This window comes from Staurois parvus, unplaced genomic scaffold, assembly GCF_062004578.1.
Source record: "Staurois parvus isolate SC_StPar_1 unplaced genomic scaffold, SC_StPar_1.0 ptg003134l, whole genome shotgun sequence".
In the NCBI taxonomy this organism is placed as follows: domain Eukaryota; kingdom Metazoa; phylum Chordata; class Amphibia; order Anura; family Ranidae; genus Staurois; species Staurois parvus.
Genome location: NW_028320930.1, coordinates 1 through 144,179, shown reverse-complemented (window position 1 = coordinate 144,179; position 144,179 = coordinate 1). Strand labels below are relative to the sequence as shown.

At 52.3% G+C, this 144,179-nt stretch overlaps 3 protein-coding genes and 1 long non-coding RNA gene across 8 annotated transcripts in view; 3 read left to right on the top strand and 1 right to left on the bottom strand.

Moving 5' to 3' along the window:
* RGS9 (regulator of G protein signaling 9) overlaps positions 1-42,552 on the top strand; it is a 74,319-nt gene extending 31,767 nt beyond the window's left edge. Inside the window, exons 5-19 of one of the 2 annotated variants that reach the window (XM_089667260.1) lie at positions 295-346; positions 510-568; positions 2,365-2,441; positions 4,238-4,319; positions 4,404-4,466; positions 9,320-9,349; positions 12,635-12,696; positions 14,245-14,358; positions 15,911-16,026; positions 18,902-18,989; positions 21,488-21,626; positions 21,708-21,790; positions 32,065-32,179; positions 35,715-36,229; positions 39,724-42,552. In XM_089667260.1, coding sequence (XP_089523386.1) covers positions 295-346; positions 510-568; positions 2,365-2,441; positions 4,238-4,319; positions 4,404-4,466; positions 9,320-9,349; positions 12,635-12,696; positions 14,245-14,358; positions 15,911-16,026; positions 18,902-18,989; positions 21,488-21,626; positions 21,708-21,790; positions 32,065-32,179; positions 35,715-36,229; positions 39,724-39,874 — 1,746 coding nt within the window. In that variant the 3' untranslated portion in view covers positions 39,875-42,552. Of the gene's footprint in view, positions 1-294; positions 347-509; positions 569-2,364; positions 2,442-4,237; positions 4,320-4,403; positions 4,467-9,319; positions 9,350-12,634; positions 12,697-14,244; positions 14,359-15,910; positions 16,027-18,901; positions 18,990-21,487; positions 21,627-21,707; positions 21,791-32,061; positions 32,180-35,714; positions 36,230-39,723 lie in introns of both variants that reach the window. The other variant, XM_089667259.1, reaches the window with a different exon arrangement.
* A 7,398-nt stretch (positions 42,553-49,950) lies between these two features.
* On the top strand, positions 49,951-51,776 carry LOC149428561 (uncharacterized; the record flags this gene model as incomplete). The annotated part of the gene is made up of 2 exons (XM_089667265.1): positions 49,951-50,147; positions 50,179-51,776. Coding segments are annotated over 2 exons (606 nt in total), but the record flags the coding sequence as incomplete, so codon positions are not given.
* An 11,723-nt stretch (positions 51,777-63,499) lies between these two features.
* Positions 63,500-111,838, top strand: LOC149428560 (uncharacterized). Its single transcript, XR_016310715.1, has 4 exons — positions 63,500-63,825; positions 64,372-64,479; positions 111,036-111,354; positions 111,561-111,838. It is a non-coding gene; the product is annotated as an uncharacterized LOC149428560 (long non-coding RNA).
* Positions 111,839-117,869: 6,031 nt separating this feature from the next.
* LOC149428559 (axin-2-like) lies at positions 117,870-136,564 on the bottom strand. 4 transcript variants are annotated; one of them, XM_089667262.1, is made up of 7 exons: positions 136,162-136,562; positions 131,425-131,906; positions 131,040-131,213; positions 128,195-128,416; positions 126,879-126,953; positions 123,907-124,068; positions 117,870-120,065 (listed from the first exon to the last, which is right to left on the bottom strand). In XM_089667262.1, the coding sequence occupies exons 1-7, from the start codon at positions 136,276-136,278 to the stop codon at positions 119,939-119,941; spliced, it is 1,359 nt and encodes a 452-aa protein (XP_089523388.1). In that variant the 5' UTR covers positions 136,279-136,562; the 3' UTR covers positions 117,870-119,938. The 4 variants fall into 4 exon arrangements, with proteins under 4 accessions (XP_089523388.1, XP_089523387.1, XP_089523390.1 ...); XM_089667261.1 differs by having other exon boundaries at positions 131,040-131,216; positions 136,162-136,560; XM_089667263.1 differs by having other exon boundaries at positions 119,925-120,065; positions 123,861-124,068; positions 131,040-131,216.
* Positions 136,565-144,179: the final 7,615 nt, after the last annotated feature.

The window sequence follows — 144,179 nt, the reverse complement described above, 5'->3', positions numbered from 1 at the left end:
AGGGAGAGTGGAAGGGGATGAAGATGAGGAGGTGGGGTTGGGGTGCAGGGTGAGTGGAAGAGGATGGAGAAGGAGGTGAAGTTGGGGTGCAGGGTGAGTGGAAGGGGGTGATGAAGTGGGGTGGAAGGGGGTGATGAAGTGGGGTGGAAGGGGTGATGACGTGGGGTGAAAGGGGGTGATGACGTGGGGTGGAAGGGGGTGATGACGTGGGGTGCAGGGAATTGAGGGGTGCTGTTAGTGGGGTGCAGTCGCACGGCTCCCGTATACTCAGCACGGCTCTCTGTCTCATTCCAGACTCCATATTTTTGGCCAACGCAGCAGTGGCCAGCAGAGGACACCGACTATGGTGAGTATTGCCCCCCCACAACAAAGAGTGATCAGTGCATTGTATGTAAATGAGGGGGCGGAGACAGTATTTTCAGTCCAATCAGGTTTGGGAATGGCAGTCCATGTGAATGGAGAGCAGGTTTTCTCGCTGTTCATTTGCTGATTGTGGGTTTGTGTTGCAGCGATTTACCTGGCGAAGAAGAATATCCGAAAGAAGGGGATTCTGGAGGAGTATGAGAAGGTGAGTACACGGGGCGGGGGGCCCCTTTAATGCAGAGATCTGACCATTCAGAAGTGAGCTACCAGACCCCCTAAGAATCGTCCAATCACAGCCGAGCGTGTCCTGGATCTTGGTTCAGAGATCATACCAACGACTGATCCCAGACTTCTGACCGCATTCATCACATTCAGAGCCCCTCAAAGAGAACCTGTCAGTGAAAAGGGATCAAACTGACACATTGCCATTCTGAGTACCCCGGGACCCCCGATATCAGGTCCTTACTGTGCCCCCCCTTCTAGATATGTGACTCCCATTATAGATATCTGCTTCCTCTCTGCACCCCAGTACTCACATTCTGCTCCATGCACCCCAGTACTCACATTCTGCTCCATGCACCCCAGTACTCACATTCTGCTCCATGCACCCCAGTACTCGCATTCTGCTCCATGCACCCCAGTACTCACATTCTGCTCCATGCACCCCAATACACACATTCTATTCTCATAGCCCCTGTACCCCAGTACACACATTCTGTTCTCTCCCCCTCTGCACCCCAATACACGCATTCTATTCTCATATCCCCTGCACCCCAATACACACATTCTATTCTCATATCCCCTGCACCCCAATACTCACATTCTGTTCTCTCTCCCTCTGCACCCCAATACACACATTCTATGCTCATAGCCCCTGCACCCCAATATTCACATTCTGTTTTCTCCCCTCTGCACCCCAATACACGCATTCTATTCCCCTTGCACCCCAGTACTCACATTCTGTTCTCTCCCTCCTCTGCACCCCAATACACTCATTCTGTTCCCCTTGCACCCCAGTACTCACATTCTGTTCTCTCCCCCTCTGCACCCCAATACACACATTCTATTCCCCTTGCACCCCAGTACTCACATTCTGTTCTCTCCCCCCTCTGCACCCCAATACACACATTCTATTCCCCTTGCACCCCAGTACTCACATTCTGTTCTCTCCCCCTCTGCACCCCAATACACGCATTCTGTTCCCCTTGCACCCCAGTACTCACATTCTGTTCTCTCCCCCCTCTGCACCCCAATACACACATTCTATTCCCCTTGCACCCCAGTACTCACATTCTGTTCTCTCCCCCCTCTGCACCCCAATACACACATTCTGTTCTCTCCCCCTCTGCACCCCAATACACGCATTCTATTCCCCTTGCACCCCAGTACTCACATTCTGTTCTCTCCCCCCTCTGCGCCCCAGCACACTCATTCTATTCCCCTTGCACCCCAGTACCCACATTCTGTTCTCTCCCCCTCTGCGCCCCAATACACGCATTCTATTCCCCTTGCACCCCAGTACTCACATTCTGTTCTCTCCCCCTCTGCACCCCAATACACGTATTCTATTCCCCTTGCACCCCAGTACTCACATTCTGTTCTCTCCCCCCTCTGCACCCCAATACACGCATTCTATTCCCCTTGCACCCCAGTACTCACATTCTGTTCTCTCCCCCTCTGCACCCCAGTACTCACATTCTGTTCTCTCCCCCTCTGCACCCCAGTACTCACATTCTGTTCTCTCCCCCTCTGCACCCCAATACACGCATTCTATTCCCCTTGCACCCCAGTACTCACATTCTCTCCCCCTCTGCACCCCAGCACACTCATTCTATTCCCCTTGCACCCCAGTACTCACACCCCCCCCCCAGTAGTGACACCGTGTTCCCTGCACTCGCTCAGACAGCGGAATGTTCTGCCGCCTCCCCCCGCGTCTCGACTCCTCAGAATTGATGCTAATTTTCTTAGGCGCTCATTAGATTTCCCTTCCTTTCCGTTCAGGAAAACTACAGCAATCTGAACAAGAAGATTAACCACAAATGGGACTTTGTCGTCATGCAGGCCAAGGAGCAGTACAAGTGAGTACTCATTAACCCGTTCCTTCCCGTGCTGTCTGCTAATTCGCACCTTTCAGGTTGGGATGGATGGGATCAGTTAGCCGGCACACGGACAGGTTTAGGACCCGATTCCCCGCACTTAAAGCAGCACTTACCCATCCTAAAGGCATGCTAAAGTCACCTCTCAGCCAGTTTTATTTTGTCATTTTAGTGTGCCTTAAATTGGGTCTGAAATCAAAACTCAACATTTGCTTGTTATAGGGTACATCTAGATATGTGAATTCTGCCTAAGCCGTACCCCGCCTTCTGTCCGGGATTCCTCCTGAAAACTAAGGCACCACTTCCTGATCTGTAGTCTCATATATCTGCAGTGTGACATCACCTTAGGCACTGCTGACTCTGACTGCTAGTCTCAGGAGATTTGGGGTGAGATTTGGTGAGGTCACTGCTGCATTGCTCACTGTTCTCCTTGCTGGAGTGGTAGCTGTACCTGAAGACCTGCAATGTGAGGATCTCCCTGCTTGGTGATGTCACTGCTGTGCTGCTCACTGTTCTCCTTGCTGGAGTGGAAGCTGTACCTGAAGACCTGCAATGTGAGGATCTCCCTGCTTGGTGATGTCACTGCTGTGCTGCTCACTGTTCTCCTTGCTGGGGTGGAAGCTGTACCTGAAGACCTGCAATGTGAGGATCTCCCTGCTTGGTGATGTCACTGCTGTGCTGCTCACTATTCTCCTTGCTGGAGTGGAAGCTGTACCTGAGGACCTGCAATATGAGGATCTCCCTGCTTCCAAGCCTGGTATTCTCTGGAGATTTGGTGATGTCACTGCTGTGCTGCTCACTGTTTGCTTTGCTGGAGTGGAAGCTGTACCTGAGGATCTACATTTTAAGGATCCCACTACTTCATCCATTCTGCGGATCTGTGTCCACCCCTCTCATTACCCCAACAGTCATCGGGGCGGCAGCTCTGACTTGAGGAACTATAGTCCAGCTTCTACCAAGATGGCCACCTCCACAGAACAAGACATAGTCCGTAAAGAGCAGGGAGACCACAGGCAATATTGTGGACTAGTCCTTTACTCCAGTTCAGGTCCTCTATTCAGCATACTATAAGGGGTATATGTAACCCAGCAACGCCGGCGCCTCACAGCCATGTAAGTGGTTTCTGATGCTAGGAGGCGGGGTGGTGTTTAGGATCATGTGACCACTGTGATTGGCTGCAACCGTGGTCACATGATCGGAAAGCTGCCTATCACAAGGAACTGTCAGGAGCTTTCTGTTAGGCATCGGTAACTGTGCCGGAAGCGCGCACATGCACACTCGGCACAAGTTTGTTTACATTTTGATACGCCAATATGGGGCCTCTTAGTATCAAGGCCCACCCACTGAGGGGCCCACCCACTGAGGGGCCCACCCAATGAGAGGCCCCATATTTGCAAGCTCTCGGCACAAAGAGGTTAAAAAGAAATGTAATTGGATAAATGTCACCCAGCCCCCACAAATTCTCACCATGTGTTGCTCAATATATTGATTTTCTGTGATTGTCTCCATCTAGTGGCCATAATATTTTCTTTCCTGAAATGCCTTAATTGGGAAAATACCCCATTGTGGCCACTAGGTGGCACTGGGGATCTTAGGAAATCCACATATACATTCAAATCCTTTTGAGGGCTGAGAAAATGCTTGTGAGATTCTTCTTTATTATTCTGTTCTGTTTTTTCCTGTGATGACTGATACTTTGTTACTCTGCCATTGGTAGATACAGGTAATACTTGGTGAGTAACATCTGTAAAATGTAACATTGTTGTCATTCATTTCAGGGCGGGGAAAGAGCGGAAGAAGGCGGACCGGCTGGTGCTGGATTGCCAGGAGAAGGCGTATTGGCTGGTTAATCGGCCACCAGTGAGTGATGCGCCGTTTGGCCGCAGATTTTTCTGTATGGATTTGGATTCATTGATGACATTAACCCCGCCCCTTTTCTTCCAGCCGGGGATGCTGGACGTGTTGGATTATGGGATGGACCGGGCCAATGACCCCAACGTTGTCAAGGTAACCAGGTGAGACTCTGGGATGGCAACCTAAAGCCTGGTCCAGGCACTGTGGGGTGTACAGAGAGCTGCGATGGCGTCACCAGGCAGGTGATGTCACGGGGTGATGCCACGAGGCGGGTGATGTCAGGGGGGGTGATGTCAGGGGGGGTGATGCCACGAGGCAGGGGATGTCGCGGGGTGATGCCACGAGGCAGATGATGTCACGGGGGGGTGATGTCACAGCGGGTACTCTTTCCATACTGAGGATTTTACTACCAAAGGGAAATTTGGGGCATTGGAATAAGGTGACGCAAATCCGCAATTGGCACGTTTGCTGCCATAGAGGTGAAAGGGTTAAGGTCAGACTGCTCTGCGCCATTTGTGGTTGGATTGACACGGTCCTGCGGGGCTGAATGACACGGCGGTCCTGCGGGGCTGAATGACATGGCTGTCCTGCGGGGCTGAATGACACGGCGGTCCTGCGGGGCTGAATGACATGGCGGTCCTGCGGGGCTGAATGACACGGCGGTCCTGCGGGGCTGAATGACACGGCGGTCCTGCGGGGCTGAGTGACTCGGCGGTCCTGCGGGGCTGAGTGACACGGCGGTCCTGCGGGGCTGAGTGACTCGGCGGTCCTGCGGGGCTGAGTGACGCGGCGGTCCTGCGGGGCTGAGTGACGCGGCGGTCCTGCGGGGCTGAGTGACGCGGCGGTCCTGCGGGGCTGAGTGACGCGGCGGTCCTGCGGGGCTGAGTGACGCGGCGGTCCTGCGGGGCTGAGTGACGCGGCGGTCCTGCGGGGCTGAGTGACGCGGCGGTCCTGCGGGGCTGAGTGACGCGGCGGTCCTGCGGGGCTGAGTGACTCGGCGGTCCTGCGGGGCTGAGTGACTCGGCGGTCCTGCGGGGCTGAGTGACTCGGCGGTCCTGCGGGGCTGAGTGACTCGGCGGTCCTGCGGGGCTGAGTGACTCGGCGGTCCTGCGGGGCTGAGTGACTCGGCGGTCCTGCGGGGCTGAGTGACTCGGCGGTCCTGCGGGGCTGAGTGACGCGGCGGTCCTGCGGGGCTGAGTGACGCGGCGGTCCTGCGGGGCTGAGTGACTCGGCGGTCCTGCGGGGCTGAGTGACTCGGCGGTCCTGCGGGGCTGAGTGACTCGGCGGTCCTGCGGGGCTGAGTGACTCGGCGGTCCTGCGGGGCTGAGTGACGCGGCGGTCCTGCGGGGCTGAGTGACGCGGCGGTCCTGCGGGGCTGAGTGACGCGGCGGTCCTGCGGGGCTGAGTGACGCGGCGGTCCTGCGGGGCTGAGTGACACGGCCATGCTTGGTTAGGGTGACGGACGCGGCGCTCAGATGCAATGAAGGATCTCTGATGAACTTCTCATTGAAGCCCTCGAACGAGTCGGAGATGAGAGATTAGAGGGGTCTGGTGGGATTGGTTGCCATAGCAACGCTGTGCGTGTAATAAGGCCAAGGAGGGGGTCTCGGGAAGACAAGCGGAGATGAGTTCCACTGACTCATCTCCTGTGCAGCCATACTGACGCAGACTGCAGGGGGAGCTATAAGATCCAGCGCCATTTCCAGATTGCGTCACCAAGGAGCAGGCTCCTGTAATGATATGAGCGCCGTGGGAGGGGGGCAGCAGTCAAATCAGAGCCGAGCTTCACCGGGATGGAGCAAGAGAGACCATTCCTTTATGGTGTCACTGGACTTTCCTTGTGAGAGAGACCATTCCTTTATGGTGTCACTGGACTTTCCTTGTGAGAGAGACCATTCCTTTATGGTGTCACTGGACTTTGTTACATGTTCAAAGTTGGAAAAGTAAAAACAAAATGTAAATTGGAGACATTGGGGGGAACAAAGAAAGTGCCGCCTGAGGAAGGTTCCCTGTTACCCCGACATGTTCCCTGCAGAATATTGGTCCCTAGAACTCAGGAGATCATCCTATATAGAGAAACTATGTGATTTGTCTTCACAATCTTCTCTGGATGAAGAAATAAAAAATATATACAGTACTGTGTATATATAGGGGGAGGAGACTTGTAGTCCCCCCCCCCCCCCCCCCGGGTGAAGGAGACTTGTAGCCCCCCTCGGGTGAAGGAGACTTGTAGCCCCCCTCGGGTGAAGGAGACTTGTAGTCCCCCATCGGGTGAAGGAGACTTGTAGTCCCCCATCGGGTGAAGGAGACTTGTAGTCCCCCATCGGGTGGAGGAGATTTGTAGCCCCCCTCGGGTGGAGGAGACTTGTAGTCCCCCCTCGGGTGGAGATTTGTAGTCCCCCTCGGGTGGAGGAGATTTGTAGTCCCCCTCACGGGGAGGGTGCAGTATGAAAGACTGTTGCTGATGGTGTAGTTGGTGTTCTGTAGTGACGTTTCTTCCTCTCCTCTCTCCACAGATCCCTCTTTGGTCTCTTATGTCGGGGAATGTGGTGATGGGTGTCGGATGATCAGGACTTTTCTTCTTTGAAGGACCATTCCATGTTCTGCCCCGGCAAGCCGCTCTCTCATTCTCCTCCAATAGTCATCCCTCGGCGTACACACCACCATACACAGCAGATGTAATTGTGTGTCCCCGGAGGGGCCCAGCCTCACTGTCTATGGATCCGGGAAGAGGCGGCTGTCGGTTCTGTCCACATTAAAGCCCAACTCCGGCCCAGGCAGCAGCTGTAGATGAAGTGGGGAGCCTTCCCCGGCTGCTGTTCTGTCCTCTACCAGAGGGGGGCGCTGAGCAATCTACCACCCGCCAGTGCTGTCCGCCTCCAGAGTTCCCCCCATACATTGGCAGTGGCAATACAATTTATTGAATGGATTGAAATCCCGCTGTCACAATCTGCACCCCAGTCCCCGTCTGCGCCCCAGTCCCCGTCTGCGTCCCCGTCTGCGCCCCAGTCCCCGTCTGCGTCCCCGTCTGCGTCCCCGTCTGCGTCCCAATCCCAATCTATGTCCCAGTCCCCGTCTGCGTCCCCGTCTGCATCCCTGTCTGCATCCCAGTCCCCGTCTGCGTCCCCGTCTGCGTCCCAATCCCAATCTATGTCCCAGTCCCCGTCTGCGTCCCCGTCTGCATCCCTGTCTGCATCCCAGTCCCCGTCTGCGTCCCCGTCTGCGCCCCAGTCCCCGTCTGCGTCCCCGTCTGCGTCCCAGTCCCCGTCTGCATCCCCGTCTGCGTCCCCGTCTGCATCCCAGTCCCCGTCTGCATCCCAGTCCCCGTCTGCGTCCCCGTCTGCATCCCCGTCTGCGTCCCAGTCCCCGTCTGCGTCCCAATCTATGTCCCAGTCCTAGTCTGCGTCCCAGTCCCCGCCTACGTCCCAGTCTGCGTCAGAGACCCCCCTTTATCGAGGAATGCGCATGGACATGAATGTAGTGTCACTTTGTGCACTTCAAATAAAGTTTGCCAAAAAAGAGCTTTAAGATAAACTGAGAGACGCTTCATGCCCCTCCCCGCACCCCAAAACTGACAGCTGCCCACATGCTGAAATGGAAATTTTATCACACAGGCACTGCCTTGTTTATATTTCAGAGTAAGGAGAGGGGCGGACAGGAGAGGGGCGGACAGGAAAGGGAGGCAGGGGAGGGGCGGACAGGAGAGGGGCGGACAGGAAAGGGAGGCAGGGGAGGGGCGGACAGGAGAGGGGCGGACAGGAGAGGGAGGCAGGCGAGGGGCGGACAGGAGAGGGAGGCAGGCGAGGGGCGGACAGGAGAGGGAGGCAGGCGAGGGGCGGACAGGAGAGGGAGGCAGGGGAGGGGCGGACAGGAGAGGGGCGGACAGGAAAGGGAGGCAGGGGAGGGGCGGACAGGAGAGGGGCGGACAGGAGAGGGAGGCAGGCGAGGGGCGGACAGGAGAGGGAGGCAGGCGAGGGGCGGACAGGAGAGGGAGGCAGGCGAGGGGCGGACAGGAGAGGGAGGCAGGCGAGGGGCGGACAGGAGAGGGAGGCAGGCGAGGGGCGGACAGGAGAGGGAGGCAGGCGAGGGGCGGACAGGAAAGGGAGGCAGGGGAGGGGCGGACAGGAGAGGGAGGCAGGGGAGGGGCGGACAGGGGAGGGGCAGACAGGAGAGGGAGGCAGGGGAGGGGCGGACAGGAGAGGGAGGCAGGCGAGGGGCAGACAGGAGAGGGAGGCAGGGGAGGGGCGGACAGGGGAGGGGCAGACAGGAGAGGGAGGCAGGGGAGGGGCGGACAGGGGAGGGGCAGACAGGAGAGGGAGGCAGGCGAGGGGCAGACAGGAGAGGGAGGCAGGGGAGGGGCGGACAGGGGAGGGGCAGACAGGAGAGGGAGGCAGGGGAGGGGCGGACAGGGGAGGGGCAGACAGGAGAGGGAGGCAGGCGAGGGGCAGACAGGAGAGGGAGGCAGGGGAGGGGCGGACAGGGGAGGGGCAGACAGGAGAGGGAGGCAGGGGAGGGGCGGACAGGGGAGGGGCAGACAGGAGAGGGAGGCAGGGGAGGGGCGGACAGGGGAGGGGCAGACAGGAGAGGGAGGCAGGCGAGGGGCGGACAGGAGAGGGAGGCAGGGGAGGGGCGGACAGGAGAGGGAGGCAGGCGAGGAACAGACAGGAGAGGGAGGCAGGGGAGGGGCGGACAGGGGAGGGGCAGACAGGAGAGGGAGGCAGGCGAGGGGCGGACAGGAGAGGGAGGCAGGCGAGGGGCGGACAGGAGAGGGAGGCAGGCGAGGGGCGGACAGGAGAGGGAGGCAGGCGAGGGGCGGACAGGAGAGGGAGGCAGGCGAGGGGCGGACAGGAGAGGGAGGCAGGCGAGGGGCGGACAGGTGAAGTGTAGTTCTCGCCTGACAGATTTAAGTGATATTGGGGTCACTGTCCCCTCCCCCCCCGATGGGGTATACTGATATTGGGGTCACTGCCCCCCCTGACGCTGTCTCCTCTCTTTGTGTCTTACAGAAGAAGACGGTGGATTTCTACAGACGTGAGGTGAGTATCAGGAACAGGAGTCATCACACCTCATGGAGCCGCTCCTTCCTCTATATATATATATATCTGGGTGGGTGGATCCCATCCACCATTAACTCTTCACCCCCCACATCCCCCTCCATCCCATCCGCCATTAACTCTTCACCCCCCACATCCCCCTCCATCCCATCCGCCATTAACTCTTCACCCCCCACATCCCCCTCCATCCCATCCGCCATTAACTCTTCACCCCCCACATCCCCCTCCATCCCATCCGCCATTAACTCTTCACCCCCCACATCCCCCTCCATCCCATCCGCCATTAACTCTTCACCCCCCACATCCCCTTTAATAATATCGTGTTTGTTATGTTTGTATCTCTCACTTGTTTCAGATTTTTGTTCCATGGTGTCACTATTATATTTTATATAATGGAAGAAAATAAAATAGCAAGAAAATAATTATGTCGGATTTAGGGAGAGGGAATTATCTGTTTTACAAGGATAGAAAACCATCAGATAGACAGACAGGAATGTTCGCCCCTCACACAGAAATGATCGGTCTAACAATGGAATGTTCCCCCTCACACAGAAATGATCGGTCTAACAATGGAATGTTCCCCCCTCACACAGAAATGATTGGTCTAACAATGGAATGTTCCCCCTCACACAGAAATGATCGGTCTAACAATGGAATGTTCCCCCCTCACACAGAAATGATCGGTCTAACAATGGAATGTTCACCCCTCACACAGAAATGATCGGTCTAACAATGGAATGTTCGCCCCTCACACAGAAATGATCGGTCTAACAATGGAATGTTCGCCCCTCACACAGAAATGATTGGTCTAACAATGGAATGTTCCCCCTCACACAGAAATGATCGGTCTAACAATGGAATGTTCGCCCCTCACACAGAAATGATCGGTCTAACAATGGAATGTTCGCCCCTCACACAGAAATGATCGGTCTAACAATGGAATGTTCGCCCCTCACACAGAAATGATCGGTCTAACAATGGAATGTTCGCCCCTCACACAGAAATGATCGGTCTAACAATGGAATGTTCGCCCCTCACACAGAAATGATCGGTCTAACAATGGAATGTTCGCCCCTCACACAGAAACGATCGGTCTAACAATGGAATGTTCGGTGTAACACTGAGAGACAGAATACAACAACAAATTCAGCAGAAATGCGTCTAACAAATGATGACGGATCTGCATGTTCATGAGGGAAAGAAGGATTTGATCCCCTTCACAAAACATGACTTAGTACTTGGTGGCCAATCCCTTGTTGGCCATCACAGAGGTCAGACGTTTCCTGGAGTTGGCCCCCAGGTTCGCACACATCTCAGGAGGGATTTTGGCCCACTCCTCTTGGCAGATCCTCTCCAAGTCATTAAGGTTTGGTGGCTGACGTTTGGCAACTCGAACTTTCAGTTCCCTCCACAGATTGTCAATCGGATGAAGGTGTGGAGACTGGCTAGGCCACTCCAGGACCTTAATGTGCTTCTTCTTGAGCCGCTCCTTTGTTGCCTTGGCCTTGTGTTTTGGGTCATTGTCATGCTGGAACACCCATCCACCACCCATTTTCAATGCCCTGGCTGAGGAAAGAAGGTTCTCACCCAAGATTTGATGGTACATTGCCCTGTCCATCGTCCCTTTGATGTGGTGCAGTTGGCCTGTCCCCTTTGCAGAAAAACACCCCCAAAGCAGAATGTTTCCACCACCATGTTTCACAGTTGGGATGGTGTTCTTGGGGTCATAGGCAGCATTCCTCCTCCTCCAAACACGGCGAGTTGCGCTGATGCCAAAGAGCTGGATTTTGGTCTCCTCTGACCACAACACTTCCCACCAGTCCTCCTCTGCATCATTCAGATGTTCAGTGGCAGACTTCAGACGGCCTGGACATGGGCTTTCTTCAGCAGAGGGACTGTGCGGGGGCACTGCAGGATTTCAGTCCTTGTCGGCGTAGTGTGTTACCAATTGTTTTCTTGGTGACTGTGGTCCCAGCTGCCTGGAGATCATTGACAAGATCCTCACGTGTAGTTCTGGGATGATTCCTCACTGTTCTCATGATCATTGACACTCCACGAGGTGAGATCTTGCATGGTGCACCAGACCTAGGGAGACTGACACTTGTTTTGTGTTTCTTCCATTTGTGAATGATTGCACCAACTGTTGTCACCTTCTCACCAAGCTGCTTGGCCATAGTTTGGTAGCCCAGTCCAGCCTTGTGTAGGTCTACCATCTTGTCCCTGACATCCTTGGACAGCTCTTTGGTCTTTGCCATGGTGGAGAGTTTGGAATCTGATGGTTTGATGGCTCCTGTGGACAGGTGTCTTTTATACAGGTAACACCATGAGATTAGCAGCACTCCCTTTAAGAGACTGCTTCTAATCTCAGCTTGTTACCTGTATGAGAGACACCTGGGAGCCAGAAATCCTGCTGAATGATAGGTGATCAAATCCTTCTTCTCCTCATGAACATGCAGATCCGTCATCATTTGTTAGACGCATTTCTGCTGAATTTGTTGTTGTATTCTGTCTCTCAGTGTTACACCGAACATTCCATTGTTAGACCGATCATTTCTGTGTGAGGGGCGAACATTCCATTGTTAGACCGATCATTTCTGTGTGAGGGGCGAACATTCCATTGTTAGACCGATCATTTCTGTGTGAGGGGAGAACATTCCATTGTTAGACCGATCGTTTCTGTGTGAGGGGCGAACATTCCATTGTTAGACCGATCATTTCTGTGTGAGGGGCGAACATTCAGCATCAGGGGGGGCAAATACACATTTCCTGCACTGTAAGTGTTTGGGATACAAGCATGGAATGTCTGTTGGGGATATTCTTCGTTCTGAGGGTCCCAGGCTGGAAATCCTCCTCCTATTCCCTGTAGGATCGTGTTGTGCCGATTGCAAAAAATGTTATTTGATGATTAATCTTTCTGATCTGCTTTGATTGAAGAGAAGTGTCATTATTGATCTATAGGGAGGGGTGTGGTATATACAGGGAGGGGTGTGGTATATACAGGGAGGGGTGTGGTATGTACAGGGAGGGGTGTGGTATGTACAGGGAGGGGTGTGGTATGTACAGGGAGGGGTGTGGTATGTACAGGGAGGGGTGTGGCGTGTGTACAGGGAGGGGTGTGGCGTGTGTACAGGGAGGGGTGTGGCGTGTATACAGGGAGGGGCGTGGTGTGTATACAGGGAGGGGCGTGGCGTATATACAGGGAGGGGCGTGGCGTATATACAGGGAGGGGTGTATGCGTGTACATAATATGTCTCCCCTCCTCTGCAGATCATGTACTATCAACAGTCTCTGATGAGATCTACAGTGAAATCCTCCGTGTCTGTCAATGGGTAAGAAATGTTGTCCCAGATATAAGAGTCGTACAGATTCTGTGTGTGTCCGCTCTCCCCAGATCCGTGGTGATCTGGGGGAAGCATGTACTGATCCGTGGTGATCTGGGGGAAGCATGTGTTGATCCGTGGTGATCTGGGGGATGCATGTACTGATCCGTGGTGATCTGGGGGAAGCATGTACTGATCCGTGGTGATCTGGGGGAAGCATGTACTGATCCGTGGTGATCTGGGGGAAGCATGTGTTGATCCGTGGTGATCTGGGGGATGCATGTACTGATCCGTGGTGATCTGGGGGAAGCATGTACTGATCCGTGGTGATCTGGGGGAAGCATGTACTGATCCGTGGTGATCTGGGGGATGCATGTACTGATCCGTGGTGATCTGGGGGATGCATGTACTGATCCGTGGTGATCTGGGGGATGCATGTACTGATCCGTGGTGATCTGGGGGATGCATGTACTGATCCGTGGTGATCTGGGGGATGCATGTACTGATCCGTGGTGATCTGGGGGAAGCATGTACTGATCCGTGGTGATCTGGGGGAAGCATGTACTGATCCGTGGTGATCTGGGGGATGCATGTACTGATCCGTGGTGATCTGGGGGATGCATGTACTGATCCGTGGTGATCTGGGGGATGCATGTACTGATCCGTGGTGATCTGGGGGATGCATGTACTGATCCGTGGTGATCTGGGGGAAGCATGTACTGATCCGTGGTGATCTGGGGGATGCATGTACTGATCCGTGGTGATCTGGGGGATGCATGTACTGATCCGTGGTGATCTGGGGGATGCATGTACTGATCCGTGGTGATCTGGGGGATGCATGTACTGATCCGTGGTGATCTGGGGGAAGCATGTACTGATCCGTGGTGATCTGGGGGATGCATGTACTGATCCGTGGTGATCTGGGGGAAGCATGTACTGATCCGTGGTGATCTGGGGGATGCATGTACTGATCCGTGGTGATCTGGGGGATGCATGTACTGATCCGTGGTGATCTGGGGGATGCATGTACTGATCCGTGGTGATCTGGGGGATGCATGTACTGATCCGTGGTGATCTGGGGGATGCATGTACTGATCCGTGGTGATCTGGGGGATGCATGTACTGATCCGTGGTGATCTGGGGGATGCATGTACTGATCCGTGGTGATCTGGGGGATGCATGTACTGATCCGTGGTGATCTGGGGGATGCATGTACTGATCCGTGGTGATCTGGGGGATGCATGTACTGATCCGTGGTGATCTGGGGGAAGCATGTACTGATCCGTGGTGATCTGGGGGATGCATGTACTGATCCGTGGTGATCTGGGGGAAGCATGTACTGATCCGTGGTGATCTGGGGGATGCATGTACTGATCCGTGGTGATCTGGGGGATGCATGTACTGATCCGTGGTGATCTGGGGGATGCATGTACTGATCCGTGGTGATCTGGGGGATGCATGTACTGCACACTGGAGCACTGGCACCTCCCGGCTCACACTGCGCAGCGCCCCCTGTAGGATCTTCACCATATCTGATTCTCTGTGTTCTCCCATCAGGATCCTGAAATACTGCGAGCAATACTTCACCCATGACCCCATCATGTCCGGCTGCCTCCCCAGCAACCCCTGGATCACAGATGACACCATGTTCTGGGAGCTGAACGCCAAGCTGTGAGTGGGCTGTATGGGGTACAATAACTGCCTGGACACTAGACATTCACCTGATCTCCTCCCTGTACAGGTACTGCCCCCTACTGGAGGCACAGATTTATGAATGGTAAGATGCCCTGCTGTACCGCCCCCTGCTGGAGGCACAGATTTACTAATGGTAAGATGCCCCATGCACTGCCCCCTGCTGGAGGCACCGACAATACTGGTAGTAATATGCCCCATGCACTGCCCCCTGCTGGAGGCACTGTCTTGGAAATTCGCTTTAACGAATTTCTCCTTACCGTGAGTACTCGCAGTTGGATGCGCAGAAATCCCCCATAAAGCTGTGCGAATCTCGCTTACCACGACTGCAGCCAAACTACACGATTCCTGCCCATCCAAATACTTTGGTTCTGTTGAATTTGTGGGTGATTGGAGCTCCGTTACCCTAGAATGATCACACGACACTCTAAGGCTGGTTGCAATCCACATAAGGGCCGGCTTTAGGCTCAGCTCTCTGTTTTTATTAAAAATACACACATGCCCCCCACATGAATAAAGTCAAACCCCTCCCACCGAACAATGCAATGGGGATTGCCTATACAGAAGATGTACATTCCAATTGGAGCATAGCCTTTGCTATTATCTATCACTGGTCCTCCCCCATGAGTCTTCTGAGGTCAGCAGACTTCCTCCCCTTCCCCCCTATGAGCCATCTGAGGTCATATTTCCTGTCCTACTAGCTTCTATTGGTATGTAAAATTCTCTGCACAAGCACTCCCTAAAAATATCAGTCTGTACCTGGATGGGCCCGATACGATCTTTATTAAAACACATCCATCCGAGATACAGTTCAGATTAGTAATGGGTTGTAAGATATGCATAAGCCTACACGTGGAGTTCACACCGCTTGCGCATTGCGTTATGAAGCCCACGTGGTACCATGCTGCTGATATGTGGATACAGGCCCACGGTCTACTGACAGCAGCATTCGCATGGAATGCCGTGGTGGTATACACGCCGGTCTATAAGCGCAGATCTGCCATCTCATCCATTACCAAGCTGAGTACTGTAATACATACATTGTACATGGCATGGCCCAATTGCAGCCTTCAGAGCTTTAATTAAGCCACACGAGAGACATATGAATAACACGAATACATGACACATTTAAAGTTCGACCAACAATACAAAATTTCCATGACAGCACCGACACCGACCGATTTCTAAATGTATTTTAAATATTTTGGTAAAGACAAAAAAACATGAAAATTGTGAGGAACAAGCAGAGTGGTGCCGGGTCCTCCCAACCCTGGTGATGGGATGACTGACCTGCCCGCCATTGTTTGATGGGTGTCCTCTACATCCGGCCGGTGATTGCTGATTATTGATCGCTCTTCAGTCCATTATAGAGAGATGGGATCTCTGTTCTCAGGAATCCAGATGCCCCCACCCCATATTACTGGTGGAGCCCCCCCCTCCCCAGGACTGCCAGCTGTAGGGGGAGACGTACTGAACTTGGGTTTGCTCCAACAGAGGCCAAACCTTTGACTTCCATCATTGTCTCCTGTAGGGTGGAGGTCCCCACCAAGCTGCGGGTGGAGCGATGGACGTTTAATTTCAGTGAGCTGATCAGAGACCCCAAAGGACGGCAGAGCTTCCAGCAGTTCTTGAAGAAGGAGTTCAGCGGTGAGTGTGGGGATGGGGGGGAAGGCACACTGGATGGGGGGGAGGCACACTGGATGGGGGGGAGGCACATTGGATTGGGGGGGAAGCACATTGGATTGGGGGGGAAGCACAATGGATGGGGGGAGGCACATTGGATGGGGGAGGCACAATGGATGGGGGAGGCACATTGGATGGGGGGAGGCACATTGGATGGGGGGAGGCACATTGGATGGGGGAGGCACATTGGATGGAGGAGGCACATTGGATGGGGGAGGTACAATGGATGGGGGGAGGCACATTGGATGGGGGGAGGCACAATGGATGGGGGGAGGCACAATGGATGGGGGGAGGCACAATGGATGGGGGGAGGCACAATGGATGGGGGGAGGCACATTGGATTGGGGGGGAGGTACAATGGATGGGGGGAGGCACATTGGATGGGGGAGGCACATTGGATGGGGGAGGTACAATGGATGGGGGGAGGCACATTGGATTGGGGGAGGCACATTGGATGGGGGGAGGCACAATGGATGGGGGGAGGCACAATGGATGGGGGGAGGCACAATGGATGGGGGGAGGCACATTGGATGGGTGGGGGAGGCACATTGGATGGGGGGGGAAGCACAGTGGATGGGGGGAGGCACAATGGATGGGGGGGGGGGTAAATCCAAATGGCAGACTCCAGACTCATTACCATCCATAGTCCATGTGTATCTATAGCCTCCATTATTATTGAAGGAAGTGAAATCCAGCGAATGAGAGGCGCGGCCCAGGAACCGACTGTTAGTCACCCTCTGAAAAACGATCCACTGCATGACACTTTTCAGAGGGCGGCAAGGGCTGCCATACGTCAGAATGACCCCTACATGTTTCTAGCCCCTTCATACATGACACACGGGGTACACCGATGACCTCACTTCTCCACAATTGTCATTTCTGGCTTCCTCTTAGTATTGGCTTTCCAGCTGTCCCCCCCCCCCCCCCCGGGACTGTCTGGTGGGGGGGCCTCCCGATCCTCCTCACTTGTATGGGGACCCCAGACTAGATATTGGGGGGATATATTGAAGGGGACTGTACGGGGGCAATGGTTGTATTGAGAGCAATGCTTTGGGGGAGGGGGGGTATAGAAGATGGTTGGTGAAGATGTGGTTTGGGGGGGTGTATTGAGAGGAATACTTTAAGGGGGGGCATTGGGGGGATGGTTTGAAGAGGCGTGTATTAAGGGGGGTTATATTGGGGGAGGAAATCTTTTTTTTATTTTTTGGGGGGGGGGGGGGTGTATTGGGGAGGATGGTTTAAGGAGCGGTGTATTGAGGAGGATGGTTTGTGGGGTGTGTAATGGGGAAGATGGTTTGAGGGGGGTATATTGAGGGGGGGGGGTGGTTTGGGGGGATGTATTGAGAGGAATACTTGAATACTTTGAGGGCGTGTATTGAGGGGGGTGAGGGGGTGTACAGAGAGGAATGGTTTGGGGGTATATAGGGGGGTTAGTTTGAGGAGGTGTGTATTGAAGGGGGGTGTAATGGGGAGGCATATATTGAGGGGGTGGTTGGGGGGGTGTATTGAGGAGGATGGTTTGTGGGGTGTGTAATGGGGAAGAAGGTTTGATGGGGGTATATTGGGGGGGGGGGTGGTTGGGGGGGTGTATTGAGGAGGATGGTTTGTGGGGTGTGTAATGGGGAAGAAGGTTTGATGGGGGTATATTGAGGGAGGTGGTTGGGGGGGTGTATTGAGGAGGATGGTTTGTGGGGTGTGTAATGGGGAAGATGGTTTGAGGGGGGTATATTGAGGGGGGGGGTGGTTGGGGGGGTGTATTGAGGAGGATGGTTTGTGGGGTGTGTAATGGGGAAGAAGGTTTGATGGGGGTATATTGAGGGGGGTGGTTGGGGGGGTGTATTGAGGAGGATGGTTTGTGGGGTGTGTAATGGGGAAGATGGTTTGAGGGGGGTGGTTGGGGGGGTGTATTGAGGAGGATGGTTTGTGGGGTGTGTAATGGGGAAGAAGGTTTGATGGGGGTATATTGAGGGAGGTGGTTGGGGGGGTGTATTGAGGAGGATGGTTTGTGGGGTGTGTAATGGGGAAGATGGTTTGAGGGGGGTATATTGAGGGGGGTGGTTGGGGGGGTGTATTGAGGAGGATGGTTTGTGGGGTGTGTAATGGGGAAGAAGGTTTGATGGGGGTATATTGAGGGAGGTGGTTGGGGGGGTGTATTGAGGAGGATGGTTTGTGGGGTGTGTAATGGGGAAGATGGTTTGAGGGGGGTATATTGAGGGGGGTGGTTGGGGGGGTGTATTGAGGAGGATGGTTTGTGGGGTGTGTAATGGGGAAGAAGGTTTGATGGGGGTATATTGAGGGAGGTGGTTGGGGGGGTGTATTGAGGAGGATGGTTTGTGGGGTGTGTAATGGGGAAGATGGTTTGAGGGGGGTATATTGAGGGGGGTGGTTGGGGGGGTGTATTGAGGAGGATGGTTTGTGGGGTGTGTAATGGGGAAGAAGGTTTGATGGGGGTATATTGAGGGGGGTGGTTGGGGGGGTGTATTGAGGAGGATGGTTTGTGGGGTGTGTAATGGGGAAGAAGGTTTGATGGGGGTATATTGAGGGGGGTGGTTGGGGGGGTGTATTGAGGAGGATGGTTTGTGGGGTGTGTAATGGGGAAGATGGTTTGAGGGGGGTATATTGAGGGGGGTGGTTGGGGGGGTGTATTGAGGAGGATGGTTTGTGGGGTGTGTAATGGGGAAGAAGGTTTGATGGGGGTATATTGAGGGGGTGGTTGGGGGGGTGTATTGAGGAGGATGGTTTGTGGGGTGTGTAATGGGGAAGAAGGTTTGAGGGGGGTATATTGAGGGAGGTGGTTGGGGGTTCTGACCTCTGAAGGTGACTTGTCTCTTCCCCCCAGGTGAGAATATGAGCTTCTGGGAGGCCTGTGAGGACCTGAAATATGGTGACCAGTCCAAGGTGAAGGAGAAGGCGGAGGAGATCTACAAGTGAGTGGAGCAGAGCGGTTGGATGTTGGAGGGCCTGAGATCACTTCTAGAATTTCCCACATTCCCGTCCTCATTGCTCCCATCTGGTCTCAGTAATCAGGAAGTGCTGGGCAATCAGCGATCACACAATATTGGGCTCGGGTCCAACAAGGTCCTAAGCACCTTTCTTGGTGCCCTTCAGTGCTCAGCACTCCGATCATTGTGATGGCCCTTCCCAGCGTGAGAGCTGAATGTGAGGTAAGAGAAAGGTATAGAGTGCTCTACAGAGAGACATCAGACAGTTCTGCAGAGGTTACCTTGCTCACTGAGCCACTCTGAGAGTGCCCCAGTCTCTCTGCCCCCGCCCCAGTCTCTCTGCCCCGCCCCAGCAGAGTCTCTAGTAGCACTGCCCCAGCCGAGGCTCCCTGCCCCAGTGGAGTTTCTAATGATCTGCCCCAGCGGAGCCTCTAGGGCCCCCACCCCAGCGGAGTCTCTAGGGCCCCCACCCCAGCGGAGCCTCTAGTGCCCCCACCCCAGCGGAGTCTCTAGGGCCCCAGCCGAAGGCTCTCTGCCCCTGCCCCAGCGGAGCCTCTAGTGCCCCCACCCCAGCGGAGCCTCTAGTGCCCCCACCCCAGCGGAGTCTCTAGGGCCCCAGCCGAGGCTCTCTGCCCCCGGCCCAGTGGAGTTTCTAATGATCTGCCCCAGCGGAGTCTCTAGGGCCCCAGCCAAGCCTCTCTGCTCCGCCCCAGCCGAGTCTCTAGTACCCCCACCCCAGCTGAGGCAGGAACCCTCCTCACCCACATCTGGCCCCTCTGGGCCCTCCTCAGGACCCCTTATAGCCGCTTCCTGAGATCCATTGGCTGTCATCCCAGCATTGATTAGGTATGTATCATATGGAGGAGTGTGTATCTGAATCTCTCTGCCGTGTTCCTGCTTCACCTCCTGATCAAGTATTGATTACCTCAACTGGGGGGGTGGGGGGCAAATAATCAAATCTGTGGGGGGCTGGGCTTAGTTGGGTCAATATTGCATTCACCATGGCAGTGATTTATTTCACGTATTGCCTTTGATCCCAATTCTAAAGTCCAGACTGGGGAGGGTTGGACCCTCGGTCAGGTTTTTACTGCTGTGTCCCCACGGGGGGAAGTTACAGTTGTCACCAGAAAGGGGATAGTAGGGAAATCTTCCAATGGGGACACCTGTTGAGGTGACCACTAAGAAGAGGTTTAGTTATTACTTCCTGCTGTGTCTATAGGACAGCAAGTGCGGGGAAATCCGAGGTGACCAAAAACAAAAGCCTAGCAGTAGTTGTACCCCTTGGGTTCACGTATGTGCGGGCTGGTTTTCTGCCCCCTCCGGTGTGACATTGTTCAGTGGCTCGGGTGTGACACTGTTCAGCGGCTGGGGTGTGACACTGTTCAGCGGCTGGGGTGTGACATTGTTCAGCGGCTCGGGTGTGACACTGTTCAGCGGCTCGGGTGTGACATTGTTCAGCGGCTCGGGTGTGACACTGTTCAGTGGCTCGGGTGTGACATTGTTCAGCGGCTCGGGTGTGACACTGTTCAGTGGCTGGGGTGTGACATTGTTCAGCGGCTCGGGTGTGACATTGTTCAGTGGCTGGGGTGTGACATTGTTCAGCGGCTCGGGTGTGACATTGTTCAGCGGCTCGGGTGTGACATTGTTCAGCGGCTCGGGTGTGACATTGTTCAGTGGCTGGGGTGTGACATTGTTCAGTGGCTCGGGTGTGACACTGTTCAGTGGCTCGGGTGTGACATTGTTCAGTGGCTCGGGTGTGACATTGTTCAGCGGCTCGGGTGTGACATTGTTCAGCGGCTGGGGTGTGACATTGTTCAGCGGCTCGGGTGTGACATTGTTCAGCGGCTGGGGTGTGACACTGTTCAGTGGCTGGGGTGTGACATTGTTCAGCGGCTCGGGTGGGACATTGTTCAGCGGCTCGGGTGTGACACTGTTCAGCGGCTCGGGTGTGACACTGTTCAGCGGCTCGGGTGTGACACTGTTCAGCGGCTCGGGTGTGACACTGTTCAGCGGCTCGGGTGTGACATTGTTCAGCGGCTCGGGTGTGACACTGTTCAGCGGCTCGGGTGTGACATTGTTCAGCGGCTCGGGTGTGACACTGTTCAGCGGCTCGGGTGTGACATTGTTCAGTGGCTCGGGTGTGACACTGTTCAGTGGCTCGGGTGTGACACTGTTCAGCGGCTCGGGTGTGACACTGTTCAGCGGCTCGGGTGTGACACTGTTCAGCGGCTCGGGTGTGACACTGTTCAGCGGCTCGGGTGTGACATGTCAAAGTGTACGTCATCGCGAATCACCCCTGAACTGGGCTCAAAGTCATCAAAATGCGCTGCGGCCGACCCCCACATATGTGATCCATTGAGAAGGCTGCGGGTTGGCATGTCATGTGATGTATGTGAGCCGGGCTTTGGCTTTATGAATGATATGAGAGGATGAGGATGGCGAGACATCGGTGGCAGCTGATTGGTCGCTCTCACCCATCACAGGCTATTCCTGGCGCCGGGCGCTCGGCGGTGGATTAACATAGACGGTAAGACGATGGACATCACGGTGAAAGGCCTGAAGCACCCCCATCGCTACGTGCTGGACGCCGCCCAGACCCACATCTACATGCTGATGAAAAAGGTTTGCCGCTCTTCTGTGGTAGTGGGCGTGTCTGCTCCGCCCCCTGCGCATATTTTACCATTTTCTCCTGTCTCCTGGTAGGATTCCTACGCTCGCTACCTGAAGTCGCCCATCTACAAGGAGATGCTGAACAAGGCCATAGAGCCCCAGGAGACTAAGAAGAGGTGAGCGACGTCATCACGTGACTAGAAAATACACAGAAGCAGCGCTAGGAAAACTTCATTTATAGATCCTGTCCGAAAATCTGCGATATTACCGAGAGCGACGTGTGCGCATACAGTGCAGGAAATGCGTATTTGCCCCCCCTGATGGTGAATGTTCGCCCCTCACACAGAAACGATCGGTCTAACAATGGAATGTTCGCCCCTCACACAGAAATGATCGGTCTAACAATGGAATGTTCGCCCCTCACACAGAAACGATTGGTCTAACAATGGAATGTTCGCCCCTCACACAGAAATGATCGGTCTAACAATGGAATGTTCGCCCCTCACACAGAAACGATCGGTCTAACAATGGAATGTTCGCCCCTCACACAGAAACAATCGGTCTAACAATGGAATGTTCGCCCCTCACACAGAAACGATCGGTCTAACAATGGAATGTTCGCCCCTCACACAGAAACGATCGGTCTAACAATGGAATGTTCGCCCCTCACACAGAAACGATCGGTCTAACAATGGAATGTTCGCCCCTCACACAGAAACGATCGGTCTAACAATGGAATGTTCGCCCCTCACACAGAAACGATCGGTCTAACAATGGAATGTTCGCCCCTCACACAGAAACGATCGGTCTAACAATGGAATGTTCGCCCCTCACACAGAAACGATCGGTCTAACAATGGAATGTTCGCCCCTCACACAAACGATCGGTCTAACAATGGAATGTTCGGTGTAACACTGAGAGACAGAATACAACAACAAATTCAGCAGAAATGCGTCTAAGAAATGATGACTGATCTGCATGTTCATGAGGGAAAGAAGGATTTGATCCCCTTCACAAAACATGACTTAGTACTTGGTGGCCAATCCCTTGTTGGCCATCACAGAGGTCAGACGTTCCCTGGAGTTGGCCCCCAGGTTCGCACACATCTCAGGAGGGATTTTGGCCCACTCCTCTTGGCAGATCCTCTCCAAGTCATTAAGGTTTGGTGGCTGACGTTTGGCAACTCGAACTTTCAGCTCCTCCACAGATTTTCCATCGGATGAAGGTGTGGAGACTGGCTAGGCCACTCCAGGACCTTAATGTGCTTCTTCTGGAGCCGCTCCTTTGTTGCCTTGGCCGTGTGTTTTGGGTCATTGTCATGTTGGAACACCCATCCACCACCCATTTTCAATGCCCTGGCTGAGGAAAGAAGGTTCTCACCCAAGATTTGAGGGTACATTGCCCCGTCCATCGTCCCTTTGATGCGGTGCAGTTGGCCTGTCCCCTTAGCAGAAAAACACCCCCAAAGCAGAATGTTTCCACCACCATGTTTCACAGTTGGGATGGTGTTCTTGGGGTCATAGGCAGCATTCCTCCTCCTCCAAACACGGCGAGTTGAGTTGATGCCAAAGAGCTGGATTTTGGTCTCCTCTGACCACAACACTTCCCACCAGTCCTCCTCGGCATCATTCAGATGTTCAGTGGCAGACTTCAGACGGGCCTGGACATGGGCTTTCTTGAGCAGAGGGACCGTGCGGGCACTGCAGGATTTCAGTCCTTGTCGGCGTAGTGTGTTACCAATTGTTTTCTTGGTGACTGTGGTCCCAGCTGCCTGGAGATCATTGACAAGATCCTCACGTGTAGTTCTGGGATGATTCCTCACTGTTCTCATGATCATTGACACTCCACGAGGTGAGATCTTGCATGGTGCACCAGACCTAGGGAGACTGACACTTGTTTTGTGTTTCTTCCATTTGTGAATGATTGCACCAACTGTTGTCACCTTCTCACCAAGCTGCTTGGCCATAGTTTGGTAGCCCAGTCCAGCCTTGTGTAGGTCTACCATCTTGTCCCTGACATCCTTGGACAGCTCTTTGGTCTTTGCCATGGTGGAGAGTTTGGAATCTGATGGTTTGATTGCTCCTGTGGACAGGTGTCTTTTATACAGGTAACACAATGAGATTAGCAGCACTCCCTTTAAGAGACTGCTTCTAATCTCAGCTTGTTACCTGTATGAGAGACACCTGGGAGCCAGAAATCCTGCTGAATGATAGGTGATCAAATCCTTCTTCTCCTCATGAACATGCAGATCCGTCATCATTTGTTAGACGCATTTCTGCTGAATTTGTTGTTGTATTCTGTCTCTCAGTGTTACACCGAACATTCCATTGTTAGACCGATCATTTCTGTGTGAGGGGCGAACATTCCATTGTTAGACCGATCATTTCTGTGTGAGGGGCGAACATTCCATTGTTAGACCGATCATTTCTGTGTGAGGGGAGAACATTCCATTGTTAGACCGATCGTTTCTGTGTGAGGGGCGAACATTCCATTGTTAGACCGATCATTTCTGTGTGAGGGGCGAACATTCCATTGTTAGACCGATCATTTCTGTGTGAGGGGCGAACATTCCATTGTTAGACCGATCGTTTCTGTGTGAGGGGCGAACATTCCATTGTTAGACCGATCGTTTCTGTGTGAGGGGCCAACATTCCATTGTTAGACCGATCGTTTCTGTGTGAGGGGCGAACATTCCATTGTTAGACCGATCATTTCTGTGTGAGGGGCGAACATTCAATTTTTAGACCGATCGTTTCTGTGTGAGGGGCGAACATTCACCATCGGGGGGGATAAATACACATTTCCTGCACTGTATAAATCCAGTAGGGAGATCTGCGATATTACCTGGCCCTGCGTGTACATGTAGATCCGGTATCTGCACAGCACGTGTCCGAAGGTCCTACAGCAGGATAGAAGGTACATATTAAGGAACTGGTCCCGGCTTTACAGAATTCCTGGATCCTTTCTTGAATATAACTGGATATAACATTTATAGGGAACGTTGATCCCGGGAATATCCGATTATTGATCCCGGGAATATCCGATTATTGATCCCGGGAATATCCGATTATTGATCCCGGGAATATCCGATTATTGATCCCGGGAATATCCGATTGCCTCTCGGGGGGTCAGGAAGGAATGTTTCCCCTGCAGGAGGAGATTGGATCGTGCTTTGCTGGGTTTTTGCCTTCCTCTGGATCAGCTGTGGGTGGAGGATTAGAACTTTAATGGTGGAACTGGATGGACTTTTGTCTTTTTTCAGCCAGACTAACTATGTAACTGTAAGGTCCCACTAGGCTGGAAGATGGTCCTCCCAGCACCCTGTGAGGAAAGGTCCCAAGGACAATGCACTTAGCAGAAAACCATGCCCCCCCCCCATACAAAGAGAGGTCATGATATGCAGGTGTCACCACTCCTCTGGCTCGATCTCTCCCAGGCCTCCAAGGGTTAATGGATCAACACTGCAATCATATGGTACAGGCCCAAAGAGCAGAGGAGTCATTCCGCAGGTTAAGGATTTTTAAAAGGAAGCGCTCATGTAGACTTGCATAAGACCAGAAAGCATACGTCTGTACAGCTTGTAGAAATTCCACACAGCATTGCCAGTATGCGTGATGACGTCACAGCGTCCGGGCCCCTTCCCTACGCGTTTTGTCAAAATTTGACATGTTCCTAGAGTTCTGGAAATATCCTGTTACTGCGTCCTTATCGAATGTGATACAAACTGACTGTAACTGCGCAATAACGCGGGACTGTGCCAGTCTGGTGGGGGGTTGGGGGGGGGGGTGAACCTTTGTAGGGTCAGAAGGAAACGTCTTTGGTCTTTGCTCATGGCATGCATTTCCCATGGGAAAAAGGACGGGGTGGGCATGTTTCTTTACAGAACAAAAAGATCAGCAGTGAGGCATGACGTTCATCTAATTGGTCAGATAAGTTGTCATCTGCTGGACTACAGAACACCTCCCCCTCATGATCTACATAACCTATAGTGGAGGTGTTCTGTAGTGCAGCATGGGATAACTGGGCGGGGCTGACAACACTACTTGTGGTTTTAGTGCAGCAGAGGCAGCGTTGTCAGCCCCGCCCAGTTCTCCCATCCTGGACTACAGAACACCTCCACTATATGTTCTGTAGATGATGAGGGGGAGGTGTTCTGTAGTCCATCATGGGAGCACTGGGCGGGGGTGACAACACTACTTGTGGTTTTAGTGCAGCAGAGGCAGCGTTGTCAGCCCCGCCCAGTTCTCCCATCCTGGACTACAGAACACCTCCACTATATGTTCTGTAGATGATGAGGGGGAGGTGTTCTGTAGTCCATCAGGGGAGCACTGGGCGGGGGTGACAACACTACTTGTGGTTTTAGTGCAGCAGAGGCAGCGTTGTCAGCCCCGCCCAGTTCTCCCATCCTGGACTACAGAACACCTCCACTATATGTTCTGTAGATGAGGGGGAGGTGTTCTGTAGTCCATCATGGGAGCACTGGGCGGGGGTGACAACACTGCTTGTGGTTTTAGTGCAGCAGAGGCAGCATTGTCAGCCCCGCCCAGTTCTCCCATCCTGGACTACAGAACACCTCCACTATATGTTCTGTAGATGAGGAGGGGGAGGTGTTCTGTAGTCCATCATGGGAGCACTGGTGACAACACTGCTTGTGGTTTCAGTGCGGCAGAGGCAGTGTTGTCAGCTCACTACAGGACGTCGGGTGCTCACAGGAACACAGGAATGACGTCTGTACCGCAGAGATTTTATTTTTCTGACAAAAACTTTGAATTGTGGAATTACTGTAACCGAGATATAGGGGCGTGTTTATACAGCAGTGAGCCTGGAAGACACCTGCGCAGTGAACGTTTGTCCCGTAGTGTCTGGCGGAGACTTGCTGGGACTTGTAGTCCATTATATGAGTATGTATGGGTGGAGGAAACGGCTGGGAAATATCCATGTGGCTTTGCTGCCATCTGCTGGCCTTTTTGTGGCATTACAGGCAGGCTTTCATACTGGCTGATGTGAGGCTCTGTGTGATCCAGAGCAGGCTTCCCCAACCTTCCTAATATGGAGGATCCCCTCACATGATCTCCGGGAACCCCGAATGATGACTGCTACTACTGCACACTGTGTTCATGTGATGGCCAAGGGGAGGAGTGCGCCCCCCATTGGAGATCAGTGGAAGGATCCCCTCCTAGGCTGCATTCATATTCAGTGTAGCAAACTTCAGGGTTGGGTTTTTAAACACTTCTTTTTGCCCAATTTTTGCTTCTTTCTGTGCGATTTCATACATTTCCAGGCGTTTTGGAGGGTTTGTAATCGCCAAACAGAGAAAAATATCATCTGTTGCTTCAGGTGTTGCTGAGTTGTTCAGATTGTCCAGCTTTTCCATTGGCGGCAATTACTCCTTGTTCATGGAAGCCCTAACAACCTCCGGAGGAACTCGAGGTCTCCATGGAACCCATAACAACCTCCAGAGTAACTCGAGGTCTCCATGGAACCCCTAACAACCTCCGGAGGAACTCGAGGTCTCCATGGAACCCCTAACAACCTCCGGAGGAACTCGAGGTCTCCATGGAACCCATAACAACCTCCAGAGTAACTCGAGGTCTCCATGGAACCCCTAACAACCTCCGGAGGAACTCGAGGTCTCCATGGAACCCCTAACAACCTCCGGAGGAACTCGAGGTCTCCATGGAACCCCTAACAACCTCTGGAGGAACTCGAGGTCTCCATGGAACCCCTAACAACCTCTGGAGGAACTCGAGGTCTCCATGGAACCCCGAACAACCTCCGGAGGAACTCGAGGTCTCCATGGAACCCCTAACAACCTCCGGAGGAACTCGAGGTCTCCATGGAACCCCTAACAACCTCTGGAGGAACTCGAGGTCTCCATGGAACCCATAACAACCTCCAGAGGAACTCGAGGTCTCCATGGAACCCCTAACAACCTCCGGAGGAACTCGAGGTCTCCATGGAACCCCTAACAACTTCCAGAGGAACTCGAGGTCTCCATGGAACCCCTAACAACCTCCGGAGGAACTCGAGGTCTCAATGAAACCCATAACAACCTCCGGAGGAACTCGAGGTCTCCATGGATCCCCTAACAACCTCCGGAGGAACTCGAGGTCTCCATGGAACCCCTAACAACCTCCGGAGGAACTCGAGGTCTCCATGGAACCCCTAACAACCTCCGGAGGAACTCGAGGTCTCCATGGAACCCCTAACAACTTCCAGAGGAACTCGAGGTCTCCATGGAACCCCTAACAACCTCCGGAGGAACTCGAGGTCTCCATGGAACCCCTAACAACCTCCGGAGGAACTCAAGGTCTCCATGGAACCCCTAACAACCTCCGGAGGAACTCGAGGTCTTCATGGAACCCCTAACAACTTCCGGAGGAACTCGAGGTTTCCATGGAACCCCTAACAACCTCCGGAGGAACTCGAGGTTTCCATGGAACCCCTAACAACCTCCGGAGGAACTCGAGGTCTCAATGAAACCCCTAACAACTTCCGGAGGAACTCGAGGTATAGATGGAACCCCTAACAACCTCCGGAGGAACTCGAGGTATAGATGGAACCCCTAACAACCTCCGGAGGAACTCGAGGTATAGATGGAACCCCTAACAACCTCCGGAGGAACTCGAGGTCTCCATGGAACCCCTAACAACCTCCGGAGAAACTCGAGGTCTCCATGGAACCCCTAACAACCTCCGGAGAAACTCGAGGTCTCCATGGAACCCCTAACAACCTCCGGAGAAACTCGAGGTCTCCATGGAACCCCTAACAACCTCCGGAGGAACTCGAGGTCTCCATGGAACCCCTAACAACCCCCGGAGGAACTCGAGGTCTCCATGGAACCTCTAACAACCTCCGGAGGAACTCGAGGTCTCCATGGAACCCTTAACTTTCAGGGGAACTCGAGGTCTCCATGGAACCCCTAACAACCTCCGGAGGAACTCGAGGTCTCCATGGAACCCTTAACAACTTCCGGAGGAACTCGAGGTCTCCATGGAACCCCGAACAACCTCCGGAGGAACTCGAGGTATAGATGGAACCCCTAACAACCTCCGGAGGAACTCGAGGTATAGATGGAACCCCTAACAACCTCCGGAGGAACTCGAGGTCTCCATGGAACCCCTAACAACCTCCGGAGGAACTCGAGGTCTCCATGGAACCCCTAACAACTTCCAGAGGAACTCGAGGTCTCCATGGAACCCCTAACAACCTCCGGAGGAACTCGAGGTCTCCATGGAACCCCTAACAACCTCCGGAGGAACTCGAGGTCTCCATGGAACCCCTAACAACTTCCGGAGGAACTCGAGGTCTCCATGGAACCCCTAACAACCTCCGGAGGAACTCGAGGTCTTCATGGAACCCCTAACAACTTCCGGAGGAACTCGAGGTTTCCATGGAACCCCTAACAACCTCCGGAGGAACTCGAGGTTTCCATGGAACCCCTAACAACCTCCGGAGGAACTCGAGGTCTCAATGAAACCCCTAACAACTTCCGGAGGAACTCGAGGTCTCCATGGAATCCCTAACAACCTCCGGAGGAACTCGAGGTCTCAATGAAACCCCTAACAACTTCCGGAGGAACTCGAGGTCTCCATGGAACCCCTAACAACCTCCGGAGGAACTCGAGGTCTCAATGAAACCCCTAACAACTTCCGGAGGAACTCGAGGTCTCCATGGAACCCCTAACAACCTCCGGAGGAACTCGAGGTCTCCATGGAACCCCTAACAACCTCCGGAGGAACTCGAGGTCTCCATGGAACCCCTAACAACCTCCGGAGGAACTCGAGGTCTCCATGGAACCCCTAACAACCTCCGGAGGAACTCGAGGTCTCCATGGAACCCCTAACAACCTCCGGAGGAACTCGAGGTCTCCATGGAACCCCGAACAACCTCCGGAGGAACTCGAGGTCTCCATGGAACCCCGAACAACCTCCGGAGGAACTCGAGGTCTCCATGGAACCCCGAACAACCTCCGGAGGAACTCGAGGTCTCCATGGAACCCCGAACAACCTCCGGAGGAACTCGAGGTATAGATGGAACCCCTAACAACCTCCGGAGGAACTCGAGGTCTCCATGGAACCCCTAACAACCTCCGGAGGAACTCGAGGTCTCCATGGAACCCCTAACAACCTCCGGAGGAACTCGAGGTCTCCATGGAACCCCTAACAACCTCCGGAGGAACTCGAGGTCTCCATGGAACCCCTAACAACCTCCGGAGGAACTCGAGGTCTCCATGGAACCCCTAACAACCTCCGGAGGAACTCGAGGTCTCCATGGAACCCCTAACAACCTCCGGAGGAACTCGAGGTCTCCATGGAACCTCTAACAACCTCCGGAGGAACTCGAGGTCTCCATGGAACCCTTAACTTTCAGGGGAACTCGAGGTCTCCATGGAACCCCTAACAACCTCCGGAGGAACTCGAGGTCTCTATGGAACCCCGAACAACCTCCGGAGGAACTCGAGGTCTCCATGGAACCCCGAACAACCTCCGGAGGAACTCGAGGTATAGATGGAACCCCTAACAACCTCCGGAGGAACTCGAGGTATAGATGGAACCCCTAACAACCTCCGGAGGAACTCGAGGTATAGATGGAACCCCTAACAACCTCCGGAGGAACTCGAGGTCTCCATGGAACCCCTAACAACCTCCGGAGGAACTCGAGGTCTCCATGGAACCCCTAACAACCTCCGGAGAAACTCGAGGTCTCCATGGAACCCCTAACAACCCCCGGAGGAACTCGAGGTCTCCATGGAACCTCTAACAACCTCCAGAGGAACTCGAGGTCTCCATGGAACCCTTAACTTCCAGGGGAACTTGAGGTCTCCATGGAACCCCTAACAACCTCCGGAGGAACTCGAGGTCTCCATGGAACCCTTAACAACTTCCGGAGGAACTCGAGGTCTCCATGGAACCCTTAACTTCCAGAGGAACTCGAGGTCTCCATGGAACCCTTAACTTCAGGAGGAACTCGAGGTCTCCATGGAACCCCTAACAACCTCCGGAGGAACTCGAGGTCTCCATGGAACCCCTAACAACCTCCGGAGGAACTCGAGGTCTCCATGGAACCCCTAACAACCTCCGGAGGAACTCGAGGTCTCCATGAATCCCTGGTGGAGATGCTGATCTAAAAGGTGTAGGGACTCCCAGGACTATAACTCCACCGACAATCTGAGAGCTCTGCATTTCTCTGCACGAGGTTCCCACCATCCCTGACCATCCTTCTACAGAGTTACAATGTACAGTCTGATCACTGGGGGAGGGGGGACTGAGGAAATGCCTCCTCCTCCTTCTACAAAGTTACAATGTACAGTCTGATCACTGGGGGAGTGGGGACTGAGGAAATGACTCCTCCTTCTACAAAGTTACAATGTACAGTCTGATCACTGGGGGAGGGGACTGAGGGAATGCCTCCTCCTCCTTCTACAAAGTTACAATGTACAGTCTGATCACTGGGAGAGGGGAGACTGAGGAAATGCTTCCTCCTGCGTGCAGCAGATTTGTGACATCATCTGGGCCCAGGCAAAGTCGCTAAATGGAGACCAAAGACTTGTTTTCCTGACGCATGCTTCTTGTCTTGTGATTGGTTGGGATGTTCTTGTGGCGCATGCTTCTTGTCTTGTGATTGGTTGGGATGTTCTTGTGACGCATGCTTCTTGTCTTGTGATTGGTTGGTACGTTCTTGTGACGCATGTTTCCTGTGATTGGTCGGGACAATCTTGTGACGCATGCTTCTTGTCTTGTGATTGGTTGGTACGTTCTTGTGACGCATGCTTCCTGTCCTGTGATTGGTTGGTACGTTCTTGTGACGCATGCTTCTTGTCTTGTGATTGGTCGGGACGTTCTTGTGACGCATGCTTCTTGTCTTGTGATTGGTTGGTACGTTCTTGTGACGCATGCTTCCTGTCCTGTGATTGGTTGGTACGTTCTTGTGACGCATGTTTCCTGTCCTGTGATTAGTTGGTACGTTCTTGTGACGCATGTTTCCTGTCCTGTGATTAGTTGGGATGTTCTTGTGACGCATGTTTCCTGTCCTGTGATTAGTTGGTACGTTCTTGTGACGCATGTTTCCTGTCCTGTGATTAGTTGGGATGTTCTTGTGATGCATGTTTCCTGTCTTGTGATTGGTTGGGATGTTCTTGTGACGCATGTTTCCTGTGATTGGTTGGTACGTTCTTGTGGTGCATGCTTCTTGTCTTGTGATTGGTTGGGATGTTCTTGTGGCGCATGTTTCCTGTCCTGTGATTAGTTGGGATGTTCTTGTGATGCATGCTTCCTGTTCTGTGATTGGTCGGGGTGTTCTTGTGACGCATGTTTCCTGTCTTGTGATTGGTTGGGATGTTCTTGTGACGCATGTTTCCTGTGATTGGTCGGGGTGTTCTTGTGACGCATGTTTCCTGTCCTGTGATTGGTTGGGACGCTCTGTAATGGTGACATTTTGTTTCCAGCAGTAATTTCCCGTTCATGCGGAGACATCGGCGGTCCAGCCCCAGCCCGGTGATCCTGCGGCAGCTGGAGGAGGAGGCCAAAGCCAAAGAGGCCGCCAATACAGTGGACATCACACAGGTCATGAGCAAACTAGACCGCAGGAACCAACCAAAGCCAGACGCTCCAAAGGCCACCTAAACTGGGGCCCTGCTGGGATGGGGCCCCACAAATGTCACCATGAAATCCCATGTAGAGTGAGAAACGTAGAGAGAAAACCAAGAACAAGCACAGCCTGTAGAAAACCAAAGACCCCGCACTTCCTGAACTCACCGCTAGAGGGCGCCATTGCGTCATAATTCTAGAGCAGGCTGTTAGAGTATAGAGAGAGTAGAGGAAACTTCCAACCAATCACATTGTAAGTACACAAAACTCCGCCCACAACTCTGCTCATCACAGCGCCAAATCCCTGTCATGTCTCACTGGTTGTCACATCAGAGTCCTCCAGCAGCGCAGAGTATTTCAGGAGAGGAGAGTTATAGAGGAAGGAGCGGAGTCCTCCAGCAGAGCAGAGTATTTCAGGAGAGGAGTTATAGAGGAAGGAGCGGAGTCCTCCGGCAGCGCAGAGTATTTCAGGAGAGGAGAGTTATAGAGGAAGGAGCGGAGTCCTCCAGCAGAGGAGAGTTATAGAGGAAGGAGCGGAGTCCTCCGGCAGCGCAGAGTATTTCAGGAGAGGAGTTATAGAGGAAGGAGAGGAGTCCTCCAGCAGTGCAGAGTATTTCAGGAGATGAGAGTTATAGAGGAAGGAGCGGAGTCCTCCAGCAGTGCAGAGTATTTCAGGAGATGAGAGTTATAGAGGAAGGAGCGGAGTCCTCCAGCAGAGCAGAGTATTTCAGGAGAGGAGTTATAGAGGAAGGAGCGGAGTCCTCCAGCAGTGCAGAGTATTTCAGGAGAGGAGAGTTATAGAGGAAGGAGCGGAGTCCTCCAGGAGAGGAGTTATAGAGGAAGGAGCGGAGTCCTCCAGGAGAGGAGAGTTATAGAGGAAGGAGCGGAGTCCTCCAGGAGAGGAGAGTTATAGAGGAAGGAGCGGAGTCCTCCAGGAGAGGAGAGTTATAGAGGAAGGAGAGGAGTCTTCCAGCAGTGCAGAGTATTTCAGGAGAGGAGTTATAGAGGAAGGAGAGGAGTCCTCCAGCAGTGCAGAGTATTTCAGGAGAGGAGAGTTATAGAGGAAGGAGCGGAGTCCTCCAGGAGAGGAGAATTATAGAGGAAGGAGCGGAGTCCTCCAGCAGAGCAGAGTATTTCAGGAGAGGAGAGTTATAGAGGAAGGAGCGGAGTCCTCCAGCAGTGCAGAGTATTTCAGGAGAGGAGAGTTATAGAGGAAGGAGCGGAGTCCTCCAGCAGTGCAGAGTATTTCAGGAGAGGAGAGTTATAGAGGAAGCAGCGGAGTCCTCCAGCAGTGCAGAGTTTTTCAGGAGAGGAGTTATAGAGGAAGGAGCGGAGTCCTCCAGCAGTGCAGAGTATTTCAGGAGAGGAGTTATAGAGGAAGGAGCGGAGTCCTCCGGCAGTGCAGAGTATTTCAGGAGAGAAGAGTTATAGAGGAAGGAGCAGAGTCCTCCAGGAGAGGAGAATTATAGAGGAAGGAGAGGAGTCCTCCAGCAGAGCAGAGTATTTCAGGAGAGGAGTTATAGAGGACGGAGCGGAGTCCTCCAGCAGCGCAGAGTATTTCAGGAGAGGAGAGTTATAGAGGAAGGAGCGGAGTCCTCCGGCAGTGCAGAGTATTTCAGGAGAGGAGAGTTATAGAGGAAGGAGCAGAGTCCTCCAGCAGTGCAGAGTATTTCAGGAGAGGAGTTATAGAGGAAGGAGCGGAGTCCTCCGGCAGTGCAGAGTATTTCAGGAGAGGAGAGTTATAGAGGAAGGAGCGGAGTCCTCCAGGAGAGGAGAGTTATAGAGGAAGGAGAGGAGTCCTCCAGCAGTGCAGAGTATTTCAGGAGAGGAGAGTTATAGAGGAAGGAGAGGAGTCCTCCAGCAGAGCAGAGTATTTCAGGAGAGGAGAGTTATAGAGGAAGGAGAGGAGTCCTCCGGCAGCGCAGAGTATTTCAGGAGAGGAGAGTTATAGAGGAAGGAGAGGAGTCCTCCAGCAGAGCAGAGTATTTCAGGAGAGGAGAGTTATAGAGGAAGGAGCAGAGTCCTCCAGCAGAGCAGAGTATTTCAGGAGAGGAGTTATAGAGGAAGGAGCGGAGTCCTCCAGCAGTGCAGAGTATTTCAGGAGAGGAGAGTTATAGAGGAAGGACAGGAGTCCCCCAGCAGTGCAGAGTATTTCAGGAGAGGAGTTATAGAGGAAGGAGAGGAGTCCTCCAGCAGTGCAGAGTATTTCAGGAGAGGAGAGTTATAGAGGAAGGAGCGGAGTCCTCCAGCAGCGCAGAGTATTTCAGGAGAGGAGTTATAGAGGAAGGAGAGGAGTCCTCCAGCAGAGCAGAGTATTTCAGGAGAGGAGAGTTATAGAGGAAGGAGCGGAGTCCTCCGGGAGAGGAGAGTTATAGAGGAAGGAGAGGAGTTATAGAGGAAGGAGAGGAGTCCTCCTTTAGCGTGTTGCTGCCCCCCAGCGCAGTGTCTGTGATGTAATGTGTTGCGGTAGGTCGGCGGCTCTGTCTGGTGTGTATTGTCTCTTCTGTCATCATTTTCTGTTGCACTCATATTCTTCTCCATTGTATGTATTTTATTGGTGACTCCGCCTCCTCATGACATCACTGTCTTTTATGTTACATTTTTATTCTCCATTTTCTGTATTTTATTGGTGACTCCGCCTCCTCATGACATCACTGTCTTTTATGTTACATTTTTATTCTCCATTTTCTGTATTGGTGACTCCGCCCTCTCTATGACATCACTGTTGTCTTTATTTTCTGTTACATTTACTTTTCCATTTTCTGTCTTTTATTGGTGACTCCGCCTCCTCATGACATCACTGTCTGCTTTATTTTCTGTTACATTTACTTTTCCATTTTCTGTATTTTATTGGTGACTCCGCCCTCTCTATGACATCACTGTTGTCTTTATTTTCTGTTACATTTATATTTCTCTAATTTTCTGTATTTTATTTGCGGTGACTCCGCCCTCTCTATGACATCACTGTTGTCTTTATTTTCTGTTACATTTATATTTCTCTAATTTTCTGTATTTTATTTGCGGTGACTCCGCCCTCTTTATGACATCACTGTTGTCTTTATTTTCTGTTACATTTATATTTCTCTAATTTTCTGTATTTTATTTGCGGTGACTCCGCCCTCTCTATGACATCACTGTTGTCTTTATTTTCTGTTACATTTATATTTCTCTAATTTTCTGTATTTTATTTGCGGTGACTCCGCCCTCTCTATGACATCACTGTCTGCTTTTTTTTCTGTTACATTTACTTTTCCATTTTCTGTATTTTATTGGTGACTCCGCCCTCTCTATGACATCACTGTTGTCTTTATTTTCTGTTACATTTATATTTCTCTAATTTTCTGTATTTTTCTTCGCGGTGACTCCGCCCTCTCTGACATCACTGTCCTTCCGTTCAATAAACACATTCGGTTTTGCGTTCTTGTCCTCCATGATTTCTGCTGGCGTGCTGCAACGTGTACTGTCTGTGTGGGTGAATGCTCCAGTGATCTCCTCTGCTCTCTCCTTACAGCTGTGCCATTACACGGCTCCCATCCCTCACCTGACCGTCTACACGGGTACCTGCGCTCCTCCATCCCCCACCAGCCCCTTCTTGTCCTGCCGCCCTAGGATGGAGCTCTCCAGCCCCTCCCCCGCGCACATCGCCCTGCCCAACTCCGCCGTCTGCCCCTCCCCCATCAGCGTAGCTATAGAGAGCACGCCGGGCGTGGAGAGGAGATGGGAGGCCAATGGGGCCGGCGACTCGGACTACCAGTTTCCGTCTTCCACTGACAACACGGAGGCGTCCTTCGGGTCGGAGTCTGGGCCAGGCGCTCACCACCACCATCTCTCCGTCCCGCTGGACATCAGGGCCGCGCCCAAATCCAAAGTCACCCTGTCCTTCAGCAAGCTCCTGAAAAGGGGGTGCTCCAGCTCGCCCGTCTTCGCCACCCTTTCTCCCAAGTGCCCGGCGGTGAATCATGGCAAAGTGCAGCCGCTCAACGAACTGGAACAGCAGCTGCAGCACACGTCCAGGAAGGTGACCAAGTGAGTAGATTGGGGGGGGGGGTGCATGGGGGTCCAGCAGGGACAATGTTTTATATTCAGCCCGGAAAGCTGAGCTTCCACTTGTTCTGTGCAGAGGGGGGCGAGATCGAACGTTAGCAGGCTCTACTTTCCAGGTTGAATGTCAGCCATTCCTCAATTCAGAACATATCACAGGCCACTAGGTGGAGCTGGAGTTTAGTATTGATTTCCTAGGATCCTCTGCTCCATCTAGTGGCCAGAATGCAGAATTCCCCTTTCCTTTCTGTATGCATGAATAACCTTCGACCTGCAGATAACAGAAAACATTCGACTTGGCCTCATGTGCACAGATGTCCTCGCAGTGTCTCTAGAGGAATAGTTATGTGTTTGTATATGAATTCACCCCAATGTATTACCTGGCAGCCCCACCCCCGCCCATTAGGCTGCAGCCTCAGCGGTTCTCCACTCCTCAGGGTCGGTCTGTATTGTAGTTTATCGATGTGCATGCCGTCACGGGGAAGGTGAACTCTGCCCAGATAGGCAAATGGCACCACTTAGCCCACTAATGTGTATATTGGAGAGACCCCGTCACCTATTCATGGTGGAGAGGCCGTGTCTTCTGATACTCCACCCCCCCAGACATGATCAGTCATGCATAGTCCCTCCTTACTGCAGGAGTCGTCCCCCGGTGTCAGACCTTACCCCGGATCTCCCCCTGCCCCCCATGTGACAGTGTTGAGGCCCAGTCATTGGCTGCTTAGGCCTAAACACTGTTCCTTGGGGGAGGTCCCATGCTTCCTATAGCCATGTGCCCCGTTCCATCGGAGGAGGTGGGTGGGGAAGTATACTTTGTTAGGGGTGTGGTCTATCAGGAAGCATTGAGTCCATCTCATCATTGAATGTATATACAACCACCAGAAGTACCTAAATCTGTCTTCCTATCCACTTACTATCCTGGTGACTCCTTGTATGTCGGTGTGTTGTAGGGTGTCACCCGGGCAGGAAGTAATTGGAATGTCTGCTTTTGACCTGTCATGGTGTCATCATGAATGTTGGCATTGCCACGGGCCCCATGTTCAGGTGGAGAATATTCGAGGGCGGGCTTTGATCCACTTTTAATGAATTGGCCCCGCCCAGGAGGAGCTTGGGTGTAATGATGATGGGATATATTTTCCGTCATTTCTGATTGGCTCAGATTATTTCCTGTGAATTCTTTATCACCTGAACTATCCCACGGCGTTGGTTGCCGGGCGCGCTCCGTCTAATTCCAGCAGAGCTCCATCACTATAAGTGGGGTATATAAAAAGGACCTATTAGGTTGCATGTAGTTGGCCTGGTGGGTGTGGCTTTGTTGTGTCACCGTATCATTGGTTGGAATTCAGCTATTTTCACTTCCTATTGCCACCTTGTGTCCAGTTTGTGAACTGCATTTCCCCATCTATTGGCTGATCACATCATGGCGTTGTCCTCCCAGCATGCCTGGTTGTCACATGTCCTTGTGAAAGTAGTCGTCTTCTCCATGCATGTGGGCGGGCCTTCTCCTTCCTGCGCTGCTTCCAGTTTGTGTCCGCATATTAAACCGCCATCGGCTAATCCTCCCTGCATGATCCGCTCACAGCCACTGACGGTATGACGTCATCTCTGTGGCTCACCAAGGGTTAAAGTGGACCTGTTATATCACCGCCAGAGACCCGGTAATAATGCTGCTTGCCTGGCTGCCATGCTTATCCTCGCCTTGGTACTTGGAGTCACCGACCCGGGACAGGCATGCAGATCAGGAACAGCAGAGATAAGACGTCCTCGGGGGACCTGTCAATGACTCCACTTGCTGAAACTGCAGGATCCACAGGACAGCCATTCATCCTATCCTTTGTGTCCTGTCCCTTCACATGATTGGTCGGCCACATCCACAGCCATAGCGGGGCCATGAGAGCTGAGGGAGGAGGACCCCAGCCAGGCTTGGCCATTCGTTGCTTGGCTGTCCTGTTCCTATAGAACAAGCTTCTGACCTTCAGAAACCAATCAGCATCAGACAATATGAGTCCTCTGGGCCTGGTCTATATACCCAACCTGGGCCCGGTCTATATACATATATTCCTCCATTCACCCAACCTGGGCCCGGTCTATATACTATATTGCCCAAAGTATTGGTCTCCTGCCTTCCCACACACATGACCTTTAATGGCCCCCCAGTCTTAGTTTGTAGGGTTCAATATTGAGTTGGCCCCGCCCTTTCCACGCACATGACCTTTAATGCCCCCCCCAGTCTTAGTCCATAGGGATCAATATTGAGTTGGCCCCGCCCTTCCCACACACATGACCTTTAATGGCCCCCCAGTCTTAGTCCGTAGGGTTCAATATTGAGTTGGCCCCGGCCTTCCCACACACATGACCTTTAATGCCCCCCCCAGTCTTAGTCCGTAGGGTTCAATTTTGAGTTGGCCCCGCCCTTTCCACACACATGACCTTTAATGCCCCCCCAGTCTTAGTCCGTAGGGTTCAATATTGAGTTGGCCCCGCCCTTTCCACACACATGACCTTTAATGCCCCCCCAGTCTTAGTCCGTAGGGTTCAATATTGAGTTGGCCCCGCCCTTTCCACACACATGACCTTTAATGGCCCCCCCGTCTCAGTCCGTAGGGTTCATTATTGAGTTGGCCCTGCCCTTTCCACACACATGACCTTTAATGGCCCCCCAGTCTTCGTCCATAGGGTTCAATATTGAGTTGGCCCCGCCCTTTGCAGCTATAACAGCTTCAACTCTTCTGGGAAGGCCGTCCACAAGGTTTAGGAGGGTGTCTATGGGAAGGTTGGACCATTCTTCCAGAAGCACATTTGTCAGGTCAGGCACTGATGTCGGGGGAGGGGGCACTGATGTCGGGGGAGGAGGCCTGGCTCACAGTCTCCGCTCTAATTCATCACAAAGGTGTTCTATGGGGTTGAGGTCAGGACTCTGTGCAGGACAGTCAAGTTCCTCCACCCCAAACTGGCTCCTCCATGTCTTTATGGCCCAGTCTGTAGACGTGTATCCCTCCTTGGTCCCGGTCCATAGACGTGTACATCCCTCCCCGGGCCCGGTCCATAGACGTGTACATCCCTCCCTGGGCCCGGTCCGTACATGGACATCCCTCCCCGGGCCCGGTCCGTACATGGACATCCCTCCCCGGGCCCGGTCCGTACATGGACATCCCTCCCCGGGCCCGGTCCGTACATGGATATCCCTCCCCGGGCCCGGTCCGTACATGGACATCCCTCCCCGGGCCCGGTCCGTACATGGACATCCCTCCCCGGGCCCGGTCCGTACATGGACATCCCTCCCCGGGCCCGGTCCGTACATGGACATCCCTCCCCGGGCCCGGTCCGTACATGGACATCCCTCCCCGGGCCCGGTCCGTACATGGACATCCCTCCCCGGGCCCGGTCCGTACATGGACATCCCTCCCTAGGCCCGGTAGGTGTATGGAGCGGTTGGCTTGCTCGGTGATTGGGAATAACGGGACTCTTCTGGGTTGCAGCTTCTTCCAGATAAAGGTGGACATCCCGGCGGAGAGTCGGATCTGCCCCATAGACTCGGAGGAGGAGGACAGTCAGCTGACCTGTAAGGACTCGGTCCAGGAGGTGATCTGCCCCTGGGAGCACATCATAGAGGAAGGTAAAGCTGGCTAGCAGCACGCTGCCTAAGGACGCCCAGGAACGGGGCCCTTCTCATACACTGTGGCCGGGAGCCCCTCTAAGTGCATTAGGATTGGCTGCCAACCCAACGATCGCCTTCACCATTAACCAGATCACTGCCAGTGGGGTGATGACCGGACCCCATCCCCCGCCTTCTCACTCAAGCACAGCAGTATTAGCCAAAAGCACCCACAATCCTTTGCGGCCCAGGGGCCCCTAGAACCTCAGGTTCAGCATACCTGTAGCCAGTACAATGTGTCTGTTCACAATATCGCATGGGTGGCCTCAAGTCCCCCTCATGACTGCAGACCGATTGGACGATGTCGATGGACGGTGCGCCCCCCACCCTATGGCCTTGCAGGAAGGGGCATCAGACTGAAGGGGGCGCCGCACAGAAGAACCATGGACTCGCTTGGGGGGGGCGGGGCGTTCCGGGGTATTTCACTGCCAATGTTGTTGTCTTCACCTCTGTACCCCGGGGGGGGAGGGGGGGTCTGCAGCCGTGGAGGTCTCACTGCCACTGTAGAAATGATTGCAGCAGGAAGAGTGAGACTGCAGAGAGCTACTGAGGGGGAGAGTCAAGTGCCAAACATACAAATGATGCCAGCGGGGCTTTCACCCGGCCAGCGCCTGTGACCACACTGTGCCGACTCTGTTCAGCCAACCCTGCGATTCACACACCCTACTGCACAGCACAGCCAGGGGGCAGCACCACTATTCACAGCCTGCAGCTCCGTGACTCCTCCCCTCCTGCCCCTACTACCTAAACTCCTCCCCTCCTGCCCCTACTACCTAAACTCCTCCCCTCCTGCCCCTACTACCTAAACTCCTCCCCTCCTGCCCCTACTACCTAAACTCCTCCCCTCCTGCCTCTACTACCTAAACTCCTCCCCTCCTGCCTCTACTACCTAAACTCCTCCCCTCCTGCCTCTACTACCTAAACTCCTCCCCTCCTGCCTCTACTACCTAAACTCCTCCCCTCCTGCCTCTACTACCTAAACCCCTCCCCTCCTGCCTCTACTACCTAAACTCCTCCCCTCCTGCCTCTACTTCCTAAACTCCTCCCCTCCTGCCTCTACTACCTAAACTCCTCCCCTCCTGCCCCTACTACCTAAACTCCTCCCCTCCTGCCCCTACTACCTAAACTCCTCCCCTCCTGCCCCTACTACCTAAACTCCTCCCCTCCTGCCCCTACTACCTAAACTCCTCCCCTCCTGCCCCTACTACCTAAACTCCTCCCCTCCTGCCCCTACTACCTAAACTCCTCCCCTCCTGCCCCTACTACCTAAACTCTTCCCCTCCTGCCCCTACTACCTAAACTCCTCCCCTCCTGCCCCTCCGACCTAAACTCTTCCCCTCCTGCCCCTCCGACCTAAACTCTTCCCCTCCTGCCCCTCCGACCTAAACTCCTCCCCTCCTGCCCCTCCGACCTAAACTCCTCCCCTCCTGCCCCTCCGACCTAAACTCCTCCCCTCCTGCCCCTCCGACCTAAACTCCTCCCCTCCTGCCCCTCCGACCTAAACTCCTCCCCTCCTGCCCCTACTACCTATACTCCTCCCCTCCAACCTAAACTCCTCCCCTCCAGCCCCTACTACCTATACTCCTCCCCTCCTGCCCCTACTACCTATACTCCTCCCCTCCAGCCCCTACTACCTATACTCCTCCCCTCCAGCCCCTACTACCTATACTCCTCCCCTCCTGCCCCTACTACCTATACTCCTCCCCTCCTGCCCCTACTACCTATACTCCTCCCCTCCTGCCCCTACTACCTATACTCCTCCCCTCCTGCCCCTACTACCTATACTCCTCCCCTCCTGCCCCTACTACCTATACTCCTCCCCTCCTGCCCCTACTACCTATACTCCTCCCCTCCTGCCCCTACTACCTATACTCCTCCCCTCCTGCCCCTACTACCTATACTCCTCCCCTCCTGCCCCTACTACCTAAACTCCTCCCCTCCTGCCCCTCCGACCTAAACTCCTCCCCTCCTGCCCCTCCGACCTAAACTCTTCCCCTCCTGCCCCTCCGACCTAAACTCTTCCCCTCCTGCCCCTCCGACCTAAACTCTTCCCCTCCTGCCCCTCCGACCTAAACTCTTCCCCTCCTGCCCCTCCGACCTAAACTCTTCCCCTCCAGCCCCTCCTACCCCTGCTCCCTAAACTCCTCCCCTCCGGCCCCTATTACCTAAACTCCTCCCCTCCGGCCCCTATTACCTAAACTCCTCCCCTCCAGTCCCTCCTCCCTGAACTCCTCCCCTCCAGCCTCTAGTGGCAGTCTTCGCTCGCACTCTTCGTGGTTTTTGGGTGGAATGGTCTCTGGTGTCCCCAATTTGTGGCATAATAAAATGTGAAATCCTCCTAACCCCTCCCCCCTCACAGGGCGGCCATTGTCCCACAGGTGGGGGGTCGTGTACCCCAATAGATAAGACCAGTGTGAGTCTACCCCGAGAGTCAGCAGGGATAATCCACCTTAGACTCCTCCCCCTGGTGAGCTCCGCCCCCAGTGTGACTGGCACTTTGCTCCTGTCGAGGGTAAGGGTGGTTGGACACAGTGCCCCTCCCCCCTGTAGCGCCTGATGTGTGTGGTGTCCTGCGTTGTCACTCGGCCTCGTGTCGTGTCTGATGCCTTACTCTTCATAAATGTCTCTGATTAAACAGGAATTTTGTGACTGACGGCTCTCCGTGTCCCTTTATTTCCCCCCTTTGTCCTCCGAGGGCGTCCCGTCTGCCTGTGAGTTCTCCCTTCCTCCATATGTTCATGAATGGTTCCACATCTGCAGATAGTGTACTCAGCACCCTGGCTGAACAGCCACTAAGAGCAAATCAGCCAGAGACTTAGAGAGTCTATAGTTTCCTGTCAGTGAAAGTAGACTGGCTAAGGAATGGTGAACAGCCACTGACCAGGAGGTGGAGCCTGTATATGGGGCCACACTCCATACAGGTCTGGGGGCCCCACTCACATGGTATCAGGGATGAGATCTGTGCCATTACCATTAGTGGGACCGTTATCTCTGCGTTCTCTTCCTACAGCATATCCATCTGTTATGAGTCAGATCACTTCTTATGTGTGACCGGGCCCTAAAGGTGTAAGGGCCCAACCAGAGGTGTCTGCATTCCATTGCTGAACTGTCCATGAGGCAAAAAATAAATCCAAAACACATAAAGATGGCGGGAAGATCCGGTATAAATATTCCAAAAACACAACAAAAACTTGACCAAAAAATACATTTGACCCCCGACGCAGCATCCAAGGATTAGGGAACCCAGGGAAGGGAGAGGGGACCTGGGAGATGTCTGCATGGAGGGGACACAGGGACCTGAGGAGGGGACACAAGGAAGGAGTGGGGACCTGGGAGATGGTCGAGTGGAGGGGACACAGGGACCTGAGGAGGGGACACAAGGAAGGAAGGAGTGAGAACCCGGGAGATGGTCGAGTGGAGGGGACACAGGGACCTGAGGAGGGGACACAAGGAAGGAAGGAGTGAGAACCTGGGAGATGGTCGAGTGGAGGGGACACAGGGACCTGAGGAGGGGACACAAGGAAGGAAGGAGTGGGGACCTGGGAGATGGTCGAGTGGAGGAGACACAGGGACCTGAGGAGGGGACACAAGGAAGGAGTGGGGACCTGGGAGATGGTGGAGTGGAGGGGACACAGGGACCTGAGGAGGGGACACAAGGAAGGAGTGGGGACCTGGGAGATGGTCGAGTGGAGGGGCACAGGAACCTGAGGAGGGGACACAAGGAAGGAAGGAGTGGGGACCTGGGAGATGGTCGAGTGGAGGAGCACAGGAACCTGAGGAGAGGACACAAGGAAAGAAGGAGTAGGAACCTGGGAGATGGTCGAGTGGAGGGGACACAGGGACCTGAGGAGGGGACACAAGGAAGGAGTGGGGATCTGGATGATGGTCAAGTGGAGGGGACACATGGACAAGAGTAGGGGGCCTGCAGAGTAGGGGACCCAGGGAAAGGAGATTTGAAGAGGGGATACAAGGAAGCAAGAAGAGGGGATCTGGGAGATGGTGGACTGGAATAGAAGACCTGTTGAGTAGAGGACCCAGGGAAGGGAGAGGGGACAGTGATTGCTTGAGTGGAGGAGACACGTGGAAAGGACAGGGGGAGAGGGCCTAAGGATTAGCGACCCAGGTTAGGAAAAGGGTCCCTGGGAGATGATGTAATGGAGGGGACACATGGACAGGAGGAGGGGACCCAGGGAAGAAGGGACAGGGGATACGGTTGAGTGGAGTTGACAACATGAATAGGAGGAAGAGGGGACCTGAAGAGTAGTGACTGAGGGAAGAAAGAGGGGCCCAGGGAGATGGTCTAGTAGAAGGGGGCACATGGACAGGAAGATGGGACCCAGGAAAGAAGAGGGGACCTGGGAGATGGTCAACTGGAGGAGAAGACCTGTTGAGTACAGGACCCAAGGAAGGAAGAGGGGACAGGGATTGGTTGAGTGGAGGTGACACATGGAAAGGAGGAATGGGCCTGAGGAATATGGGACCCATGGAAGGAAGGAGATGGGCCCTGGGAGAAGGTCTAGTGGATGGGCACATGGACAGGAGGGGGAGACCAAAGAATAGGGACCCAAGGAAAGGAGAGGGACCTGGCAGATGGTCTATTGATGTGGACACATGGACAAGAGAAGGTGACCTAGGGAATAGAGACGAGAAGCAGGGACCGAGTGGAAGGAAGAGGACCTCAGTAGTCAGGGAAGGGAGAGAAGGGTCTAGTGGAGGGAAGAGAGGACTAATGAACAGGAGGAAGGAATCAAGCAAAGGGATAGGGGATCCCAGGATGGCAGGGGCCTTATGGAAGGAACCCAAGAAGTAGGGAACCCTGGGAAGGATAGAGGCGATCTGCAGAGGTGTAGACCTGGGGAGGCAGGGCCCAGTGCATGGGATCTGAGGTGCAGAAGACTTGGGGGAAGGGAAGATGGGAAGTAGGTAGGCTAGGTCCTAGTAGAGGGGAGAAAGGGATCCTAGAATGGCAGAAGGTGCAGTTGGAGGGGAGGAGGTAGGAACCCCTAGTGGAGGGGAGAAGGGGACGCAGAGAGGCCTAGGCCAGGAGGAGGGGAGGTGAAGACCATGTTCAGGAGGAGGAAGGGACAGGTGAAGGAGAAGAGGGGAGCCCACTGGACAAGTTGCTCCTCTCCCTCATACAAGGACATCTCCTCTTTATCGGGGTCTGCAATGATTGCACTTCTCATCTCTAACCAGAAATATCGCAGACGGCTTTTCACATTTAATCATTTCATTTTCATTTCTTTCTTTTACCTTCTTTATTTTCACCTGGCGGTCTTACCAGTAACACACTTCCTGTCCTAGGGTGACAACGCTCACTGTACTGTATCTGTGGGGGTGTGGGGTTGTCACCCTAGGTGGCTCTCCTAATTTGGATTCCAAGGATCACCTCATCTGCCTTCCTCTCCTTATGGGGGTGTTCTGTAGTTCACACAATAGCTGTCATAACGTTGTCTGTGATTACAGGAAGTGAGAAGGCCTCTGGAGTTCTGGCAGGATCGGTGAGTCCCATATCAGGTGTTATATGGTGGTGGGAACATTGGACTTTATAGGTTACCTCTGGTCTGCTCTGGTCATTCGTGGCAGTTGATGATAGTATCTGGGCCAGGAGTCACCACTCTTCTCTGTTCTTCCAGCTGCTGCTCAGTGGCAGTTGATAGCGGTGAGCACCCAGAGGGTGGAGCAGTGCAGAGTACATTCACTCCGAGGTCAGAGTAACCAACTGCCACCAGCCTGGGGCAGCCACATCCGTGTGAGGCGAGTGCTGATTGGTTGATATAGGTGATGTCACATGATGTGCGGAGCGGTGATCAGAAGACAGAGGACCAAACTCTGCACTGAAAAATGTCCCCCAAATCAGGAGAGACCAAGAAAACATTACTGACTGTATCATTAGTAAAGGTCACACATTATAAACAGAGCTCTGTGATGTCATAGTGTGTACAGGCATTGTGTATTCACTGCAGTCTACAAAGACTCTGACCGTCTCCTGTACTGTGTCCGCAGTCTCTGGTCATCCCCTGTACCGTGTCCGCAGTCTCTGGTCATCTCCTGTACTATGTCCGCAGTCTCTGGTCGTCTCCTGTACTATGTCTGCAGTCTCTGGTCGTCTCCTGTACTATGTCTGCAGTCTCTGGTCATCTCCTGTACTGTGTCCGCAGTCTCCGGTCATCTCCTGTACTGTGTCCGCAGTCTCTGGTCATCTCCTGTACTGTGTCCGCAGTCTCTGGTCATCTCCTGTACTGTGTCCGCAGTCTCTGGTCATCCCCTGTACTGTGTCTGCAGTCTCTGGTCATCTCCTGTACTGTCCGCAGTCTCTGGTCATCCCTGTACTGTCCGCAGTCTCTGGTCATCCCTGTACTGTCCGCAGTCTCTGGTCATCTCCTGTACTGTGTCTGCAGTCTCTGGTCAGCTCCTGTACTGTGTCTGCAGTCTCTGGTCATCTCCTGTACCGTGTCCGCAGTCTCTGGTCAGCTCCTGTACTATGTCCGCAGTCTCTGGTCATCTCCTGTACTGTGTCCGCAGTCTCTGGTCATCCCTGTACTGTCCGCAGTCTCTGATCATCTCCTGTACTGTGTCTGCAGTCTCTGGTCATCCCCTGTACTGTGTCTGCAGTCTCTGGTCATCTCCTGTACTATGTCTGCAGTCTCTGGTCATCTCCTGTACTATGTCTGCAGTCTCTGATCATCTCCTGTACTGTGTCTGCAGTCTCTGGTCATCCCCTGTACTGTGTCTGCAGTCTCTGGTCATCTCCTGTACTATGTCTGCAGTCTCTGGTCATCTCCTGTACTATGTCCGCAGTCTCTGGTCATCTCCTGTACTATGTCTGCAGTCTCTGGTCATCTCCTGTACTATGTCTGCAGTCTCTGGTCATCTCCTGTACTGTGTCTGCAGTCTCTGGTCATCTCCTGTACTATGTCCGCAGTCTCTGGTCATCTCCTGTACTGTGTCCGCAGTCTCTGGTCATCTCCTGTACTATGTCCGCAGTCTCTGGTCATCTCCTGTACTGTGTCCGCAGTCTCTGGTCATCTTTTATAGCAGGTATATTGCAGATTATTCCATCCCTGACCTCTATACAGATCTGCAGACCATTGCTCCATCCCCTTGCGGACAGACCCATGTGGATACACTCTGCAGACTATCACACCCTGACCTCTGCGGAGCTCTTCTTTCTCTCTGCTCTTTCTGTTCATTTAGCGGGTTTGGAAAGTTTTTACCCAGAACCCCCCAGTCCAGCGTCTCTCTGGCTTCCATGCGGCGCTCCTCTTTGAAGGGGAATGAACAAAGGCAGAGCGGCAGACAGATCTGTCTTCAATCCCTCTTTGTCTGCGATCAATGGGGTGCATTTGTTATTTTGTTTACCGGATCCACCCTCCGGCAGCATCAAGGCTCGGCTATCTACCTAGCGAGCGGCGGGGGAGCGTCAGACAGTCCGCCCTCCTCGCACCGCGCTCCAGCCTTGACATTTGACGATCTCCTCTATTCAGGAGACGAGATAAAAAGGTTTTGAGTTGTTCTGGCTTCAGTGGATCGTGCTGCGTCGGGGCCCATTTAATCCGCCTGCATCCACCTGTACGCACCAGCCCGCCGCGGCAGCGTCAGGAACACAATGCCTTGATATAATGCACGGGGACGGGCGAGGTTAACGATGGAGAAAGTGAACTCTCCTGCCGGGCAGTTAAGGAACCGGAGGAAATGTTCCCCGCTGTTCTGGAAGACGAACAAAGAGTTCTGTGTAATCGTAGCGGCGAGGACCTCTAACCTCAAACGCGCGGGACGCCGCCGCACCTGCCTTTGAGAGCCGGGTGGCGGCAGAGAAAGCGTTTTCATCTACTAAGAGAACGCCGAACGTTCCTTCAAGATCCGCTCACCTCTGATAAGTGGCGGCGTGCGCACTTTCATACAGTAAAACGCGCCACACCTGCGGCGATGGAGAGACCTCGCCCGCCAGTAGAGCCAGGCGCCATCCTTCTTACTCTAAGTGCCCATTGACTGGTGGGCAACCTTGGAGGGCTCCTGACCGGCCCAGTTGGCCAATGGTAAGCGGACTGTGATTGGGCCACTGTCATGGTGTATGGCATAGCTGGGGTTAACATTGGATGGACTGGCCAATAGGAAGATTCCTGCAGGAGGTCGAGATTACACCTCCTATAGACGGACCAATATTGGGTCAGATCTGATGGAGATTGGGCGATCTGGTGCAACCAGCAATGTTCATAGGTGGAAAAAATCATCGTCCAACGACCAACAACCTGGGGGGATGGGGGGTCATCCTCTGCAATGAGGGGCGTTACCAATAAATATTGGAACGGGGATGTTGAGGCTATGCCGGGTGCAGCAAGGGGTTCTGGGTAAGGTGAGGGGTTCTGGGTAAGGTGAGGCTATGCCGGGTGCAGCAAGGGGTTCTGGGTAAGGTGAGGGGTTCTGGGTAAGGTGAGGGGTTCTGGGTAAGGTGAGGCTGTGCCGGGTGCAGCGAGGGGTTCTGGGTAAGGTGAGGCTATGCCGGGTGCAGCAAGGGGTTCTGGGTAAGGTGAGGCTATGCCGGGTGCAGCAAGGGGTTCTGGGTAAGGTGAGGGGTTCTGGGTAAGGTGAGGCTGTGCCGGGTGCAGCGAGGGGTCTGGGTAAGGTGAGGGGTTCTGGGTAAGGTGAGGGGTTCTGGGTAAGGTGAGGCTGTGCCGGGCGCAGTGAGGGGTTCTGGGTAAGGTGAGGCTGTGCCTGGCGCAGCGAGGGGTTCTGGGTAAGGTGAGGCTGTGCCTGGCGCAGCGAGGGGTTCTGGGTAAGGTGAGGCTGTGCCGAGTGCAGCGAGGGGTTCTGGGTAAGGTGAGGCTGTGCCTGGCGCAGCGAGGGGTTCTGGGTAAGGTGAGGCTGTGCCTGGCGCAGCGAGGGGTTCTGGGTAAGGTGAGGCTATGCCGGGCGCAGCGAGGGGTTCTGGGTAAGGTGAGGCTATGCCGGGTGCAGCGAGGGGTTCTGGGTAAGGTGAGGGGTTCTGGGTTAGGTGAGGCTGTGCCGGGTGCAGCGAGGGGTTCTGGGTAAGGTGAGGGGTTCTGGGTTAGGTGAGGCTATGCCGGGTGCAGCGAGGGGTTCTGGGTAAGGTGAGGGGTTCTGGGTTAGGTGAGGCTATGCCGGGTGCAGCGAGGGGTTCTGGGTAAGGTGAGGGGTTCTGGGTTAGGTGAGGCTATGCCGGGTGCAGCGAGGGGTTCTGGGTAAGGTGAGGCTGACATAGTTCAGGCAGGTGTCAGGATGTGGGAACATTTGCAGCCTCATAGAATGGAGTCTGGCGGCTGTGTGCGATGACTGACGTGGTTCTGGTTTCCTCCCGGAGTTCCCCTTTAAGAGGTGCTTGGTGTTGGGCGCTCACCCCCTGGAGGCCGCTGTCACTTGTCACCGCCGCAATCCCTGCTTGTTATAGCTGTGAAACATCTGAGTGCGGCGGAGACACGTTCTGCCTTTTATCATCGCTGCAGCGTTTTATCGCATTAGTGTTACGTGTAATGGAATAAATGAGTCCTGGCTGCGAGGGAGAATCTCATTTCAATGTGTTTAACAATCTCACACACACTGCCATCTCCCCCCGGTGTCACACGCAGGCCGCCATCTCCCCCCGGTGTCACACGCAGGCCGCCATCTCCCCCCGGTGTCGCACGCAGGCTGCCATCTCCCCCCGGTGTCGCACGCAGGCCGCCATCTCCCCCCGGTGTCGCACGCAGGCCGCCATCTCCCCCCGGTGTCGCACGCAGGCCGCCATCTCCCCCCGGTGTCGCACGCAGGCCGCCATCTCCCCCCGGTGTCGCACGCAGGCCGCCATCTCCCTCCCGGTGTCGCACGCAGGCCGCCATCTCCCCCCGGTGTCGCACGCAGGCCGCCATCTCCCCCCGGTGTCGCACGCAGGCCGCCATCTCCCCCCGGTGTCGCACGCAGGCCGCCATCTCCCCCCGGTGTCGCACGCAGGCCGCCATCTCCCCCCGGTGTCGCACGCAGGCCGCCATCTCCCCCCGGTGTCGCACGCAGGCCGCCATCTCCCCCCGGTGTCGCACGCAGGCCGCCATCTCCCCCCGGTGTCGCACGCAGGCCGCCATCTCCCCCCGGTGTCGCACGCAGGCCGCCATCTTCCCTCGGTGTCTTACGCAGGCCGCCATCTTCCCTCGGTGTCTTACGCAGGCCGCCATCTTCCCTCGGTGTCACACGCAGGCCGCCATCTTCCCTCGGTGTCACACGCAGGCCGCCATCTTCCCTCGGTGTCACACGCAGGCCGCCATCTCCCCCCCGGTGTCACACGCAGGCCGCCATCTTCCCTCGGTGTCACACGCAGGCCGCCATCTTCCCTCGGTGTCACACGCAGGCCGCCATCTTCCCTCGGTGTCACACGCAGGCCGCCATCTTCCCTCGGTGTCACACGCACCGCCATCTTCCCTCGGTGTCACACGCACCCCATCTTCCCTCGGTGTCACAGACACGCCATCTCCCCCCGCTGTCACACGCAGGCCACCATCTCCCCCCGGTGTCACACACACACCACCACCTTCCCCCGGTGTCACACACTGCCATCTTCCCTCGGTGTCACAGACACGTCATCTCCCCCCGCTGTCACACGCAGGCCGCCATCTCCCCCCGCTGTCACACACTGCCATCTTCCCTTGGTGTCACACACACTGCCATCTTCCCTCGGTGTCACACACATGCCGCTCTGATAGGAGGACTGTGCTGCATAGTTATAATGTACAGTCTGATCGGGGGGATGGGAGACTGAGGAAATGCTTCTTCTTGCCTGCAGCAGACTGATGACATCATCTTACCTGCTCCTGCCCTGTAGGTAATGAGCCCTTCCAATGTACACAATGTAATGTGATAAGTACTCAGCAGGGGGCTCCACCTTTACCATCATCATGGGACCAGCCCCAGTCTTGTAATAGGAAACATGGCTTCCCATCAGACATTGCAGCATCTGTGCAGACATCAGACCAGGGGGACCCCCTCGGTGTAGTAGATCTGAGAACATTGCCGGGGATCCCTCACTCACGGCTCAGAGTGGCTCATGGGAAAGGCAGTGAGCCAATGGCAGGAGCAGGGGGACGAGGCTTCCTGGAGGATGGATGAGAAATTGTGGCTGAAAACCGGAATACAAAGTTCTTCCTCGGTGACAGAGCTTCTTATGTAAAGGTAGAGCGTTCCTTTAAAGACACGCCCATTTCCTGGTGTCGTTTGGCCTCTTCCCATCCAGCATTCTATTATATTGTATAATATGGGTGTTTTAATGGGCGGAGCCAATGAGAATGGGAGGAGCAGCTTATGTATTGCGTTGTTCACGCTCCACCCAGAAATAAACATGTAGTGTTAAGAGGTAAGTGGCTGTGGCCCCAGACCTGATCCTCTCACCTTCAGTAGACCACGTGGGGTGTGAGATGGATCTTCTAGTGAGAAGTGTTCTTTAGCTGTGAATCTGTGTCCAATCTGCATCCTCCATGTTAGCGGAATTTGAGTCCAGGCTGCATGCTCCATGTTCAGCAGGATCCAGGAACAGGTGTGTCCTCCATGTTCAGCAGGGTCCAGGTGTATCCTCCATGTTCAGCAGGGTCCAGGTCCAGGTGTGTCCTCCATGTTCAGCGGGATCCAGGTCCACTTGTGTCCTCCATGTTCAGCAGGATCCAGGTCCACTTGTGTCCTCCATGTTCAGCAGGATCCAGGTCCACTTGTGTCCTCCATGTTCAGCAGGATCCAGGTCCAGGTGTGTCCTCCATGTTCAGCAGGGTCCAGGTCCAGGTGTGTCCTCCATGTTCAGCAGGATTCAGGTCCAGGTGTGTCCTCCATGTTCAGCAGGATCCAGGTCCAGGTGTGTCCTCCATGTTCAGCAGGATCCAGGTCCAGGTGTGTCCTCCATGTTCAGCAGGATCCAGGAACAGGTGTGTCCTCCATGTTCAGCAGGGTCCAGGTGTATCCTCCATGTTCAGCAGGGTCCAGGTGTATCCTCCATGTTCAGCAGGATCCAGGTCCAGGTGTGTCCTCCATGTTCAGCAGGGTCCAGGTCCAGGTGTGTCCTCCATGTTCAGCGGGATTCAGGTCCACTTGTGTCCTCCATGTTCAGCGGGATCCAGGTCCAGGTGTGTCCTCCATGTTCAGCGGGATCCAGGTGCAGGAGTGTCCTCCATGTTCAGCGGGATCCAGGTCCAGGTGTGTCCTCCATGTTCAGCAGGATCCAGGTCCAGGTGTGTCCTCCATGTTCAGTGTGATCCAGGTGCAGGTGTGTCCTCCATGTTCAGCGGGATCCAGGTGCAGGTGTGTCCTCCATGTTCAGCGGGATCCAGGTGCAGGTGTGTCCTCCATGTTCAGCGGGATCCAGGTCCAGGTGTGTCCTTCATGTTCAGCGGGATCCAGGTCCAGGTGTGTCCTTCATGTTCAGCGGGATCCAGGTCCAGGTGTGTCCTCCATGTTCAGCAGGATCCAGGTCCAGGTGTGTCCTCCATGTTTGGCAAGCAGAAAAAAGGAAGAGCCATCTAAGTGCAGCAAACCAACCATTTTTATTATTAATATATTATTTTTAAATATTATTATATAATATTTATAAAAGTTGTAGGTTTGCTGCACTTAGATGGAGCTTTCTTTCTGTTTCTAGAGTTCACTTCTAACTCTTGGAGAGCAGCCACATGTTTGAAGCAGACCATAGGATTGTTTTCCATTGGACTTTATTTGGACGTTCAAGCTGTGTTGTCCAAAGGCCTTGCCCTATTGGTTTTAACACTTTATACGCCATAAAAACCCCTTTACTTGTGGCCCCCCCCCCACAAGTTTTAGGTTGTGACTTCCATCTTTAGCAGGATCCAGGTCCAGACCATGTCTTTCATGGTAAGTGGGATGTAGGACCAGGCTGATTCCTTCATGTTTGGCAGGATCTAGGTCCAGGCACTGTCCTCCATCTTTAGTAGGATACAGATCCTGGTCACCTCCTTCATGTATGCCAGTATCTTGGTCCAGGCTGTGTCCTCTATGTTTGGTGGGATCTGAGTCCAGGCTATCTCTTCTATGGTTGGCAGGATCAGGGTCCAGGCCACTTCTTTCAAGCTTGGTGGGATCTTGGTCCAGATTGCATCCTCCATGGTTGGCAAAATGAGAGTTCAGGCCACCTTTTTCATGTTTGATGGGATCTTGGGCCAGGCTCTGTCTTTCATATTTGGTGGGATCAAGGTCTTGGTCATCTCCTTCATGTTTGGTGGGATCTTTATCCAGGCTGTGTCCTCCATGGTTGGCAGGATCAGGGTTCAGGCCATTTCCTTCATGTTTGGTGGGCTACTGGTCCAGGCTGTGTCTTCCATGGTTGGCAGGATCAGGGCTCAGGCCACCTCCTTCACGTCTGGTGGGATCTTGGTCCAGGCTGTGTCCCCCATGTTTGTAAGGATCAGGATTCAGGCCACCTCCTTCATGTTTGGTGGGATCTTGGGCCAGGCTCTGTCCTCCATGGTTGGCAGGATCAGAATTCAGGCTACTTTCTTCAGGTTTGGTGGGATCTTGGTCCAGGCTGTGTCCCCCATGGTTGGCAGGATCAGGATTCAGGCCATCTCCAAGTTTGGTGGGATCTTGGTCCGGGCTGTGTCCCCCATGGTTGGTAGGATCAGGATTCAGGCCATCTCCTTCAAGTTTGGTGGGATCTTGGTCCAGGCCCTGTTCTCCATCTTTAGCAGTATCTGGGCCCAGGCCGTGTCCTCTCCCCCCCCAATAATCCAGGAAAGGTCACTTGTGAATGGAGACGATTAGCAGGCTTTGCGGTGGCGGATGAGGCAAGCAGCGGAGAAGACTCTAATTTCTGAGAGATCCGCCCTGAATAATTGATGGAGCCGCCGCTGCGCCGGGAGGTAATTTCAGCCGTTCCGGCTCGGCACAAAGACATTTAGCATTGATTGAGATCAAAGTGCCGGGAAACCCCCCGCCGTGCCGCTGAATGAGGCCTCCGAATCCGCCGGCCCGGCTCTAATAATGCCGTCTCTTTATGTCGATAATAAACTGTGCTCCGCACTCATCGCAGATCATTAGGAGTAGGGCGAGGGGGGGTGCCGCTCACTGGCGCAAGAGCCACACCACCGACTCCACCGTGTGACCCTTTTGTCTAATGTGCCTCTTGGTTTTTCTTGACCTGACCACAAATAGTATCTTAGATCTCACCCACAGGTGGGGTAACTAACCTCAATATCAGTTCTGGGGGGAACATTCTTGAACTTGGGTGAAGTTTCGGTATTCTCCCCATCATGGTTGAGTGTGTGGTGACTGGTAGTGTAATGGGAAGACCATCTCAGCATCAACCTGTCCCTGGTCATGGTCTCCAGGCACCCCCGGTATTTCTTTGGAAGTGGTTCAAGATCTACCTCTCAGGGCAGTAAACCTCAGGACGGCGTGGGGGGATGCCAGATTTCATGGCATGGGCTGCCGATAACCTGACTTGTTCAGTTCTGGGTGGCGGTTTGGTGTGGCTGAGCTGTGGTCAGAGGTCCACCACCATTCTCGGTATGGTGCAACTGACCTCACTATTGTATGGAACCAGCCGTACCGCACATGACTTGTCCAGGGGCCTCAGGCTGTGTAGTGGACTGTGGTTGATGCCATCCAGCCACATTGGCCCCTAGGGACCACTAATGCCCCCACTCTACCCAATGTCTCTACTTGCCTCCATGGTGTCTATACCAGATGTAGATATTTTACATCAAATTTGGTAAAGTTTCTGCTGTCCGTTTGCTCCACCCTAAACCAGCATTTTCTATCACTTTGTTGCTGCAGCTTCCCATTAACATTGTAAACGCAGGAAAATAGTTTTCAGCAGCCGTAAAGCGGATGTTTGGCCAACTTGGTCCAAGCGTCGGAGCTGCCAGTCGCCTTCCTAGAGCTGATGGACCATCGTATTGATATACAGGTTGTCATCGGATTTCCCCTTGAGGTTTATTAAAGGGCCCTTCAGAAGCCCCTCATTCCCCGGCCCCTGGTTGTCAAACAGAAGCCAGTGTGAGATCGTTAGTGAATAAACGAGGGGGGAGACGCACTTCTGTTAGCCGCATATTTCATGTAAATGAGCTGCAGACGAGGCGCGGGCCTTTCATGCCCCATTAAAGGAGATTCTTTGTGCCCCGGAACCCTTCCATGTCCCCAATTTGTCCTCTGTGACGCTCGGCGTCTCTTCTCCGCAGCATATGAAAGCGCCGCTCGCTAATGGCCTGTTCAAAGCGCTAATATGCAGACTCTGAATTAAAGGGCTCCTTTATTCCGGCGAATGGCGGCGCAGCGCGCCATTCATGTCATCGCCTTCTTCCATCAGATAGATGGAGCCACCGGGGTGAGAACGGGGCGAGCCGACAACCCACACCTCAACTTTGTCTGCACAGGCAGATCCCTACAAGGGGGTCACTGAAGGGACTACAAGTGCCAGCAGCACCCCTGATCCTCATGTGTTGAAGAGATGCAGTGTTGAAGCTTGCAGACCCCCAACTGTTGGGGGACTACAACACCTGACATGCTGCGGTGCTGCTGGGGCTTGTGGTTCCCCAACACCTGACACGCTGCGTTGTTGCTGGGGCTTGTGGTTCCCCAACACCTGACATGCTGCGGTGCTGCTGGGGCTTGTGGTTCCCCAACACCTGACATGCTGCGGTGCTGCTGGGGCTTGTGGTTCCCCAACACCTGACACGCTGCGGTGTTGCTGGGGCTTGTGGTTCCCCAACACCTGACATGCTGCGGTGCTGCTGGGGCTTGTGGTTTCCTAACACCTGACATTCTGCGGTGCTGCTGGGGCTTGTGGTTCCCCAACACCTGACATGCTGCGTTGTTGCTGGGGCTTGTGGTTCCCCAACACCTGACATGCTGCGGTGCTGCTGGGACTTGTGGTTCCCCAACACCTGACATGCTGCGGTGCTGCTGGGGCTTGTGGTTTCCTAACACCTGACATGCTGCGTTGTTGCTGGGGCTTGTGGTTCCCCAACATCTGGCACTCTGCGGTGCTGCTGGGGCTTGTGGTTCCCCAACACCTGACACGCTGCGGTGTTGCTGGGGCTTGTGGTTCCCCAACACCTGACACGCTGCGGTGTTGCTGGGGCTTGTGGTTCCCCAGCAGTGGATTATTTGCAGTGTTGCTGGGACTTTTAGTTCCTCATCACTTGATGAGCTGCAGCATTGCCGGGACTTGATGTTCCCCGACAGTTGACAATCTGTAGTGTTGCTGGGACTTTTAGTTCCTGAACTGCAGCATGGTGTTGGAAATCCCAGCAACACCGCAGATCATCAACTGTTGGGGAAACACAAGCCCCAGCAACACCGCAGCGTGTCAGATGTTGGAGGAACCACAAGCCCCAGCAACACCGCAGCGTGTCAGATGTTGGAGGAACCACAAGCCCCAGGAACACCGCAGCGTGTCAGATGTTGGGGGAACCACAAGCCCCAGCAACACCGCAGCGTGTCAGATGTTGGAGGAACCACAAGCCCCAGCAGCACCGCAGCGTGTCAGATGTTGGAGGAACCACAAGCCCCAGGAACACCGCAGCGTGTCAGATGTTGGAGGAACCACAAGCCCCAGCAACACCGCAGCGTGTCAGATGTTGGAGGAACCACAAGCCCCAGCAACACCGCAGCGTGTCAGATGTTGGAGGAACCACAAGCCCCAGCAACACCGCAGCGTGTCAGATGTTGGGGGAACCACAAGCCCCAGCAACACCGCAGCGTGTCAGAAGTTGGAGGAACCACAAGCCCCAGCAGCACCGCAACTTGTCAGGTGTTGGTGAACCACAAGCCCCAGCAGCGCCGCAGCGTGTCAGGTGTTGGGGAACCACAAGCCCCAGCAGCACCGCAACGTGTCAGGTGTTGGGGGAAACACAAGCCCCAGCAGCACCGCAGCGTGTCAGGTGTTGGGGGAACCACAAGTCCCAGCAGCACCGCAGCGTGTCAGGTGTTGGGGGAACCACAAGTCCCAGCAGCACCGCAACGTGTCAGGTGTTGGGGAACCACAAGTCCCAGCAGCACCGCAGCGTGTCAGGTGTTGCTGAACCACAAGCCCCAGCAGCACCGCAGCGTGTCAGGTGTTGCTGAACCACAAGCCCCAGCAGCACCGCAGCGTGTCAGGTGTTGGGGGAACCACAAGTCCCAGCAGCACCGCAGCGTGTCAGGTGTTGGGGGAACCACAAGTCCCAGCTGCTGTACAGGTTTGGGCTGCCATCTCTCTCCATATGCTGAGGTTTGTATCTGAAGTGGGAGAATTGATGGTAGAGTGAGGAACGTGACTGCTGATTGGTTGATGAGGGGGTGGAGGAGTGCGGAGTGCATCTGTTACCTGATAGGCACAATGGGGGGGAGTTAAATGTCCCCCCACAGCCAGAGCAGTGGAAATGCATCCTCAGTCCTTTGTACCAAATCAGGAAGATCCCATGGTGCATTGGGCCTGTCCCTGCTCGGCTCCTGCATGAGGGAAGCATGCGCGCAGTGTGAGGGTCTCATATTTGGCGATTTCCTGCGTCATAGAAGAATGGTCCGTAATGAGCGAAGGTCCATTGTGTGCCGCCGCCTGACATTGATGAACCGCGGAGGAAGAAGCGCGATGGCGAGACGCTTTTCATTTCCTGACGGTTTTCTCCTCCAATTTTCCTGACAGATTTTCTGCCCCTGAAAGTCGAGGGAAAAAAAAAGCTAAAAGGGAAGAATTGCTCCTTTCATGCGGCAGATCTGGGCCTCTCGGCTCGTCAGAAATGGAAAGCGCTGGAAGAAAGCGTTTTGTCTGAGTCGCCGCGAACGCCGCAATTTGAATGGAGAAATTGTACAGCAAAGCAGCCGGGCCGCCGTTCAAAGCCGCGTTGTGCCTGACCTGTTCATTGTCGGAGAACGAAGCGCTCAACATCCCACCTCTGATCATCGATCGCGGGGAAAAGTGCGCCGCCCAGGAAACCGCCTCACAGCGCCAAACAATGCGTCTCTATGACCGCAGACTGGCGGGAGGAGCGTTCATCATCAGGACGGGTCTATATGTGGGGGCTTGGACCTCCCGCAGGGGTGGGGAGTCACCAGGGGCAACCAAGTGGGGGCGCTCTTCTACACGTCACATGTAGGGCAGCCCATTCATTGTGCTCAAGAAACGAAAAAAGTCCCTGAGGACTGGGTCGCATTACGGCGTCCTGCAAACGCATGCATGAACTGCACATGCCCCACATGCAGAGAAATGTGCGCAGAGGCACCCCCGTACACCAGCAACCGCGCATGCCCCACCCCCGTACGTCAGCAACTGCACATGCCCCACCCCCGTACGTCAGCAACCGCGCATGCCCCACCCCCGTACGTCAGCAACCGCGCATGCTCCACAACCGTACATCAGCAACCGCGCATGCCCCACCCCCGTACGGCAGCAACCGCGCATGCCCCACCCCCGTACGTCAGCAACCGCGCATGCCCCACCCCCGTACGGCAGCAACCGCGCATGCCCCACCCCCGTACGTCAGCAACCGCGCATGCTCCACAACCGTACATCAGCAACCGCGCATGCCCCACCCCCGTACGTCAGCAACCGCGCATGCCCCACCCCCGTACGGCAGCAACCGCGCATGCCCCACCCCCGTACGTCAGCAACCGCGCATGCCCCACCCCCGTACGTCAGCAACCGCGCATGCTCCACAACCGTACATCAGCAACCGTGCATGCCCGACCGCCGTACGCCAGCAACCGTGCATGCCCCACCCCCGTACGTCAGCAACCACGCATGCCCCACCCCCGTACGACAGCAACCGCGCATGCCCCACCCCCGTACGTCAGCAACCGCGCATTCCCCACCCCTGTACGTCAGCAACCGCGCATGCCCCACCCCGTACGTCAGCAACCGCGCATGCCCCACCCCGTACGTCAGCAACCGCGCATGCCCCACCCCGTACGTCAGCAACCGCGCATGCCCCACCCCGTACGTCAGCAACCGTGCATGCCCCACATGCAGAGAAACGTGCGCAGAGGCACCCCCATACATCAGCAACCGCATATTCCCCACCCCCGTACGCCAGCAACCGCGCATGCCCCACCCCCGTATGCCAGCAACCGCGCATGCCCCACCCCCGTACGCCAGCAACTGCGCATGCCCCACCGCCGTACCCCAGCAACTGCGCATGCCCCACCGATGTACCCCAGCAACTGCGCATGCCCCACCGCCGTACGTCAGCAACCGCGCACGCCCCACCGCCGTACGTCAGCAACCACGCAGCATTTTCTGCACCAAGCCACATGGTGACGCATGATTTTTTAAAAAGGGGCGGGGTCTTCATTCCCTGCTTTCCTTCTGGGTAAGGCGTCCCATTGAAATGAATAGGCTGCCCCACCCCTCACATGCATGCGCAAACACACCCCCACACAGATCTGAACCAAGACCAACTCTTCATAAAACGCACCAAAAAGTTCAGGGGGGGTCAGGAGGGCACAGTACGGGGGGGGAGTTAGGAGGGCACGGTACGGGGGGGGAGTTAGGAGGGCACGGTACGGGGGGGGGGGAGTCAGGAGGGCACGGTACGGGGGGGGGGGGAAAGGCAAGGGGGCACGGTACGGGGGGGGGGGGGGGGGAGTCAAGAGGGCACGGTACGGGGGGGGGGAGTCAAGAGGGCACGGTACGGGGGGGGGGGGGGAGTTAGAAGGGCACGGTACAGGGGAGTCAGGAGGGCACAGTACAGGGGGGAGTCGGGAGGGCACGGTGCGGGGGGGGGGGGGAGGCAAGAGGGCACGGTACGGGGGGGGGGGGAGTTAGAAGGGCACGGTACAGGGGAGTCAGGAGGGCACAGTACAGGGGGGAGTCGGGAGGGCACGGTACAGGGGGGGGGGAGGAGGGGACAGTATGGGGGGGGGGTCAGGAGGGGACAGTACGGGGGGGAGGGCACAGTACGGGGGGGAGTCAGGAGGGGACAGTACGGGGGGGGGGGTCAGGAGGGGACAGTACGGGGGGGTCAGGAGGGGACAGTATAGGGGGGTCAGGATGGCACAGTACGGGGGGGGTCAGAAGGGGACAGTATAGGGGGGGTCAGGATGGCACAGTACGGGGGGGGGAGGGCACAGTACGGGGGGGAGTCGGGAGGGGACAGTACGGGGGGGTCAGGAGGGGACAGTACAGGGGGGGAGGAGGGCACAGTACGGGGGGGGGTCAGGAGGGCACAGTATGGGGGGGGGGGTCAGGAGGGGACAGTACGGGGGGGGAGGGCACAGTACGGGGGGGAGTCAGCAGGGGACAGTACGGGGGGGGGTCAGGAGGGCACAGTATGGGGGGGGTCAGCAGGGGACAGTACGGGGGGGGGTCAGGAGGGCACAGTATGGGGGGGGTCAGAAGGGGACAGTACGGGGGGGGAGGGCACAGTCCGGGGGGAGTCAGGAGGGGACAGTACGGGGGGGAGTCAGGAGGGGACAGTACGGGGGGGAGTCAGGAGGGGACAGTACGGGGGGGGGTCAGGAGGGGACAGTACGAGGGGGGGGAGGGCACAGTACGGGGGGGAGCCGGGAGGAGGGGACAGTACGGGGGGGGGGTCAGGAGGGGACAGTACAGGGGGGGAGGAGGGCACAGTACGGGGGGGGGGGTCAGGAGGGCACAGTATGGGGGGGGGGTCAGGAGGGGACTGTACGGGGGGGAGGGCACAGTACGGGGGGGAGTCAGGCGGGGACAGTACGGGGGGGGGTCAGGAGGGGTCAGTACAGGGGGGAGTCGGGAGGAGGGCACAGTACGGGGGGGGGGTCAGGAGGGGACAGTACGGGGGGGGAGGGCACAGTACGGGGGGAGTCAGGAGGGGACAGTACGGGGGGGGAGGGCACAGTACGGGGGGTCAGGGGGGTCAGGAGGGCACAGTACGGGGGGTCAGGGGGGCACAGTACGGGGGGGGTCAGGAGGGGACAGTACGGGGGGAGGGCACAGTATGGGGGGGGGGGGAGGAGGGCACAGTATGGGGGGGGGGGAGGAGGGCACAGTATGGGAAGGGAGTCGGGAGGAGGTCACAGTCCGGGGGGGGTCAGGAGGGCACAGTACGGGGGGGTCAGGAGGGGACAGTACGGGGGGGAGGGCACAGTACGGGGGGGGAGAAGGGCACAGTATGGGGGGGAGTCGGGAGGAGGGCACAGTACGGGGGGTCAGGAGGGCACAGTACGGGGGGGAGGGCACAGTACGGGGGGGGGGTCAGGAGGGCACAGTACGGGGGGGGGCACAGTACGGGGGGAGTCAGGAGGGGACAGTACGGGGGGAGTCAGGAGGGGACAGTACGGGGGGGAGGAGGGCACAGTACGGGGGGGGGGTCAGGAGGGGACAGTACGGGGGGGGGGGAGGGCACAGTACGGGGGGGTCAGGAGGGGACAGTACGGGGGGGGGGGGGGGAGGGCACAGTACGGGGGGGTCAGGAGGGGACAGTACGGGGTGGGGGGAGGGCACAGTATGTGGGGGGAGTCGGGAGGAGGGCACAGTACGGGGGGTCAGGAGGGCACAGTACGGGGGGGAGGGCACAGTACGGGGGGGGTCAGGAGGGGACAGTACGGGGGGGAGGGCACAGTACGGGGGGGGGTCAGGAGGGGACAGTACGGGGGGGAGGGCACAGTACGGGGGGAGTCAGGAGGGGACAGTACGGGGGGGAGGAGGGCACAGTACGGGGGGGAGGAGGGCACAGTACGGGGGGGGGGTCAGGAGGGCACAGTACGGGGGGGAGGGCACAGTACGGGGGGAAGGACACAGTACAGGGGGAGTCAGGAGGGGTCAGGAGGGGACAGTACGGGGGGGGCACAGTACGGGGGGGAGGAGGGCACAGTATGGGGGGGAGTCGGGAGGAGGGCACAGTACGGGGGGGAGGAGGGCACAGTATGGGGGGGAGTCGGGGGGGGGCACAGTACGGGGGGGGAGGGCACAGTATGGGGGGGAGTCGGGAGGAGGGCACAGTACGGGGGGGGAGGAGGGCACAGTATGGGGGGGAGTCGGGAGGAGGGCACAGTACAGGGGGGGGCACAGTACGGGGGGGGGCACAGTACGGGGGGAGTCAGGAGGGGTCAGGAGGGGACAGTACGGGGGGGGCACAGTACGGGGGGGAGGAGGGCACAGTACGGGGGGGGGGTCAGGAGGGGACAGTACAGGGGGGGAGGAGGGCACAGTACGGGGGGGGGGTCAGGAGGGCACAGTATGGGGGGGGGGTCAGGAGGGGACTGTACGGGGGGGAGGGCACAGTACGGGGGGGAGTCAGGCGGGGACAGTACGGGGGGGGGTCAGGAGGGGTCAGTACAGGGGGGAGTCGGGAGGAGGGCACAGTACGGGGGGGGGGTCAGGAGGGGACAGTACGGGGGGGGAGGGCACAGTACGGGGGGAGTCAGGAGGGGACAGTACGGGGGGGAGGGCACAGTACGGGGGGTCAGGGGGGTCAGGAGGGCACAGTACGGGGGGTCAGGGGGGCACAGTACGGGGGGGGTCAGGAGGGGACAGTACGGGGGGAGGGCACAGTATGGGGGGGGGGGGAGGAGGGCACAGTATGGGGGGGGGGGAGGAGGGCACAGTATGGGAAGGGAGTCGGGAGGAGGTCACAGTCCGGGGGGGGTCAGGAGGGCACAGTACGGGGGGGTCAGGAGGGCACAGTACGGGGGGGGGGTCAGGGAGGGCACAGTACGGGGGGGGGCACAGTACGGGGGGAGTCAGGAGGGGACAGTACGGGGGGAGTCAGGAGGGGACAGTACGGGGGGGAGGAGGGCACAGTACGGGGGGGGGGGTCAGGAGGGGACAGTACGGGGGGGGGGGGAGGGCACAGTACGGGGGGGTCAGGAGGGGACAGTACGGGGGGGGGGGGGGAGGGCACAGTACGGGGGGGTCAGGAGGGGACAGTACGGGGTGGGGGGAGGGCACAGTATGTGGGGGGAGTCGGGAGGAGGGCACAGTACGGGGGGTCAGGAGGGCACAGTACGGGGGGGAGGGCACAGTACGGGGGGGGTCAGGAGGGGACAGTACGGGGGGGAGGGCACAGTACGGGGGGGGGTCAGGAGGGGACAGTACGGGGGGGAGGGCACAGTACGGGGGGAGTCAGGAGGGGACAGTACGGGGGGGAGGGCACAGTACGGGGGGAGTCAGGAGGGGACAGTACGGGGGGGAGGAGGGCACAGTACGGGGGGGAGGAGGGCACAGTACGGGGGGGGGGTCAGGAGGGCACAGTACGGGGGGGAGGGCACAGTACGGGGGGAAGGACACAGTACAGGGGGAGTCAGGAGGGGTCAGGAGGGGACAGTACGGGGGGGGCACAGTACGGGGGGGAGGAGGGCACAGTATGGGGGGGAGTCGGGAGGAGGGCACAGTACGGGGGGGAGGAGGGCACAGTATGGGGGGGAGTCGGGGGGGGGCACAGTACGGGGGGGGAGGGCACAGTATGGGGGGGAGTCGGGAGGAGGGCACAGTACGGGGGGGGAGGAGGGCACAGTATGGGGGGGAGTCGGGAGGAGGGCACAGTACAGGGGGGGGCACAGTACGGGGGGGGCACAGTACGGGGGGAGTCAGGAGGGGTCAGGAGGGGACAGTACGGGGGGGGGCACAGTACGGGGGGGAGGAGGGCACAGTATGGGGGGGAGTCGGGGGGGGGGGGCACAGTACAGGGGGGGGGGGCACAGTACGGGGGGGGCACAGCACACCAGATGGTATTCCTGGTCCCTTCGCACACAATATTGTACTTTGCAGTGTTTGTTGTATAAAGTGATACAAAGTTTTTGTTTCTATTTCCTGTGATAATCGTTGGTCGTGTTTCTCATTGGCCGGCAGGCCGCGCTCCTCATTCAGCGCCCGCAGCGGACTGTCATTAGAGTGGTGGAGCGTCGGAGGTCATGTGTGCGTCCGATAAGAAGGGTGATATTGGAGGCCTCTCCTTGATGAAGACGTGATGAAAAGCGATCCGAGCCTCCATTAGATTCGTCTTATCACAAGCTTTGAACTCCAGGAAGGTTCAGCGGCACAGAGCAGGTAGGGAGCGCGGCACACCTGCACGCCATTCGTGTTCTGCAGCCTCCATCTGCGCTCTTTGTGTATTGTCCACGGGTGAATGACCCCCCCACCTCCTCCTCCTCCCCCACCCTGGATGGGGATCATGTTGCCGGATGGCCCCCAAGGCACAGAATGCAGTCAAATTGCGCTGATCAGCCAGAAAAGATGGCGGAATGCAGGAAGAGCGATTTCTGCTGTAGGGTGGAGTAAGTCCTTGATGACCTTGTTATATCGATGAAGGGGGGGGGGAGGCTTTATGGGGGAATCTGGTTACGAGATGGATTTGGGGTACTGGTCACCATTGTGGGATCATCCCTCCATACACCCCAAAATTCCCTATGAAATTAGACCCGATGAAGAGGACCTGTCATAGGTTTTCAGACATTTGGTATTTCCATTACTAAAGGTTGGGGATTGGACAAACGTCCTTCCAGCCCCTTCCCAGCATGGCCTCCAAGATCTTCTTGGCAGAGAATGCTGAGAGTTGTAGTTGCTGAGAATGACATCTCATCTCTCTCTCCATAGGAATGGCTGAGTAGACATGACCCACCCCTGCATTACCGACAACCAATCCAGAACCTGGATTTTGCCAGAGATGGAATCTGCCAAAGAAGGGTGCCCCCAGTGGCCAAGGTAGGAGCTGATTATGAATGATCATTCATATCGTTGCTGGATATCTGTGTTATACCCTAGCAGATCCATGATGGCTATTGGCGGGGACCAGTCTGTACTCAGTAGCTGGGTCACATGGGACCAGTCTGTACTCAGTAGCCGGGTCACATGGGACCAGTCTGTACTCAGTAGCCGGGTCACATGGGACCAGTCTGTACTCAGTAGCCGGGTCACATGGGACCAGTCTGTACTCAGTAGCCGGGTCACATGGGACCAGTCTGTACTCAGTAGCCGGGTCACATGGGACCAGTCTGTACTCAGTAGCCGGGTCACATGGGACCAGTCTGTACTCAGTAGCCGGGTCAAATGGGATTATTATGTACTCAGTAGCCGGGTCACTTGGGACCAGTCTGTACTCAGTAGCCGGGTCACATGGGACCAGTCTGTACTCAATTGTCGGGTGACTTGGGACTATTCAGTAATCAATACCCATGTCACGTGGGACTACTCTGTAATCCATAGCCGGGTCACTTCGGACTACTCTGTAGTCAATAGCCGGGTCACATGGGACTACTCTGTAATCAATAGCTGGGTCTCATGGGACTACTCTGTAATCAATAGCTTGGTCACTTGGGACTACTCTGTAGTCAATAGCCAGGTCACGTGGGACTACTCTGTACTCAATAGCCGGGTCACGTGGGACTACTCTGTACTCAATAGCCGGGTCACGTGGGACTACTCTGTACTCAATAGCCGGGTCACGTGGGACTACTCTGTACTCAATAGCCGGGTCACGTGGGACTACTCTGTACTCACGTGGGACTACTCTGTACTCAATAGCCGGGTCACGTGGGACTACTCTGTACTCAATAGCCAAGTCACGTGGGACTACTCTGTACTCAATAGCCGGGTCACGTGGGACTACTCTGTACTCAATAGCCGGGTCACGTGGGACTACTCTGTACTCATTAGTTGCTCATGCCCCCATACAATATACAGTATGAACAGATCTGTGCTGTGTACTCTGCCTGCTGCTCCTTGTCATATGCCATGTCATCTCTCCGTGGTCCCCTCTGGGTCTTCTTAGCCTTCAGTCACCTCTGAGCTTCTCAGACCCGTCTATACATCATCAGACCATCGAGTGATGGCTGACAAGGCGTGGGGATGGGGGGTGGCAAAAGCCCTCTCTGTTCTATCTATATCTATATATATATGATGCATCCTTCAATGTCCGTCTATGTGAGATGTGAACTTTCAGGAGTCCTGGCGGTGATGAGGCTCTGTGAAGATGGAACTGGTGTAGATGGCTCTGTGTAGATGGCTCTGTGTAGATGGCTCTGTGTAGATGCCGTTGGTGTAGATGCCGTTGGTGTAGATGGCGTTGGTGTAGATGGCGTTGGTGTAGATGGAACTGGTGTAGATGGCTCTGTGTAGATGGCTCTGTGTAGAAGGCGTTGGTGTAGATGGCTCTGTGAAGATGGAACTGGTGTAGATGGCTCTGTGTAGATGGCTCTGTGTAGAAGGCGTTGGTGTAGATGGCGTTGGTGTAGATGGCGTTGGTGTAGATGGCGTTGGTGTAGATGGCGTTGGTGTAGATGGCTCTGTGTAGATGGCGTTGGTGTAGATGGCGTTGGTGTAGATGGCGTTGGTGTAGATGGCTCTGTGTAGATGGCGTTGGTGTAGATGGCGTTGGTGTAGATGGCGTTGGTGTAGATGGCGTTGGTGTAGACGGCTCTGTGTAGATGGTGTTGGTGTAGATGGCGTTGGTGTAGATGGCGTTGGTGTAGATGGCTCTTTGTAGATGGCGTTGATGTAGATGGCTCTGTGTAGATGGCGTTGATGTAGATGGCTCTGTGTAGATGGCGTTGATGTAGATGGCGCTGTTGTAGATGGCGCTGTTGTAGATGGCGCTGGTGTAGATGGCTCTGTGTAGATGGCACTGGTGTAGATGGCACTGGTGTAGATGGCACTGGTGTAGATGGCTCTGTGTAGATGGCGTTGGTGTAGATGGCGTTGGTGTAGATGGCGTTGGTGTAGATGGCGCTGGTGTAGATGGCGTTGGTGTAGATGGCGTTGGTGTAGATGGCGTTGGTGTAGATGGCGTTGGTGTAGATGGCGTTGGTGTAGATGGCGTTGGTGTAGATGGCTCTGTGTAGATGGCTCTGTGTAGATGGCGTTGGTGTAGATGGCGTTGGTGTAGATGGCGTTGGTGTAGATGGCGTTGGTGTAGATGGCTCTGTGTAGATGGCGTTGGTGTAGATGGCTCTGTGTAGATGGCGTTGGTGTAGATGGCTCTGTGTAGATGGCGTTGGTGTAGATGGCTCTGTGTAGATAGCTCTGTGTAGATGGCGTTGGTGTAGATGGCTCTGTGTAGATGGCTCTGTGTAGATGGCGTTGGTGTAGATGGCTGTGTAGATGGCTCTGTGTAGATGGCTCTGTGTAGATGGCGTTGATGTAGATGGCTCTGGTGTAGATGGCGTTGGTGTAGATGGCGTTGGTGTAGATGGCGTTGGTGTAGATGGCGTTGGTGTAGATGGCGTTGGTGTAGATGGCTCTGGTGTAGATGGCTCTGGTGTAGATGGCTCTGGTGTAGATGGCTCTGGTGTAGATGGCTCTGGTGTAGATGGCTCTGGTGTAGATGGCTCTGGTGTAGATGGCGTTGGTGTAGATGGCGTTGGTGTAGATGGCGTTGGTGTAGATGGCGTTGGTGTAGATGGCGTTGGTGTAGATGGCGTTGGTGTAGATGGCGTTGGCGTAGATGGCGTTGGCCTAGATGGCGTTGGCGTAGATGGCTCTGGTGTAGATGGCTCTGTGTAGATGGCTCTGTGTAGATGGCTCTGGTGTAGATGGCTCTGTGTAGATGGCTCTGTGTGGATGGCGTTGGCCTAGATGGCTCTGTGTAGATGGCGATGGCGTTGGTGTAGATGGCGTTGGTGTAGATGGCGTTGGTGTAGATGGCGTTGGTGTAGATGGCTCTGTGTAGATGGCATTGGTGTAGATGGCTCTGAGTAGATGGCGTTGGTGTAGATGGCTCTGTGTAGATGGCTCTGTGTAGATGGCTCTGTGTAGATGGCGTTGATGTAGATGGCGTTGGTATAGATGGCGTTGGTGTAGATGGCGTTGGTGTAGATGGCGTTGGTGTAGATGGCTCTGTGTAGATGGCTCTGTGTAGATGGCGTTGGTGTAGATGGCGTTGGTGTAGATGGCGTTGGTGTAGATGGCGTTGGTGTAGATGGCTCTGTGTAGATGGCTCTGTGTAGATGGCTCTGTGTAGATGGCGTTGATGTAGATGGCGTTGGTGTAGATGGCTCTGGTGTAGATGGCGTTGGTGTAGATGGCGTTGGTGTAGATGGCTCTGTGTAGATGGCGTTGGCCTAGATGGCTCTGTGTAGATGGCGTTGGCCTAGATGGCGTTGGCGTAGATGGCGTTGGCCTAGATGGCTCTGTGTAGATGGCTCTGTGTAGATGGCGTTGGCGTAGATGGCGTTGGTGTAGATGGCTCTGTGTAGATGGCTCTGTGTAGATGGCGTTGGTGTAGATGGCGTTGGTGTAGATGGCGTTGGTGTAGATGGCTCTTTGTAGATGGCGTTGATGTAGATGGCTCTGTGTAGATGGCGTTGATGTAGATGGCGTTGGTGTAGATGGCGCTGGTGTAGATGGCGCTGGTGTAGATGGCGCTGGTGTAGATGGCTCTGGTGTAGATGGCTCTGTTGTAGATGGCTCTGTGTAGATGGCGTTGGTGTAGATGGCGTTGGTGTAGATGGCGCTGGTGTAGATGGCGCTGGTGTAGATGGCGCTGGTGTAGATGGCGCTGGTGTAGATGGCGTTGGTGTAGATGGCGTTGGTGTAGATGGCGTTGGTGTAGATGGCGTTGGTGTAGATGGCGTTGGTGTAGATGGCGTTGGTGTAGATGGCTCTGTGTAGATGGCGTTGGTGTAGATGGCTCTGTGTAGATGGCGTTGGTGTAGATGGCGTTGGTGTAGATGGCTCTGTGTAGATGGCGTTGGTGTAGATGGCGTTGGTGTAGATGGCGTTGGTGTAGATGGCGTTGGTGTAGATGGCGTTGGTGTAGATGGCGTTGGTGTAGATGGCGTTGGTGTAGATGGCGTTGGTGTAGATGGCTCTGTGTAGATGGCGTTGGTGTAGATGGCGCTGGTGTAGATGGCGTTGGTGTAGATGGCGTTGGTGTAGATGGCGTTGGTGTAGATGGCGTTGGTGTAGATGGCTCTGTGTAGATGGCTCTGTGTAGATGGCTCTGTGTAGATGGCGTTGGTGTAGATGGCGTTGGTGTAGATGGCGTTGGTGTAGATGGCGTTGGTGTAGATGGCGTTGGTGTAGATGGCTCTGTGTAGATGGCGTTGGTGTAGATGGCTCTGTGTAGATGGCGTTGGTGTAGATGGCTCTGTGTAGATGGCGTTGGTGTAGATGGCTCTGTGTAGATAGCTCTGTGTAGATAGCTCTGTGTAGATGGCGTTGGTGTAGATGGCTCTGTGTAGATGGCTCTGTGTAGATGGCGTTGGTGTAGATGGCGTTGGTGTAGATGGCTGTGTAGATGGCTCTGTGTAGATGGCTCTGTGTAGATGGCGTTGATGTAGATGGCTCTGGTGTAGATGGCGTTGGTGTAGATGGCGTTGGTGTAGATGGCTCTGTGTAGATGGTGTTGGTGTAGATGGCTCTGGTGTAGATGGCTCTGGTGTAGATGGCTCTGGTGTAGATGGCTCTGGTGTAGATGGCTCTGGTGTAGATGGCTCTGTGTAGATGGCTCTGGTGTAGATGGCTCTGGTGTAGATGGCTCTGTGTAGATGGCGTTGGTGTAGATGGCGTTGGTGTAGATGGCGTTGGTGTAGATGGCGTTGGTGTAGATGGCGTTGGCGTAGATGGCGTTGGCCTAGATGGCGTTGGCGTAGATGGCTCTGGTGTAGATGGCTCTGTGTAGATGGCTCTGTGTAGATGGCTCTGGTGTAGATGGCTCTGTGTAGATGGCTCTGTGTAGATGGCTCTGTGTGGATGGCGTTGGCCTAGATGGCTCTGTGTAGATGGCAATGGCGTTGGTGTAGATGGCGTTGGTGTAGATGGCGTTGGTGTAGATGGCGTTGGTGTAGATGGCTCTGTGTAGATGGCATTGGTGTAGATGGCTCTGTGTAGATGGCGTTGGTGTAGATGGCGTTGGTGTAGATGGCGTTGGTGTAGATGGCGTTGGTGTAGATGGCTCTGTGTAGATGGCATTGGTGTAGATGGCTCTGAGTAGATGGCGTTGGTGTAGATGGCTCTGTGTAGATGGCTCTGTGTAGATGGCTCTGTGTAGATGGCGTTGATGTAGATGGCGTTGGTATAGATGGCGTTGGTGTAGATGGCGTTGGTGTAGATGGCTCTGTGTAGATGGCTCTGTGTAGATGGCGTTGGTGTAGATGGCGTTGGTGTAGATGGCGTTGGTGTAGATGGCGTTGGTGTAGATGGCTCTGTGTAGATGGCTCTGTGTAGATGGCTCTGATGTAGATGGCGTTGGTGTAGATGGCTCTGGTGTAGATGGCGTTGGTGTAGATGGCGTTGGTGTAGATGGCGTTGGTGTAGATGGCGTTGGTGTAGATGGCTCTGTGTAGATGGCGTTGGCCTAGATGGCTCTGTGTAGATGGCGTTGGCCTAGATGGCGTTGGCGTAGATGGCGTTGGCCTAGATGGCTCTGTGTAGATGGCTCTGTGTAGATGGCGTTGGCGTAGATGGCGTTGGTGTAGATGGCTCTGTGTAGATGGCTCTGTGTAGATGGCGTTGGTGTAGATGGCGTTGGTGTAGATGGCGTTGGTGTAGATGGCTCTTTGTAGATGGCGTTGATGTAGATGGCTCTGTGTAGATGGCGTTGATGTAGATGGCGTTGGTGTAGATGGCGCTGGTGTAGATGGCGCTGGTGTAGATGGCGTTGGTGTAGATGGCGTTGGTGTAGATGGCGTTGGTGTAGATGGCGTTGGTGTAGATGGCTCTGTGTAGATGGCGTTGGTGTAGATGGCTCTGTGTAGATGGCGTTGGTGTAGATGGCTCTGTGTAGATGGCGTTGGTGTAGATGGCGTTGGTGTAGATGGCGTTGGTGTAGATGGCGTTGGTGTAGATGGCTCTGTGTAGATGGCGTTGGTGTAGATGGCGTTGGTGTAGATGGCGTTGGTGTAGATGGCGTTGGTGTAGATGGCGTTGGTGTAGATGGCGTTGGTGTAGATGGCGTTGGTGTAGATGGCTCTGTGTAGATGGCGTTGGTGTAGATGGCTCTGTGTAGATGGCGTTGGTGTAGATGGCGTTGGTGTAGATGGCTCTGTGTAGATAGCTCTGTGTAGATGGCGTTGGTGTAGATGGCTCTGTGTAGATGGCGTTGGTGTAGCTGGCTCTGTGTAGATGGCGTTGGTGTAGATGGCTGTGTAGATGGCTCTGTGTAGATGGCTCTGTGTAGATGGCGTTGATGTAGATGGCTCTGGTGTAGATGGCGTTGGTGTAGATGGCTCTGGTGTAGATGGCTCTGTGTAGATGGCGTTGGTGTAGATGGCGTTGGTGTAGATGGCGTTGGTGTAGATGGCTCTGGTGTAGATGGCTCTGGTGTAGATGGCTCTGGTGTAGATGGCTCTGTGTAGATGGCTCTGTGTAGATGGCGTTGGTGTAGATGGCTCTGTGTAGATGGCGTTGGTGTAGATGGCTCTGTGTAGATGGCGTTGGCGTAGATGGCGTTGGCCTAGATGGCTCTGTGTAGATGGCGTTGGCGTAGATGGCGTTGGCGTAGATGGCTCTGGTGTAGATGGCTCTGTGAAGATGGCTCTGTGTAGATGGCTCTGGTGTAGATGGCTCTGGTGTAGATGGCTCTGTGTAGATGGCTCTGTGTGGATGGCGTTGGCCTAGATGGCTCTGTGTAGATGGCGTTGGCGTAGATGGCTCTGTGTAGATGGCGTTGGTGTAGATGGCGTTGGTGTAGATGGCGTTGGTGTAGATGGCTCTGTGTAGATGGCGTTGGTGTAGATGGCTCTGTGTAGATGGAGTTGGTGTAGATGTCGTTGGTGTAGATGGCTCTGTGTAGATGGCGTTGGTGTAGATGGCTCTGAGTAGATGGCGTTGGTGTAGATGGCTCTGTGTAGATGGCTCTGTGTAGATGGCTCTGTGTAGATGGCGTTGATGTAGATGGCGTTGGTGTAGATGGCGTTGGTGTAGATGGCTCTGTGTAGATGGCTCTGTGTAGATGGCGTTGGTGTAGATGGCTCTGTGTAGATGGCTCTGTGTAGATGGCGTTGGTGTAGATGGCTCTGTGTAGATGGCGTTGGTGTAGATGGCTCTGTGTAGATGGCTCTGTGTAGATGGCGTTGGTGTAGATGGCTCTGGTGTAGATGGCTCTGGTGTAGATGGCTCTGTGTAGATGGCGTTGATGTAGATGGCTCTGGTGTAGATGGCTCTGTGTAGATGGCGTTGATGTAGATGGCGTTGGTGTAGATGGCTCTGGTGTAGATGGCTCTGTGTAGATGGCTCTGGTGTAGATGGCGTTGGTGTAGATGGCGTTGGTGTAGATGGCGTTGGTGTAGATGGCGTTGGTGTAGATGGCTCTGTGTAGATGGCGTTGGCCTAGATGGCTCTGTGTAGATGGCGTTGGCCTAGATGGCTCTGTGTAGATGGCGTTGGCCTAGATGGCGTTGGCGTAGATGGCTCTGTGTAGATGGCTCTGTGTAGATGGCATTGGCGTAGATGGCGTTGGTGTAGATGGCTCTGTGTAGATGGCGTTGGTGTAGATGGCGTTGGTGTAGATGGCGTTGGTGTAGATGGCGTTGGTGTAGATGGCGTTGGTGTAGATGGCTCTGTGTAGATGGCGTTGGTGTAGATGGCGTTGGTGTAGATGGCTCTGTGTAGATGGCGTTGGTGTAGATGGCGTTGGTGTAGATGGCGTTGGTGTAGATGGCGTTGGCCTAGATGGCTCTGTGTAGATGGCTCTGTGTAGATGGCGTTGGTGTAGATGGCTCTGTGTAGATGGCGTTGGTGTAGATGGCTCTGTGTAGATGGCGTTGGTGTAGATGGCTCTGTGTAGATGGCGTTGGTGTAGATGGCGTTGGTGTAGATGGCGTTGGTGTAGATGGCTCTGTGTAGATGGCTCTGTGTAGATGGCGTTGGTGTAGATGGCTCTGGTGTAGATGGCGTTGGTGTAGATGGCGTTGGTGTAGATGGCGTTGGTGTAGATGGCTCTGTGTAGATGGCGTTGGTGTAGATGGCGTTGGTGTAGATGGCGTTGGTGTAGATGGCGTTGGTGTAGATGGCTCTGTGTAGATGGCTCTGTGTAGATGGCGTTGGTGTAGATGGCGTTGGTGTAGATGGCTCTGTGTAGATGGCTCTGTGTAGATGGCTCTGTGTAGATGGCGTTGATGTAGATGGCGTTGATTTAGCAGCGCCGTCCTGCGCACTCCCCAGAGCGTCCTGGTGCCTCTGCCACGTCCTCATCTTTTCCGTCTTCCCCGGCAGAGTATCTGACAGCAATTACACGGGCAGATCCAGTGTGTGTCGTGTCTAATTTGTGACTGATGCGAGGGAAGGACACGCACACCCCCCCTCCCTCGCTGATTCCCGAATCCTTTCATATGCAGCCAAAAAATCTGAAGAGAGAAACAAGCGTTTATTGAATTTTTCTTACAATTAACATTCCTGGCGTGGTGAGCATTCCATCTTCAACATCACTACGGCCCAAGTCAGAGCTCCTCCGTGTCCCCAGCCGTACTGTCCATCCGACCCTCCTCACCTTCCCCATCTTCTCACAGTACACACGGTGAGCATGGAAACAGGTGAAGCGTGTCCTGGGCGCTGCTCCCTGAAAGGCAGATACCCTGAACCAAAGAGCTTACAATCCACGCACAGCGTCCGGTCAGGGACAGGTTATAGTGTGCCATCTAGATTACTCACCATGCAGTGTCCAAGGGTCACCCAAACACTCCGAATATAAAGGTCCATCCCAGGATCTAAGTGGTATTGGTCTGGGGTTCTGTTTATTAGTTGTTCCTCACTTATTACTGGTTGGTAGTTTCACCTAAAATAGATCCGTCTTATTCTGATACGTTTACTCCTGATGTGGACCCCGGATCTAGCACCACCTATGAGAAACGTGGGTTGGATATAGGTTGTCTATCTGGTAGTAGGACTGGGTGGTGTATGGGTTGTCTGTCTGGTGGTAGGACTGGGTGGTGTATGGGTTGTCTATCTGTGGAAGGACTGGGTGGTGTATGGGTTGTGTATCTGGTGGTAGGACTGGGTGGTGTATGGGTTGTCTATCTGTGGTAGGACTGGGTGGTGTATGGGTTGTCTATCTGGTGGTAGAACTGAGTGGTGTATGGGTTGAGTATTTGGTGGTAGGACTGGGTGGTGTATGGGTTGTGTATCTGGTGGTAGGGCTGGGTGGTGTATGGGTTGTCTATCTGTGGTAGGACTGGGTGGTGTATGGGTTGTCTATCTGGTGGTAGGACTGGGTGGTGTATGGGTTGTCTATCTGGTGATAGGTCTGGGTGGTATACGGGTTGTCTATCTGGTGGTAGGACTGCGTGGTGTATGGGTTGTTGATCTGGTGGTAGGACTGGGTGGTGTATGGGTTGTCTATCTGGTGGTAGGACTGGGTGGTGTATGGGTTGTCTATCTGGTGGTAGGACTGGGTGGTGTATGGGTTGTCTATCTGGTGGTAGGACTGGGTGGTGTATGGGTTGTCTATCTGGTGGTAGCACTGGGTGGTGTATGGGTTGTCTATCTGGTGGTAGCACTGGGTTGTACATAGCTTGTATATCTGGAAGTATGATTGGGCTTTATGTGGTTTGTCTCTCTGGTGGTAGGAGAGGGAAGGGGCAGTTTTTGTGGGTTGGGGCATTCAGTTGAGTGTCACACTAAATAATGGAGGACTCCAAGTTTGCCCCAAGGTGAGAATGGCATCTAAAGGGTTAACGAGGGAGTATGCACTTATCGGAGGGCCCCATTAGGTGATTCCTATGTTGGACACCTCCGTCTCTCAGAGGGTCTGAAGGTGCCCAGTAGAAGCTCTCCAAGCCGAGTTCAGCCAATCAAGTCCCGGTGAGTTCTCTGATATTCGCGGCCAGATGTCATCACCATACCTTTCCCTGAGAACCAAACCTGGAAGTGGCCTCCTGGCCGGTTGGCTGTCCCAGGTCTGCCCTGTCCCTGAGAACCAAACCTGGAAGTGGCCTCCTGGCCGGTTGGCTGTCCCAGGTCTGCCCGCGGACGGGGCCTCTTTGCCGCGGTCGTATATAAAACACGAGTGGCATTTGATGTTAATTCCGATAAGAGGTTTTTGCTCCATTTGCGGCGGGCAGATGAAAGGCAACGTTCCAGGCGGGGGTGTCATGAAGCCCTCCACAATTATACGCCTCGATTACGGCTGGCGGAGTAACCTTCAGCGCTGAAATCCCCTCGCCGAATACATTAGGTACAACAATGGATTCCAACATGAAAATGGATTTGAACTGTCAAAGAGGAGGAGGAGGACGAGCCAGAAAAGACTGTTTGGGGAAAGAAAAGAATTTTGCCGGCGCGCTAAATTAGAAGTGAATTTGACACATTTCAAAGGCTGCGCAAATAACAAATTTACATCAGAAACGCGCCGGCTTATGAAAAGGAAAAGATTTTACGACGTGTGGAAAACGTTTAATGGTGAGACGGTTCAGAGGTAGCGCAGCCCCTACTGCGAGAGCGCCGCATTTCCCCCCGCGGGAAGATTACATGGCGCTGACTCTGCAGATGTTAACCCTCCTCGTACCGCGGGGGGGGGGGGAGGGGTCTCAAAGACAATCCGAAGAGCAATGCTTCAAGGAGAACTCCGGGGAAAGGACAGCTTTCCAGTGTCAGCACCACGCTTGGCTTTCAGATGCCATAGATCCACAGGAGTGTCCGGGTTACAAAGACGCAAACCAGCGCAGAATGTGTGATCTGAGTCAAAAGCAGGCCCACCCAAGCTGGCCAACCACCTGGGTGAGTTTTAGGTGGGCCGCACTGTCAGAGGTCTCAGATTTTATTTTTGAGGACGGCGCCATCATTGTTCCAACATCATCCAGGGTCACCATCTACTTCCTGGACTGACAGATGACACAACTGTGTAAATCCTGGTGTCTCTGTGGTCCTTGTTCACAAATGTTTGACACAGATCAGCCCCTGCTGCAGCCTCTCACCTTGTGACTTTCTATGAAGTTACAATGTACAGTCTGAGCACTGGGGGAGGGGAGACTGAGGAAATGCCTCCTCCTCCTCCTACAAAGTTACAATGTACAGTCTGATCACTGGGGGGGGGTGAGGAAATGCTGCCTCCTCCTTCTACAAAGTTACAATGTACAGTCTGATCACTTGGGGGAGGGGAGACTGAGGAAATGCTGCCTCCTCCTTCTACAAAGTACAGTCTGATCACCGGGGGAGGGGAGACTGATGAAATGCGTCCTCCTCCTTCTACAAAGTTACAATGTACAGTCTGATCACTGGGGGGAGGAGAGACTGAGGAAATGCCTCCTCCTACCTGCAGCAGACTGATGACATCATCTCAGCATAGACACAGTCACTGATTGGAGCTCGAGGTCAGCTTTATGTTGGACAGTCATTGTGTTTATGTATACAATGGCAAGTCAGGGATTTATTCCTAGAGACTTCTGGGTACCGATAGGTCCGCCCCCTTGAGGTGACAACATCACAGCCATGATGACGTCCTCTCTGTCTGGTAAGAGGCTTCGATTTGCACCATGATTGTGGTCCTCGTAGCCTCCACCCGGATCTGTCATAAACCTGCATTAAAGTGGGGAGGATGGCGACCCAACAGACAAGTCACTTTGGTATTGGTTGTACCGGAGATGAGGGACCTGTTAGTGGGCAGTGATCCATAGACCACATGACTTGGGATGGGAGCAAGTCTTCAATGAAAGCCCACCAGGGTCCTAATCTGGGCCAATGGTGGTCCAGTGTGACTTCTGTTGCTTGGATCAGATAGTGGTTTAGTGTGACCTTTATTGGTGGGATCAGATGGTGGTCATGTGTGACCTCTATTGGTTGGATCAGACGGTGCTCCAGTGTGACCTCTATTGGTTGGATCAGATAGTGCTCCAGTGTGACCTCTATTGGTTGGATCAGATGGTGGTCCAGTGTGACCTCTATTGGTTGGATCAGATGGTGGTCCAGTGTGACCTCTATTGGTTGGATCAAATGGTGCTCCGATGTGATCTTTATTGGTTGGATCAGATGGTGCTCCGATGTGATCTTTATTGGTTGGATCAGATGGTGCTCCAGTGTGACCTCTATTGGTTGTATCAGATGGTGCTCCAGTGTGACCTCTATTGGTTGGATCAGATGGTGGTCCAAGGTGACCTCTATTGGTTGTATCAGATGGTGCTCCAGTGTGACCTCTATTGGTTGGATCAGATGGTGCTCCAGTGTGACCTCTATTGGTTGTATCAGATGGTGCTCCAGTGTGACCTCTATTGGTTGGATCAGATGGTGCTCCAGTGTGACCTCTATTGGTTGTATCAGATGGTGCTCCAGTGTGACCTCTATTGGTTGGATCAGATGGTGGTCCAGTGTGACCTCTTGGTTGGATCAGATGGTGCTCCAGTGTGACCTTAGGGTGTTCCAGTGTGACCTCTATTGGTTGGATCAGATGGTGCTCCAGTGTGACCTCTATTGGTTGGATCAGATGGTGTTCCAGTGTGACCTCTGTTGGTTGGATCAGATGGTGATCCAGTGTGACCTCTATTGGTTGGATCAGATGGTGGTCCAGTGTGACCTCTGTTGGTTGGATCAGATGGTGTTCCAGTGTGACCTCTGTTGGTTGGATCACATGGTGCAATGTGTATGGAGCAGTGGCAATCGAGTGTCCCCTGGGAATTAAACAATCAAGAAGGGTATAGCTTCATCACAATTGTTTTCTTTGTGCCAAAACCGTCCATGTGAGGCTCCACACTTCTCCTCCATCGATCATGTGACTCGAAGGCTGGGGTATGGGGGGGTCATTAGCTCAGGAGACATTGTCAGACTCTTTGGACCGTCTGAGGTCTTTCACAGACTACTGGAGTGTGAAGGGGATTCCCCATGACGTACGGCTAAACTAGAGGTTTCCCTCGCTGGTCCAGTGCTCTCCTCCAATCAGCCCTCTGGCCCATTGGGTAAACGCCCGAATCGCCCAGGAGCCGGAAAATGATTTCCTATTCGGATTACTGCAGCCAGAACAAACAAGGAGTTCAGGCAGTTAATTATGTTTTGTATACTCGTCTGATTCTGCTCTCTTCATCTGTACACCTTTAGAAAAAAATCCCCTCCCCCCCACCGTCCACATTGAACGCGACAGTCTCCTGACTGCAGAAACATCTGTGAGAACGCGGCTCGACAGCAAACTAACAACCGCTGGGCCGCTATCACAGCCGGGCCTTTCATGTGGCTGCGCCACGTAATGATGTTAGGATCTAATCAGCCTTCAATGTCGGCCTCTCCCTGTGAGCGCAGCGGCGGCCCATCGGCGGGGAACCCTTTGACGTTTATTATAAACAAACTCTGCCAAGGTCTGCCGCAGCAAAATAATACCATTCCCGCGCTAAAACCATCAAATTACCGCGACGCGGGCCTGTCCGCTGCCACGCACAAGAATAATACGATTCCCCGCGCTAAAACCATCAAATTACCGCGACGCGGGCCCGTCCGCCGCCACGCACAAGAATAATACGATTCCCCGCGCTAAAACCATCAAATTACCACAACGCGGGCCTGTCCGCTGCCACGCACAAGAATAATACCATTCCCCGCGCTAAAACCATCAAATTACCGCGACGCGGGCCCGTCCGCCGCCACGCACAAGAATAATACGATTCCCCGCGCTAAAACCATCAAATTACCACAACGCGGGCCTGTCCGCTGCCACGCACAAGAATAATACCATTCCCCGCGATAAAACCATCAAATTACCGCGACGCGGGCCCGTCCGCTGCCACGCACAAGAATAATACCATTCCCCGCGCTAAAACCATCAAATTACCGCGACGCGGGCCTGTCCGCTGCCACGCACAAGAATAATACCATTCCCCGCGCTAAAACCATCAAATTACCGCGACGCGGGCCTGTCCGCCGCCACGCACAAGAATAATACCATTCCCCGCGCTAAAACCATCAAATTACCACGACGCGGGCCTGTCCGCCGCCACATACAAGAATAATACGATTCCCCGCGCTAAAACCATCAAATTACCACGACGCGGGCCCGTCCGCCGCCACGTACAAGAATAATACGATTCCCCGCGCTAAAACCATCAAATTACCGCAACGCGGGCCCGTCCGCCGCCACGCACAAGAATAATACGATTCCCCGCGCTAAAACCATCAAATTACCGCAACGCGGGCCCGTCCGCCACCTCGCACAAAAATATAACTCGGATTATCGTATTCAAAGAACCGTCACCGCGCCTTCCGAAGACGAAGATCCAACTGACTATTATATATTGACTGATACAATTCTATACAAATATCATACATTGTTACTGCCGCTCCTTCATCGATCGACTTTATTGTCCTTACACTTCGCGTATCCTCCTCATACCTCGCGTATCCTCCTCATACCTCGCGTATCCTCCTCATACCTCCTGTATCCTCCTCATACCTCCTGTATCCTCCTCATACCTCGCGTATCCTCCTCATACCTCCTGTATCCTCCTCATACCTCCTCATACCTCCTGTATCCTCCTCATACCTCCTGTATCCTCCTCATACCTCCTGTATCCTCCTCATACCTCGCGTATCCTCCTCATACCTCGCGTATCCTCCTCATACCTCGCGTATCCTCCTCATACCTCGCGTATCCTCCTCATACCTCGCGTATCCTCCTCATACCTCGCGTATCCTCCTCATACCTCCTGTATCCTCCTCATACCTCCTGTATCCTCCTCATACCTCGCGTATCCTCCTCATACCTCCTGTATCCTCCTCATACCTCCTGTATCCTCCTCATACCTCCTGTATCCTCCTCATACCTCCTGTATCCTCCTCATACCTCGCGTATCCTCCTCATACCTCGCGTATCCTCCTCATACCTCCTGTATCCTCCTCATACCTCCTGTATCCTCCTCATACCTCCTGTATCCTCCTCATACCTCGCGTATCCTCCTCATACCTCCTGTATCCTCCTCATACCTCCTGTATCCTCCTCATACCTCCTGTATCCTCCTCATACCTCCTGTATCCTCCTCATACCTCGCGTATCCTCCTCATACCTCGCGTATCCTCCTCATACCTCGCGTATCCTCCTCATACCTCGCGTATCCTCCTCATACCTCGCGTATCCTCCTCATACCTCCTGTATCCTCCTCATACCTCCTGTATCCTCCTCATACCTCGCGTATCCTCCTCATACCTCGCGTATCCTCCTCATACCTCGCGTATCCTCCTCATACCTCCTGTATCCTCCTCATACCTCGCGTATCCTCCTCATACCTCGCGTATCCTCCTCATACCTCGCGTATCCTCCTCATACCTCGCGTATCCTCCTCATACCTCGCGTATCCTCCTCATACCTCCTGTATCCTCCTCATACCTCCTGTATCCTCCTCATACCTCCTGTATCCTCCTCATACCTCGCGTATCCTCCTCATACCTCGCGTATCCTCCTCATACCTCCTGTATCCTCCTCATACCTCGCGTATCCTCCTCATACCTCGCGTATCCTCCTCATACCTCCTGTATCCTCCTCATACCTCCTGTATCCTCCTCATACCTCGCGTATCCTCCTCATACCTCGCGTATCCTCCTCATACCTCACGTATCCTCCTCATACCTCCTGTATCCTCCTCATACCTCCTGTATCCTCCTCATATCTCCTGTATCCTCCTCATACCTCCTGTATCCTCCTCATACCTCCTGTATCCTCCTCATACCTCCTGTATCCTCCTCATACCTCGCGTATCCTCCTCATACCTCCTGTATCCTCCTCATACCTCGCGTATCCTCCTCATACCTCGCGTATCCTCCTCATACCTCGCGTATCCTCCTCATACCTCGCGTATCCTCCTCATACCTCCTGTATCCTCCTCATACCTCGCGTATCCTCCTCATACCTCGCGTATCCTCCTCATACCTCCTATATCCTCCTCATACCTCCTGTATCCTCCTCATACCTCGCGTATCCTCCTCATACCTCGCGTATCCTCCTCATACCTCGCGTATCCTCCTCATACCTCGCGTATCCTCCTCATACCTCCTGTATCCTCCTCATACCTCCTGTATCCTCCTCATACCTCCTGTATCCTCCTCATACCTCGTGTATCCTCCTCATACCTCGCGTATCCTCCTCATACCTCGCGTATCCTCCTCATACCTCGCGTATCCTCCTCATACCTCGCGTATCCTCCTCATACCTCGCGTATCCTCCTCATACCTCCTGTATCCTCCTCATACCTCCTGTATCCTCCTCATACCTCCTGTATCCTCCTCATACCTCCTGTATCCTCCTCATACCTCCTGTATCCTCCTCATACCTCGCGTATCCTCCTCATACCTCGCGTATCCTCCTCATACCTCGCGTATCCTCCTCATACCTCCTGTATCCTCCTCATACCTCCTGTATCCTCCTCATACCTCCTGTATCCTCCTCATACCTCCTGTATCCTCCTCATACCTCCTGTATCCTCCTCATACCTCCTGTATCCTCCTCATACCTCGCGTATCCTCCTCATACCTCGCGTATCCTCCTCATACCTCCTGTATCCTCCTCATACCTCCTGTATCCTCCTCATACCTCCTGTATCCTCCTCATACCTCGCGTATCCTCCTCATACCTCGCGTATCCTCCTCATACCTCGCGTATCCTCCTCATACCTCGCGTATCCTCCTCATACCTCGCGTATCCTCCTCATACCTCCTGTATCCTCCTCATACCTCCTGTATCCTCCTCATACCTCGCGTATCCTCCTCATACCTCCTGTATCCTCCTCATACCTCCTGTATCCTCCTCATACCTCGCGTATCCTCCTCATACCTCCTGTATCCTCCTCATACCTCCTGTATCCTCCTCATACCTCGCGTATCCTCCTCATACCTCCTGTATCCTCCTCATACCTCGCGTATCCTCCTCATACCTCCTGTATCCTCCTCATACCTCCTGTATCCTCCTCATACCTCCTGTATCCTCCTCATACCTCGCGTATCCTCCTCATACCTCGCGTATCCTCCTCATACCTCCTGTATCCTCCTCATACCTCCTGTATCCTCCTCATACCTCGCGTATCCTCCTCATACCTCCTGTATCCTCCTCATACCTCCTGTATCCTCCTCATACCTCGCGTATCCTCCTCATACCTCGCGTATCCTCCTCATACCTCGCGTATCCTCCTCATACCTCCTGTATCCTCCTCATACCTCGCGTATCCTCCTCATACCTCGCGTATCCTCCTCATACCTCCTGTATCCTCCTCATACCTCCTGTATCCTCCTCATACCTCGCGTATCCTCCTCATACCTCGCGTATCCTCCTCATACCTCGCGTATCCTCCTCATACCTCGCGTATCCTCCTCATACCTCCTGTATCCTCCTCATACCTCCTGTATCCTCCTCATATCTCCTGTATCCTCCTCATACCTCCTGTATCCTCCTCATACCTCCTGTATCCTCCTCATACCTCGCGTATCCTCCTCATACCTCCTGTATCCTCCTCATACCTCGCGTATCCTCCTCATACCTCGCGTATCCTCCTCATACCTCGCGTATCCTCCTCATACCTCGCGTATCCTCCTCATACCTCCTGTATCCTCCTCATACCTCCTGTATCCTCCTCATACCTCCTGTATCCTCCTCATACCTCGCGTATCCTCCTCATACCTCGCGTATCCTCCTCATACCTCCTGTATCCTCCTCATACCTCCTGTATCCTCCTCATACCTCCTGTATCCTCCTCATACCTCGCGTATCCTCCTCATACCTCGCGTATCCTCCTCATACCTCGCGTATCCTCCTCATACCTCGCGTATCCTCCTCATACCTCGCGTATCCTCCTCATACCTCGCGTATCCTCCTCATACCTCGCGTATCCTCCTCATACCTCCTGTATCCTCCTCATACCTCCTGTATCCTCCTCATACCTCCTGTATCCTCCTCATACCTCCTGTATCCTCCTCATAGCTCGCGTATCCTCCTCATACCTCGCGTATCCTCCTCATACCTCCTGTATCCTCCTCATACCTCCTGTATCCTCCTCATACCTCCTGTATCCTCCTCATACCTCCTGTATCCTCCTCATACCTCCTGTATCCTCCTCATACCTCCTGTATCCTCCTCATACCTCGCGTATCCTCCTCATACCTCGCGTATCCTCCTCATACCTCCTGTATCCTCCTCATACCTCCTGTATCCTCCTCATACCTCGCGTATCCTCCTCATACCTCGCGTATCAACTTATTCTTCGTGTATCCTCCTCATATTTTATGTATTGTCTATGTTCTTTTAATCTCCTATTTGTACGTTGTGTATCAATTTTTCTATTTGATGTATCCTCTATATACTTATGTACCAACTTATACGCCACGTATCTTCTTTATACTTTTTGTATTGTCTGTATACTTTATATATCATCCTTATACTTTATGTATCCATTTTTATACTTGATGTGTCGTCTTTATACTTTGTTTCACCTTTACACCTTTTATGCCATCTTTATACTTTGTTTATTCATTTGAATACTTTATCATCTTTATATATGTTGTCTTCATACTTTATGTATCGATGTTTAGATTCTATGATACTTTATGTATCGATGTTTAGATTCTATGATACTTTATGTATCGATGTTTAGATTCTATGATACTTTTATGTATCGATGTTTAGATTGTATACTTTATGTATCGATGTTTAGATTGTATACTTTATGTATCGATGTTTAGATTGTATACTTTATGTATCGATGTTTAGATTGTATACTTTATGTATCGATGTTTAGATTGTATACTTTATGTATCGATGTTTAGATTCTATGATACTTTATGTATCGATGTTTAGATTCTATGATACTTTATGTATCGATGTTTAGATTGTATACTTTATGTATCGATGTTTAGATTCTATGATACTTTATGTATCGATGTTTAGATTCTATGATACTTTTATGTATCGATGTTTAGATTCTATGATACTTTATGTATCGATGTTTAGATTCTATACTTTATGTATCGATGTTTAGATTGTATGATACTTTATGTATCGATGTTTAGGTTCTATGATACTTTATGTATCGATGTTTAGATTCTATGATACTTTATGTATCGATGTTTAGATTCTATGATACTTTATGTATCGATGTTTAGATTCTATGATACTTTATGTATCGATGTTTAGATTCTATGATACTTTATGTATCGATGTTTAGATTGTATGATACTTTATGTATCGATGTTTAGATTCTATGATACTTTATGTATCGATGTTTAGATTGTATGATACTTTATGTATCGATGTTTAGATTGTATGATACTTTATGTATCGATGTTTAGATTCTATGATACTTTATGTATCGATGTTTAGATTCTATGATACTTTATGTATCGATGTTTAGATTCTATGATACTTTATGTATCGATGTTTAGATTCTATGATACTTTATGTATCGATGTTTAGATTGTATGATACTTTATGTATCGATGTTTAGATTCTATGATACTTTATGTATCGATGTTTAGATTCTATGATACTTTATGTATCGATGTTTAGATTCTGTACTTTATGTATCGATGTTTAGATTCTATGATACTTTATGTATCGATGTTTAGATTGTATGATACTTTATGTATCGATGTTTAGGTTCTATGATACTTTATGTATCGATGTTTAGGTTCTATGATACTTTATGTATCGATGTTTAGGTTCTATGATACTTTATGTATCGATGTTTAGGTTCTATGATACTTTATGTATCGATGTTTAGATTGTATACTTTATGTATCGATGTTTAGATTCTATGATACTTTATGTATCGATGTTTAGATTCTATGATACTTTATGTATCGATGTTTAGATTGTATACTTTATGTATCGATGTTTAGATTCTATGATACTTTATGTATCGATGTTTAGATTCTATGATACTTTTATGTATCGATGTTTAGATTCTATGATACTTTTATGTATCGATGTTTAGATTTTATGATACTTTATGTATCGATGTTTAGATTCTATACTTTATGTATCGATGTTTAGATTCTATGATACTTTATGTATCGATGTTTAGATTCTATACTTTATGTATCGATGTTTAGATTGTATGATACTTTATGTATCGATGTTTAGGTTCTATGATACTTTATGTATCGATGTTTAGATTCTATGATACTTTATGTATCGATGTTTAGATTCTATGATACTTTATGTATCGATGTTTAGATTCTATGATACTTTATGTATCGATGTTTAGATTCTATGATACTTTATGTATCGATGTTTAGATTCTATGATACTTTATGTATCGATGTTTAGATTCTATGATACTTTATGTATCGATGTTTAGATTCTATGATACTTTATGTATCGATGTTTAGATTCTATGATACTTTATGTATCGATGTTTAGATTCTATGATACTTTATGTATCGATGTTTAGATTCTATGATACTTTATGTATCGATGTTTAGATTCTATGATACTTTATGTATCGATGTTTAGATTCTATACTTTATGTATCGATGTTTAGATTGTATGATACTTTATGTATCGATGTTTAGGTTCTATGATACTTTATGTATCGATGTTTAGATTCTATACTTTATGTATCGATGTTTAGATTGTATGATACTTTATGTATCGATGTTTAGATTGTATGATACTTTATGTATCGATGTTTAGATTCTATGATACTTTATGTATCGATGTTTAGATTCTATGATACTTTATGTATCGATGTTTAGATTCTATACTTTATGTATCGATGTTTAGATTGTATGATACTTTATGTATCGATGTTTAGATTGTATGATACTTTATGTATCGATGTTTAGATTCTATGATACTTTATGTATCGATGTTTAGATTCTATGATACTTTATGTATCGATGTTTAGATTCTATGATACTTTATGTATCGATGTTTAGATTCTATGATACTTTATGTATCGATGTTTAGATTCTATGATACTTTATGTATCGATGTTTAGATTCTATGATACTTTATGTATCGATGTTTAGATTCTATACTTTATGTATCGATGTTTAGATTGTATGATACTTTATGTATCGATGTTTAGATTCTATGATACTTTATGTATCGATGTTTAGATTCTATGATACTTTTATGTATCGATGTTTAGATTCTATGATACTTTTATGTATCGATGTTTAGATTCTATGATACTTTATGTATCGATGTTTAGATTCTCTGATACTTTATGTATCGATGTTTAGATTCTATGATACTTTTATGTATCGATGTTTAGATTCTATGATACTTTATGTATCGATGTTTAGATTCTATGATACTTTATGTATCGATGTTTAGATTCTATGATACTTTATGTATCGATGTTTAGATTGTATGATACTTTATGTATCGATGTTTAGATTCTATGATACTTTATGTATCGATGTTTAGATTCTATGATACTTTATGTATCGATGTTTAGATTTTATGATACTTTATGTATCGATGTTTAGATTCTATGATACTTTATGTATCGATGTTTAGATTCTATGATACTTTATGTATCGATGTTTAGATTCTATGATACTTTATGTATCGATGTTTAGATTCTATGATACTTTATGTATCGATGTTTAGATTCTATGATACTTTATGTATCGATGTTTAGATTCTATACTTTATGTATCGATGTTTAGATTGTATGTATTGTCTTCATACTTTATGTATCATCTTTTATTTCTTCAATTGTAACAGTTTATGTGGCACCTTAGTTCAGTCAGGAAGGCCAATCGGTATTGCGATTTATGGCGATTTATCTTCAGCCATCAGATTCTTTTAGTATCTGTGTTTTGCGCATCTTACGCTCTCTCTGTGAAAACCCCCAAATCGTAGGGTAGTAGTATATCCGTAAAATATATGTATTGATTTGTTCGCCGGTCACACGTTTGCCATTGTCTGCTGTGCGCCCATTTTTTGTTGCGGTAAATCTGTTTATTTTGCGACAGACGCGGGATATCTGTCCTTCCGGAGGTGTTGGGTCAACCGATAGCATCCAGCGCAAAGCCAAGACACGGCTAATCTCCCCAAGCTTTCTAGACGCACGCCAAGCCGGCGCCGCGTCCTTTAATCGGATTTTCCAGGACCCAGGGTCTTGTTTAATTGGATCTAGAAGTTTAAACTTCACTACAAAGATAACCTGAGCCGCAGATTTCGCTTCGACATTTTTTTTTTCTCTTTCTTTTCCCCGGTAAAGAGATAGCGGAATTGCCTGGTTCCCCTCGCTGCGCCGTGTGGGGCTGGCGGCGGCGGCAATGGCGGCGGAGGGGTTAAAAGATGAGCCATCACTGCTGTGAAATTCTTTAAAGAAGAAAATTGTCCCCAAGCAAAAAATCCAGCACAGAAGGGGGACTCGCCCCCAGGAAAACACAGGCGTTTGAAGTGGGACCCCCAGTTGTGTGAATTCTTTGAAGGGATCTTCTTGTCTTCTTAATGCCGAGGCTTTGATGTGCCGCAGAAGAACACTTTGTAATTATGAGCAGTTTTTTTTTTTTTAATAGATATAAAGAAAATATATAAAGCCGGGTATCCAGAAATGAGCCGCGCCATTGTTCCGTGGATGCGCGGCAAAGCGTCAGGACGGCTACCTCGACGGTCAGTGGCTGGATTCTATATGGGACATTACGGTCTCCCTAGGATGGGGGGGTCCCGTGCACAACTGACGTCTGGGGACCCCATAGAATACAGGCAAGTCTCACTTTTCAGCCTCCATTAGCCTAACATGGCTGCTAAGATCTGGCCACTCAATGTGGCTCCATAATGCCCAACAGACGGGGGATGGTGGCCCAGGTTGGTTGTGTTGGCTGTAGGTCACGTTGATGGGTGCCCACCCTGGTAGGCCTTATCCAGATGGACGTATATATTCTATAGGCCCTCTAGGCAGCTGCCTTGGGTAGGGTCATTTAAAGGGGCAGCGTGGCCATGGTGGTCCGACTCATATACAGAGTGTCTCCGCTGCCTTCTGTGTGAGGCCAGGACCAGAAATTGTATTGTCCATGGAGGGTGGAGAACAGATTCTACCATTCATGACACCAGCAAGTGGAGGTGTCAGGATGAAGTGAGCTCACATCCTGCATTGGTGTCTTCTCTCTGGAGACCACGGCCTTCCCATCCAGATTCCTAATCCAATCTCACAACAAATTCCAGATCAAGAAGGCAAAAATCATGGAACTAGGCATGGTGGCCTGGTACTGTTCCTGAGCACGCTTCCTGCACTCACACTGTGCGTGTCCCGAGCACGCTTCCTGCACTCCCACTGTGCGTGTCCCGAGCACGCTTCCTGCGCTCACACTGTGCGTGTCCCGAGCACGCTGCCTGCGCTCCCACTGTGCGTGTCCCGAGCACGCTTCCTGCACTCCCACTGTGCGTGTCCCGAGCACGCTTCCTGCACTCACACTGTGCGTGTCCCGAGCACGCTGCCTGCGCTCCCACTGTGCGTGTCCCGAGCACGCTACCTGCGCTCACACTGTGCGTGTCCCGAGCACGCTTCCTGCACTCACACTGTGCGTGTCCCGAGCACGCTTCCTGCACTCACACTGTGCGTGTCCCGAGCACACTTCTTCATCTGTGCACCCCTCTGTCCAAGTATACCGCATCCACAGCCACCCCTCTGTCCAAGTATACCGCATCCACAGCCACCCCTCTGTCCAAGTATACCACGTCCACTGCCACCCCTCTGTCCAAGTATACCATGTCCACAGCCACCCCTCTGTCCAAGTATACCATGTCCACAGCCACCCCTCTGTCCAAGTATACCACATCCACTGCCACCCCTCTGTCCAAGTATACCGCATCCACAGCCACCCCTCTGTCCAAGAATACCACGTCCACCGCCACCCCTCTGTCCAAGTATACCACGTCCACCGCCACCCCTCTGTCCAAGTATAACGCATCCACCGCCACCCCTCTGTCCAAGTATACAACGTCCACTGCCACCCCTCTGTCCAAGTATACCGCATCCACAGCCACCCCTCTGTCCAAGTATACCACGTCCACCGCCACCCCTCTGTCCAAGTATACCACGTCCACCGCCACCCCTCTGTCCAAGTATACCGCATCCACCGCCACCCCTGTGTCCAAGTATACCACGTCCACCGCCACCCCTCTGTCCAAGTATACCACAGCCACCCCTCTGTCCAAGTATACCACAGCCACCCCTCTGTCCAAGTATACCGCATCCACAGCCACCCCTCTGTCCAAGTATACCGCATCCACAGCCACCCCTCTGTCCAAGTATACCACGTCCACTGCCACCCCTCTGTCCAAGAATACCACGTCCACCGCCACTCCTCTGTCCAAGTATACCGCATCCACCGCCACCCCTCTGTCCAAGTATACCACGTCCACCGCCACCCCTCTGTCCAAGTATACCGCATCTACAGCCACCCCTCTGTCCAAGTATACCACATCCACCGCCACCCCTCTGTCCAAGTATACCACGTCCACCGCCACCCCTCTGTCCAAGTATACCGCATCCACCGCCACCCCTGTGTCCAAGTATACCACGTCCACCGCCACCCCTCTGTCCAAGTATACCACAGCCACCCCTCTGTCCAAGTATACCACAGCCACCCCTCTGTCCAAGTATACCACAGCCACCCCTCTGTCCAAGTATACCGCATCCACAGCCACCCCTCTGTCCAAGTATACCGCATCCAAAGCCACCCCTCTGTCCAATTATACCACGTCCACCGCCACCCCTCTGTCCAAGTATACCACGTCCACCGCCACCCCTCTGTCCAAGTATACCACGTCCATCGCCACCCCTCTGTCCAAGTATACCATGTCCACATCCACCCCTCTGTCCAAGTATACCACGTCCACCACCACCCCTGTGTCCAAGTATACCACGTCCACCGCCACCCCTCTGTCCAAGTATACCACGTCCACCGCCACCCCTCTGTCCAAGTATACCGCATCCACCGCCACCCCTGTGTCCAAGTATACCATGTCCACCGCCACCCCTCTGTCCAAGTATACCACAGCCACCCCTCTGTCCAAGTATACCACAGCCACCCCTCTGTCCAAGTATACCACAGCCACCCCTCTGTCTAAGTATACCGCATCCACAGCCACCCCTCTGTCCAATTATACCACGTCCACTGCCACCCCTCTGTCCAAGTATACCACGTCCACCGCCACCCCTCTGTCCAAGTATACCACGTCCATCGCCACCCCTCTGTCCAAGTATACCATGTCCACATCCACCCCTCTGTCCAAGTATACCACGTCCACCCCTCTGTCTAAGTATACCGCATCCACAGCCACCCCTCTGTCCAAGTATACCGCATCCACAGCCACCCCTCTGTCCAAGTATACCACGTCCACCGCCACCCCTCTGTCCAAGTGTACCACGTCCACCGCCACCCCTCTGTCCAAGTATACCACGTCCCCCGCCACCCCCCTTCCAAGGTTTTACTCACCTCCTCATCTAAAGAAATCAGATTTGTGTGACTTCTGTCTTTCATGAATCCACACTGTCCGTGGCTTACAATATTTGTTTCCAGCAAGAACTCCTCTCTGTGGTCTTTTATTAAACTCTCCAGTATCTTCCCAACTATAGAAGTGACACTAACAGCTCTATAATTACTTGGGAAAGATTTTGTCCCCTTTATAAATATTGGCCCCACATTGGCCTTACACCAATCCCGTGGTACTATGCCAGTCATTAAAGAGTCCCTAAAAATGAGAAACAATGGCTGTGAGATGACAGAGCTGGACTCTGTAAGGCCCCGTGGGTGTCTGCCATCCGGTCCACGGGCTTTATTCACCTCTATTCTATTCTATAATATTTCTGGATCATATCAATTGTGAGCCAATGTGGATCATCTGGGGGGGTGTCAGTACCACGCCCATTATGGACAAGAGCCCCCCCGTGCTCCTTTGTATACACAGAGCTGAAGAAGGGATGTCATACATTGTCCTTCTCTTTGTCCCCCCCCCCTCTAGATGGTTCTGTAAAGGGCCTACATGCTGGGACCGGACCTTTCTACTATTCATAGATTGGAGGAATGTTTTGGGGGGGGTCCTGATATCTTTCTGTGGTTTGTTTTCAGTTTTTGTGCCTTTATTTCCTTTCTGCATCTTCTGTTCTATTCTCTGTAATGTGTAATCGATGATGGCGTTCCTTCATTGTGATCTGTAATAAAAGCTCTTTTCTTCTTATCTATGGCTTTTGTCACTTTGGCCGGAAGACACAGAGGTTGGATTTGTAGCCTTTTATACTTGGTGCCCACGGGGGTATATTCTGCAGTGTGGTCACATACAGTCTTTGTGAAGAACTCCCATTTCTGTGTTGTGTTCATCCATGCCAATATTCCTCCCAGTCTAAGTCTTGGAGAGCAGATCTCAGCCTTGGAGAATTAGCTCTCTTAAAGTTCAGCGCTTTTATTCTCCCCGTATGTGCTCGCTGTTTACAGCTAATAAATGAAATCATGTTATGGTCACGGCTACCCAGATGTTCTATATATGACACTCGTAATAATCTCTGCATGGTTGGAGATGACCAGGTCCAGCAGAGCATCATTCCTAGTTGGGGCCTCTATGACCAGGTCCAGCAGAGCATCATTCTTAGTTGGGGCCTCTATGACCAGGTCCAGCAGAGCATCATTCCTAGTTGGGGCCTCTATGACACAGGTCCAGCAGAGCATCATTCCTAGTTAGGGCCTCTATGACACAGGTCCAGCAGAGCATCATTCCTAGTTGGGGCCTCTATGACCAGGTGCAGCAGAGCATCATTCCTAGTTGGGGCCTCTATGACCAGGTCCAGCAGAGCGTCATTCCTAGTTGGGGCCTCTATGACACAGGTCCAGCAGAGCATCATTCCTAGTTGGGGCCTCTATGACCAGGTCCAGCAGAGCATCATTCCTAGTTGGGGCCTCTATGACACAGGTCCAGCAGAGCATCATTCCTAGTTGGGGCTTCTATGACACAGGTCCAGCAGAGCATCACTCCTAGTTGGGGCCTCTATGACACAGGTCCAGCAGAGCATCATTCCTAGTTGGGGCCTCTATGACACAGGTCCAGCAGAGCATCATTCCTAGTTGGGGCTTCTATGACACAGGTCCAGCAGAGCATCACTCCTAGTTGGGGCCTCTATGACACAGGTCCAGCAGAGCATCATTCCTAGTTGGGGCCTCTATGACCAGGTCCAGCAGAGCATCATTCTTAGTTGGGGCCTCTATGACCAGGTCCAGCAGAGCATCATTCCTAGTTGGGGCCTCTATGACACAGGTCCAGCAGAGCATCATTCCTAGTTAGGGCCTCTATGACACAGGTCCAGCAGAGCATCATTCCTAGTTGGGGCCTCTATGACCAGGTGCAGCAGAGCATCATTCCTAGTTGGGGCCTCTATGACCAGGTCCAGCAGAGCGTCATTCCTAGTTGGGGCCTCTATGACACAGGTCCAGCAGAGCATCATTCCTAGTTGGGGCCTCTATGACCAGGTCCAGCAGAGCATCATTCCTAGTTGGGGCCTCTATGACACAGGTCCAGCAGAGCATCATTCCTAGTTGGGGCTTCTATGACACAGGTCCAGCAGAGCATCACTCCTAGTTGGGGCCTCTATGACACAGGTCCAGCAGAGCATCATTCCTAGTTGGGGCCTCTATGACACAGGTCCAGCAGAGCATCATTCCTAGTTGGGGCTTCTATGACACAGGTCCAGCAGAGCATCACTCCTAGTTGGGGCCTCTATGAACTGTGCCATACAATTGTCCTGTAGTAGGTTTAACAATGTTTGTCCTGTAACTGTTCCTGCAGTCCCATTACTCCAGTCATTTTCTGGGTAGTTACCAAGAAGAATCACTGACCTCTCTAGAGATCTGCAGAACATCGCTCCCTCCCATCCTCCCCTTGACAGATCCATATTGATATATTCTGCAGATTATCCCACCACTGACCCCTCTAGAGATCTGCAGAACATTGCTCTATCTTGACAGATTGATCTAAATATATTATATTTTATTGCCCTTTATAAATAATGTATACCTAGTATCCCCCGTACATATATATACCCCGTGCAGAGCGTTGCACCCTATAAATAATGTATACCTAGTATCCCCCGTACATATATATACCCCGTGCAGAGCGTTGCACCCTATAAATAATGTATACCTAGTATCCCCCGTACATATATATACCCCGTGCAGAGCGTTGCACCCTATAAATAATGTATACCTAGTATCCCCCGTACATATATATATACCCCGTGCAGAGCGTTGCACCCTATAAATAATGTATACCTAGTATCCCCCGTACATATATATACCCCGTGCAGAGCGTTGCAACCTATAAATAATGTATACATATTATCCCCCGTACATATATACCCCGTGCAGAGCGTTGCACCCTATAAATAATGTATACCTAGTATCCCCCATACATATATAAACACCGTGCAGAGCGTTGCGCCCTATAAATAATGTATACATAGTATCCCCCGTACATATATACCCCGTGCAGAGCGTTGCGCCCTATAAATAATGTATACATAGTATCCCCCGTACATATATATACCCCGTGCAGAGCGTTGCGCCCTATAAATAATGTATACATAGTATCCCCCGTACATATATATACACCGTGCAGAGCGTTGCGCCCTATAAATAATGTATACCTAGTATCCCCCGTACATATATATACCCCGTGCAGAGCGTTGCGCCCTATAAATAATGTATACCTAGTATCCCCCGTACATATATATACCCCGTGCAGAGCGTTGCACCCTATAAATAATGTATACCTAGTATCCCCCGTACATATATATACCCCGTGCAGAGCGTTGCACCCTATAAATAATGTATACCTAGTATCCCCCGTACATATATATACCCCGTGCAGAGCGTTGCGCCCTATAAATAATTTATACCTAGTATCCCCCATACATATATAAACACCGTGCAGAGCGTTGCGCCCTATAAATAATGTATACATAGTATCCCCCGTATGTATATACCCCGTGCAGAGCGTTGCGCCCTATAAATAATGTATACCTAGTATCCCCCGTACATATATACCCCATGCAGAGCGTTGCGCCCTATAAATAATGTATACCTAGTATCCCCCGTACATATACCCCGTGCAGAGCGTTGCGCCCTATAAATAATGTATACCTAGTATCCCCCGTACATATATACCCCATGCAGAGCATTGCACCCTATAAATAATGTATACCTAGTATCCCCCGTACATATATACCCCGTGCAGAGCGTTGCACCCTATAAATAATGTATACCTAGTATCCCCCGTACATATATACCCCATGCAGAGCATTGCACCCTATAAATAATGTATACCTAGTATCCCCCGTACATATTTATACCCCGTGCAGAGCGTTGCACCCTATAAATAATGTATACCTAGTATCCCCCGTACATATTTATACCCCGTGCAGAGCGTTGCACCCTATAAATAATGTATACCTAGTATCCCCCGTACATATATATACCCCGTGCAGAGCATTGCACCCTATAAATAATGTATACATAGTATCCCCCGTACATATATATACCCCGTGCAGAGCGTTGCACCCTATAAATAATGTATACCTAGTATCCCCCGTACATATATATACCCCGTGCAGAGCGTTGCGCCCTATAAATAATTTATACCTAGTATCCCCCATACATATATAAACACCGTGCAGAGCGTTGCGCCCTATAAATAATGTATACCTAGTATCCCCCGTACATATATACCCCGTGCAGAGCGTTGCACCCTATAAATAATGTATAGCTAGTATCCCCCGTACATATATACCCCGTGCAGAGCGTTGCGCCCTATAAATAATGTATACCTAGTATCCCCCGTACATATATACCCCATGCAGAGCATTGCACCCTATAAATAATGTATACCTAGTATCCCCCGTACATATATACCCCATGCAGAGCGTTGCACCCTATAAATAATGTATACCTAGTATCCCCCGTACATATATATACCCCGTGCAGAGCGTTGCGCCCTATAAATAATGTATACCTAGTATCCCCCGTACATATACCCCGTGCAGAGCGTTGCGCCCTATAAATAATGTATACCTAGTATCCCCCGTACATATATACCCCGTGCAGAGCGTCGCACCCTATAAATAATGTATACCTAGTATCCCCCGTACATATACCCCGTGCAGAGCGTTGCGCCCTATAAATAATGTATACCTAGTATCCCCCGTACATATATATACCCCGTGCAGAGCGTTGCGCCCTATAAATAATGTATACCTAGTATCCCCCGTACATATATATACCCCGTGCAGAGCGTTGCGCCCTATAAATAATGTATACCTAGTATCCCCCGTACATATACCCCGTGCAGAGCGTTGCGCCCTATAAATAATGTATACCTAGTATCCCCCGTACATATATATACCCCGTGCAGAGCGTTGCACCCTATAAATAATGTATACCTAGTATCCCCCGTACATATATATACCCCATGCAGAGCGTTGCGCCCTATAAATAATGTATACCTAGTATCCCCCGTACATATATATACCCCGTGCAGAGCGTTGCGCCCTATAAATAATGTATACCTAGTATCCCCTGTACATATATACCCCGTGCAGAGCATTGCGCCCTATAAATAATGTATACCTAGTATCCCCCGTACATATACCCCGTGCAGAGCGTTGCGCCCTATAAATAATGTATACCTAGTATCCCCTGTACATATATACCCCGTGCAGAGCGTTGCGCCCTATAAATAATGTATACCTAGTATCCCCCGTACATATATACCCCGTGCAGAGCGTTGCGCCCTATAAATAATGTATACCTAGTATCCCCCGTACATATATACCCCGTGCAGAGCGTTGCGCCCTATAAATAATGTATACCTAGTATCCCCCGTACATATATACCCCGTGCAGAGCGTTGCGCCCTATAAATAATGTATACCTAGTATCCCCCGTACATATATACCCCGTGCAGAGCGTTGCGCCCTATAAATAATGTATACCTAGTATCCCGCGTATATATATACCCCGTGCAGAGCGTTGCGCCCTATAAATAATGTATACCTAGTATCCCCCGTACATATATACCCCGTGCAGAGCGTTGCGCCCTATAAATAATGTATACCTAGTATCCCCCGTACATGTATATACCCCGTGCAGAGCGTTGCACCCTATAAATAATGTATACCTAGTATCCCCCGTACATATATATACCCCGTGCAGAGCGTTGCGCCCTATAAATAATGTATACCTAGTATCCCCCGTACATATATATACCCCGTGCAGAGCGTTGCGCCCTATAAATAATGTATACCTAGTATCCCCCGTACATATATACCCCGTGCAGAGCGTTGCGCCCTATAAATAATGTATACCTAGTATCCCCCGTACATATATACCCCGTGCAGAGCGTTGCGCCCTATAAATAATGTATACATAGTATCCCCCGTACATATATACCCCGTGCAGAGCGTTGCGCCCTATAAATAATGTATACCTAGTATCCCCTGTACATATATATACCCCGTGCAGAGCATTGCGCCCTATAAATAATGTATACCTAGTATCCCGCGTATATATATACCCCGTGCAGAGCGTTGCGCCCTATAAATAATGTATACCTAGTATCCCCCGTACATATATATACCCCGTGCAGAGCGTTGCACCCTATAAATAATGTATACCTAGTATCCCGCGTATATATATACCCCGTGCAGAGCGTTGCACCCTATAAATAATGTATACCTAGTATCCCCCGTACACATATATACCCCGTGCAGAGCGTTGCGCCCTATAAATAATGTATACCTAGTATCCCGCGTACATATATACCCCGTGCAGAGCGTTGCGCCCTATAAATAATGTATAGCTAGTATCCCCCGTACATATATACCCCGTGCAGAGCGTTGCACCCTATAAATAATGTATACCTAGTATCCCCCGTACATATATACCCCGTGCAGAGCATTGCGCCCTATAAATAATGTATACCTAGTATCCCCCGTACATATACCCCGTGCAGAGCGTTGCGCCCTATAAATAATGTATACCTAGTATCCCCCGTACATATATATACCCCGTGCAGAGCGTTGCGCCCTATAAATAATGTATACCTAGTATCCCCCGTACATATATATACCCCGTGCAGAGCGTTGCGCCCTATAAATAATGTATACCTAGTATCCCCCGTACATATATATACCCCGTGCAGAGCGTTGCGCCCTATAAATAATGTATACCTAGTATCCCCCGTACATATATATGGAGATGCGGTGGCGGTGGCAGCGCTTCTTCTGGGGACGGGATGAATGCGGAGTGATTAGAATGGAAATGGGGCGTCCCGGGGAGCTGTGACCCTCTCCATGGACTATAGGAAGACGTTCCACATTAGAATATTTCGCCGGCGAGATCACAGACACATCTGAGGCGCTGTTCGCCTTTCTTCCCGCGGCTCGCGTCGCGTACATCCGTCGCCCATATGTTCTTTATTTCTGTGTGTCATTTCAAAGCGCCGTCTCCTCCATTCATCAACAGATCACGCTGGGGAATGATCTGCGGCGGAGAGGTCGCCCGTCTTATCTTAATCTCCGAGAAATTGCCGAATATTTACATCTCTTCCGGCCTCCCTCCTCTCCTCTTGTAAATTTGTAAACTTTCCTTCTCTTTGGGCGCTGGATTTTTTCTATCGCTCGCCGACGTCAGTCTTCAGTCGGCCATTGTTGGTGGTCTTTGATTTCCGCCGCGCACTTTCGGGGTCAGCGTCTAATAGTGTAGCGGAAGGTTGGTGTGGCGCTCTTTGAAGGTGATGTGTGGTGTGTTTTTTCCAGAAGCGCCGTTCCGTGTTGTCGCCGTGGCGTGTCCAGTACGGGAGTTTACGTTCTGCTCTTTGTATTGTCAGCTAGTGCAGTCTGCATTGCTTCTGAACAGCGGCTGTTGTAAAGGCAGTGACAGGGTAAAGCACACTGAGACGGTGTTTGGTGATTAGGCTCCGTTCACACCTGTGCGTTTTGTAAATGCGTGATAAATCCTTCATTTTTGCTCATACTTAAAAAACACGCCAGGTTTCCGGTTTCATGCATTGGGAATGGGCCCCAAAGGCAGCCGGCAAACACGTCTGGCAAAAACAACCACGCAAGCTCAACGTGGCACAAAATGGTGCATGGCGGTTCCTTCGTAATGAATGCACCTCCGTTCACACATGGCATAACATGGTAACACAACGGAACGCTTCAGTGTGAATGGGCCCCAGGACACGGAGCATCAGATGCAGGCTGGGGGGAGTCAGGTGTATAGTGTGTCCTCCAAGGGGACTTTCCTGCTGGCCATCACAGGAGGAGGGGAGGATGGCTACATTCACCACAACAGACATTGACTGGGTTCAGGACAGGCTGAGGTCTCAGAGGAACCTGTGGTGGTATCAGGACAGATGGAGGTATCTGAGAAATCTGTGGTGGTATCAGGACAGGCTGAGGTCTCAGAGGAACCTGTGGTGGTATCTGGACAGGCTGAGGTCTCAGAGAACCCTGTGGTGGTATCAGGACAGGTAGAGGTCTCTGAGAAATCTGTGGTGGTATCAGGACAGGCTGAGGTCTCAGAGGAACCTGCGGTGGTATCTGGACAGGCTGAGGTCTCAGAGAACCCTGTGGTGGTATCAGGACAGGTAGAGGTCTCTGAGGAACCTGTGGTGGTATCAGGACAGGTGGAGGTCTCAGAGGAACCTGCAGTGGGTTCAGGACAGGCAGAGGTATTTGAGAAACTTGTAGTAGGCTTAATGACAGGAGGAGGACTCAGAGGAACCTGTGGTGGTATCAGGACAGGTGGAGGTTTCAGAGAAACCCTTCGGTGGTATCAGGGCAGGCTGAGGTCTCAGAAGAACCTGTGGTGGTATCAGGACAGACAGAGGTCTCAGAGGAATCTGCTGTGGTATCAGGACAGGCTGAGGTCTCAGAAGAACCTGTGGTGGTATCAGGACAGGCTGAGGTCTCAGAGGAATCTGCTGTGGTATCAGGACAGACAGAGGTCTCAGAGGAACCTGTGGTGGTATCAGGACAGACAGAGGTCTCAGAGGAACCTGCGGTGGGTTCAGGACAGGCTGTGGTCTCAGAGGAACCTGCAGTGGGTTCAGGACAGGCAGAGGTATTTGAGAAACTTGTAGTAGGCTTAATGACAGGAGGAGGACTCAGAGGAACCTGTGGTGGTATCAGGACAGGTGGAGGTTTCAGAGAAACCCTTCGGTGGTATCAGGGCAGGCTGAGGTCTCAGAAGAACCTGTGGTGGTATCAGGACAGACAGAGGTCTCAGAGGAATCTGCTGTGGTATCAGGACAGACAGAGGTCTCAGAGGAACCTGTGGTGGTATCAGGACAGACAGAGGTCTCAGAGGAACCTGCGGTGGGTTCAGGACAGGCTGTGGTCTCAGAGGAACCTGCAGTGGGTTCAGGACAGGCTGTGGTCTCAGAGGAACCTGCAGTGGGTTCAGGACAGGCTGAGGTCTCAGAGGAACCTGCTGTGGGTTCAGGACAGGCTGAGGTCTCAGAGGAACCTGCGGTGGGTTCAGGACAGACAGAGGTCTCAGAGGAACCTGTGGTGGGTTCAGGACAGACAGAGGTCTCAGAGGAACCTGTGGTGAGTTCAGGACAGACAGAGGTCTCAGAGGAACCTGTGGTGGGTTCAGGACAGACAGAGGTCTCAGAAGAACATGTGGTGGGTTCAGGATAGATAGAGGTCTCAGAGGAACCTGTGGTGGGTTCAGGACAGACAGAGGTCTCAGAAGAACCTGTGGTGGGTTCAGGACAGACAGAGGTCTCAGAGGAACCTGTGGTGGTATCAGGACAGACAGAGGTCTCAGCTAACATGTAATAGTTCCTCGTGGAAGAACATTCCAATGAATGATGCATTCTGGCTGAAGGGGCGGGGTTAGTCCCTGTTACGGAGAATCATCCTCACTATTTGTCCTCCTATCAATATCAACAAAAGGAAATGCCACATTTTGGGCTTTCACAATACATGAATAGAGGGGACAGTAGTTGTGGTGACAACCTAGGCATCCCTCATTTCCAAGAGGTTTCTTCTTACTTCCTGTGTTGGGTGTGGGACAGGAATTCCAGGGAAATCTCCACAATGGGACACAAAGGGCAAAAGCAGCTGATGGGAGTCATAGCCGTCCTACAAACTGCCTTTAGTTCTACTTTAATTGTAGACTACCACCTGGTGGCCGGACTTGTAATCACAGTGCAATGTATGGGAATGGTTGTTGCACCTATGTGTGTATAGACAGCATGCCAACACCCCCGACAACCTGGGAGTCCAGCTCTTCTACAGGGAGCAGAGGGAAGAAGTGCCAATCTACCTCACCAGCCGTCACCTAACTAAACCAACTATCAGCTTTTTTTTAAAAAGCTCCACATTTTATCATTAAAAATCCATCCTTGAGCTCAATATGGTGACTTTGACTAGGCTAGGATGTCATCAGTCTGCTGCAGGCAGGAGGAAGTATTTCCTCAGTCTCCCCTCCCCCAATGATCAGACTGTACATTGTAACTTTGTAGAAGGAGGAGGAGGCATTTCCTCAGTCTCCCCTCCCCCAGTGATCAGACTGTACATTGTAACTTTGTAGGAGGAGGAGGCATTTCCTCAGTCTCCCCTCCCCCAGTGATCAGACTGTACATTGTAACTTTGTAGAAGGAGGAGGAGGCATTTCCTCAGCCTCCCCTCCCCCAGTGATCAGACTGTACATTGTAACTTTATAGAAGGAGGAGTCATTTCCTCAGTCTCCCCTCCCCCAATGATCAGACTGTACATTGTAACTTTGTAGAAGGAGGAGGAGGCATTTACTCAGTCTCCCCTCCCCCAGTGATCAGACCGTACATTGTAACTTTGTAGCAGGAGGAGGAGGCATTTCCTCAGTCTTCCCTCCCCCAGTGATCAGACCGTACATTGTAACTTTGTAGCAAGTAACAAGGTGAGAAGCAACAGCAGGGGCTGATCTGTGTCAGACATTTGTGAACACAGGCATCAGGATTTCCATGTCATCTCTGAGCCGCCATCTCAGTCCAGGAAGTAGATGGTGACCCTGGATGATGCCGGAACAAAGATGGCGTTGTCCTGGAGGGGAGATCAGATGACAGCATTGCCGGGGGGGGTCTTGTGCTCTCTGGGAGGGGTAATCAACACCTGGAAGATCAGACTGACCCACTCCAGGCAATGTAATGACAGGTCCACTTTGGGTGGTTTTCTCTGACCTGGGAGTCAGTGGAGGGTGGAGTTGGGGGTCGGCGCCCCCCGCGGCGTATTGCGGGTTCTGTCGGTAAATCCATTCCTCCACAAGGATGACTCTCCTCCCTATGGAAGGGATATGCGGGGAATGTAGCCGCAGGACGTCGGCGTGTGAAGTGCTCCATCCGGGCGCGTCTTTAGCGAGGAGCGCGGAATGAAAGGGGCGGGCATCAAAGGGGGCGCCGAGGGAGGGGACGGTCATTTCCCTTCACTCTTCATAGAGGTTCTCGCCATCGTTAGGGCCAATCAGGAGCCCCAGAAGAGGTGCGTTTGGGGGGGGGTCACCAATTCTTGGCGAGGAGTTTGATGAAGAGCGCGCTGCGGATCAAAGCAGCGGTAATAAAGCCTCGGCGAGCGAACGACCTGCCCCTGCTCCCTCGCTCTTCAAAGTCGCCCTCTTTATTGCTTGTAAACTGGCTTTTTGATGTTTCGGGAATATTTGAGGCTGGATGAGGGAAAAAAGGGATTTCTGCTCCATAAATGGAGGACGGGAGAAAATTGGGATCAGAGCGTCGGGGGAGGGGAGCAGATGTGTCTTCACATGGCACGCACGCCGCCTTAACCCCTTCACACGGGCGCCGCTTCCTTCTACCAGGCAGAGAGGATTCTGGGAAGTGGGACCCGGCAGATATCTGCTTGCCAATGTTCAAGTGATTCCGAGAATGAATCTGATTGGATGTTCTGCTCCTCATTCCAGACCACCAGCAATCCCGCTTCCTGAACCCCCATTGGTGCTGGAATTCTCTTCTTGTAAGCCTAGTCCAGGGATCTCCAAACTACGGCCCTCCAGCTGTTGAAGTACTACAAGTCCCATCATGCCTCTGCCTCTGGGAGCTGTGCCTGTGGCTGTCAGAGTCTTGCAAGGCCTCATGGGACTTGCGGTTCCTCAACACCTGGAGGGCCGTAGTCTGGAGACCCCTGGCCTAGGAGAATGTGCCTGGCGTGTTCCTGGGTCCAAACTCCGCCCTCTATCTCTGAGTCCTCTATAACCCCACCCATAATTGTCAGTGCAATGTAAGGGACATTCCCCCCACTGACCCCCCATGTAAAGGACATTCCCCCCACTGATCCCCCATGTAAGGGACATTCTTCCCACTGACCTCCAATGTAAGGGACATTCTTCCCACTGACCTCCAATGTAAGGGACATTCTTCCCACTGACCCCCAATGTAAGGGACATTCTTCCCACTGACCTCCAATGTAAGGGACATTCTTCCCACTGACCCCCAATGTAAGGGACATTCTTCCCACTGACCACCAATGTAAGGGACATTCTTCCCACTGACCACCAATGTAAGGGACATTCTTCCCACTGACCACCAATTTAAGGGACATTCTTCCCACTGATCACCAATGTAAGGGACATTCTCCCCACTGACCACCAATGTAAGGGACATTCTTCCCACTGACCCCCAATGTAAGGGACATTCTTCCCACTGACCACCAATGTAAGGGACATTCTTCCCACTGACCACCAATTTAAGGGACATTCTTCCCACTGATCACCAATGTAAGGGACATTCTTCCCACTGACCCCCAATGTAAGGGACATTCTTCCCACTGACCCCCAATGTAAGGGCCATTCTTCCCACTGACCTCCAATGTAAGGGACATTCTTCCCACTGATCACCAATGTAAGGGACATTCTTCCCACTGACCCCCAATGTAAGGGACATTCTTCCCACTGACCACCAATGTAAGGGACATTCTTCCCACTGACCCCCAATGTAAGGGACATTCTTCCCACTGACCACCAATGTAAGGGACATTCTTCCCACTGACCCCCAATGTAAGGGACATTCTTCCCACTGACCCCCAATGTAAGGGACGTTCTTCCCACTGACCACCAATGTAAGGGACATTCTTCCCACTGACCCCCAATGTAAGGGACATTCTTCCCACTGACCACCAATGTAAGGGACGTTCTTCCCACTGACCAATGTAAGGGACATTCTTCTCACCGACCCCCAATGTAAGGGACATTCTTCCCACCGACCCCCCAATGTAAGGGACATTCTTCCCACTGACCCCCAATGTAAGGGACATTCTTCCCACTGACCACCAATGTAAGGGACATTCTTCCCACTGACCACCAATGTAAGGGACATTCTTCCCACTGACCCCCAATGTAAGGGACATTCTTCCCACTGATCCCCAATGTAAGGGACATTCTTCCCACTGACCCCCAATGTAAGGGACATTCTTCCCACTGACCCCCAATGTAAGGGACATTCTTCCCACTGACCCCCAATGTAAGGGACGTTCTTCCCACTGACCACCAATGTAAGGGACGTTCTTCCCACTGACCACCAATGTAAGGGACGTTCTTCCCACTGACCCCCAATGTAAGGGACATTCTTCCCACTGACCCCCAATGTAAGGGACGTTCTTCCCACTGACCCCCAATGTAAGGGACATTCTTCCCACTGACCCCCAATGTAAGGGACATTCTTCTCACTGACCCCCAATGTAAGGGACATTCTTCCCACTGACCCCCCAATGTAAGGGACATTCTTCCCACTGACCCCCCAATGTAAGGGACATTCTTCCCACTGACCACTAATGTAAGGGACATTCTTCCCACTGACCCCCCAATGTAAGGGACATTCTTCCCACTGACCCCCAATGTAAGGGACATTCTTCCCACTGACCCCCAATGTAAGGGACATTCTTCCCACTGACCCCCAATGTAAGGGACATTCTTCCCACTGACCACCAATGTAAGGGACATTCTTCCCACTGACCCCCAATATAAGGGACATTCTTCCCACTGACCACCAATGTAAGGGACATTCTTCCCACTGACCCCCAATGTAAGGGACATTCTTCCCACTGACCCCCAATGTAAGGGACATTCTTCCCACTGATCCCCAATGAATTGGTTTAAGCAAGGACTCCCCGAGACGTGAATCATTTTGAGGGTTCCTGTTGTGTAAAACGTTTGACAAAGGCTGAAGCTATTGTGGATGGTGTACGTTCTGCTGGTCTCCTCTCAGTGATGCCTGCCTATACCGTGGCGCTGTGTGTTCCGTACAGCGTGGTGCAGGGGGCCCCCTATGCTGTGATGCAGACCGCTCTACAAGGAGGAGGAGCATTGATGACTTGTTTGGTGTCCTCAGCAGGCCTATGCAGGTACAAGGTGCAGTATATCAGAGATGGGGACTGTCCACGTGATGTCCGTTTTTTACAATTCCAGAATTTTCCTGGACAGTTCCCAACTTTCCTCATCTGGAACGTTTGATGTGTAGCCCCTCCCCCCGTGCTGTAGACGGGACACCATAGGATACTTCGGAAGACGAAGGTGAAGGTTTTCCTTCTCACCTTTTATAATGAAAGAGAACCTATGCAGAGCTCCATTAATGTACGAATACTCCACCAGCCAATCAGAGTGGGCGCTTCTCCTCAGGGTGACGTGCCGGCGTGCCAGGGGGTGAGCTGCGGCTGGTATGCGGGAACTTTCCTGTTTGGTCTCTTTGTTAGACAGAAGGCGGGTGTCATCAAGGAGGATGCCTGGGATTCCGGAGGATTAGGCCGCTCTGGAACTAATGACATTATGAGGGCGAAACATGAAAAGAAGCGCCAAGCTCGCGCTCGCCCGTCTCTCCTACTAATTACGACAACGCTTCGCCTTTCACACAACGTTACCGTTTAGAAATTAGCTGCGGACAGGGATATCATTCCCAGCGGGGGCCGAATGGTAATGAGGACTGTCTGAGGGATCAACACATCTGAGGGTGGAATTCCATTTTCTCATAGAGAAGAGGAACGGATTTAGAGCGCTTGTTGAGGGATGACGCTTCTAATAACCGTCTTCCTGACATTGCTACATGCCGGTTAACTCGTGGAAGTGTCACTCCTGATGAACGGTTAGCAGCGAACTAGCGAGTCCAAGGATCATCCGAATTCTGGAACGTCTGTGAATAGATCTTCCATCATGCTGGCAATCTCCTTTACAGTTCCTTCAGAGGGGAGATGTTGGTTTGCTCTAAATCTATATCACACCTTGGGGGTTAGCAAGCAAAGCTCTCCTCTCTGTCCGTCCGTGGTAGGCTGAAAATATATACAATTAGTACAAAGTACAGAGGTTGTTCTAAACGTAAAATATCTACTAACCGCTTTATTTTCCCCTAAAGTTCACGTAAATGCACATGGTACAACCTTACTATATACCACAGTTCTACCCTCTGGACTCGCGTTTGGGCTGCTGTTGAGGCAGTAGAGATTTACTGGATGTTTGTAGTTCAACAGACATGCATGTGTGGCCCATTAGGCCAGGTAGCATCAAGGGAGCTCCAACTCCACCCTTGGAGCTTTACCGTCAACCCCATCCAAGGAGCTCCAACCCATCCATGAAGCTTTATCTTCAACCCCATCCAGGGAGCGCCAACCCATTCATGGAGCTTTATCTTCAACCCCATCCACAGAGCTAAAACTCATTCATGGAGCTTTACCTCTGACCCCATCCATGGAGCTTTACCTCTGACCCCATCCAGGGAGCTCCAATCCATCCATGGAGCTTTACCTCTGACCCCATCCAGGGAGCTCCAACCCATCCATGAAGCTTTATCTTCAACCCCATCCAGGGAGCTAAAACCCATTCATGGAGCTTTATCTTCAGCCCCATCCAGGGAACTCCAACCCATTCATGGAGCTTTATCTTCAACCCCATCCAGGGAGTTCCAACCCATTCATGAAGCTTTATCTTCAACCCCATCCAGGGAGCTAAAACTCATTCATGGAGCTTTACCTTCAACCCTATCCAGGGACCTCCAACCCCATCTCTGGAGCTTTACCTTCAACCCCATCCAGGGATCTTAATTCCCATTTTGAAGCTTTAGCTTCAACCCCATGCAGGGAGCTCCAATCCATCCATGGAGCTTTACCTTCAACCGCATCCAGGGAGCTCTAATCCCATTCATGGAGCTATACCAAGGACTCAATCTGGGATCTCCAACCCATCCATGAAACTTTACCGTCAACCCCATCCAAGGAGCTCCAACCCATCCATGAAGCTTTATCTTCAACCCCATCCAGGGAGCTCCAACCCATCCATGAAGCTTTATCTTCAACCCCATCCAGGGAGCTAAAACCCATTCATGGAGCTTTACCTTCAACCCCATCCGGGGAGCTTCAACCCATCCATAGAGACTTACTTCTGACCCATTCCAGGGAGCTCTACCTTCAAATCCCACCCAGGGAGCTCCAACCTCATTCATGGAGCTTTACCTCTGACACCATCCAGGGAGCTCCAACCCCATCCATAGGGCTTTACCTCTGAATCTATCCAGAGGGCTCCAACCAGATTCAGGGAGCTTTACTTCTGACACCCTCTTACCCCATCCAGACAGCTCCAACCCCATTCTGAGAGCTTTGCCTCCAACCCCCTCTGACCTCATCCAGGGATCTCTGATCCCATCTAAAGAGCTCCAACCCTATCCAGGAAGCTCTAAATCCATCCATTAAACTTTACCCTTGACCCACCAATAGATCCAGCACCATCCTGGGAGCTTTACCTTTGACCCCCTTCTACCCTATCAAGAGAGCTTCAGTCCTATTCAGGGAGCTTCTGACCGCTTCCAGTAAGCTCTGACTGAACAAGAAGCCTCCAATCCCTTCCAGGGAGCTTGGAGCCAACCAAGAAACCTCACACTCTATCCAGGGATCTCCATCCCTATCCAGGGATCTCCATCCCTATCCAGTGAACTCCTGACCCCTTCCAGGGAGCTCTGATTACCTCCACTGCTTCCAGGAAGCTCCAATTCTTTCCAGGGAGCTTTACCTCCTCTGGATCCCATGGATTTATCCTCCACCTGTAACTCCTCTGCACATCATACAAGAGACTGATGAACATGAGGAACCATAGGTCTGACCTCCTGACTGTGAAATCATTGAGGAACTACAAGTCCTAGTGTGCCAGGTTTACCTCAACCACCAGTAGTGTTAAGCCAATAACAAGTAGTGGTACAAGTGGTCTCAGGAAGTCGGAGGGCGGTTGTTTTGAATGTTCCCAAACTCAACAACGGGGGTCAGTTGACAGCACATGACTCATTGCCACCTGTGTCAGGACTATCTGCTGTATGGGAAAAGTCACAGGACCCACCATTTTATACATGGCGGCCCGCAAAGCGTTTAATTGCCACCATGTGTGATTATCAAGGGGCGACGTCGTCAATTTTTTCACAGCCCTAACATTATTTGTGAGTGTGTGCCTACATCCTGCGTCTTGAAGATCCCCATCTCCTTCATCCGTCTCAATCTGGCCCGTTCCGCTCTCGTCTTAATGATTCGCGCTGTCAAGCTCGTTAGAATTGAAGTGGCAATATTTGCTTCTCGTTCACTTTTAAGAGAAGATCCAAAACATCCTTTCATCTCAAGTTAAACAACAGGCTGTCAGAACACTCCAAGACACTTTCTTGTCTGCAACAGACCGGCGTGCACAGGTGGGTGGGTTCCCGCGCCGGATAACGATGCAAGGAAGCGTGGAACAGGGAACGGACTCAAGCTGCCTCTGAAACATTTATCTTGCCAGGAAGAGCGACTAAGCACAGTGTGATCCATTTTAATAGCTGCAAAATAATATGCAATATCACGTTAGCTTTCAAGCCTTTGATGGGCGAACTTCAAAACGGCCTTTTATTCCGCCGAACGGTTGATGTCCACTTACCGACCCGTTACAAAGTGACCTAATCAAACTCAATTAAAACAGAGATATGAAATCGCAGCATCAGACGGGTCCGATTCTGGAGGAGGAGGGGAAGGAAGAAAAATCTAAATGAATCTATCGATTTTAAAACTTCTTTTGAGCAGCGCAGACGCCTGCGGCTTCCTTGACTCGAGGATTCGGCGCGGGCGTTTGTGAACTCGGCTTGACGCGGCTCCCTTTGGTGGAAAGTGAAAGTTTGACTGATCTACTTAGAAAATCCGGCACAGAAAGTCTCGACTTTGCTCGCAATCAATGGACGTGAGGCGCAGGAAGACGAAACAGAAGGCAGAGATGGAAGGAGCGGCTGCTGACGCCATGGCGGTTTGCGGGGATTGAAGAGACGGACGAATGTTGTTTTATATGTCACCGGCGTGCAATTAAACTTCACACAATGCCACTTGCAGGGAAGGAGGGGGAACGGTGGAGGGAACTGCATCTAAAAAAAGAAGCCCACACAGTTTCAAGTGTTTGCACACCAAGTCGAAGCTATTTTTTATTTTTTCCAGTTGAGAAAAGTCTATACATATATATGAAGATAGTTCACCAAAATGGCAACATATCAGACCATTTCTTCCTTGTAGTCTCAGTATATCTCCAGTCTTCTAAATGGACTCTGTGCTGTTGTAGAATGTCCACCATGCCGACACCGCCCGCTGCTGACCCTGCAGAGTTCGGTCCAAGACTGTACATGACATGGGGCAATTGCAGGAGTAAGACCAACATAACCATGAAATGTATCATTGCCAGTGTCATATATATTCTTCAGTACCGTGCATCCATGTCACTGCCAATTGTCTTCACCAGTGCCATGGAACCCCACCAGTACCCTATCGCAATCAATGCCAAGAATTTCCACCAGTGTCCTATCACCATCAGTGCCAAGCAGTGCACCCAGTGTCCTATCACCATCAATGCCAAGAAGTACCACCAGCTTCCTATCACCATAAAGGCCAAGCAGTGCCACCAGTGTCCTATCACCATCAAGGCCAAGCAGTGCACCCAGTGTCCTATCACCATCAATGCCAAGCAGTGCACCCAGTGTCCTATCACCATCAATGCCAAGCATTGCCAGCAGTGTCCTGTCACCATCAATGCCAAGCATTGCCAGCAGTGTCCTATCACCATCAATGCCAAGCAGTGCCACCAGTGTCCTATCACCATCAAGGCCAAGCAGTGCCACCAGTGTCCTATCACCATCAAGGCCAAGCAGTGCACCCAGTGTCCCATCACCATCAATGCCAAGCAGTGCACCCAGTGTCCTATCACCATCAATGCCAAGCAGTGCACCCAGTGTCCTATCACCATCAATGCCAAGAAGTACCACCAGCTTCCTATCACCATAAAGGCCAAGCAGTGCCACCAGTGTCCTATCACCATCAATGCCAAGCAGTGCACCCAGTGTCATATCACCATCAATGCCAAGAAGTACCACCAGCTTCCTATCACCATAAAGGCCAAGCAGTGCCACCAGTGTCCTATCACCATCAATGCCAAGCAGTGCACCCAGTGTCCTATCACCATCAATGCCAAACAGTGCACCCAGTGTCCTATCACCATCAATGCCAAGCATTGCCAGCAGTGTCCTGTCGCCATCAATGCCAAGCATTGCCAGCAGTGTCCTATCACCATCAAGGCCAAGCAGTGCACCCAGTGTCCTATCACCATCAATGCCAAGCAGTGCACCCAGTGTCCTATCACCATCAATGCCAAGCATTGCCAGCAGTGTCCTATCACCATCAATGCCAAGCATTGCCACCAGTGTCCTATCACCATCAATGCCAAGCATTGCACCCAAAGTCCTATCACCATCAAGGCCAAGAAGTACCGCCAGTGTCCTAGCACCCTTAAATGCCAAGCAGTGCCCCCCAGCATCCTGCCATGGTACCTTTTGTAGCCTCTTCAGACTTGGTGGTGCCATTAGAACATTAGATGTCACATTACAGAGACAGAATGGGAAGTCATACATGGGATAAAGCATTCATCGGCGGGGCAGATAAGTGACAGTCCCTTGTAAGAACCATCTTGCCATCCTATGATACCATATTTCTCACCTCCAACCCACATCCTACGATGACAATCAGAATCTTGCAGCATGCGGCACATTCAGTCTTGCATGGAAGACGCAGATCCTTTATCTGCTCTCCAGAATGGAAATTCACCCCTTTCAGGACTCGACCAACATGTCTGCACAGCCCAGATAAACCTGGTGGTATGGTGGTAGAAGGTTAGTGTGGTCACATCAAATTGGCATTGGCTTGAAGGAGAGGAGTCCAGGAGTTGTTGGGTTCAGCTACTGTAAAGGTGGTATTTGTAGCAGTATATAGTCAGCCAGTATTCTCGATAAGTCTCTGCCACTGGTTGGTGTCCCACTTTTCAGGTATCCACCACAGCCTGAACTTCTGAGGTGACCAGAAAGGGACAGTGGTGAGCACTGGCACCGTCTGGCATGTTGGTCTGTTGAAGAAAAAAAGGAACAAGATTGTATCACTCAACCACAATATGAAGGGTTCTTTAAATGGAATCCATAGTTCATGTTTGTGCAAATTTAGCTAACCCTACACTATGTTGTCCAATGTCCCGTCACACTTATTTGAGCTTGTTGGACATCTCAGCCCATGGCCACTAATATGGGGTTGACCTTCTTCCCCCAAATGTTCCTTATTAGGGAGCTGCCCAAACCCCCCCTCCCTTTATTATGACAGACTTGCCTGCAAACTGAGCCCTCAAGCGCTGCGCTGCCACAGCTCCCCCAGTGCTTCCATGGCCATTATTATGGAGTTGACCCCCTTCTCCCTCCCATGGCCATTACTATGGAGTTGATCCCCTTCTCCCTCCCATGGCCATTACTATGGAGTTGACCCCCTTCTCCCTCCCATGGCCATTACTATGGAGTTGATCCCCTTCTCCCTCCCATGGCCATTACTATGGAGTTGACCCCCTTCTCCCTCCCATGGCCATTACTATGGAGTTGACCCCCTTCTCCCCCCATGGCCATTACTATGGAGTTGACCCCCCCCCCCATGGCTTTGAATATGGAGCTGACCCCCTTTCCCCCCATGACCATTACTATGGAGTTGATCCCCTTCTCCCTCCCATGGCCATTACTATGGAGTTGACCCCCTTCTCCCTCCCATGGCCATTACTATGGAGTTGATCCCCTTCTCCCTCCCATGGCCATTACTATGGAGTTGACCCCCTTCTCCCTCCCATGGCCATTACTATGGCGTTGACCCCCTTCTCCCCCCATGGCCATTACTATGGAGTTGACCCCCCCCCCCCCCCCCATGGCTTTGAATATGGAGCTGACCCCCTTTCCCCCCATGACCATTACTATGGAGTTGACCTGTTTTCTTGTAAAGCCAGCAGATGCCTTCTTCTGGGTATTGGTGATGGTACATATTACTTGTAATCTTTAGTCATCAATGCTCTTTGTTTCTAATAGGAGTTTCTGTCATATTTCAGGTCCATTTCTGTAAGAAGTCTGCTCTGTCAGTAAGTTCTATGTTATGTCAGTGAGGGGTTGGTAACCCTGGAGAAGGGGCTTTGGGAGACCGGTCACATTGAACAGAGAGAGCCTGCAGGATCCAGGAATGAGGTGGAGAGAGCCTGCAGGATCCAGGAATGAGGTGGAGAGAGCCTGCAGGATCCAGGAATGAGGTGGAGAGAGCCTGCAGGATCCAGGAATGAGGTGGAGAGAGCCTGCAGGATCCAGGAATGAGGTGGAGAGAGCCTGCAGGATCCAGGAATGAGGTGGAGAGAGCCTGCAGGATCCAGGAATGAGGTAAGCAGGTCTCCTTCTTCATTACCTGAGCAAAGCCCGCACTTCACCCTCACAGTCAGCATATGTAACCATGGCAAGCGTAAACCTGTTTTTTTGGGGGAGGGGGAGGGGGGTTTTGACATGGGAATTGAGCTTTATAGCAGTAGGTGTTCTCAGCCAGGTGGAAAAGTTTCTCAGCTTTAAACGTGCCCATGTTTTTATTTCAGGAGCTGAGAGGTGAATAATGGAATATCCGTGTCCCAGAAAGAGCCCAACTTCCGGACGTCATTCCTCCAGCAGGTACCCAATCAGACAGACCGGGCCAGCCCATCACCCCACTAATCCAGCACCTTTCATTCAGGATGTCCTCCTCGGTTGTCTTGGCACTGACTCAGATTTTGTTGCACTTTCAATGTCAATTTTCAGCTTTTTATTTGATTATAGTTATTAATGATGTCTTTTATTGGTTTCCATTGTTGACATTAATAAAGGAGGAAGATTAGTGGATCGGAGTGACAGTTCCGTTTTTATCCATACTCTGTGTACTTGTCTGTCTTAGCATCTAGTAGAATGTTTTCTAGATCTAGTCTGGAGACCCGCAGCTGGACAGAATAGGCTTTGTGTTGTGCAATCAGAAATGTCTCTGCCGCTGTGGTCTGGCACACAGTGTAGAGGGTTCAATGGTCACCGTGGACTAGATATTCCAAATCCTTCCATCCAGAATAGAGGAGAATATTCTCTCTATTCTGGACAGCTGGACTTAGAACATTCTCTTCTATTCTGGATGGAGGGACTTAGAATATTCTCCTCTATTCTGGATGGAGGGACTTAGAATATTCTCCTCTATTCTGAATGGAGGGACTTAGAATATTCTCCTGTATTCTGGATGGAGGGACTTAGAATATTCTCCTCTATTCTGGACAGCTGGACTTAGAACATTCTCTTCTATTCCGGACGATGTGACTTAGAATATTCTCTCTATTCTGGATGGAGGGACTTAGAATATTCTCCTCTATTCTGGATGGAGGGACTTAGAATATTCTCCTCTATTCCGGACGATGTGACTTAGAATATTCTCTCTATTCTGGATGGAGGGACTTAGAATATTCTGCTCTATTCTGGATGGAGGGACTTAGAATATTCTCCTGTATTCTGGATGGAGGGACTTAGAATATTCTCCTCTATTCTGGATGGAGGGACTTAGAATATTCTCCTGTATTCTGGATGGAGGGACTTAGAATATTCTCCTCTATTCTGGACAGCTGGACTTAGAACATTCTCTTCTATTCTGGATGGAGGGACTTAGAATATTCTCCTCTATTCCGGACGATGTGACTTAGAACATTCTCCTCTATTCTGGATGGAGGGATTTAGAATATTCTCCTCTATTCTGGATGGAGGGATTTAGAATATTCTCCTCTATTCTGGATGGAAGGACTTAGAACATTCTCCTCTATTCTGGATGGAGGGACTTAGAATGTAAGTAGAAAATGTGCCTGGGCAGGAAGGGGGTAAAAGTGGCCGGTATTGAAGGGGTTAAGGTACTCAGACTCTGCCCTTTGACCAAAGCTTGGAGGCATTCTTAAACATTGGTGAGGCCAACATTAATCAGGAAATCTGTAATTTGTAGTTTCCATATCACCATGTAACAGGGCAGGGATTGATATTGTAGAAAAAAGAGAAAGTGCTACTTACTGTAATTTTTCGTTTTCCTGGCGCCAGTCCATAGCGGCACACATATGGTAGTATCCCCGCCTACTCCAGTATATTGCCATGTTGGCCCCAGGAACATGGAAAATTGTATGAGATGCCATAATCTTCCTTTCTTGGCAGCAATCCATGGCATCATACATGTGGTAGCATCCCCATCTACTACAAGTATGCTGCCATGTTGGTGCCTGAAAAATGGTCCCGTGATTTCCTTTTCCTGGTAGCAATCCATGGCAGCATATATGTAGTAAGTGGACCACGTGCATGCTGCCATGTTGGCATGCGTAAAATACATTTTCTGATAATATTGGAGTGGACCCAAAGATGACTGTGTAGAGTTAGTGATGAGATAGAGAAACGTGGCTCCTGGTGTCCCGGCTCTCATCTGGATTTGGGGTGTTAGCAGCCAGCATGAGGCTCACCAGAGAAGACAGAAGTGGTATTCAGTTTTTGTTTTCATGCTTCATCTTATTTTTCTTTTTCTTCTGTGTCGTCTACAAGAGGAAGGAATGGAAGGCTGGAAAGCTCATCAGAGGAGATGTCTAGTAAGACTTTCATTACATCCCATGTGATATCAATGTTACAACATGACTGAACAGTCCCGTTCTGCTGGAGGCGGCTCCAACCCAAAGAGGGACTTAGAATACTTTTTTATCTATTTCTTGTGGTGGGACTTAGTATGGAGGATTGTTTGTCTAGTTTTGGATTTTTGTTTTCTACTTTATGTGGTGGATTTCAGAGGTATTGAGTCCTGAAGTAGGAAGATGAGTTTCTAGAAATCTTTTTCCTTTTTTTTAATGCTTCATCATCTGCACAGTCCTGAAGTATGACATTCAGTACCTAGGTTGGTGTGAAGCGGAGATGGCTTGGTGGGCAAGAACTGTGGCTAGTCTGCTGGAGACCTGAGTTCGAATCCCTGAGTAAGCCTCATGTGTGATCCCGGGTGCTGTGTGGTTCCTGAACCCCTTGAGGGTGGAACAAGGTGGTGGGAAATGTTTCTGACTCACTACCCTGTCCCACCTCTAGGGGGTTCATGCACTGCGCAGTGCTTGAGAGTGAGTATATATATATATATGTATGTATGGGGTGAGGCCAATAAAAACCCTAAGTCCCTGCTTTTGGAAAGGGCTGCCCCGGTAAGACAGCCCATTGTATTTATATATGTTGCAGTGATGTCACAGACTGTGGACCGAAGAGGGGGGTGTCCACAACCTAATGTGATGCCCACACATGTTACAGGCCTGTGGGGACCTGGGACTGGAGCAGACTGGTGGGTTGTCCATGGCCTCCAAGCTTTCACACAGTGATTTGAGCATGGGGTCTGCAGGATTTGCACTCGGGTCTACGGTCCTTCCATCACTGAGTGATTCATAGCCACCCAATTCACTCAGATTTGTACTCAAGTCAATGCTGCCTCTGTCAGCGAGTGATTTATTCCGCCCATCTCACTCACAGACTTGACCTGGGGACTACGGGATTTGAACTTGAGTCAATGGCGCCCTTGGTTGCTGCTCTTATCCACTGAGCTACTCGCCTCTGCTCAATCACTTAGGTGTTTGTTCTGCTATTTCAGGAGCAAAAAAAGTCATGAAGGAAAAAAAAAATTCCAAAAGGGGAAAGAGAGATTCGAACCGGCAACTCCGAGGTCATGGCTGGGCTGCCAGCTGGCTGCTAAACCCCCAGGCCAGAGCTAAGCTGTGGTCTGGGGGTTAGCAGCCAGCCCCTTAACATCAAGGCTGCAAAAAGACTTAGTAAAAAAATTGTGATCCCTGACTTCTACAAATTACAGTGATCTGCAGTTTACTACAAATTTTACAAGCTGTTGAACCCGGGTGAATGAAAAGTGGGGTGCTGTGCTGACTCAGGGCGAGGCCTTAGTGGATACCAGGAATGGATGAGACTCATCGTTCTAAGACTCAATTGATGATGGATTCCTAATCAGAAATGTTAATGGTGTCCCATGGTGGGCTAACTCACTGATTGGCCTTGAGTAGCGGCCTTGGATCCATGGTAAGCCATCATAGTGGATACCAGGACTCAGGGGAGTGGAATGAGACTCATCGTTCTCAGACTCAATTGATCAGATTCCTAATAGTCAATGTTGATTCATGGTGGGCTAACTCACTGATTGGCCTTGAGTAGCGGCCTTGGATCCATGGTAGCCCATCATAGTGGATACCAGGACTCAGGTGAATGGAATGAGACTCATCGTTCTCAGACTCATTAAATTTATATGTCAGGGCAGCGCCTTGCTAGGGCTTTGGAAATCCAGGTTCGAATCCCTGATGCTGGAAATAATTGATTACTCGTATGCTCAGTAGATTGTATGAAGACTTTCAATGCCGCGGTCTTGCTTCTCCTATTGGGCGATGGTAGTAGACGGTCTGCAAAGCTCCAATTTTAGATGACGACGGGAAGCCTTGATGATGACATTAACACCTAATCAGTGTGAGATCTGGTTCAGGTGGTTCCTAACAAAGGATGAGTTGTAGGCGTTGTGGTGGAGTTTCTGGTTGTAACCTCATTTCCTGCAAACAGGATTCTATAAATCAGCTGCTATGAGAGGATCACCGAATTCCCCCAGGAGAAATCCCATTGGTTGAGTGTTGACATCAGTCAGAGGCTCAGAAGTAACTTAGGAGACTTTTTGTCATTTTATTTAGAGGAAATACCACCCATGATTTGCACCAATCTGGAAGGAAATGTTTCTCATCATCTTATTACATTTCATTCCGCGGTCGTTCGACCTTTCAGCTCTATTGTCCTACAATAAAAAATAAACCCCGCCTCTTTCCAAAATCTAATCACATAAATAGGCACATAAATGATTCTGTTGGTGTTCCCCCGGCCACAAGGGTGCGCCTTCCTGTAGGGCTTCCTCCTCACTAACAGAGAAGAAGAGACGTTCGGATACAATAAATCGTCATTCACCGAATGAGTTCAACTTTTCTGTTACGTGATCTTTAGCGCCTGAATTTTGTGTTCATACGTTTCCTTGCAGCCAGGCTGACCCTACACCGGGGATGGTTGTTCTGTGAATGGGGGGCACACAGAAATATTGGGGACCCAGGAAAACATTCGTAGGGCTCATTCTAACCTGTGGCAACACTTCATATCTCTCTGAAAAGCAATCTGTGGTGGATCACGTTTCAGAGGGTGGTGGATAGGCAGGGTGGAGGGGATATGTCTCCTGCTTGCTGCCTGTTTTATCCCTAAAAAAGCTGAAGTGTTGCACCTCAGGGTGGTTGTATCACAGCCCACACTCGTAAATGGGTGGCTTTAGGTGGTGGTACTGCTCTGCACGTGTGGCATGTGGTTTAATGTTTGCCACAACTGTAAAGAGTTGCCGCCACGACATGTGTACAGCCCTGAGTGGCTGTATGCCCTTCTTTAGGGGTATGGGGGGGGTTGGTAATACCACAGCTCAATCACCTGCTGTTTCTGTCCCCTGTCCACTTGCTTCCACTGCTGGTGCCCTCTGAAGAGTGATCTGCGGTGGATTGGTTCTTTGAGGTTGTTTGACAGGCGGCGAGGAGGTGATATGTTGCCTCATCTCTGCCTGTTTGAACCCCTAAAAACCTGCACCACCACATCTCAATTCAGTGGAATGGGTCATGGGGGGGAGGGTGACTTTTTTTGGATAGATCCAGAGAAAACTACATGGTGTGAATGTGAGAATACCCCGGTGTGCATTTGGTGTGGGTGTACCCCCATGTGTGTAGGGAGTAGGGGTATCCCAATGTGTGTGGATTGTGGGGGTACTCCGGTGTGTGTTGGGTACCCTGGTGTGTTGGGTATGGAGGTATCCCTGTGTTGGGTGTCAGGTACCCTGGTGTGTTGGGGTCCCCCCATATGTGTTGAGTGTGGGGGTACTCCGGTGTGTTGGGTACCCTGGTGTGTTGGGTGTCGGGTACCCTGGTGTGTTGGGGTCCCCCCATATGTGTTGAGTGTGGGGGTACTCCGGTGTGTTGGGTACCCTGGTGTGTTGGGTGTCGGGTACCCTGGTGTGTTGGGTATGGAGGTATCCCCGTGTGATGGGGTCCCCCCATATGTGTTGAGTGTGGGGGTACTCTGGTGTGTTGGGTGTCGGGTACCCTGGTGTGTTGGGGTCCCCCCATATGTGTTGAGTGTGGGGGTACTCTGGTGTGTTGGGTACCCTGGTGTGTTGGGTATGGAGGTATCCCCGTGTGATGGGGTCCCCCCATATGTGTTGAGTGTGGGGGTACTCTGGTGTGTTGGGTGTCGGGTACCCTGGTGTGTTGGGGTCCCCCCATATGTGTTGAGTGTGGGGGTACTCTGGTGTGTTGGGTACCCTGGTGTGTTGGGTATGGAGGTATCCCCGTGTGATGGGGTCCCCCCATATGTGTTGAGTGTGGGGGTACTCTGGTGTGTTGGGTGTCGGGTACCCTGGTGTGTTGGGGTCCCCCATATGTGTTGAGTGTGGGGGTACTCCGGTGTGTTGGGTACCCTGGTGTGTTGGGTGTCGGGTACCCTGGTGTGTTGGGTATGGAGGTATCCCCGTGTGATGGGGTCCCCCCATATTTGTTGAGTGTGGGGGTACTGCTGAAGGTGGTTCTTGTGGAACATGAAGACAGGAAGTGACCAAAGGAGGCTGCAGGAGATCAGCAGTTCTGGGATGAAAAAAGTAATAGAAGGAAATGAAACATGGAGCAAACCAAATGTCATCCAAGTGGGGGGTTTCCCTCTACCTGCATAGAAAAGATGAAGAGCTAAGCTCCGCCCACTGCGCCCAGTATCACAGGGGACCCACCTCTCCCCTGACCCCACTTAACACGCCGGCGATTGCAATACACAAGAGACGAGGATCGATTTGAAAAATAGAAAACTTTTAATAAATGCTACATCTCTTGGTCAGAATAGTTCTGGTACCATTTCCACCATACGCTGCACAGGATGCCGAGAGCTGCAATTACATATGAAAGAGGCGTATATTCTATTTCTATATATATATGATATACAATAAGCCCTCACAGAAGAAGGGGAGATTCTGACCCTGCCGATGAGGGGTAATATATATATATAAACGGTGATTGCTCACCACCAGGCATGGATACCGGACTGTACACAGGGCAATATCTACACACATATCATACAGACTGCTTCCACCAGTGGGGGTCCAACGATGACCACCATGACACCCAGAAGGGGAAACCATGTTCTGGGAGACATGAAGGGCCTCACGCCTCGGCCCAGCGACTAGCTGAGGAACGTATCCCTCACTACTGCATGACAAATCCACATTTACAAGAAACCTTTTCTGAGAGGAACACGAAGGTGACCAATGCTGACCTCCTAAAAATGGCGGCCTGGAGGTCAGAACTTCATTTGTTGGACATTAAAGCCATTGGATAGGCATGACCGGTTAGCAATTTGTCCTCCAAGTAAAGGTTTCTGCTGCTGATGTCATAGGGATCTGTGTGTAAATGTCAGAGGTCGTGTCACCATTGCTGGGGACATCTCTTGTCTACAGAGCCTCTCATGGCCCCAAAATGAACCAGAAAACCATTAACAAAGACTTTCCACCATGTTCAGCCTGGTTTCACCCACTGGGAATGGTGGAGGTCTTAAGGTGGCTATGACTGGTAAAATGATTGGGCATTGGAGCTTCCAGGGGTGGTGAGACCAGATAGGGGTGTGAGGTGTCCCCCATATTATCCTGAACCCAACAAATCCACAATCGCAGTCATTTAGTAGGTTCAGAGGTCTCTAGGATAGTCGGCCACTGGCACTACACCACCTCTGGAACACAACTCAACGGTTTTGAGTGTCTGCAAAGGGAAAGTCTCGGAAAATGCCGGTGTGCCGTGACCCGACCGGAAAATAAATTAACACATTGGGAGTATTTGGTCAGGTGACACGACGGTGGGGGTGGGAAAGGGGAATAAATTAAAGGGTTAACAAAGGAAAACAAAAAAGGCACAGCGACACGGTGGCAAAGTGCCGCAAAAGAATTTGCCAACGTTTCACAAAGCAGCATGAAATTCCCAGCAGAACGGTGGCATGTGATTGGTCCGTTCCGCACTGTTCAGTCCTACAAAAGTCTCATCCATTGAGTTCAATGGTTTAGCTTAGAGAGCGCCGGGGGGCAACCTGCAGCACAGCAGGCGGGAAGGCAACGCTGCTCCTGGTCACATTCAGGATACCATCCACTACCAATGGAGCCACACCCAGCTAAGCCACTCCTTTCTCATATACGGCCAACGGTACAGATGGGAGGTTGTGGAAGGGTTCTGTGGTTCTGTGTTCCTTGAAATAAAGTTCTAAGATCCTGAAGGTCAACCCTCCAACAACCCCACCATGGCACACCAAGGCTCCTATCACACTAGCGGCAGAGAGCGTCGCCTGCTCCTACACCGCTACTTCCTCCAAGATGGAGCGTCAAGGCAGGAGGAGGCAACGCAGGAGCAGGCAAGCGCTCCAATGATCACTAGAGTGATGCCCCAAAATACCCCACAACCTTCATCAATGGAAGAACCAGGAGCAGCGTTTGCCTCCCACAGCTCTCCACCCAGCGTTTGAGCAGATCATGGCGGAGCGTCACAGTCTCTCCTGATCGATAAGCAGCAAAAGGTCACAACAAGCTCCGCCAGGTCAATAAATATCAAACTCATGGCTGTACGCCGCTCCATCCACCGTGAACATTTTCCAGGAGCTCCTCCATAGTTTCCAGGCAGTGCTCATAGTGGTTCTCTCTTCCCATACAATAAATAACCGAAAGTACATTTTATCTTCACAGATCTGTCTCCCCTACTCCGCCATCTTCCTTGTCCACCATGCTAAAGTCACTTCTCGGAGGCGCGGGATCGCACCTTCACCAGACGCCATTCTATGTTCCTCTTCCCAAGCCACGGATCAGGCCATGTGGCCGCAGAGGTCAGTCGATGCGCTCCACCTTACCCAACACCCTGCCTTCATAGGTGGGGAGGAGGGTGTCATCATCGCGGATCTCCTCGAAGACTGCGCCACACTCAAATTCCTGGCTGGCCTTCTTAAAGTAATACCTGCAGGTGAGAAGAACAGAGACATTGAAGGACAGGGAACATTTCACAGCCCATAATATCCAAACATTAATCCAGGATCAATACTTAGAAATATTAGACAGGTGGAACCTTCCAGAAAAGTCTATGGTGGGAAGAGATCCTCCCACAATGGGGTTCCACCTTTGCTTGTGTAATGGTTGCCCCGGCTCTGCAAGCACCCCCTTGTCACAAATAGACAGTTATAGATTGGCTCGTTGCCACAGCGGAGTACACAGAATGTAACGGCCATATGAGCCACGTTCCGGGCATTCTGAGGGCACGGCTGGGTTGTTCAAGAGCCTGTCCAAGCACAAGGGGAACAAGGCTGTGCGTATTACGTATTGATCGTCATCTCAGGTGAGGGTTTGCTGGGAACAGACACACCGGCTGAGATGTCCCGGGGGAGCCAAGACGGCATCTTCCGAAACACTCTGAAATAAGGCGGAGCCTGAAGCCAAACCTCAGTAATGGCCGCCATGGCCTGGTATGGTCACTATTTTCTCTCCTGTGAATACTGACCAGTGCCCATGTGCTGAAAGCTTCCAAGTCCAGCAAATCCCCAAAACATCCACAGAAGCTGCAAATGGAATTCCCAGAGGAGGCGGGAACCCACAGCAACCAATCAGAAGGCTCAATCTATTCAAAGTTCAATTTTGTTTTATGGGTAAAATCTACTGAAAGGAGACTCCGGGGTGAGATCTCCCATCGTGGTTCTATTGTGTCTCCTCCCACCTTGGGGCAATCTGGCTCCTCCTGTTATATTCTCCATAACAAAAACATCAAATCCCTCAGGGATGGTGGGACAACCTCATAATGAGCACATCAGGTGTATAGACCTGGGTACTCGGCACAGGGATGGTGGTAACCCCTCATAATGGGCACAGGGATGATGGGAACCCCTCATAATGGGCACAGCGGGTGTACAGACCCAGGAACTCAGCACAGGGATGGTGGGAACCCCTCATAATGGGCACAGCGGATGTACAGATCCCGTAACTCAGCACAGGGATGGTGGGAACCTCTCATAATGGGCACAGCGGGTGTACAGACCCGGGAACTCAGCACAGAGATGGTGGGAACCCCTCATAATGGGCGCAGCGGGTGTACAGACCCCGGAACTCAGCACAGGGATGCGGACTGAATGAAAAAAAACCCAAATGCCTCCATCCACACAAACAAGGTGGATGGAGGAATCCCTCCCGCTTGGACATTGTGTTCCATCACCCACTGCTCTCAGGATACACTGATCAATGGCTGCAGCTGCTGACTGACTGAATATTTTCCAGCACGTCATTTCAACACCCGACTGCTGTGAAGAGGGGGAACCCACACAAGGTTTGTCCGGTCCCTGCTGGACCTTCTGGGTTTTGATCAGTGTATGGACAGATGAAGGAGACATTTGAAACAAGACACAACATTTGACCAAGCATGTTCCTTGCTGGACCTTCACAAAATACAGGCTTTCAGTGAAGAGGAAACCCAATGGACCTTAACAAGAAGATTACATAAGAAGAGACACAGGATAACGTATTACCATTTCTGGGCTGTTTTACATGTCAAGGACTCCCACCAATCACTGGAGCACAAAAAAGAAGACATTTATCTCAGGGGGGCTTGGAAAGTTTGTGATACCCAGACCAGGAGGCTTTCAATAAAACAGCCACAACGTCAATAAAAACATCACCATAAACAGAGGATAGAAGCAGAATACACAGCTAATATATTCATCCTGTACATAGATGGAGTGTTGGGAAAACTCAGAAGGGACTTTAGGAAACATCCCCTCTCTGTGTCCGAAAAGTCCAGCAAAACACCGAGAGAGAAGCTTGTACATCCGAAAGACCCAACGCTAAAACACAAGGAAAGTACCTTTGTATATGCAGTGCAGTGAAGGAAGGAGCGCAAAGATCTATACACTGGGGAGATGATGCAACCTCTCAACAAACAAATATAGGGAAACATATTCTACAAGTCAAGACCCAACATAGGAGGACAGATTCTACAAGTCAAGACCCAACATAGGAGGACAGATTCTACAAGTCAAGTCCCAACACAGGAGGACAGATTCTACAAGTCAAGACCCAACATATAAGGACAGATTCTACAAGTCAAGACCCAACATAGGAGGACAGATTCTACAAGTCAAGTCCCAACACAGGAGGACAGATTCTACAAGTCAAGTCCCAACACAGGAGGACAGATTCTACAAGTCAAGACCCAACATATAAGGACAGATTCTACAAGTCAAGACCCAACATAGGAGGACAGATTCTACAAGTCAAGTCCCAACACAGGAGGACAGATTCTACAAGTCAAGTCCCAACACAGGAGGACAGATTCTACAAGTCAAGACCCAACATAGGAGGACAGATTCTACAAGTCAAGACCCAACACAGGAGGACAGATTCTACAAGTCAAGATCCAACATAGGAGGACAGATTCTACAAGTCAAGACCCAACATAGGAGGACAGATTCTACAAGTCAAGACCCAACATATGAGGACAGATTCTACAAGTCAAGACCCAACATAGAAGGACAGATTCTACAAGTCAAGACCCAACACAGGAGGACAGATTCTACAAGTCAAGATCCAACATAGGAGGACAGATTCTACAAGTCAAGACCCAACATAGGAGGACAGATTCTACAAGTCAAGACCCAACATAGGAGGACAGATTCTACAAGTCAAGACCCAACATAGGAGGACAGATTCTTCAAGTCAAGATCCAACATAGGAGGACAGATTCCACAAGTCAAGACCCAACATAGGAGGACAGATTCTACAAGTCAAGTCCCAACACAGGAGGACAGATTCTACAAGTCAAGACCCAACACAGGAGGACAGATTCTACAAGTCAAGACCCAACATAGGAGGACAGATTCTTCAAGTCAAGATCCAACATAGGAGGACAGATTCCACAAGTCAAGACCCAACATAGGAGGACAGATTCTACAATTCAAACTCAACATAGGAGGACAGATTCTACATCTCAAGACTCAACATAGAAGGACATATCATACAGGTAAACACCCAACATAAGAGGACAGATTCTACAAGTCAAGACCCAACATATAAGGACAGATTGTAGAGGTCAAAATCCAACATAGGAAGACATATTGTACAGGTAAAGACCCAACATAGGAGGACAGATTGTAGAGGTCAAACCCAACATAGGAGGAGAAGTTCTGCAAGTCAAAACCCAACATAGGAGGACAGATTCTACGGGTCAAGACTTAACATAGGAGGACAGATTCTACGGGTCAAGACTTAACATAGGAGGACAGATTCTAGGTCACAATTCAACATAGGACTGCAAATTCTACAGGTCAAGACTCAACACAGGACAAATTCAACATCAAGCTTGGCACATTCCATGGTGATTGCTTTAAGGTGTCTGTGCTACCTGTGTGGATATAAATACTGGGGAATCTTCCTGACACTCATTAGAACTGAAGAAGCGGTTTGGAGACATTTTCAATATTAGAGAAGAAGCCCAGATGAATGTGACCAGTTACTACTAGATATCTCCTTGTTTAGTATGCACAGTAAAAACACAAACTGGTCAGTGCTGTATAAATGAGAACAAGAAAGAGATATGAAATGTTTGTGCTGCCCCACATCAACCATTCAAATGAAAGCTTCACTAAAACAAGAAGAATGCCTGCTGTAGGGCAACACAGACAGTTTTTATTTGGGCTGATCAGTGATGGGTATGGAGGTGGAGTCTGGTGATGGTGGGTGGGGGGTGAGGTACGATTGGGTAAGTTGCACTCACACTGTCGGAGGGAAATCCTTACACGGGAATAGTGCTGGCTTCGTACCTATAATTTCCTTTTTTGCTGAGCTGCTCTTTGAAGTGACCCAACGTCAGGCTGTGCGTTTTCAGCATCCGCCGGTATGGGATCTCCTCCCCACAGAAGAAATATGTCACCGTCAGCTCTCCAGGGGGAGGGGCGGCCGGCTGTCTCTTTGGTTCTTTTTGGCTGAAAGTGAAAAAAAAAAATGATTATAGGGATGGATATATTGTGTGTATACAGGTGATGGAAACTAAGCCATGTCCTGACAATCTTCACAGCTCACTCTGTGTTCACTGCCATGGTAGACCAAAGGAGGCTGAAAGTTCTAAGATCAGTTCTACATCGCCTTCACAAACTCTATGGAGGATTTACCACAAGGGAAGGCTACACAACAACATACCTGTTCAATGCTACTACCCCATTACTTTCTACTCCTGCAGACATCTTCTACTAATTCCTCATCTAAATCTACGTTCTTCTGGGTGGTCGCATGATGGCAAAACTCAGGTTGGTTCATGTGGCTCTGCTGGCCAACAACGCTCTTGAATCCCTTAGTGCAGTGACATCAACAGATGGTGTCCACAGCTACAGGGCGTTGTTGGCGGGCAGAGCGTTTAGGCCCACCAACCAAAACGTCAGAGAAAGGGGACAGCATCTGTGCTTTGTGGTACCGTGACCACATAGAAAAACCAAAGAAAACCATATTTACTTGGCAATGGAGTAGAAAATGTCTACAATAGTATGAAAGCAACAGGGGAGGAACATTTACCAGGTATGTTGTTGTGTAGCTGTTCCTTTCGCTTTAACTAAACGGCTAAAAGTCTGTGGAACCCCAACCATCACACCTCTCCATGATCATTCATTTTGGATTGCACACCCTCATGACCATTATTATGGGATTGTCCCATGACCACTAATATGGGATTGCTCCCCAATGACTATCAATATGGCATTGTTCCCCAATATGGGATTGCTCCCCAATGACCACCAATATGGATTGCCCCCCATAATTACTAATATTGGATTACCCCCCATAACTACTAATATTGGATTGCCCCCCATGGCTACTAATATTGGGTTGCCCCCCATGACCACTAATATTGGATTGCCCCCCCCCCCCATTAACATGGAGTCCCCCCCCCCCATTAACATGGAGTTGCCCCCTTTGTGACTAGAACATCCTCCACTCTTCTACGAAGACTTTCCACAAGATCTTGAAGAGTGTCTTTTGGGAATTTGAGCCCATTTGTGAGGTGAGGTACTGATGTTGGATGAGAAGACCTGGCTCACCATCGACGTTCCAATTAATCTCAAAGGTGGTCAGTAGGGTTGAAGTTGGAGCTCTGTGCAGGTCATTTGAGTTTCTCCACACCAAACTGTTCAAACCATGTCTTTATGAAGCTGGCTGCACACTATTGAGAAGGCATCCTACAATTTGTGCCCATTTGTGAGATCAAATACTGAAGTTGGATGAGAAGACCTGAATCACAATCCAATTCATCACAATGATGTTCAGTAGGGTTGAGGTCGGGGCTCTGTGTAAGATACTGGAGTTCCTCCACACCAAGCTGGTCATCCATGTCTTTATGGAGCTGGCTTTGAGCACAGGGGACAGTCATGGAGGAACAGAAAAGGGTCTTCACCAAACTGTTACCACAAGGCTGGAAGAGCACAATTGTCTCCAATGTCTTTGTATGATGGAGTATCACCAGGAGCCTTCACTGGAGACACCTGAACTACATCATTGGTTGAGGGGGTCATATATCTTGGGCCATATAATGTACAGATCAAGAAATGAAAAATTATTTTACAAAAATCTGTGCAAACCGGTCCAATTGAAACAGTGGAGGAAGCATTTTCCCTGTCCCCAGGGAAGAATCTGACATACGGACAGATGTACTTCCATCTCGAAGAAGATAAAAAATACATAGTCTTCTCTGTGGAGGCAGCTGGGGGTCCCTGGGTCAGCCAATTAAAAATGAAAGGTGTCTGATGGCCGGACTTCAAAGCTGGCGGCGTTGAGAAGATGAAGAGGGCAACGCGGAGCGGCGTTAATTATTCAGGCCACGATTAGCCCCGCTGTAGCTTCAATCCTAGTTATAACGATATCAAGGCCCTGTAATTACACTCATTGAGGTGCTTAACTCTGTCTGCACCACAGATCGTCCTGATTGGTTCCTCTCTGCACACACAGTTCAGCAGCACCTCCCAGACCAGGAAATACCATGTTTTCCAGGAAGAAGCACCGCAGAGGTGTAAATATACAAATGATGGAATTGTGGTGTCTCCACTAAACGGTCCTACATCAAACAAACTCTTCCAACCTTGTGACCCCTAGCCTACCAAACACCTTTGGGATAAATTAAAATGCAGATGGTGAGCCAGGTCGGGTTTTTTGGTGCCCAATGTGAAGTCCAACGTGTGACCAAGGTCTTCTCATCCAACATCACTACCTGACCTCACAAAAGGAGCACAAAGTCCCACAGATACTCTGCAAAATCTTGTGGAAAGTCTTCCCAGAAGAATGGAAGATGTTATAGTCACAAAGGGTGGTCATGGTGGGCAATCCAATATTAATGTTCATGGTGGGCAATCCAATATTAATGTTCATGGTGGGCAATCCAATATTAATGTTCATGGTGGGCAATCCAATATTAATGTTCATGGTGGGCAATCCAATATTAATGTTCATGGTGGGCAATCCAATATTAATGTTCATGTGGGGCAATCCCACATTAATGGTCATGGAGAGGTGTGATGGACAGGGTTCCACAGACCTTTAGCCCTTTAAAGTAGAAGGAAAGGCTACACAACACCTCTGTACTAATGGCCATAGGGGGAGGAGTAGCTGCTGAATAAAGGTCAGGAGAGTAAGGGGCAACTCCTTATTAGGGGTCAAGGAGGTAGGAGCCCAACGCCTTATTTAATGGCCATAAGAGAAGGGGCAGCTCCATATTAATGGTCATGGAGGTAGGGTTATACAGTGATATACTCACTCTTCATGCTGGGGGGTGGAAGTTCCCGGCTGGCAGGGCACTGAGTGACTCCGCTGGTGACTGCTGGATGGGCACCTGGAAGACACATACAGAATGGACTTTGGAGTTTGGTTGAAAAAGATGCAAAAAAAAAAAAAAAAACAGGGTGCAAAAACACCAATAAAGTGTCTAATCTGAAAGGAAGAACCCGTCCCCTCCTGATGGCCAATCATATCCCTACTCTGACAGGAAGAACCCCTTCCCTCCCGACATCCAATCATATCCCTACTCTGACAGGAAGAACCCCTTCCCTCCCGACATCCAATCATATCCCTACTCTGACAGGAGGAACCCCTTCCCTCCCGACATCCAATCAGATACCTACTCTGACAGGAAGAACCCGTTCCCTCCCGAGGTCCAATCATATCTCTACTCTGACAGGAAGAACCCGTTCCCTCCCGACGTCCAATCAGATCCCTACTCTGACAGGAAGAACCCGTTCCCTTCCGACAGCCAATCAGATCCCTACTCTGACAAGAAGAACCCGTTCCCTCCCAACGTCCAATCAGATTCCGGATCCTCACTCTACAATTTGATTTCTGATTGGTGTTCATAATGTGTATGTTGTGTATTTACAAACACCTCCAGCTACAGCCGGGTCCTGAGGAAGACGCTCCCACAGTCTCACAGCTCTTACAGTAAAGAATCCTTTCTATATTCAGAAGTCGAACTTCATTTCCTCAGTCACCAAGGTCTAGGAAGATAACCTGAGCCCCACACCTTTCCCATAACCGAGGTGTGATCTGCATGACTGGGGGGGGGGTGGAGTTGGCCTCCTCGCGGCTCAGGACGTACGTTGTGCACATATATATTATCATTGTGTTTATTACGCTCTTGCTGCTTTTATGTTGGCCGCCTCGCTGTAAAAAATGCAAATGAAGAACGCAAACAGAAAGTTTCTGGGCAGATGGGAAGAAAAATCACACGCAGCACAGAAGCGAAAGCTCACGCTGTGCGTTTCATGTCAGGAAATTCTGCAGCAGCAGCAGGTAGTGCTGACAGTTGGATGCCGCGCACGCGGAGGCCTGATAAAGGCGGGAGCAGAGGAGAGAGACGTGGGGGGGCAGAGCATGACAGCGGGGAAAAAGATGAGGCGACGGCTTTGAAGTGGGCGTCCTGCTCACCTGTAAATCGCGGCGTTCTCCAAGTACAAGTCAGCGCGGGGGAGGGGATGTACCAGATTCATGAGAAGTGACGTTCCCCTCCAGGGAAGCCATATTTGAGTGAGACATTGGACAGCTTCGGAGGCCGGGCCTCAGACTAACCGTGGCTCTTACCTTTGCTTTGAGGGTCTGGAAACCTCCGCCAACCTTCGACAGGCCTCTTCTAGCTGAGCCAGAGTGCTGGGCGATGACACGGCCAAGTCCTGGACCAGAGGATGACTGGATGGACGAGGGTGGCTGACTCCACTGAACCACTGATGATGGCGGGCCGGCCTCTCCGCCGAGGACGCTCGAGGGGTCTCACAGGCCACTGCACTCCTCTTGGTGCTCTGCACACTGAAAAGAAGCCATCAAGGGTCAGTGTATGAACATGACACAACGGGAACCTCCACATCGATTGTCCGTACATGACACAACGGGAACCTCCACATCGATTGTCCGTACATGACACAACGGGAACCTCCACATCGATTGTCAGTACATGACACAACGGGAACCTCCACATCGATTGTCCGTACATGACACAACGGGAACCTCCACATCGATTGTCCGTACATGACACAACGGGAACCTCCACATCGATTGTCAGTACATGACGTCATGGGAACCTCCACATCGATTGTCAGTACATGACACAACGGGAACCTCCACATCGATTGTCAGTACATGACACAACGGGAACCTCCACATCGATTGTCCGTACATGACACAACGGGAACCTCCACATCGATTGTCAGTACATGACGTCATGGGAACCTCCACATCGATTGTCAGTACATGACACAACGGGAACCTCCACATCGATTGTCCGTACATGACGTCATGGGAACCTCCACATCGATTGTCAGTACATGACACAACGGGAACCTCCACATCGATTGTCCGTACATGACACAACGGGAACCTCCACATCGATTGTCCGTACATGACACAACGGGAACCTCCACATCGATTGTCCGTACATGACACAACGGGAACCTCCACATCGATTGTCCGTACATGACGTCATGGGAACCTCCACATCGATTGTCAGTACGTGACACAACGGGAACCTCCACATCGATTGTCCGTACATGACACAACGGGAACCTCCACATCGATTGTCAGTACATGACGTCATGGGAACCTCCACATCGATTGTCAGTACATGACACAACAGGAACCTCCACATCGATTGTCAGTACATGACGTCATGGGAACCTCCACATCGATTGTCAGTACATGACACAACGGGAACCTCCACATCGATTGTCAGTACATGACACAACGGGAACCTCCACATCGATTGTCCGTACATGACGAGCCATCAAGGGTCAGTGTATGAACATGACACAACGGGAACCTCCACATCGATTGTCAGTACATGACACAACGGGAACCTCCACATCGATTGTCAGTACGTGACACAACGGGAACCTCCACATCGATTGTCAGTACATGACACAACGGGAACCTCCACATCGATTGTCAGTACGTGACACAACGGGAACCTCCACATCGATTGTCAGTACGTGACACAACGGGAACCTCCACATCGATTGTCAGTACGTGACACAACGGGAACCTCCACATCGATTGTCAGTACGTGACACAACGGGAACCTCCACATCGATTGTCAGTACGTGACACAACGGGAACCTCCACATCGATTGTCAGTACGTGACACAACGGGAACCTCCACATCGATTGTCAGTACATGACGTCACGGGAACCTCCACATCGATTGTCAGTACGTGACACAACGGGAACCTCCACATCGATTGTCAGTACGTGACACAACGGGAACCTCCACATCGATTGTCAGTACGTGACACAACGGGAACCTCCACATCGATTGTCAGTACATGACGTCACGGGAACCTCCACATCGATTGTCAGTACGTGACACAACGGGAACCTCCACATGGATTGTCAGTACATGACACAACGGGAACCTCCACATCGATTGTCCGTACATGACGTCATGGGAACCTCCACATCGATTGTCAGTACATGACACAACGGGAACCTCCACATCGATTGTCAGTACATGACACAACGGGAACCTCCACATCGATTGTCAGTACATGACACAACGGGAACCTCCACATCGATTGTCAGTACATGACACAACGGGAACCTCCACATCGATTGTCAGTACATGACGTCACGGGAACCTCCACATCGATTGTCAGTACATGACGTCACGGGAACCTCCACATCGATTGTCAGTACGTGACACAACGGGAACCTCCACATGGATTGTCAGTACATGACACAACGGGAACCTCCACATCGATTGTCAGTACATGACACAACGGGAACCTCCACATCGATTGTCAGTACATGACACAACGGGAACCTCCACATGGATTGTCAGTACATGACACAACGGGAACCTCCACATCGATTGTCAGTACATGACACAACGGGAACCTCCACATCGATTGTCAGTACGTGACACAACGGGAACCTCCACATCGATTGTCAGTACGTGACACAACGGGAACCTCCACATCGATTGTCAGTACGTGACACAACGGGAACCTCCACATCGATTGTCAGTACATGACACAACGGGAACCTCCACATCGATTGTCAGTACGTGACACAACGGGAACCTCCACATCGATTGTCAGTACGTGACACAACGGGAACCTCCACATCGATTGTCAGTACGTGACACAACGGGAACCTCCACATGGATTGTCAGTACATGACACAACGGGAACCTCCACATCGATTGTCCGTACATGACACAACGGGAACCTCCACATCGATTGTCCGTACATGACACAACGGGAACCTCCACATGGATTGTCAGTACATGACGTCACGGGAACATTCTACGGCACCAGCCATCCTAATTAGAGGCTCACATGGCCTGTCACAGAGGTCCCCAGGAATAATGGGGATCAGCATAGACCAGGCTTGTAGGCCTTCACATCAAGCTGGAGAGTGGAATACCTCCACGTCGTACCTGTGAGATCTGTGTTTGCACGGTCTCTCTGTCTCGGACTCCACCACCCGCTGCCACGTTGGTGGTACGTGTCCTTCCATCGGTAGTTGGTATATAATGGTCGCACCATCTATGCCCTCCAAGGAAAATTCTGACATGGTCTTGCAGTTCCTTCTGGATAAGGTTCCGGCCCGACTGCTGAGAAAAAAGAAAGAAGGAAAAGCTGTAACAAGTGGCAACACTGAGATGTGGCATAGCATGGAGTGGACAGAGCCGAGACCATAGAGTGGCCATTGTGAACTCCTCTACTGATGAACATTTTGTCTATTTGAGGGTCACCAGCTGGATACGGCAGGGAGAGGATTCTACACCTCCTTACGGTACAGACAGAAGATTAGTGTCTTACCCTGTGCTGTCCACGTGTAGCAGGGACAGGTCCACACTCTTGGTGTTCGCCCGGTTCCTCATATAGCAGCAGTAGTCGGTGGATCCGGCACATAGACAGTGCACCCTGTGGGCAGCCTCTGCCTCGATCTCCTCCTTCGTCTTTAGCATGGTGTGGTGGTGGATATAGTGGTGATGGATGTGTTTGGTGGTCTGCTTGGTGACAAAGCTCTTGGCCAGCAGAGGACAGGGAGTTGAAAGTGCTGTAGTTGGTAGTGAAGGCCGCAGAAGGCGAGAACGGTCGGGAGAGCGGGATCTGCCTACGCCTGGGGACTGGCAGCCGGGCGTCTTGAGGACTCGGGATAAGTGGTCATCTAAGATGGCTTGAGGGTCATCCTCGCAAGGGGCGGAAGATACCACAGCCAGCGGCTGATGAGATGGGACAGAGGCGTCCTGGGCGGGCTGGAAGCAGATGGGAGATTCACATTCTTCTTGCTCTTCTTCCTGAAAGAGGACAAAACTTGAACCCTTAACATGCAGAAAGCCAACAAGGTCAACAGCGCTAACACTGAGCGGGAAGCCATGGCTTTATGGAGGGCGGTCAACTCTGGCTGGGGATTGGCTGCTCCGGGTTACAAAACTTTGCACAAAACTCAGCAAATCCAACACCCAACTTTTGTACACTGAGTGCTCCAAACTAGGACTAAGCAACTCATATGCATGGCGGCTCCTCCTCTCTACCATGGGAGGAAGCGGACTGCTCCGGGCAAAACATTTTATATATCTGTGCTGGGATAGGACAATACATGGGACAACGGGACGTGACACAGGACCATGGGGTATACGTCACTACACGGGACCATGGGGTATACGTCACTATACGGGACCATGGGGTATACGTCACTATACGGGACCATGGGGTATACGTCACTATACGGGACCATGGGGTATACGTCACTACACGGGACCATGGGGTATACGTCACTATACGGGACCATGGGGTATACGTCACTACACGGGACCATGGGGTATACGTCACTACACGGGACCATGGGGTATACGTCACTACACGGGACCATGGGGTATACGTCACTACACGGGACCATGGGGTATACGTCACTACAAGGGACCATGGGGTATACGTCACTACACGGGACCATGGGGTATACGTCACTACACGGGACCATGAGGCATACGTCACTATACGGGACCATGGGGTATACGTCACTACACGGGACCATGGGATATACGTCACTACAAGGGACCATGGGGTATACGTCACTACACGGGACCATGGGGTATACGTCACTACACGGGACCATGGGGTATACGTCACTACACGGGACCATGGGGTATACGTCACTATACGGGACCATGGGGTATACGTCACTAAAAGGGACCATGGGGTATACGTCACTACACGGGACCATGGGGTATACGTCACTACCCGGGACCATGGGGTATACGTCACTACACGGGACCATGGGGTATACGTCACTACACGGGACCATGGGGTATACGTCACTACACGGGACCATGGGGTATACGTCACTACACGGGACCATGGGGTATACGTCACTACACGGGACCATGGGGTATACGTCACTATACGGGACCATGGGGTATACGTCACTATACGGGACCATGGGGTATACGTCACTAAAAGGGACCATGGGGTATACGTCACTACACGGGACCATGGGGTATACGTCACTACACGGGACCATGGGGTATACGTCACTACACGGGACCATGGGGTATACGTCACTACACGGGACCATGGGGTATACGTCACTACACGGGACCATGGGGTATACGTCACTAAAAGGGACCATGGGGTATACGTCACTACACGGGACCATGGGGTATACGTCACTATACGGGACAATGGGGTATACGTCACTACACGGGACCATGGGGTATACGTCACTAAAAGGGACCATGGGGTATACGTCACTACACGGGACCATGGGGTATACGTCACTACACGGGACCATGGGGTATACGTCACTACAAGGGACCATGGGGTATACGTCACTATACGGGACCATGGGGTATACGTCACTACACGGGACCATGGGGTATACGTCACTAAAAGGGACCATGGGGTATACGTCACTACAAGGGACCATGGGGTATACGTCACTACACGGGACCATGGGGTATACGTCACTACACGGGACCATGGGGTATACGTCACTACACGGGACCATGGGGTATACGTCACTACACGGGACCATGGGGTATACGTCACTAAAAGGGACCATGGGATATACGTCACTACACGGGACCATGGGGTATACGTCACTACAAGGGACCATGGGGTATACGTCACTACACGGGACCATGGGGTATACGTCACTACACGGGACCATGGGGTATACGTCACTACACGGGACCATGGGGTATACGTCACTACACGGGACCATGGGGTATACGTCACTACACGGGACCATGGGGTATACGTCACTACACGGGACCATGGGGTATACGTCACTAAAAGGGACCATGGGGTATACGTCACTACACGGGACCATGGGGTATACGTCACTAAAAGGGACCATGGGATATACGTCACTACACGGGACCATGGGGTATACGTCACTACACGGGACCATGGGGTATACGTCACTACACGGGACCATGGGGTATACGTCACTACACGGGACCATGGGGTATACGTCACTACACGGGACCATGGGGTATACGTCACTACACGGGACCATGGGGTATACGTCACTACACGGGACCATGGGGTATACGTCACTACAAGGGACCATGGGGTATACGTCACTACACGGGACCATGGGGTATACGTCACTACACGGGACCATGGGGTATACGTCACTAAAAGGGACCATGGGATATACGTCACTACACGGGACCATGGGGTATACGTCACTACACGGGACCATGGGGTATACGTCACTACAAGGGACCATGGGGTATACGTCACTACAAGGGACCATGGGGTATACGTCACTATACGGGACCATGGGGTATACGTCACTACACGGGACCATGGGGTATACGTCACTATACGGGACCATGGGGTATACGTCACTACACGGGACCATGGGGTATACGTCACTACAAGGGACCATGAGGCATACGTCACTACACGGGACCATGGGGTATACGTCACTACAAGGGACCATGGGGTATACGTCACTACACGGGACCATGGGGTATACATCACATCACTGCAGTGGCGGTCAGGTCTTCAGAAGACACTGTTGAAGGACCATGACCATGGAGTCACTATGGAGGTGGGTACTGGAAGACAGACTGTGACGGGGTGACACCGATCACCAATATGGACATTTGGAGACACACAGAGGGAAGACGAATTGACGAGGAATATGGAACGTCCCGGCAGTGATTATCACAAAAAGACTGGGATGGTGGGACATGGGGAGGGGGATGGTGGGACATGGGGAGGGGGATGGTGGGACATGGGGAGCGGGATGCTGGGACATGGGGAGCGGGATGCTGGGACATGGGGAGCGGGATGGTGGGACATGGGGAGCGGGATGGTGGGACATGGGGAGCGGGATGGTGGGACATGGGGAGCGGGATGGTGGGACATGGGGAGCGGGATGGTGGGACATGAAGAGCGGGATGGTGGGACATGGGGAGCGGGATGGTGGGACATGGGGAGCGGGATGGTGGGACATGGGGAGCGGGATGGTGGGACATGGGGAGCGGGATGGTGGGACATGGGGAGCGGGATGGTGGGACATGGGGAGCGGGATGGTGGGACATGGGGAGCGGGATGGTGGGACATGGGGAGCGGGATGGTGGGTCATGGGGAGCGGGATGGTGGGACATGGGGAGCGGGATGGTGGGACATGGGGAGCGGGATGGTGGGTCATGGGGAGCGGGATGGTGGGTCATGGGGAGCGGGATGGTGGGTCATGGGGAGCGGGATGGTGGGACATGGGGAGCGGGATGGTGGGACATGGGGAGCGGGATGGTGGGTCATGGGGAGCGGGATGGTGGGACATGGGGAGCGGGATGGTGGGACATGGGGAGCGGGATGGTGGGACATGGGGAGCGGGATGGTGGGTCATGGGGAGCGGGATGGTGGGACATGGGGAGCGGGATGGTGGGACATGGGGAGCGGGATGGTGGGACATGGGGAGCGGGATGGTGGGTCATGGGGAGCGGGATGGTGGGACATGGGGAGCGGGATGGTGGGTCATGGGGAGCGGGATGGTGGGACATGGGGAGCGGGATGGTGGGACATGGGGAGCGGGATGGTGGGACATGGGGAGCGGGATGGTGGGACATGGGGAGCGGGATGGTGGGTCATGGGGAGCGGGATGGTGGGACATGGGGAGCGGGATGGTGGGACATGGGGAGCGGGATGGTGGGACATGGGGAGCGGGATGGTGGGTCATGGGGAGCGGGATGGTGGGTCATGGGGAGCGGGATGGTGGGTCATGGGGAGCGGGATGGTGGGACATGGGGAGCGGGATGGTGGGTCATGGGGAGCGGGATGGTGGGACATGGGGAGCGGGATGGTGGGACATGGGGAGCGGGATGGTGGGTCATGGGGAGCGGGATGGTGGGACATGGGGAGCGGGATGGTGGGACATGGGGAGCGGGATGGTGGGACATGGGGAGCGGGATGGTAGGACATGGGGAGCGGGATGGTGGGTCATGGGGAGCGGGATGGTGGGACATGGGGAGCGGGATGGTGGGACATGGGGAGCGGGATGGTAGGACATGGGGAGCGGGATGGTGGGACTCGTACCTCTTTGATCTTCTGCAGCCGCTCCTCCAGCGTGTTCATGGTTTCTTGTTCCTGTTTAACCTTCTCCAGCCGGGCGATGAGTTCCGCCGCGAAGATGGCCGGCTCGATGGGGGTCATCTCTCTGGGCGGCCGGTGCGTCCTCTACAGAGAGCGGGGGGAAGAAGGACGGGAGTCACACATGCTTTCGCCGGAGATGCATCTGTTGGGCTGCGTCTCGGAGAGCGAGAGAGAAGAGCGTTGCGGTTGTGCGACTGCTCGGGATATTTATGAGGGAGCGCAGTGGCTTCACGGAGAGGCATACTGCCCAGCAGCCTTCGCCTACGGCACTAGCAGTTGGTTACACTGTGAGGAACCCCGCTTGCTCCCTCTGTACTACAACCAGCCTATCAGGAGCTGCTCTGTAGTTGCAAATCTTCAAAGACACTTGTCAGACATCAAATAAAATCCGGGAGAGGGGAGGGGACGGCGGAGAGAAGAGAGGTGGAGGAGACAGGCGGGGAGACGGGCAAGCGGAGAGAGCCGGAGAAAGCAAGGTGGTCAGAGAGAGACAGCTGGAATCAGAGGAGACCGCAGAGAGCGTCGTACAAAGAGACGGACGATCAAAGGACGACAGAGGAGAGCTATGACAGATGACAGCGATGAGGGAGGGGAAAGAGCGAGGAGTGAGGAGGAGACAAGGAATAACGGGGACTAGAAGGAGAGAGAAAACGGGGGAGACGAGAGAGGGGATGGAGGCAGAGAGATGAGAGAGAGGAGGAGGAGAAAGGGATGGAGACAGATGAGAGAGAGGAAGAGGAGAGACGGATGGAGGCAGAGAGACGTGAGAGGGATGGAGGCAGAGAGAAGAAGAGGAGAGAGGAAGAGGAGAGAGGGATGGAGGCAGAGAGATGAGAGAGAGGAAGAGGAGAGAGGGATGGAGGCAGAGAGATGAGAGAGAGGAAGAGGAGAAAGGGATGGAGACAGAGAGACGAGAGAGGAAGAGGAGAGAGGGATGGAGACAGAGAGACGAGAGAAAGGGATGGAGACAGAGAGACGAGAGAGGAAGAGGAGAAAGGGATGGAGACAGAGAGACGAGAGAAAGGGATGGAGGCAGAGAGACGAGAGAGAGGAAGAGGAGAGAGTGATGGAGACAGAGAGACGAGAGAGAGGAAGAGGAGAGACGGATGGAGGCAGAGAGACGAGAGAGAGGGATGGAGGCAGAGAAACGAGAGAGAGGAAGAGGAGAGAGGGATGGAGGCAGAGAAACGAGAGAGAGGAAGAGGAGAGAGGGATGGAGGCAGAGAGATGAGAGAGGGATGGAGATAGAGAGATGAGAGAGAGAGGAAGAGGAGAAAGAGATGGAGACAGAGAGACGAGAGAGAGGAAGAGGAGAGAGGGATGGAGACAGAGAGACGAGAGAGGGGAAGAGGAGAGAGGGATGGAGGCAGAGAGACGAGAGAGAGGAAGAGGAGAGAGGGATGGAGGCAGAGAGACGAGAGAGAGGAAGAGGAGAGAGGGATGGAGACAGAGAGACGAGAGAGAGGAAGAGGAGAGAGGGATGGAGACAGAGAGACGAGAGAGAGGAAGAGGAGAGAGCGATGGAGACAGAGAGACGAGAGAGAGGAAGAGGAGAGAGGGATGGAGACAGAGAGACGAGAGAGAGGAAGAGGAAAGAGGCATGGAGGCAGAGAGATGAGAGAGAGAGGAAGAGGAGAGAGGGATGGAGGCAGAGAGATGAGAGAGAAAGAGGAGAGGGGGATAGAGGCAGAGAGATGAGAGAGAGGTTGAGGAGAGAGGGATGGAGGCAGAGAGACGAGAGAGAGGAAGAGGAGAAAGGGATGGAGACAGAGAGACGAGAGAGGAAGAGGAGAAAGGGATGGAGACAGAGAGACGAGAGAGAGGGATGGAGGCAGAGAGACGAGAGAGAGGAAGAGGAGAGAGTGATGGAGACAGAGAGACGAGAGAGAGGAAGAGGAGAGAGGGATGGAGGCAGAGAGATGAGAGAGAGGAAGAGGAGAAAGGGATGGAGACAGAGAGACGAGAGAGGAAGAGGAGAAAGGGATGGAGACAGAGAGACGAGAGAGAGGGATGGAGACAGAGAGACGAGAGAGAGGAAGAGGAGAGAGTGATGGAGACAGAGAGACGAGAGAGAGGGATGGAGGCAGAGAGACGAGAGAGAGGAAGAGGAGAGAGGGATGGAGGCAGAGAAACGAGAGAGAGGAAGAGGAGAGAGGGATGGAGGCAGAGAAACGAGAGAGAGGAAGAGGAGAGAGGGATGGAGGCAGAGAGATGAGAGAGGGATGGAGATAGAGAGATGAGAGAGAGAGGAAGAGGAGAAAGAGATGGAGACAGAGAGACGAGAGAGAGGAAGAGGAGAGAGGGATGGAGACAGAGAGACGAGAGAGAGGAAGAGGAGAGAGGGATGGAGGCAGAGAGACGAGAGAGAGGAAGAGGAGAGAGGGATGGAGACAGAGAGACGAGAGAGAGGAAGAGGAGAGAGGGATGGAGACAGAGAGACGAGAGAGAGGAAGAGGAAAGAGGCATGGAGACAGAGAGATGAGAGAGGGATGGAGGCAGAGAGATGAGAGAGAGAGGAAGAGGAGAGAGGGATGGAGGCAGAGAGATGAGAGAGAGAGGAAGAGGAGAGGGGGATAGAGGCAGAGAGATGAGAGCATGATGGAGGCAGAGAGATGAGAGAGAGGTTGAGGAGAGAGGGATGGAGGCAGAGAGAGGAAGAGGAGAGAGGGATGGAGACAGAGAGATGAGAGAGAGGAAGAGGAGAGAGGGATGGAGGCAGAGAGACGAGAGAGAGGAAGAGGAGAGAGGGATGGAGGCAGATAGACGAGAGAGAGGAAGAGGAGAGAGGGATGGAGGCAGAGAGACGAGAGAGAGGAAGAGGAGAGAGGGATGGAGGCAGAGAGACGAGAGAGAGGAAGAGGAGAGAGGGATGGAGGCAGAGAGAGGAAGAGGAGAGAGGGATGGAGACAGAGAGATGAGAGAGAGGAAGAGGAGAGAGGGATGGAGACAGAGAGAGGAAGAGGAGAGAGGGATGGAGACAGAGAGATGAGAGAGAGGAAGAGGAGAGAGGGATGGAGACAGAGAGATGAGAGAGAGGAAGAGGAGAGACGGATGGAGGCAGAGAGAGGAAGAGGAGAGACGGATGGAGGCAGAGAGAGGAAGAGGAGAGAGGGATGGAGACAGAGAGATGAGAGAGAGGAAGAGGAGAGAGGGATGGAGACAGAGAGACGAGAGAGAGGAAGAGGAAAGAGGGATGGAGACAGAGAGATGAGAGAGAAGAGGAGAGAGGGATGGAGGCAGAGAGACGAGAGAGAGGAAGAGGAGAGAGGGATGGAGGCAGAGAGACGAGTGAGAGGAAGAGGAGAGAGGAAGAGGAGAGAGGGATGGAGACAGAGAGACGAGGAAGAGGAGAGAGGGATGGAGACAGAGAGACGAGTGAGAGGAAGAGGAGAGAGGGATGGAGACAGAGAGACGAGTGAGAGGAAGAGGAGAGAGGGATGGAGACAGAGAGACGAGAGAGAGGAAACGGAGAGAGGGATGGAGGCAGAGAGACGAAAGAGAGGAAGTGGAGAGAGGGATGGAGGCAGAGAGATGAGAGAGAGGAAGAGGAGAGAGGGATGGAGGCAGAGAGACGAGAGAGAGGAGAGAGGGATGGAGACAGAGAGACGAGAGAGAGGAAGAGGAGAGAGGGATGGAGACAGAGAGACGAGAGAGAGGAAGAGGAGAGAGGGATGGAGGCAGAGAGATGAGAGAGAGGAAGAGGAGAGAGGGATGGAGACAGAGAGATGAGAGAGAGGAAGAGGAGAGACGGATGGAGGCAGAGAGACGAGAGAGAGGAAGAGGAGAGAGGGATGGAGACAGAGAGACGAGAGAGAGGAAGAGGAGAGAGGGATGGAGACAGAGAGACGAGAGAGAGGAAGGGGAGAGAGGGATGGAGACAGAGAGACGAGTGAGAGGAAGAGGAGAGAGGGATGGAGACAGAGAGACGAGAGAGAGGAAGAGGAGAGAGGGATGGAGGCAGAGAGATGAGAGAGAGGAAGAGGAGAGACGGATGGAGGCAGAGAGAGGAAGAGGAGAGAGGGATGGAGACAGAGAGATGAGAGAGAGGAAGAGGAGAGAGGGATGGAGACAGAGAGACGAGAGAGAGGAAGAGGAGAGAGGGATGGAGACAGAGAGACGAGAGAGAGGAAGAGGAGAGAGGGATGGAGACAGAGAGACGAGAGAGAGGAAGAGGAGAGAGGGATGGAGACAGAGAGACGAGTGAGAGGAAGAGGAGAGAGGGATGGAGACAGAGAGACGAGAGAGAGGAAGCGGAGAGAGGGATGGAGGCAGAGAGACGAGAGAGAGGAAGTGGAGAGAGGGATGGAGGCAGAGAGACGAAAGAGAGGAAGTGGAGAGAGGGATGGAGGCAGAGAGAGGAAGAGGAGAGAGGGATGGAGGCAGAGAGACGAGAGAGAGGAAGAGGAGAGAGGAAGAGGAGAGAGGGATGGAGACAGAGAGACGAGAGAGAGGAAGAGGAGAGAGGGATGGAGACAGAGAGATGAGAGAGAGGAAGAGGAGAGAGGGATGGAGACAGAGAGATGAGAGAGGGATGGAAGCAGAGAGAGCGGAAGAGGAGAGAGGGATGGAGGCAGAGAGACGAGAGAGAGGAAGCGGAGAGAGGGATGGAGACAGAGAGACGAGAGAGAGGAAGAGGAGAGAGGGATGGAGGCAGAGAGACGAGAGAGAGAAAGAGGAGAGAGGGATGGAGGCAGAGAGAGGAAGAGAAGAGAGGGATGGAGGCAGAGAGATGAGAGAGGGATGGAGACAGAGAGATGAGAGAGGGATGGAGACAGAGAGATGAGAGAGAGAGGAAGAGGAGAAAGGTATGGAGACAGAGAGACGAGAGAGAGGAAGAGGAGAGAGGGATGGAGGCAGAGAGACGAGAGAGAGGAAGAGGAGAGAGGGATGGAGACAGAGAGATGAGAGAGAGGAAGAGGAGAGAGGGATGGAGACAGAGAGATGAGAGAGGGATGGAAGCAGAGAGAGCGGAAGAGGAGAGAGGGATGGAGGCAGAGAGACGAGAGAGAGGAAGCGGAGAGAGGGATGGAGACAGAGAGACGAGAGAGAGGAAGAGGAGAGAGGGATGGAGGCAGAGAGACGAGAGAGAGAAAGAGGAGAGAGGGATGGAGGCAGAGAGAGGAAGAGAAGAGAGGGATGGAGGCAGAGAGATGAGAGAGGGATGGAGACAGAGAGATGAGAGAGGGATGGAGACAGAGAGATGAGAGAGAGAGGAAGAGGAGAAAGGTATGGAGACAGAGAGACGAGAGAGAGGAAGAGGAGAGAGGGATGGAGGCAGAGAGACGAGAGAGAGGAAGAGGAGAGAGGGATGGAGACAGAGAGACGAGAGAGAGGAAGAGGAGAGAGGGATGGAGACAGAGAGACGAGAGAGAGGAAGAGGAGAGAGGGATGGAGGCAGAGAGACGAGAGAGAGAAAGAGGAGAGAGGGATGGAGACAGAGAGACAAGAGAGAGGTAGAGGAGAGACGGATGGAGACAGAGAGACGAGAGAGAGGAAGAGGAGAGAGGGATGGAGACAGAGAGATGAGAGCGTGATGGAGGCAGAGAGATGAGAGAGAGGAAGAGGAGAGAGGGATGGAGGCAGACAGACGAGAGAGAGGAAGAGTGGAGAGGGAGAGATAGAGAAAAAGAGAAATGAGTGGATGGAAGAGGAGAGAGATAAAAAATGGAAATAGAGAAGAAAGTTGAGGGAAAGAACAGTAAGAAGGAGAGAGAAATGAGCTTTAGAGAGACACAAGGGGGAGTGAGAGAGATGGAAGAGGGACAGAGGGGATGGAGGCAGAAAGACAGGAAAGGAAGGGTGGGATGGAGGAAGGAAGGAAGGATGGGAGGAAGGAAGGATGGGAGGAAGGAAGGATGGGAGGAAGGAAGGATGGGATGAAGGAAGGAAGGAAGAGTGGGATGGAGGAAGGAAGGAAGAGTGGGATGGAGGAAGGAAGGAAGAGCAGGATGGAGGAAAGAAAGGTGGGATGGAGGAAGGAAGGGTGGGATGGAGTGGAGGAAAGAAGGAAGGGTGGGAGGAAGGAAGGGTGGGAGGAAGGAAGGAAGGGTGGGAGGAAGGAAGGAAGAAGGGTGGAATGAAGTGGAGAAAGAAAGGAAGGGTGGGATGGAGTGGAGGAAGGGTGGAATGGATGAAGAAAGGAAGGATGGGAGGGAGGAAAAAAGGAAGGGTGGGTAGGAGGGAGGAAGGAAGGGTGGGATGGAGTGGAGGAAGGAAAGGTGGGATGGAGGAAGGAAGGAAGGGTGGGATGGAGGAAGGAAGGAAGGGTGGGATGGAGTGGAGGAAGGAAGGAAGGAAGCAAGTAAGGAAAGGTGGGAAGGAGTGGAGCAAGGAAGGGTGGGATGGAGTGGAGGAAGGAAGAGTGGGATGGAGTAGAGGAAGGGTGGAATGGATGAAGAAAGGAAGGATGGGAGGGAGGAAGGAAGGAAGGGTGGGTAGGAGGGAGGAAGGAAGGGTGGGATGGAGTGGAGGAAGGAAAGGTGGGATGGAGGAAGGAAGGAAGGGTGGGATGGAGGAAGGAAGGAAGGGTGGGATGGAGTGGAGGAAGGAAGGAAGGAAGCAAGTAAGGAAAGGTGGGAAGGAGTGGAGCAAGGAAGGGTGGGATGGAGTGGAGGAAGGAAGAGTGGGATGGAGTGGAGGAAGGAAGGAAGAGTGGGATGGAGTGGAGGAAGGAAGGAAGGAAAGGTGGGATGGAGTGGAGGAAGGAAGGATGGGAGGAAGGAAAGGTGGGATGGAGAGGAGGAAGGACGGGTGGGATGAAGGAAGGAAGGGTGGGATGGAGTGGAGGAAGGAAGGAAAGGTGGGATGGAGTGGAGGAAGGAAGGAAGGAAAGGTGGGATGGAGTGGAGGAAGGAAGGATGGGAGGAAGGAAAGGTGGGATGGAGAGGAGGAAGGAAAGGTGGGATGGAGAGGAGGAAGGAAGGATGGGTGGGATGGAGTGGAGGAAGGAAGGAAGGATGGGTGGGATGGAGTGGAGGAAGGAAGGGTGGGATGGAGTGGAGGAAGGAAAGGTGGGATGGAGTGGAGGAAGGAAGGGTTGGATGGAGGAACCAAGGAAGGATGGGAGGAAGGAAGGATGGGAGGAAGGAAGGATGGGATGAAGGAAGGAAGGAAGAGTGGGATGGAGGAAGGAAGGAAGAGTGGGATGGAGGAAGGAAGGAAGAGCAGGATGGAGGAAAGAAAGGTGGGATGGAGGAAGGAAGGGTGGGATGGAGTGGAGGAAAGAAGGAAGGGTGGGAGGAAGGAAGGGTGGGAGGAAGGAAGGAAGGAAGGGTGGGAGGAAGGAAGGAAGGGTGGGAGGAAGGAAGGAAGAAGGGTGGAATGAAGTGGAGAAAGAAAGGAAGGGTGGGATGGAGTGGAGGAAGGGTGGAATGGATGAAGAAAGGAAGGATGGGAGGGAGGAAGGAAGGAAGGGTGGGTAGGAGGAAGGAAGGGTAGGAGGAAGGATGGAAGAGGAGAGAGATAAAAAATGGAAATAGAGAAGAAAGTTGAGGGAAAGAACAGTAAGAAGGAGAGAGAAATGAGCTTTAGAGAGACACAAGGGGGAGTGAGAGAGATGGAAGAGGGACAGAGGGGATGGAGGCAGAAAGACAGGACAGGAAAGGAAGGGTGGGATGGAGGAAGGAAGGAAGGATGGGAGGAAGGAAGGGTGGGATGGAGAAAGGAAGGATGGGAGGAAGGAAGGATGGGAGGAAGGAAGGATGGGAGGAAGGAAGGATGGGAGGAAGGAAGGATGGGATGAAGGAAGGAAGGAAGAGTGGGATGGAGGAAGGAAGGAAGAGTGGGATGGAGGAAGGAAGGAAGAGCAGGATGGAGGAAAGAAAGGTGGGATGGAGGAAGGAAGGGTGGGATGGAGTGGAGGAAAGAAGGAAGGGTGGGAGGAAGGAAGGGTGGGAGGAAGGAAGGAAGGAAGGGTGGGAGGAAGGAAGGAAGAAGGGTGGAATGAAGTGGAGAAAGAAAGG

What these genes read in the sequence shown, in the direction of transcription:
- LOC149428559 (XM_089667261.1), bottom strand. Translation starts at nt 136,278, where the DNA reads ATGACCCCCATCGAGCCGGCCATCTTCGCGGCGGAACTCATCGCCCGG. An exon ending in TCCAGACCCTCAAAGCAAAG is followed by an intron (nt 126,954 to 128,194) that starts GTAAGAGCCACG and finishes TGTGTCTTCCAG; the next exon opens with GTGCCCATCCAGCAGTCACC. An exon ending in TCCACCCCCCAGCATGAAGA is followed by an intron (nt 124,069 to 126,878) that starts GTGAGTATATCA and finishes TTTCACTTTCAG; the next exon opens with CCAAAAAGAACCAAAGAGAC.